General features: G+C 46.2%; 2 protein-coding genes across 2 annotated transcripts in view; one reads left to right on the top strand and one right to left on the bottom strand.

Annotated features, from left to right (window-relative positions):
- Positions 1-4,310, top strand: part of sh3pxd2aa (SH3 and PX domains 2Aa) — a 193,069-nt gene extending 188,759 nt beyond the window's left edge. The window contains exons 14-16 of the mRNA XM_056279980.1: positions 1,339-1,458; positions 1,974-2,354; positions 2,439-4,310. Of these exons, the coding sequence (XP_056135955.1) occupies positions 1,339-1,458; positions 1,974-2,354; positions 2,439-4,031 (2,094 nt within the window). The 3' untranslated portion in view covers positions 4,032-4,310. The remainder of the gene's footprint in view (positions 1-1,338; positions 1,459-1,973; positions 2,355-2,438) is intronic.
- A 17,887-nt stretch (positions 4,311-22,197) lies between these two features.
- neurl1aa (neuralized E3 ubiquitin protein ligase 1Aa) lies at positions 22,198-104,535 on the bottom strand. Its single transcript, XM_056280924.1, has 6 exons — positions 104,445-104,535; positions 77,350-77,600; positions 75,996-76,317; positions 38,448-39,191; positions 23,457-23,606; positions 22,198-22,439 (listed from the first exon to the last, which is right to left on the bottom strand). The coding sequence occupies exons 1-6, from the start codon at positions 104,476-104,478 to the stop codon at positions 22,198-22,200; spliced, it is 1,743 nt and encodes a 580-aa protein (XP_056136899.1). The 5' UTR covers positions 104,479-104,535.
- Between the last annotated feature and the right edge of the window lie 17,361 nt (positions 104,536-121,896).

A 121,896-nucleotide genomic window follows, 5' to 3' on the forward strand; every position in this document is an offset into this window, starting at 1 on the left:
TATTTCTTAAATGCGTCAATGAACAATGGCGATGCATGTGGTTGTCTTCATGGCCGTCACACAGACACAGAGGTCGTCACACAAGGTGCTGTTGATCCTTTGAAAATAGCCATCTTTACAAATGCTTCACCTATAGTTAAAACAGTGCTTCACAACAACATTGATGTTACTAAGATTTGCTGAAAAAGATCCACGTGCATCGATTATCAACTACGATATGAATTTTACCAGTTATGAAGGGTATATGAAGCTGTTATGGATGGAGGGCTTACGGCAGGAAGGGAGGGAGGGAGGGAGGGAGGAAGTAGAGTGAAGGGAGACTGGATTTCTTTGGGTGGTGTTGTGTCAACATTGCTCCCCTCTCCAAAGTTACCTACAGCAACGTTAATATGAGCTGCTGTAGGTAACTTGGCTGTAGGTAATATCCCAGATAGCAGACACGTTTGGGCCTAATCTGGGGCACTTTTGGAACTTACAGCTCAGTTACGGCACTGGCCACTGTTGTGTGGGCCAGATGTGGCCCAAATGTCATAAGCCGGGCCTGACTTGAGTTACGGCAAGTGTTGTGTGGGCCAGACATGGCCCAGATGTAATGAACGGGGCCTGACTTGGTTTACAGCACATACTATGTGGGCCAGAAGTGGCCCAAATGTGGCCCAAGTGTGGCTGAGTTGAGGCAGCCACACTCACCCTGAGTCAACGCCGTCATTCAAGGCCAAATGTGGGCCGTAAGATAACTGCAGATGTGGGCCATATTTGGGCCAAAGATTCTTTGCTATCTGGGATGTAGCTGCTGTTGTAGCTCTCAGACATTATAGAAATAATATCAAAAAAGGGGGGTTACTGCCCTTTTAAGAAAAAATATAATAACACTAAATAGAAAAGCTTATCGCAACATTTATAGATTGAGGGAATTAGTGCCAGTGGGATCAGGTGGTATGTCTTTTACCAACCAGACATCCAGCTGAAATTATCTGGAAATGCTGTTACCACGATACCCAGTCACTGTCCCTCGTGTGAGAGGCCTCAAGTCAAGTCAGTTTTATTTGTATAGCCCAATATCACAAATTTGTCTCAAGGGGCTTTACAGCAACACAACATCCTGTCCTTAGACCCTCACATCGGATAAGGAACAACTCCTTAGAAAAAAAACCCAACCTTTTAACAGGGAGAAAAAATAGGAAGAAACCTCAGGGAGAGCAACAGAGGAGGGATCTCTCTCCCAAGACGGACAACGTGCAGTGGATGTTGTGTTTACACATGATGTTTAAATATTTTTGAAGGTAAAGTGGTGCCTAAACATGACTGAACTCTCTCTTCTCCTTCGGCTGTGTGCAGGGATTCCAGTTACCCAAGCCACCAGAGCCCCCTGCTGTGGAAGCAGAGTACTACACAATAGCGGAATTCCAGTCCTCCATCTCTGATGGCATCAGTTTCCGTGGAGGACAAAAGGCTGATGTAAGAGGCCCGGTATACATTTATTGTCATTGAAATGATAGTCAGGGCTTATTGAATATGCATGGCCAGCAAGTGCCTCCTAATAGCATCAAGGCTGACGCAATACAGATGTGACCTTGAGATGTGTGTTTGAACATAAGGATGCAGACAGAGTTCTCTGTTGATAGGCAGCAAGAGATGAAGGTAATGTAAAATATTTTTCATGGTATCATCATTTTTAAGTCAAGCACACAATTTTGACTTTGTATTAATCTGTTTGTGATAACAAGATTGGTATGTCAGGAGAAAAAAGTAAATTTATGTTTTCTTAACACATTACATAAGTAATTGCTGTTGATGAACTGTGATTTTTGGTTATTACTATAATTACATAATTACATATCTGCATTTAACTACGCCCTGTCACATAATAGAAAAATCACCATTATTTGATCTAAAAACGGACAGTATAATTATGACATGTGAGACAAACTTTCGGATGAATTCCTTTTATTTTCCCTTTTCCTGTGATGCAGGTAATAGAGAAGAGTTCTGGAGGCTGGTGGTACGTACAAATTGGAGAGATGGAGGGGTGGGCCCCTTGCTCTTACATTGATAAACGCAAGAAGCCCAACCTCAACCGTCGAACCAGCACACTCACCCGGCCAAAAGTCCCGCCCCCAGCCCCACCTGTCAAAAAACAAGACTCTGAGGAGGCTCCCCTTTCTGGTAACTCCACTTCCAAAACCTCAGAACTGCCCAGCAGGCGTGTATACGAGGAACCAGAATATGATATTCCTGCTATTGGCTGCGAAGGTGAGTCAGATACAGATTCCCTAAAAGATGAGCACCCTCTGGATGTGAAGATAAGCGGTGTGATCAGCGATAAGTACCGCAATACCCATCCTGCCTGCAAAGTCTCCCCCCCTGTCTGCAAGTCCTCCCCCCCTGTATGTAAGGCCTCCCCTCCTGTCTGCAAGGCCTCCCCTCCTGTGTGCAAGGCCTCCCCTGTTTTTAGCCATCGAAGAGCATCCTTCAGGTCTGTGGAAGAGATGGCCAAAGAGGAGTGCATCTATGAGAATGATGGCTTCAGGCCCAGCAGTGGTGATGAAAGCACAGCCAAAGGCTGCAGTCGACCCGACTCTCCAAGGAGCTACCATTCCTCCACAGTCCCACGCAAACCCTCCGGCTCCTCACCTTTAGCTGGTAGACCCATGAAGACCATGACTCCAGAATTGAATAAGCGGAGCCAGACCTTGGGCAGACACATGGATTCCAGCCCTAGGTCCTCTTCAGATGAGTCAGGGAGAGGCCACAGAAAAGGCCCAGGGTTAAGCCGTGAGGTGGAGCAAAGGATAGGGCAGAGCCCCTCAACTAAACCTAAGCCTTCAGTCAGGCCCAAACCCCTTCTAACCAAATCAGAGCCCCAAAGTCCTGAAAGGATGGACATCACCTCCCTAAGACGCCAGTTGAGGCCTACCAGTCAGCTTCGACATGGCATCAAACCTTCGCGAGGGGAAGATTCTGAAACAGCCTCTGTTATTTCATCAGAGGATTCCATCTGTTCTCGCAGCACTTCAGATCTCTCTTCCATCTACTCCAAGGGAAGCCGTGGTGAGTCAGACCTGGAGTGTCCCAGTGTTTATCGCACCCTGGACGCCTACGAGAAGGTCCAGGATTCTGAGATCAGCTTTCCAGCTGGGGTTGAGGTGGAGGCTCTGGAGAAGAAGGAAAGTGGTTGGTGGTACATCCGTTGGGGTGCTGAGGAGGGCTGGGCCCCTTCCTTCTACCTGGAGCCAGTCCAACAGGTAGGTGATGCAGGTGGCTCGGAATCAGATGGACATGGGAGTAGTGGGAGTAAGTCAAACAGCCTGGAGAAGAATGAGCAGCGTGTTTTGACCCTCAACAATATTAACCTGCAGGGCCTGAATCCACAGCATCAGGGTTTGCGGAGAAACACGCCACCTATTCCTTCTAAGCCTCCTGGGGGTTTCTCCAAGCCATCTGGGATGGTCAATGGAGGGGTCCGGATGAGGAATGGTGTGCGCCAAGTAGCGGTGAGGCCTCAGTCTGTCTTTGTGACCACAACGCAGACAGCTAAGGACACCAACTATATGACGGGGTCTTTGAGGCGAAATGAATCACTGGGCAGTAGTGATCAGTACCGTTCTGGTTCTGCTACTCTTGGCGTTCGCCGAAATGCCTCCTTCAGCACTGTGCGCCCACATGTGGTTGTGGAAAGCCGGACGAGGCCAGCTGAGCGTTCCAGCCTGGGGTCCTCAAGTAGCGGATTCAGTACAAGCTCTGCACAGGATTCTCTTAGCAGAGTTGGCCAACGCAATGGGATTCCTGTATCCACTGTTCGACCCAAACCCATAGAGAAGAGCCAGATGATTCACAATAACCTGGGCAGGGATGTTTACGTGTCCATCGCTGACTATCGGGGGGATGAAGAGACTATGGGTTTTACTGAGGGTACCTATCTGGAGGTTTTAGAGAGAAACCCCAATGGATGGTGGTACTGCCAGGTGCAGGACAGCCTGCTCCCTCGCAAGGGCTGGGTCCCCTCCAACTACCTAGAGCAGAAGAAGTAATGCTATTCTACCAGCCCCCCTTCCCACATTGTTTTTCTCAAGGGACATTGATGGCACCCCTACTTATTAATATTGTCTGATAACTCCCATAGGCAATATGCTTCAACCATGTACATCTCTGAAACCAACCATGTGTGAAAAAACAACTCTATGTAACTTTTCAAGGGTATAAAAAGTGACACCTTCAGTGCTGGTTTACTAAAATGTACACATTGATCACTACGGATTTAAAGTGTGTCATGTAGAAATGAGAAAAACATGGGTTTGGCCACCCTAGAGTCAAGAAAATTTGGTGAATATATAATATCTTTGAGATATGGATTGGTATAAATGGGAATTATACCCTCTTTAAGGGGTTTACATCTGGTTAGAAATATGTTAAGCAGGGCAACGGCTAGCCTTATACCTGCCCATCATTTGCTACGATGCCAAATAAGTGCCTTTTGTGTATGATCACCTGAAAGGAGGTCCTAAGAGGTGAATGGCAGATCACTGAATCCACCAAACTATTAAGAGTGGCATATGCCTCTGGGTGCATGAACATCACCAAAAGCATTTTCATAACAAATTAAGAGCTTCGGCTGAGGAGCACTAACCAAGCAAACAGATCCGATCTGGAGTGTTTTAAGTTCACGTGTTTCAACATGCTGTATAGAGGAAGAAACAGCTTCATAAGTGACTACAGTCACATGGAAATAACTAATTTTTTAACTGCAGTCATTTAGCGCTGCCAACAAATAATCTTTGATACATCTGTTGTTTTTGTTGTTGTTTTGAATGTCTTGTTAGTATTTTTATCTTCCTTAGAGAAATATTTCTGCTCTCTTGTGACATCCATTTTCCACCAACAGCCTAGAATTGGAAGAGTAATGGCTCCTGGCCTTTTTACGTGCCAATGGCACAAGAGTCTGTGCTTGGATGCCATCGTACATGTGGTGCACCACATGTACCACAGGTTTACTTCAAAAGTCCTTACTCACAACTTGACAAAATGTAATTATAGATAGATTAGGGAACAAACAAACTTCAAAACTTGAAATAATCCAGTCAAATGTATTGTCTCTTGGAAAAGCAAAGGAACAGGCTCTTGATTTAGCGTTTTTCAGAACGTAGTCTCCTAATGTGGGGCTAGCAGCTGCCCTAAAACAAAAGTAATTAGTTTGCAAAATGTTCAGGTTTACTGTAGTGTTTTCTTAATTGCAGAAACAATTGACTTTGTATATATTGCTGCTTTGAATACATATAGTACTGCTGCTGCGGTATTGTACAAAATAAGTACTGGAAAAGTGGTAAAAGTAATTACCATAGAGTCCCAGGGATCTGTACCTGCATAGCGTTGAGCCCACAATGTGATCAAACCAAAGAGGAATATCATGTCATGAACTTTGTCTTGTGACACTACTATTTATTTATGGGTACTACAGTCATCAGATATATTCTACAAATACCTAAAACGAGGTTTCGGAGTTGAAAAGTGGGAAATATTTATTTTCACATCAATATGTAGAACTTGATGCATCTGACCTAAATTGCAGATGCACCAAAAGGCAACTTTTCAGATTTGATGTAGACCATATAGCTTTTGTTTACTGTCTTATTTTAAATTTCCTTTGAGAGGTTTTCACATTCTCAAAAACCATAGTTATATTTCATATTTCACTGTTTTGAGTGAGTAAATATAAATGTGGAAGAAAATAACTTTTCAATCATCTCAAATATAATTTTTTTAACACTACCCTCCATAAGAAAAAGATGTATGGCATCAAAAATGTTTCCAAATTCCCAAATGAAATCCAAATTAAAGAGTAAAAATGGCTGATGTTCAAGACTGCTGAAATATATTTTCTAATGAACTGTGTCGGCTCCCGGTGTGGAGCTATACACTAACTATCCATTCATGTTTCTGCTGGACAGTATTACAGTATTAAACAAAGTACAGTACCTGCGAGATCGCAGTTATCTATTTAGCAAATCATAGTTGTTTTGTCAGTTTGTTTGTTAGTTTAATTACTGTGTGATCACACATCAACAATAATGAGGAACGAAGTGGTTCTGTTTTGTGAATTAGTGCACTTTAAAACATTTTTATGGTGCATTAATGTAAAGCTGCAGTCAGTACTCAGCATATTATTTATTGAGTGGGTTTTTGTAATTATTTAATTTGTCTTTTTTTTCCATTTCTTTCTATGAAAAAAAACTTCAAGAGAAAATTTGACCCCTGCTTAAACGAGGCAGTTCAGTCAAACCCGAGTCTGTGACGACGTAATTGGATGGAGGGTTAGCAGCCTCTTGTGGAAGACAAAAGTAAATAAGTTTTTTGATGGCTCGTCCTCGTGGCCCAGCAGCCGTCCTACCTCAGTGCAATAAGAGAGGCACTGCTGGTCAGTGATTCTGCCCACAGACTGTACACACTTTTCCCCCTCCCTCTCTTTTTTTTCTAAATATAAATGCAGCTAAAAAGGAATTCTTAAATTTTTTTTGTACGATATTCTTGTATTTGGCAGCAAATTTTTTTTAAAACACTTAAGTGTTTTTTTTTTTAATCTTAAATGCTGTTTGCTGCAACTTAAGCAAATCATGGGCACTTCCTTCATCTTTATTGTGCTTTACATAATGCCTGATTTTAAGAATATTTATCTTGTGTGCTTTTACAGCCTGTCAGGGTTTGACAATCAACTAACTTCCCTGATTAATAGGCATGGAATTTCATTCCATCTGAAGATGTTATCTGGCCTTCAGTAAAAAAAAATCACTTGCAGATTGCAGATGTCAAACCATTATTTTCATACCCAACAAAATTCAAGCAAAATATTTTAGTTCACTCATAAAAGAGACATTAATTTCTCATAAGAAAACAAAAGGTGAAATTGTTACTGCACAAATATTAACAAATCAAAAATTATGTTAACAAGATGATACTGGCAGGTGTGACTTTAATATGGCACATTGTAGAACAGAAACCAGGCAAACAGACCTTTCCCTCTCCGACGAAGGCATTATGTAAGGGTGTTGAATCATTTTGCTATAGAATATTTAATTGCATATCACATTGTTTAATTCAAATTAATTTACTTATCTTATAGGTGGCTGAAATTACAAGGGAATTGTAATGTGTCAAGCTTTTCCTACAGTTTAGCTGTGTAGCATTGATATTTTTATCTTCTTTCCTTTGGAAATTGAGTCGTATCCCCCCCCCCCCCCTTTTCACCCAGTGGAATTTTGACATATTTCAAGAAATGTATCCACGAGGAAACGTGCAATAGAAAATAGGTGTCATGCTTTGACAAGAGGAAAAGATGTCATTGGAAAAATGTGGGTCTTGAAAAAATGTAATCATTGCCATTATGTCTGTAGGGAGGGAGTAACAGTTTATCCCTGTTCAGACTGCGATTCCTGAGCTTTTACAGTGCTTTCAAGGATTTCCAGCACTTCCCTTCGATGGAAGATGCTGCTTGGCTAAAAAAGTGAAATATACAAGGCCTAGCAGGATCAGAAGGACTGCAAAACCCGTATGAAAAGAGTTTGTGTTTACCTTCAAGTCATTATCAAATGACAATGGACATTTCTAAAGCTTCACATGAGAACCTCTGCTCCTCGTGCCCTCTTGCCAAACTCAGCGGCCTATGAATTGTAAATGGAATAATAGAAACAACCCAGTGACCCATCCTGCGTCGGCGCTCCAGACTGGGCTTGCTTCACACATCATGGGTACTGTCTGTAGGCCCTCTCTGAACTGTCACCTTTCTGCCTATATGCCTGAAAAGAATAGATTGTTTCTGTTATTTTTTTTTATTTTATTTTTTTTGCTTTGCTTGGTTTTGCTCTTCAGTTTATTTTTTTTCCTTTTTACCCTGGAGTGTGTCTTTTCTCCACCAAGAGATATTCTTCTCTTTACATTTTCACTCACATTGTCTGGCCATGTTAGCCGCCGCCTCCACTTATCACCACTGAAAGCAATGTCTTTAGCCATCATCGATGTCAAGAGGAGAATTTCACAGGTGACCAAGAGGCTGGAGACAAGAATGCTGTTTGAGGCCATCACAGTTCAGCCTGTCAGCTTCCATGGTGTTTCCTCGCTCATGCCAGGAACAGAAAAACCTTTCTTTCTTTTCTCTACACAACCCCCAGTCAGTTTCCCCCTTTGACTTGAACCACAGGTGATAATATCATAATGCCATTTGTTTCCCGAGGCCACAGACCATAATCATCGTGCAAACGGTGTGGTTTGAGACCAGAAACTGTAAACTCCTTTGTTTTAATGGTTCTTAGTTCCATTACATCTTCATTTAAAGGTTCCTTTTTCAGTTACGATGCTTGCTCTAATCAGAAAGGCTCGGTCTAAGCAGTCTTGATGCAGATGGGCTTTTTTTTCTTCCATCTGGTCGTTTTGACAAAAGCCTGCAAATGGAGCTCATGTCTGCTACAGTACATCTCACTCATGACTGTGTGTGGCTTTACAGCAGGCTTTGACATTGGTGGAGGTTAATTAAGGCAAGTACCAATCACCTACCCATGTTTGTTACTGTCCACATTCACACACGTATGCACACAACTACAAAAAGTAGACACACACACACCACATACACACACACACACCAAAGCTATTGATGGGATAAAGCCACTGATGTCTGGGGAAATAGATTGAGTTCCCTGCTGTATTCCAGGGGTCAATCAAGTGAGACAGCTCCAACATAATGCTGTCCTTCTTGCTGTGTTCTTCTCCCCACTCTCTCCTCATTTTAGTAAATTGTTGGCACCTCAGGCATGAAGTACTTTAAACCCTGTAAGTTTAGACAGAAGCTGCTGCAGCAGCTCCATGCTCACAGCAACACTCCTCCTGTTTCCCCAGATCCCCCATATGTGTGTGTGTGTGTGTGTGTGTGTGTGTGTGTATATATATATATATATATATATATATATATATATATTCTGCCCTCATTCCTCGACACAGCCAGACTGTCCTGTCCTGGGGCTGCTGAGCCTGATGGAGTAGACGATGGAGAAGGGTTGAAATAGATCAAGTGTGTAGGAGGTTTGATTCAGCGAGTATATGAGTTTTTCGAGGAAAGAGGGAAAGTGTGTGTGTGTGTGTGTGTGTGTGTGTGTGTGTGTGTGTGTGTGTGTGTGTGTGGTTTGCATGATGAGGATTGTGTGCAGGTGCGCTCGGCAGATGAGAAGTTCGAGGTCAGGGAGAGGATCTGCTGCTATAGGAAGGTGTGTGGAGACATGAGATAGATGAGATAGTGGATCTCAGGAGACAGGGATAGCTCTGTAAGCAACTTGAGAGCAACTGTGCCCTGATTGCAAATGAACAAATAGCAGGCAGTATTTTGCACTTAACGCTGCCGCTACCACAAGTTATTCCTACCAATCAGACTTATCAATCCATCTCATGCACCAAGAAGCTGATGAGCTCTGCACTTATGAAGCTGAGATATAAAATCTCGCTGCTTAGAACGGCAGTTTAATTGGAGTCGTTAAAACTTTGAAGCGCCGTAAATCTTACGGCGTGCTGATAGAACGGCTGCGAGCCGGTGAGGAGCCAGTTTCAACAAAAGAGCTTTGGTGTTAAAAACCAGATGGCTCCTCCGTAGTGATTCTATCCATATGCTGTGGACAGAGCTGTACTAATCATTTGTCTAGTTTTGGTTGATTTTACCACTAAAACGTGTGTTACCTAAAGGGCGTGAAGGGAGAAGGGCTCGGCATTGAAATGCACCAAAAAATACCAAATATTTTTTTTTTTTTTTAAAGAAATCATTTAAGAAATGGTTCTGCCATTTGAAAGGTCATGGTATCAAGAAGGTGTGAACAGTACCGACCCTGCAGAGCACCGGCTGCTGACTGCGGGTCGGCGCTGTGGTGATGGAGGCTGCAGGTGAAGAAGCCATTAGAAGGTCATTGTAAGTGTGTATGGGAGCGGATTGGAGGTATTTTGAGAAGGATTTTGTAAATCTTAACATTTAACGACGTCTAGTTTTTTAGTGCGTGTGTGTGTACAAGGTAATAAGAGAAGTCAAAGAAAAGGATGTGCTGGCGTGACTCGGCTGTGGGGTGAAGGCCCCCAGCTTCAGCCTTGAGACTGTTCTTTAGAGCAGGTTAGCAGCACACTCAGCCGTGCAGTTGCTGGCGGCAGGGTGTGCGTCATGGCTGCAGACCCCCGCTGAGGCGGCGGTGGGGTGGGAGCAGTCCCAAATCACAGAAAGGCCGTGTCGAAGGATGAGGCGTGCTGCGCCTTTGTTGAGTTAGCTGGTCTGGCAGCGGCTGCGTGTGTGTGTGTGTGTCTGTGTGAATTCTTAATTGCCATCATCACAGCAGTCTGACTTAATTAACCTCAGCCAGCCAGATAACGTCCCCGTCGCTGCAGCGTCCTTATCAGAGCCTCCGAAGCCGCCTCCGTATTCAGATTGTCGTACTGTGCAGCACGGTTACACTTTTCCTCAGTGAGCTAACGGTCAAAGCGCTCCATCTTTGGATGCCAACGACAGCTCAGGTGGATTCACGGGGGCATGAATCTGGCCCTGGCCCGGTACAGCCTTGGAAAGCACTTATCACATTTACAGAACAACAGTTATGTCACTACCATGTTGTGGAAAGTGTGCCAAAACGTTGTTGTTGTGGGAAACCTTACACAAACACAAGGTCTCAAACCATCGACCCCCGCTGTGTTGCTCCTAATCCGGGACAGTCGTGATAACTCCAGGTTTTGACATCATAGATCCACGACCAGCATGTCAGCTCCACAAAACACCACCACCCGTCTCCAGATGGACCAAAGGAGGTGCTATTCTTTTTGATTTTCTCTTGTGCTTTTTTTTTTTTTAATGACCATTATTATGCGATAGTTGCGTTTAACTCTTCTCTGATGGATCCTGTTTTCCAAAGAGATGCCGTGAGCTCTGCCGAGACGGTCAGAGGGATGCTCTCGCTCTCCCGACTCCTTTGTGAATGTCACTGAATCATCAGGGATGGGTCACCGGTGATGAAACCTTTGGTCGTGAGGCCTCAAGCAGGAGTCTCCTTCACATCACTGTAGTAATGTGCACTGGTGAACCAGAGCAGGATAACATCGATTATTCCCCCCAACGCATTCTGCACATGTGCGTTTCTTTGGCAAACAGGACATTTTCTTTTCTATCACCTAATTTTGAAAACCCTTTCTTTTTGTATATTGTACATGTTTACATTGTATCTCGCATTGTCCTAAAGAGAAACAATATTAAATGTATTATCTTTGTTGTTTTGAATTTTCTTGTTTCACTCCCTGCATGTGGCCCTGCCGACGAAGACCGGCCGTGCGCCACATTAATCTAGAAAACCCCGGCCGTGAAGTCAAAAGTGACAGTAATTTTGATGAATTGAGACATTTATCTCCCTTGACCTCGCTGTGCAGGCCAGAATAAGCGAGCGGGGATTTTGAAAACCCGAAGAATGAAGCTGTTTATATCTACCTAGCCATGAATCATGACAACACGGAGGAGGGCAGGTTGGAGGCAGTGGATAAAATGAATGGATGGGCTCTCCGAGCCCTGGCTCCCCACTAACGAGGAGAGACAGGGATTTTGTTTATTATCATCCATAGCTGAGTGGGAAGATGTATTACTTGTGTCCTGATAAAGATGAAATATATGCAATTGTCTCCCCCTCCCATACCGGTTCCCCCAAGTCCGGTAACCTTGGGACTACCCAGCCTTTTGCAAGAGGGCTCACAAGGTCAGACTATTGCTCATGTGTGTCAGGGCCGGTTGTAGACCGACCGGTGAGAGGAGGAGATGTGGTACACGCACACTGAGTGAGAACCAGGCTAGTCTGCATGCTGCTGACCAGCATCGCTCTGGAGTATTAATCATTACTAGAGAAGCATTGTTCTGAACCCAACACCTCTGCTAGAGTTAATTCATTCAAAACCGGAAATGACAGAAAAAATTTACCACCTTAGATACGGTCAGTTAAATTAGTGGCAATTTTGGCAGCATCCCTCTCGCTGCCTCTCTCTCTCCCATACACAATGAAATGACTATAAACGTTTGATTCAAAATCTTCCCATTCAACCCCATGAAAATATTATTGCTAGATAAATCGGCTCAAATGTGTTACTGGATTTCTCAGCCAAAAATCCATACTTTTAAGAAGTAAAAACGGCTTAATTAGTGGCATATCTGAAATACTGAGTAATTAACGTGGAGAAGCCATTTTTCCATTCGTTCCGAGAAACGGCTTTGGCGAGGACTCGCCACTAGATGGCAGTCTTGACTCAAAAGCTTTGAAGGCCACTCGCTTCACAGAGCGCTGACTCCGGAGGACCGCTCATGTATCAGCCGTTAACCACGGGCAATTTTGGTCTTACACACCCATGGCATCATTTTTACCCCTGATGACGTCTGACAGCCCTTAGCAAAGCATGATGGTTATATGTCATTCCTTCCTCCTGCCACCTACTGCCCCCCTCTTGCAACGAGCAATCAGCCAGGCCTGCAAAGGCTTCCGTGTTAGCCAATCGGTAGGGGTTGGCCAGGTCCTGGCCTGGTCTCTGACACAAACTTCAGGGCTAAAAAAAAACCCCACGGGTGTGTAAGAACACATTTGCCATGGTAACGAATCCTACACGAGGCCCCCCGCAGGTCCTGATCGCGGAGCTCAACACATCCGGCACTTGTTTAATTGTACAAACATCTTAAGCTGTGAGAATGAAGCCGCGTCGTGCTCGGCGTCACGATCCTGCGATGTGGAGCGAGCGCCTGTCACGTGATCTCCCGCACGGGGCGAGGAACGGCTGATGATCGACAACCCGGATCAGGACCGAGACGTCGCGGCTCATCCGTCGCTCCGATGCCACGGCTCGTCGAGGCACGCGCCCCGCGATCTTGTTTGACGAGTGCTGACGTTATAAAGCTACGAATCCGCGCCTCTACTATCGAACACGTTTCCCAAATTCGGTCTTAAAAAGTGTAAAACTTAATTAACGTTTTGTTTTGTTTTAAGTCGTCCTCATGGCGCAGAGCTGTCCTGCTGGCCTTGGTGGCCAGACACCTGCCGCTTCTCAGGATTTTCGTTCTCACCCGTTTGACGCTGTTTTATGGCGACGTTATTTATTTTATTTTATTTTATTTTATTTATCCAAACGATAAATTTACAACAATAAGGCAAAAACATTACAACTGAAAACTTTTCACCCTCTAGAAAACCACGAGCCGACACCACAAGAGCTGTAAAGACATGTACACAAACCATAAAAAAGGCATAACATAAATCAATTAATCGGAATAAAACATAGAATAATCATAAATGAATAAATTGAGCAGAATAAAATGTAAATTGACAATACTGTAGTGGTTATGGGGCTACATAATTCCCCTTATCGAGCTGGTAGGAACCTTAGTTTACAGCTGCTGTTTCCTCGGTTCGGGTTTACAGTGACGCACTTCCGCTGCGCGAGTTTTTTGTTGTGGTAATGGTGGAAGGAATAAATGGTGTACGTTGTGTAGCCGAAAGAGAAAGTTGTCGCGACTCCTGCTTGAGCTCCTCTACAATACAATAACTGAATCGTAAATACGATCAACACTTGTTTGCCAGGCACGTTGTGACGCTGCCCCTCAAACTTTAAAGTTCCGCGTGATAACAGTTTTATAATAAAAAATGACCTTTTAATTGTTATTAATGTAATTGGCCTGTGTGAGATACAACAACGCCGGGCTTAACGTGGAACCCCTCGCCCTTGCCTGTTCTAACTGCCGGAGTGTCGGCCCGCTCACCGGCCGGAAGTGTGTTTCGTAACATCCTGTTAGCCTTACGTGGGCGCTAACGCCAATCTAGCTGGTGTTTTAAAATCCCGCCATCTTTTGGTAATGCAGTTTATAAAGTTTTTTATTTTATTTAAAAGGACGTTGTCACCACTATGCTTGTTGGTGTTGGTCATTTTTTAATACTTATAAGGATGTCGTACAAAGCGTCGTTAGTACACAAAGGATACGTTTGGATGCATGCTCAAAAATCCCGGTAAGGAAATCACAGAAGGCCGAATCTGGACTCGTTCACTGAGAGAAACGTTTCATCACTCATCTAAGTGACCTCTTCAGTCTCAACTGAGTGCAGGTCAGGTGTGACAGAGGAAGATGCAGAGGACAGGAAGAGATGGAAACGGATGATCCGCTGTGGCGACCCCTAACGGGAGCAGCCGAAAGTAGTAGTAGTAGTAGTAGTAGTAGTAGTAGTAGTAGTAGTAGTAGTAGTGTAGCACTAGTCTACACCCATCTACAGGCCAGTGGCCGCAAGGATGAGGACGTGCACATCCTTGATAAGGAGGAACGCTGGTTTGAATGGGGAGTCAAAGAGGCCATCTATGTGAAGAGGGAATGACCATCCCTGAACCGAGGATGGGGCCTAAGAGTACACCTGTCACCATTTTACAATGCTGTGATTGCAACTATTCCCCAATCCTCTGGGAATAGTACACATGGCCATTGTAACTCTAGTTAATGGTCACACTTTTTGCATATGAAAGTGGTCGTTATGCCACTGTATTGTTAATAAGGGTGGGGACACCTGCGGTCAGTCGAGACTGAAGAGGTCACTTAGATGAGTGATGAAACGTTTCTCTCGCAATAAACATTGTATCCAAATGAACTGATTTAACCTTCTGTGATACGTAAAGAATAGTGGCCTATTTTATACAACAATATAACAAATATTGCACATGTAACGTGCAGACTATATAAAAATGTTGTTTTGTCATTTCCATAAAGCTGATATTTTTATGGTAAAATATCATCTTTTAACTACTATTAGTGGTAAACATTTCCCCCAAATCCCATAAAAATAAAGAAAAAAATGACTGTTTCGTGGATTATCGATTTGCCTATTAGTCACGTCCCGTGCTTTCCATGTGTTGCATAGGAAGAGATGTATTTGACATATTCATAGACTAGCATTTATCTAGATCTCTTTAGATCAATTTGTTCTTTAGATCAGTTACTTTGAGGTCGTTGGTTGCACACAAATGAAAAAAACAAGTAAGTCGCAGTGTCTGAAGCCATGATCCACACTGCTTTCTTATTCAAGCAACATGAACGCAGTCATGTAAACCAGTATCCGGGCTGATCCATGCGAAAGACTGCAGTTGTGGATTCTGACCAAGTTGCATCTGTTGTTTTATTATCACAGATAGCAAAATTGCTGTGGCCCGGACCCGTCCCACACCCGGCTTTCATCTGTCTTTCATCCGGCCCACATACCGTGTTGAATGATGGCACTTGGGCGGTCTGCTCCTGTTTGCCGGATCTGGGCCAGAACCAAACCATAACAGTGCCGCATGTGCCGCATATTTGCCAAAGGTGGCCCATATTTGTTTTGTGATATTTGCACCATATTCACCATTTACCACACGGGCCACTTCAGGGTCACATCCAGATTACATGTTGCCGAGAACACCGCATCTTTGCCAAAAAAGGCCCAGATTTGATTTGGCATATTTGGGCCATATTTGCTGTTATACCTAGGCCCACCTACAGCTATGCGGCAAGGTCCATCACAGATAGCATCCGGATGTGGGCCACTTCAGGCTGACATCCATTTTGTCAGGGCCAGAAGAAGGCCATCAGTGCTGCATCATTGCCTGAAGTGGCCCACATCCGAATGCTATCTGGGATGGACCCTGCCGCATAGCTGCAGGTGGGCCCAGGCCCGCCCACCCACTTGGCACTCAGGCCCACCCAATCAGAAGGCTCCCCTTTTTGCTGGATCACCCAGTGAATAGCAATAAATGAATACTTTTCAGTTATTTGACTATAAATAAAACTAAACCAATTCTTGTTTCTTGCTTCTTGTTTACCCCATGATGGTGATGGGTCAGGTTTTTGAGTGGCAGTGCATTTCGCAAATGCCGGCTCGTGAGCAGCCCCTCCTCTTCCTCTCAGTGTACAGCCCGCCCACTGCACAGAGGAACAGAAGCTACTCTGTGCTAGCTAGCTGCTTGTAATGTAGGTTAAGATAAAAATCGTTGCTTAACAAAGCAGTTTGCTTATGAATTAGTCACAAAAAGACGTGAGGGGTAGGAGGAAGAGAATTCAGCTCAAGTTCAGCCATCATTCACCCACCACCCGTCGCGTCGCCTCCTGCTGTATTCATCAGAAGCTAATTTACCATTTCGGACTGTAGTAGTCTGTTGCCTATTTCACTGTTATTGCTTATTGGGTATAGTTTTTGTTGGGTCTGCAACTGGATTTTATGGTGATGTTGCTGCATCTGCCGTGTGTGTGTGTGTGTGTGTGTGTGTGTGTGTGTGTGTGTTACGTTTAACAAGAGTGTGACGTCTTGAGTTGATGCAGTTGGCGGACAGTAGAGGGAGCTAGAGGACAAGATAGGATGTAAGTGACTGTAAGAGGGGAGAAGGAGTGTGACGTGGTTGTTGAAGTAAAGACGCGTATGCTAACAGACGTGCGTCTTCGAGTGGTCCCTTAGCAACACAACAAAGAGCTAGCTCAAAGTTCAATCCACACAGATTAAAATGAACTAGTTCGCGCTGATGGTTCACAATTTAAAACTTTGAACAAAGTTCACGGTCCCGACTACTTCTCGTTCATTACTTCCGCTTTTTTCTTCTTCTTCTTCTTTTAATGAGCTACTCTGGCGGTCGGTCGGTCGGCTGTCTGTCTCTCACCCGGCGGGCACAGTTTGCAGAAAAGTGTGACGTTTCTTCCCGCTGGACTCTGTGTTGATTTGTTCATGAGACTCTTTCAAAGAGCAGCTGCGTCTGAACGGCATGCCGTAAAACACAGTGTCGTAAAACACGCTCACGCTCACGTTCATTAGACGCGAACGGGGGCTTCAGTTGCCGTTCACCAAAACGAGCACGTTCAGCGTGTTCATGCACAACACTGTGTGTGTGTGTGTGTGTGTGTGTGTGTGTGTGTGTGTGTGTGTGTGTGTGTGTGTGTGGCCGACGTGCCAGGCTATGTGGCGCTGTTAAAGTTCATCTTGGTGCCGGTGACGTCACCTCTGACGATGTGTAAAGTGTGGCAAGATGGTGGCGCAAATTCACGTTTGCATCAGCCTCACCCGGTACCTGTCTTCGTTTGATGGCTGGGGGAGCTTGGTCTGCTGCGTCCCGTGGGCCCAGGGACCACGGCCCTGCCCGGAGCTGTGCCCCGAAGAGGGAACCCCGAGGGCGGTCTGATGGGACGCGGAAGCGGGGCAGGCTAAGCTAACTGCTAGCCCATGCAGACCGGAAGTTCCGACAGTCATCCTGGCTGGCGTTCGTTCTCCTGGACAGCGATTTTTATTTATTATTATTATTATTTTTTAGTTTAGATATATGTGTTAGTTTGGATATATGTGTTCTTGTAGTTTTTGGATATGTGTTTTTGTCTTTGTGTTGCACTGCTGTGGGCTGGGGAAACAATGTGTCGTTTCATTTCATGTGCGCAACTGCATGAAATGAAACGACAAAGTGTTTCTGATTCTGGTTCTGATAAGCCTCGTATTATTAAACTGTGATGCATTCAAGCAAGTATAGTTGTAACGGCCTATTTTGGTGAACATATTGTAGCGAATTCGGGGGGCAACCACAGGAACTGCCGCGGCCGGGACGCGAACCCGTATCGCCCGCACCGCAGGAGACATCGCTAACCGCTCGACTAAGGGGTCAGACCCGCGAACCAGCGGCCAGCGTGTCTACTTATCCATGCACGTTACAATATTCATTTCAGAACCTATTAAGTATGAGTGGTCTTGGGTGGGCTAGCCCCACCTGATTTTCTCTGTGCCCGCCCACATTGTGATTTCTGCCTACGCCACAGCATGGACCTTTAACCAAGTTGAAACAAAATGTTGGCAATTAGGAGGAAAGTTTGATGGCAGTCAGAAATGTAGAATCGAGGGAAGTAGAAGTAGCGGGATGCTTCTGCAAATACTCCAACTTTATGGGCTGCCTGCCTGCCTGGCCGCCCTGCCCAGTGAACCCAGGCTGGACAGCGGTCCCTCCACAGGGGCATGGATCAGCCATGATGGGCTGTCTGAGCTAAGGTCCAGCCGGACCAGGGACCTTCATGTAAACACCGCATTGTGTTTGACCCTGACCATGGTAGCCTAGCTTGGACACAAACATTTTTTAAACAAAGGTTCAAGCAACCATTTACAGATGCACCATGGTTGAATTTTAATCCCGAAACGGTGTAATCGTACTTCATGATCAGGTCAGTATCACGATGCTCAGAATGGCATTAGGTGTTTAATGTATCTAACAATAACATTGCCATTTCCACTCTGGGCAGTTGTTAAGTACTGGTCTACCCTCGCTCCTTCCGGATTAACAGGCCTGCATGATCTGAAAATTTAATTTTATCCTTTTTGGGTGGGGAGCCGGATGTGGGTATGTGTTCTGGTCGCTGCACTAGCGCCTCCTCTGGTCGCTCTGGGCACCTGTTCGGGGGGAGGAACTGGGGGGAATAGCGTGATCCTCCCGCGTGCTACGTCCCCCTGGCGAAACTCCTCACTGACAGGTGAAAAGAAGCGGCTGGTGACTCCACATGTATCGGAGGAGGCATGTTGTAGTCTGCAGCCCTCCCCGGATCGGCAGAGGGGGTGGAGCTGCGCCGGGTAGTCAGCCAGATATAATTGGGGAGAAAAAAATAAGCAAACAAATTGTATCCTCAAAACTGTTGAGACATTTAAATATTTCTGCTGTACTTGTCTCAACTTATGTTAGCAGTAAAACAATGTTCAGTTAACATGCGAATACTTCTTCTATGGTGATGTGAAGGAACAGCATGCACAAGATGTCTCCTTGAAATTTTATTGACCACAATCATTGGACTGACACTAAACAGACCTCATAAACAAATTCCCAGTAACTACAGATGCTTCAAATGAAAGATAAAATGAAACGAAATGGATATGTGCAAACTAGTTCAACTGCTGTGTGACAAGCAGAGAACAAGTCCGCCACTGCCCATCGGTCCTGCACCTACAGCGTTTTGTCAGGGTGGGTGTGTCGTGTTGGTCCCAGTGTTCACCCAGGCCGAACAAACAGCAGACACAATACAAAGAAGTACTTCAATGTGAAAAGAAAGGAAAACTGCTCTTCTCCAGATCTGCCAAGGCGTGTTCTAGCAGACTCAGAAGGTCGCTGGATAATCAGACAGATGCAAGCACACGGATGAAGAGGGCCTCAGCAGAATTAGTCCACACACATGTGAAGCATAAAATAAACAATACATTACAGGGTCAATAACATTCAAGGGACTGCTATTTAGAAACGTCTGTATCTGAGATAAGAAGAAAATGGCATGGCGCCTCCTCATGAAACTCCAAAGTGAGTATGTCTGAAATCATCGCCGGACCAAAAGACCCAAGCCTAAGCGGATGTGGGTTAGCATTGTTTCACATGGCCCACAATCAACGTCTGTAGGCTGACACTGTTAAAAAATAAATCCAATATACAGCTGCAAATTTTTACACCAAGGAAATCACACATACGGTATATCACAAAGACTGCAGATCATTGAGAACAAAATTAAAATGAGTTTAGGGTTTTGGTCAAAGTCTCATCACAAAATAAAAGGTACCATAGTCTAATCCCAGAGGGCCACCATGGCCTAAACATTTTAAAAATACAATCAGGAGCTTTATAAAGTGACATTTAAAATGACCATACAGCCATGGCTTTCAGACTGTATAGGAACTACAATACAGAACATGGTGCTAGGGCTCACACACAGAAAGCTCAATTAGAAAAAAAAAACCCCACCTTAAATTCGGGACTTATAAACCAAGAGTGGAACTATCTCTGACCTCACAGCATGTGATTGTACACTGCAACATCTGCTGTTGCTGCAAGATCACCTCTATATCCTCCAGTAGGATGTCTGTTAGAAAACAAAAACTTTAGGATTTCATTGTTCGCATAAACAAGAATAAAAAACATTATATTCATGGTTATCGATCAAAACAAACTAAAAAGTAGACAAAGCCTCTTTTTTTTTCTTTTCCATTTTCAATTCAACCACACCAGTAAAAGTCATTTACCTTTCTAAATACATAAGTTAACATTCAAATGTGGATTAACACTTAAAGCAGTAGCATTGTCATACTGGGAGGATGTGTGGAACATCAGCGCCAGCGTTCGCCACAAAGGACCGCCGGCTGGTAGCAGCATCGGTTTGAACCCCATTTGGTGATTATCTTCATTTCAAAGTCCAATTTGGTTCCTCATAAAAGAGCCTCTCAGCTTCAAACACAGTGATGTCCTGTTATAAGCTATGGCTTACAGTTCAGCTTTAGCGTACAGGGGGAAATAGTCGGCAATGTAATCAACCTTTTTGTGATTGCGTGAAGGCTTAAAGGATGATGTGGGGGAAAAAAGTGAAATGTTCAAAATACTGTGTTTTTGTATACTTCATGTGTCACTAGGCCCTGAATTGAACTCTGCAAAGAATCTTTGCAGCCAGTACAAAAAGCAAGCGCTTTAGTCATAAGGGGTGTCTATAAACGTAATTAATGTGGACGTGCCGTGTTTTTAAATTACAAAAATAATTTGGTGTGCTTTTTTTTTCTCTGTGTGAATGTGTGGCAATTTGTGCGTAACTCGGTATTTTGTAAGGAGTCTTGAAAAACTCAGAAAAACACAGAATAGCAAACTGCTGCACATGTAATAATGATTCTTGCAAGGGCTAAGGCGGAGGCTGTGTCATATCTGTGCTGACTGGTGCTACCATGGCAACAATCCTTGCACTTCCTGTGTTGTTGTGGGAGCTTTTTTCGAGGACCTCTCCATTCATCTTCAGCTCACAGTGTATTAGGCTTGGATATATGTAGAGTAAGGGAAAATAGTTAATATCTTCTGAAAAAAAAATAGGCCCTGAGGAATATCCAATGTCTGTTTAGTCACTTCCTATTTCCTCTCACGTGATGTGACAATTCTGAGGCGCAGAGGCTGCTGGACACAGGTATGGAGTTTGTGTAACAATCACAGTGTAGCCAATGGACACCCTTATCCTCTCTGCCAGTGATGGGGTGATTTTCCGAGAGATCAGAGCTGATTTCAGTGCAACATACCACACTGCAGAGCAAGCAGCTAGCTAGTGCAACAAGACAGCTACCACCAACAATTTCTACAGAACTACCATACAGGTACATTAATTTGAGAATATATAGGTACAAGAGGTGTTAGTCCTACGTAACATAATCAAGTCCCTGTGCCGGCCTCGCATCTTTAAACAACATGACTCACTGACCACTCCTACAAAGAAAAGAAAAATCCATCAGTTCATCACTGTGATGCCAAAACTGTCTTTCCTATTCCACTTGCAGTTGGGCTCAGTAACACAGACAGAAGTTGTGACATACTGAGATGACTACACATAGCAGCGGTGGCTGACCATGTGCCACGGAGAGCCATGTGTATGCAGGTTTCCATTCCAACCCGACTCCACACCAGGTGATTTCACTGATACGTTCTTCCTCTTTGGTTGAAGGGTTGCTAATCAGAGAAATCACCTGGTGTGGAGTCTGGCTGGACCGAAAACCTGCATACACATGGCTCTCCATGGCACATGGTTAGCCACCCCTGGCATTACCTGTGGCATTACCTGTGGTGTGGGCCTTAGCCTGGCTAACCCATTGAAAAGCAACAGGCTGATATCACATTTCCAAAGCCAGGCTGCCCTCTGCCACAAAGTGAAAAAGCAGTTTTTGAGACAAGCGGATCCCAAATTCCTCATTGACTGCCTGTTGCAAACGATGAAAGGATCCAAATCTCAGACAAGGCTCAAGGAAAGAATGATGAGCTGGTTCAACTCTTTCCTCTTTCTCAAAGTCTTGAAAACTTGCCGAATCTAAAGTGAACACCAATACTTCCGGCAAGAAAAGAGTTTTATGCAACCCCGCTGCCACGTGGAGCACCACCTCAGCAGGAGGCACAAAGAGCCCGTTTTATAAGGAACGAAACCTTCGCAGTAAAATGGTACTGACACAGGAACATGTTGTGCAAGACAACCTGCCAACAATTTGTTTTGTTTTGTTTCTCTTAGATCACACTTGAGTTCAAGTAGCAGTATTTGCATTCCCTGAAATTACAACTTTCTCTCCCTGACTCCCAGCCTTCACCGTTCCCAGGATGTCACCCCTCACCCAGGGCTTCTGTAAGTCTCGTGTCTCCTTGTTTGCCCCATCCTTACGTGCTGCGGTAGGTTTTGATGATGTCTTTGATCTGCCTCCTGCAGATCGGACAGCAGGCGTTGGACATCCTCTTTAGTCTGAGGCCGCAGGTGTAACACAGACACATGTGTCCACAGGCGTAGATGACCGTGTCCACCATGTTCTCGTAGCAGATGGAGCACTCGTCGGGCCATGCCCCACGGCCCGATGGGAAGGTAGGGGACTTGGGTAGGCTGATGGGTGAACTGGGGGTTGTCCCTGGGGGGTAAATTGTCATAGTCATATAAAAAAAGGTGGGGAAAAGAGAGAATGTGACAGTCAGGTTTAAGCATGGATGTCACGTCAACCTTCATCAACTGAACAGGTGCTCACTCGTACTCAATTCACAAAATGTGTACGTTGATAGATATATACAGTAAAACTATTTTCCCTTTGTTGTTTTATTTTTTCCCCCTTTTTCTCCCCAATTGTACTCGGCCAATTGCCCCACTCTTCCAAGCTGAGCGGTCCCAGCCGCTCCACCCCCTCTGCCAATCCGGGGTTGGGGGTGGGGGGCTGCAGACTACCACATGCCTCCTCCAACACATGTGGAGTCACCAGCCGCTTCTTTTCACCTGACAGTGAGGAGTTTCACCAGGGGGACGTAGCGCGTGGGAGGATCACACTATTCCCCCCAGTTCCCCCTCCCCATCGAACAGGCGCCCCGACTGGCCAGAGGAGGCACTAGTACAGCAACCAGGACACATACCCACATCCGTAGGGTAGGGACGCTCGACCAAGCCGGGGGTAACACAGGGATTCAAACTGGCTACGTCACTCAGACCTATTTTTCCCTTTTAAAGGGCAAAAACACCAGTGGAGTGAAGACACATGTCGTTTGGCTGTATCCTTCGCCAACAGTGTGTACAATAGTAAGAATGATGAATGTCTCAGTTCAAACCGGTATGCTGAAAGGCATATCATCACTAGCAGTTTACGTGGCCAACATGTGCCTCTCGCAGCACGTTCAAACACACATCATTTGAACGGGACCCATTGTCAGTTTACGTAATGGAGTTGTGTTACATAATTGCACGTGCCAAACATGAAATTTCCTTGTCCACATCCAGCTGTGGCAGCAGCTGGATGAGACCTAACAAAAAGGCCAGCCTGTGTTCCTAACAACCACAGGCTTACATCTGCTCCCCTTCCCCCTGCAAGTCCTAATCACACTCCTGTGGCGTGAGTGATTCCCTGCGATTGTGACAAGCTAGCGGGGCATCTTGCTGTACCTACCCCCTGTGGAGCTGCAGGGGGCAGCAGTGCACAGCCCTCCGTTCAGCACCGTGTCGGAGACGCCGCTGCCCAGGGCGGTGGAGGTGTGAGGGGAGGAGGAGGGCGAGCTGGGGCTGGATGGGGCCCTCGGTTCTGCCAGATGGGTCGAACCTGTTGGGTGCAGAGGCATGGATAGTAATAGGTTTAGGTTGATATGACCCAAACTACTCGTTTACAGGGTAAACCATTACTACCCTGTATGTTCACTGATTACTGACACATATCACACACTATATATATATATATATATATATATATATATATACATATATATATTATGTGACTCTGCTTTGTCTTATTTATTATTATTTCTTATCCAAAGGAGTTGAATCGAGTGTAACTGGACTTGGTATATATCCGTGAAGACGTTTCGCCCCTCATCCAAGAGGCTTCCTCAGTTCGTGCCTTTCTGACTAGACCAAGCTAGTCTGCCTCTTGGATGAGAGGCGAAACGTCTTCACGGATATATACCAAGTCAAGTTGCTCTTGATTCAACTCCTTTGGATAACCATGACCTGGATGAATGAGAACATTCACAGACATTATTATTTCTTATTTTGTCTCAGTGATATTGCTGAAGACATTTTTATCATGTTTCCTTTTCTTTGCATTCCGACTCCCTTCTGTCCCATCGTATCGCTGTTCTCTTATCTTTGAAGGTTCTTCTCATTTTCCACAGTACTGTTCTGCTTCTTTACCTGTTGTCTTTCGGCTCTCAGCGAGAGAGAGAGAGAGAGAGAGAGAGCCGTCACGTCAGGTGTAAAACACAGTCATCAGTCAGGGAGAGCTCTTCCCTTTATGCTGATTTGTGAAAATAGCTGATTCAGGTTCTCTGTATGCGAGAGCATGTTTTAGCTTTTAGAAGACTGGAGATGTGTTTTAGAAGATGGTTGATGAGTTTAGGAAGACTGGAGATGTGTTTTAGGAGACTGAATATGTGTTTAAGAAGACGGGTGGTGTGTTTAAGAAGACTGGTGATGTCTTTTAGAGGACTGGTGATGTGTTTTAGAGGACTGGAGATGTGTTGTAGAGGACTGGAGATGTGTTGTAGAAGACTGGAGATGTGTTGTAGAAGACTGGAGATGTGTTGTAGAAGACTGGAGATGTGTTGTAGAAGACTGGAGATGTGTTGTAGAAGACTGGTGGTGTATTTTAGAAGACTGGTGATGTCTTTTAGAGGACTGGTGATGTGTTTTAGAGGACTGGTGATGTGTTTTAGAGGACTGGTGATGTGTTTTAGAGGACTGGAGATGTGTTGTAGAAGACTGGAGATGTGTTGTAGAAGACTGGAGATGTGTTGTAGAAGACTGGAGATGTGTTGTAGAAGACTGGAGATGTGTTGTAGAAGACTGGTGGTGTATTTTAGAAGACTGGTGATGTGTTTTAGAGGACTGGTGATGTGTTTTAGAGGACTGGTGATGTGTTTTAGAGGACTGGAGATGTGTTGTAGAAGACTGGAGATGTGTTGTAGAAGACTGGAGATGTGTTGTAGAAGACTGGAGATGTGTTGTAGAAGACTGGAGATGTGTTGTAGAAGACTGGAGATGTGTTGTAGAAGACTGGAGATGTGTTGTAGAAGACTGGAGATGTGTTGTAGAAGACTGAAGATGAGTTTTAGAAGACTGCTGGTGTGTTTAAGAAGACTGAAGATGTGTTGTAGAAGACTGGAGATGTGTTGTAGAAGACTGGAGATGTGTTTTAGAAGACTGGAGATGTGTTGTAGAAGACTGGAGATGTGTTGTAGAAGACTGGAGGTGTGTTTTAGAAGACTGGAGATGTGTTGTAGAAGACTGGAGATGTGTTTTAGAAGACTGGAGATGTGTTGTAGAAGACTGGAGATGTGTTTTAGAAGACTGGAGATGTGTTTTAGAAGACTGGAGATGTGTTTTAGAGGACTGGTGGTGTATTTTAGAGGACTGGTGGTGTATTTTAGAGGACTGGTGATGTGTTGTAGAAGACTGGAGATGTGTTTTAGAAGACTGGAGATGTGTTGTAGAAGACTGGAGATGTGTTTTAGAAGACTGGAGATGTGTTTTAGAAGACTGGAGATGTGTTTTAGAGGACTGGTGGTGTATTTTAGAGGACTGGTGGTGTGTTTTAGAGGACTGGTGATGTGTTTTAGAGGACTGGTGGTGTGTTTTAGAGGACTGGTGATGTGTTTTAGAGGACTGGTGGTGTGTTTTAGAAGACTGGAGATGTGTTTTAGAAGACTGGAGATGTGTTGTAGAAGACTGGAGATGTGTTTTAGAAGACTGGAGATGTGTTTTAGAGGACTGGTGGTGTATTTTAGAGGACTGGTGGTGTGTTTTAGAGGACTGGTGATGTGTTTTAGGGGACTGGAGATGTGTTTTAGAGGACTGGTGGTGTGTTTTAGAGGACTGGTGGTGTGTTTTAGAGGACTGGTGATGTGTTTTAGAGGACTGGAGCTATGTTTAAGAAGACAGGCGATGTGTTTAAAAGTCTCAGTGATGCAGGACTGCCCCAGTCAGTCACATCACTGGTGTTGAATGTCTTGACCTGGTAAATGTTTTTGGGTTGTACTAGAAAAACGGTGAGTAAATATAATGTAGACCTGGTGACAGGAGAAAAGCCCCTTGTCAGAGAATGAGGGATGTATTTTAATGCCCCGTTTCTTGGAATTAAATGTGGGACAGCCAGGATGGATGAATCTCTAATCGAAGAAGGTCATTCAGGCAAGGATGGAGGTTTATTCATGACTACTCGCACGGAGAAACAAATCAAGTTTGTTATATTCTCTAGGAGTTTTAATTGATTTATGATGTTGTGTTTTGCTTAATATCTGGTGAGAGGATGACCAATTTGTTTCTCTTCCATATGAACACAATTGTTAATGTAACTAATTACGTAATTAATTAATTAATTAAACTCGATCGTTAATTCAATGAGATAAACTGTTTGCCTTGCTGTGTTTCTGTGACTGTGGTGCGTGTAGGTGTGTGTGTGTGACTATGTGTGTGTGTGTAGGTGTGTGTGTGTGACTATGTGTGTGTGTAGGTGTGTGTGTAGGTATGTGTGTGTGTGTAGGTATGTGTGTGACTGAATGTGTGTAAGTGTGTGTGTAGGTATGTGTGTGACTGAATGTGTGTAAGTGTGTGACTGTGGTGTGTGTGTATGTGTGTGTGTGGGACTGTGGTGTGTGTGTGTGTGTTAGTTTGTGCGCGTGTGGTGTGTGTAGGTGTGCATGTGACTGTATGTGTGTGTGTGTGTGTGTGTGTGTGTGTGTGTGTGGTGCACCCCAGCCAGAATGCTGGTGCTGGTGCTGGTGCTGGTGCTGGTGGGGATCCTGAAAGAGCGTCTCGGTGTTTTCAGACCTCCTCTGTTCATGTTTGTAACGCTCGACAAAACGGCGAAGCGTGTCAGACACGTGCCGTTGTTGCACACTCGGACATCTTTAAATTGCTGCACGGGGTGACCGTCATCGCTATTCACTGCCTAATTAACATGCAAATTAGCTGTCTTCCAGAGGAGCTCGCGATCGTTCACAAAGAATTTCCACGAAGCCCTCGGATGCGTCTCACCGTAAACGAGCTCACTTCAGTGGTCCCGCCTCCCACTCGCCGTGGGAAAATAGCACACAAACAACCGCACATCGGACGCCGGGCGGGCGGGCGGGCGGGCATGGCGCGCCTTGACCCTTGAACCCGCCTTATTTCAGGATGAGGAAACAGATGCTGCGGCGCGCTCCACCGACGGCTGGGCTTTACGGCGCGTCTGCCTTCTTGGCCAGTTGGCAGGGAGAATGTGAAGTATGAGTCACCTGACGTGACCTCATCACCACCAACACCGACCGATGACGTCACGCTGACAGCTCTACGCCGTTAAAGCGTGCCGGATTGCCCCCCCTTCCCCCCATTTTCCATCTGCCCCCCCAGCCGGTGTGATGGATGCCCATGGCAGAGGTCGGCCATGGTTTTGTTTATATGGACCAGCCAGCAGCGGGGGATGTCTGGCGTGTCTAGGGTAGCCCCCCCCCCCACCGGACCGCCGTATCCTGCCCTGAAGCCCTAATGGCATTTAAATGCACCCAATAACCACGTGACACCAACTACAATCTCCAAATGTCTGTGTAAAAAATGTAAAAAACGAAAATAATGCTGCACTTTCTTTCTCATATTCTAGTTACAAGTCCTGCAACCCATACGACCACATGGGTCGTTTGCCCTCTAATACGACCCACAGGAGCGTTTCCTAAATTAGCGCCCCCTACCGGTGGCAGGAGATATGCCGCAGATCATTTTGGCCTCTGTGCATTGTGGGTCTTTAGCACAATTTGAGAACAATAGAATATGTAGTTAACATTACATCCCAATAGTAATGATTGGTGCTGGAAGCCCCTTTCATGGCGTGACCTTAAAGAAAAAAATCTGTTATTTTTTTACAAGCTGGGTCTTGTTTTCATAGTTTGTACCCTCATGCATATCAGGTACAAGATCACCTTACTCACCAGCTCCATTGTGGCCGACACTGGTGTTGGATTTCCCATAAGACACTTTGGTGAAGCTGAGTACAGTGGAGCTCCTGTATATCCAAGATCTCCGAATGAAGCTGGTCAGTAAAATGATATCATACCTGATTTGCACAATAGCAAAAAGCTATGAAATAAGACCCGGGGGTGTAAAAAGAATGAGAGTATCCTTTAATGTGCCCCCTGCGAGTTCCCTCTCTGTTCTTACAGCCACAGCCTGCCACAGCAATGCTGACAAATCTGCCAGAACTTGGAGAGTCCAACATTTTGCTTTTAAATGATGAGCCGTGTCTTTCTTCCCTGGCTGAACATTAGTTATAGTTATTTTATAGTTATTTTATAGGGCTCAGGCCAGGCTGACTCCTACAGCATCTCGGTGCAATGTTCACCCTGACGACTCTGAAGTGTTCTATATAAAGGTGTGTGTTGTGCTTTAGGAGAAAGGTTAAGCCTCACGACTTTTAATGTTTGCATGCCAGTGGTTACCCTGGTGATCCCGAGCGCTTGCTAGTCTCGGCGTGCATGATTTCCAGCTGCCCAGTATAACATGATTGTAACATGATTATAACATGATATAACATGACTACAACACGATGTAACATGGATACAACATGACTACAACATGATGTAACACGATTATAACATGATGTAACATGATTACAACATGATGTAACATGACTACAACATGATGTAACATGACTACAACATGATGTAACATGATGTAACACGATTATAACATGATGTAACATGACTACAACATGATGTAACATGACTACAACATGATGTAACATGATGTAACACGATTATAACATGATGTAACATGATTACAACATGATGTAACATGATATATGATATAACATGATGTAGCATGATTATAACATGACGCGACATGTTACCATGATGTAACATGACGTAACACGATTTTAACATGATGTAACATGATTACAACATGATGTAACATGATATATGATTATAACATGATGTAACATGATTATAACATGACGTGACATGTTACCATGATGTAAAATGACGTAACACGATTTTAACATGATGTAACACGATTACAACATGATGTAACATGATATATGATTTTAACATGATGTAACATGATTATCACATGATTAAACATGATTATAACATGTTTAGAACATGATATAACATAATTGTAACATGGTGTAACATGATGTAGCATGTTTATAACTTGACGTAACATGCTAACATGATGTAACATGATTGTAACATGATTGTAACATGGTGTAACATCCTAACACGATGTAATATGATGTCATATGATTATAACATGATTTTAACATGACGTAATATGCTAACATGATGTAACATTATCATAACATGGTGTAACAGAATGTAATATAATTATAACATGATATTACATGATGTAACATGATTATAACATGATGTAACATGATTATAACATGATTATAACAAGCTGTAACATGCTTATAACACGGTTTTAACATGACGTAACATGCTAACATTATGTAACATGATGTAGTATGATTATAACATGATTATAACAAGATGTAACATGATTATAACATGACGTAACATGACGTGGCATGTGAGGAATCCAGCACACTTTACAGCTCAGTGGCTGTCCAGTATTTAAGTGACTCCATGTGGAATTGTGGTAATTAATGTAGAAAAAGTAAGAGATGTTTAACTAATATTAACCCGATGTTAACCCATAACATTGTGCTAATCTGTGAAGGCGAGGCAGCACAAAGCCCATCAAGTTTACAAAAAACCCACCTTATTCAAAGTCTATGCCTTCAGAAAGTCCCCGTCATAATGTTTTGTTTTGTTTTTTTAACTTATTTGTTTTGGTGCTGTTGGGTCCGTAGTGATACAAAAGTGCTGGGACACAGATGACCACTTTTCACTCTGCCATCACAGGGTGGTTGCCTGGATGCTTTAAAATGTTATTCAATCTTTATTTAGACAGGTAATATTGAGACATTGTCAAGAAAACAGCAGCAATACAGCACACACACACACACACACACGCACACACACGCACACAGGACACACACACAGGACATTCAATACGGAGACGAGACATAACATTAACGATAGCAGTGATATGTGTAAAATTGCCAAAATGGTCGTCAGATATTTCAAATACAATGGGTGGTCAGCAGAGAAGGGTACGGTAACAGTTCTGCTGGAGACGACCGAGGGTTTGATGGCGCAGAACGAGCCGAAGAAAGGCAGAAAGCGAGGCTGGTTAGTTTTCTTCTTCTTCTTCTTCTTCTATTTCTTATTTTAGGTTCACAGTTGGTCTGCAAGCGTGACCGCGAGCACTGGCATGAGCGCATCCCTCGTGGACCTGAAGCCTGGTTCTCTCCATGCCCCTCCCTCATTCCTCCTTCCCTCTGCCCTGTGTGTGTGTGTGTGTTAATCCCCGAGGCAGGCGGCTCCCCTCCATGCGGGACAGCTGAGCGGGGATCCGTGAAGCCCGGCCCTGATCCCGCCTGTTCATCACCAGATTAACCGGACCCGTGTGAACAGCTGTGAGGCACACTCCAGCCCTGCTTCTATCTCTGGCGCACATTTCTCCCCCTCCCCTTTTTTTCCTAGCCATGCATCCATCACTTCATCCACCCATCCATCAGTCAATCAATCCATCCACACCATTGAACGAGGGCGCCCACTACAAGGGGGTCACCTCTAAAAAACCATCTGCAGTGGAATGTATGCAGAACATCTGACACTAGGGCTGTGTGTGTGTGTGTGTGTGTGTGTGTGTGTGTGTGTGTGTGTGTGTGTGTGTGTGTGTGTGTGTGTGTGTGTGTGTGTGTGTGTGTGGACATAGTATCCTAAGAGCAGGAGTGGAAGACCCGGTTCCTGGACGGGCTTCAGATGTGAGAAGACGGGTTTTGGCCTCTAGAATAAAACATCAGGAATCAGGAACAAGATATTTGTCACTTCCTCTCATGTACGGCACACACGAAAGAACCGAATTCAGGCTCCCCCCCAGCCCACAGCGGTGCAACACAAAAGACAAAAACACATACAGGAGAACCAACGCCAGCCAGGATGACTGTGGGAACCACCGGTCTGGGCTAGCGGTTAGCTTAGCCTGCCCCGCTTCCGCCTCCTGTCAGACCGCCCCGGATGTTTCCCCCTCACGCGCAGCTCCAGGCAGGGCCGTGGTCTCTGGCCCCATCGGACGCAGCAGACCGGGCTCCCCCGGCCGATCCAACGCCAGCTCTCCCAGCCACACACCCTCGACACACCTCCCCCGCACTCCGCACGATAACACAAACCCAGACGCGGACGAAAACACCGCACAGTCGACGCTACGGCCTCCAGACCGCCTCGGTGTTTCCTCCCGGGCAGGGCCGTGGGCTAGCAGTTAGCTTAGCCTGTCCCGGCTGCCTCCTCCTCGAGCCCACAGGACGCAGCGGGCCGAGCTCTCTCCGCCGATCCAGCGCCACCTCTCCTAGCCAAGCGAAACCGACGATCAAAATGAAAACCTTCACACGATGACACAAACTTGGGCGCAGAGGCGGACGTGGACAGAGACACTGTGACGGGACAGAGACACTGCATAATCGGCCCTGGGTCAGGCCGCCGCAAACGTGAGTCACCTTCCCACTTCGACTACGACTATGAGGGGCGATGGAAGATCTCCATAGACCTCATGAATCAATTGTTACTATGGGCATATTTGTGCGTACACACCCATGGGATTTTTTAGCCCTCAAGAGCGTCTGACAGGTAGCGACAAAGCATGATCTTGCAATGAGCAATCACCCAGGCCTGCGAAGACATCGGCGTTGGCCAATCGGTGTCTAAATTCAGGGGTGACCCGGGTTCTACAGTTGTCTCCGAGACAAACTTCAGGGCCAAAAAAATCCCATGGGGGTGTACGCACAAATTTGCCCATAGTAACGATTGATACATGAGACCCCGGGTGTTCGTATCCAGACCACGTGTTTACACACTGACACAATGGGGCAGATGACGGAAGAACAAAGACGACAGAAGACCCCCGCTAACGATAATCGTTTGTTTTCTTGGTGAAACACCAACTTCAAGATCTCTTATAGAAACTGTTCAAATTTGTTCAAAACCAATACCTGCATGATAAAAGCTATCTTTCAGGGGTTGTTGTGGGCTCAGGCTAGTGAGTGAAGAGCAGAATCCATGGGGGTTGGGGTTAAAGGTCATCCCTTGGGAGGCTGCATGAAATGTTAAGAGTTTGTCTTTTACGTATATCTTGATTTTATTAGGTGTGTGTGTGTGTAGACGTTTGGATTTAAACAGAATATATGCATGAGTAGGAGAGTTTCAGTGACAGATACGAGCAGACAAGCAGGCTGATAAATAGATATATTCATCTATTTATGCATGTATACGCACAAACATGCATGTATAAGTACCCACATACATATATACTGGCAGACAAAATGGATCTGCATTGGTGCATGATGGTGTCATTTGCTGCTCTTGTGGGAAGATGGCGGCGCGAGTTCACGTTTGCGGCGGCCTCACCCAGTACCGTCCATGCAGTGTTTTTGTCCACGTCTGCATTTAAGTTTGTCTTCATTTGATGGCTGGGAGAGCTGGCGCTGGATCGGCTGGGACAGCTTTGTCTGCTGCGTCCTGTGGGCCCAGGGACCACAGCCCTGCCTGGAGCTGCGCCCGAGGGCGGTCTGACAGGACGCAGAAGTGGGGCAGGCTAGGCTAACTGCTAGCCTATGCAGACCACCAGTTCTGATGACACAGAGGGCGGTCTGGCGGAGGCCTCGCCTAGCCTTGACTGTGTTTTTAGTGTTGTCGTGTGGAGTGCGGGGAGGTGTGTCAAAGGTGTCTGGCTGGGAGAGCTGGTGTTGGATCGGCTGAGGGAGCCTGGTCTACTGCATCCTATGGGCCCAAGGACCACGCTCCTGACCAGAGCTGCACCCAAAGGGGAAACACCGAGGGCGGTCTGACAGGGCGCAGAAGCGGGGTAGGCTATGCCAGCTGCTAGCCCATGCAGACCAGCACTTCCGACACTCATCCTGGCTGGCGTTTGTTCTCCTGGACAGCGATTGTTTTTGGACACTTAGTCGTGACTCAGTCACTGATGGCGGCTGCTGTGTGTTGGCCAGACACATGCAATATGCAAAGGTAGAAAGGGAGGAATAAGCTAGGCAGGGTTACAGAATGAAGAAAGGCAAAAAAGCAACAGACTAATGTTTAATGGAAAGCAGTGGAGCATAAAATGTGAAAGGTGAGGAGAAAAGAGAGGAGGTCATGAGAGGAGACGTAGGAAGAGGAGATACGAGCTGAATAGCAGCTGCTGTGTGTGTGTATGGGAATGTGGGGGTGTATCAGGAGTCTGGACCACTTTATTTGTCGTTTCATTTGAAATGAAACCAAAGGCCGTTTCCCCCAGCCCACAGCAGTGCAACACGAAGACAAAAACACACATCCCAGGGTCTGCTGCCGCGGTGGTGTAGCGGTCTAAGCGTCGGCTTTGTGTCGATGCAGTTGCCCACTGGGAACTGGGGTTCACGCCCCGGTCTCGTCAGATCCGACTATGGCCGGACCCGATGAAGCAGCAATAATTGGCACTGCTGTCTTCGGGAGGGGGGCGGAGTCGGCTTGTGTTCGTCACATGGATGCGTCTCTGTGTGTGTGGGAAAAAGCAGTGGTTCGGCCCGGAGTCGCCTTGTCACGGAAGTGGCGAGGCGACTCCAGGCCGAACCACTGCTTTTTCCGACACATCTCTCCGGCCGGAGAGATGCAGTTGGTGAACACATGCAGTACAAGGGTGGGCGTTTGAACTAAAATAGGGGATCGATCGGCCACTAAATTGGGAGAAAAAGGGGAAAATCAGAAATAAATAAAAAAAACCACTACAAAAACCCCAAGAACACACATACTAACACATATATCCAAAATAAAAAACAGGAAAAAAAATCACTGTCCAGGAGAGTGAACACCAGGATGACTGTCGGAACTGCCGGTCTGCATGGGCTAGCAGCTAGCTTAGCCTGCCCCGCTTCTGCATCCTGTCAGACCGCCCTCGGTGTTTCCTCTTTGGGCACAGCTCCAGGCAGGGCTGTGGTCCGTGGGCCCACAGGACGCAGCAGATCAAGCTCTCCTAGCCAATCCAGCGCCAGCTCTCCCAGCCATCAAACGAAGACAAAACTTAAACGCAGACGTGGACAAAGACACTGCATGGACGGTACTGGGTGAGGCCGCCGCAAACGTGAATTTGCACCACCATCTTCCCTGACCGGAAGCGGAAAGCATGTGTATGTGGGGATGTATGTGTATGTGTATGTGAATGTGGGGGTGAGGTAGTTCACTTGAGTGAGAATGTGCCGATATTTGAATGGCATTCATAACACAGAGAGAGAGAGGGTCACACACAAGTTGTGTATTTACAAGCTACAAGGTGTACAGTCCGTCAGATCTGCATCCCCCCCCATTCCACACCCTCGCTCTTTTAACTGGCCCACCGTGAGCTCTGTTTCCGTGTCATCGTACAGTGACGTCACTGTATTTCATGAATCGAGGAAACGTCGTGAGTCGCATTCTGCCTGTTAAATATAGTTCATGCTTCCTTCGCCGAAGAGAATGGCAGTAGTCGAGCTGCCATGAAGAGCCTAGTATGGAACAGTGGGGTTACATTATGTGCACTGATTCTGTCACTTACTGTCTCCATCAAATTCAACCACCCACATAATGTACCGTTTTTCTTCCTCAGATCTGAAACTAGGGTAGGCTCCTCTACCTAGCATAGTGATGTACACATATTACTGATAGACCTACAAGGTTATTCAGTACATAAATGCAGTTTCTGTGATAGTCGTTATCAATGAGACTTAGAGTAAGGGACAAATCCAGTTCGGAGATGGATAATCTTACACTACTGCAACTATTACTATTACCACTCCTCGGGGACGTTCAGGCAAGCACTACAAAATGAGCCCACCATTCACAGGGTACCACTTTTCTATTGTTACTCTTCAGTGGTACTGCTATACAGTTTCAGTATTGTTTTCAGGTTTTGGATATTTAGGTGTCCTAATTTTTATAGTGACATCTTTGATTTCCATTGAGTATGAGACATTTTTTTTCTAAATGTGATATGTTTTTTTTTTAACCTTTACAGTAGACACCAGAGATAATCAAAACTAGCCTTTCCCACAGTGAAAGACCAATAATTCATTTGATCACATAGAAGTCAAAGTTGGACTATTTGCATGTTGATTAACTGATCCACCACCTTGTTTGCAATGGTGATGGACAGGTTGATGGGCGAGATCAGGCAGGAGTCTCCGTGGACTATGATGTTTGCGGATGACATTGTGATCTGTAGCGAGAGTAGGGTGCAGGTGGAGGAGACAGAAGGGTACCAGCAAGAGTTGAAGGGAAGGTTTACAAGATGGTTGTGAGACCAGCTATGTTATATGGTTTGGAGACAGTGGCACTGACGAAAAGTCAGGAGGTGGAGGTGGAGCTGGAGGTGGCAGAGTTGAAGATGCTAAGATTTTCATTGGGAGTAACGAAGAAGGACAGGATTAGGAACGAGTATATTAGAGGGACAGCTCAGGTTGGACGGTTCGGAGACAAAGCAAGAGAGGCAAGATTGAGATGGTTTGGACATGGTTGGAGGAGAGATGCTGGGTATATTGGGAGAAGGATGCTGAATATGAAGCTGCCAGGGAAGAGGAAAAGAGGAAGGCCAAAGAGGAGGTTTATGGATGTGGTGAGGGAGGACATGCAGGTGGCTGGTCTGACAGAGGAAGATGCAGAGGACAGGAAGAAATGGAAATAGATGATCCGCTGTGGCGACCCCTAACGGGAACAGCCAAAAGTAGAAGTAGTGTATTAACTGACCATCTGCTGCACACAGTCTCTCTGAGATATTGACAAATAAACAGCATTTGAGATATATAAAAGTCCTAGACTAAATGCTGTGTGCAGCAAGCGGCACCATTTATATTCATTTTAGATTGTCTCTGAATTTGAAAGACATAATGTCACATCATGTCACCTGCTGGCAAGTGTCCTTCCATGTACCAGGTGAGGATATCTTGCACTCTGAATCAGTTATTTGGTGGCATTGTAAGCAAGGTTGGACAGTGTGTAACCACTTTTCAAGAGAAGAAGGGGGGGGGGGAATACTTTCTAACCAAGCATGGTTTCATGCCATAATCAGAATAAATCTCCAAAGGAAGGCACCCAGGAGGCGTCCTAATCAGATGCCTGAACCACCTCAGCTGGCTCCTTCACATCAGGCCGGTCGGCAAGTGTATGAGATTTCTGGGGAAAATCTGTTCAAGGGCTCTCAACTAAACTGAGATTTATCAACCCATTTCTTACCATGACGGTGAACTCATCTATGATGCCTTTGCGTTGAAGAACTGAGCTAGCTAGATGTCCAGTAAAGTGGTATTCCTAAAGTTTCAAGTTTTTTTTAAGCAAAGTAAATTCTGACTTCCATTGGGGCCCACACAGAAAAAGATGGAAAACAGTGCAAACCATCAGTTAGAGGACACAAACTTTATCAAAGTAACTGCAATGTAAAGTTGAAGGATGCTCTAGCAGGGGGTAGTTGGCAGTTCCTAGATCGCTCCACAGATAAGGAGACGTGCCACAGATCCTTTTCCTGGTTCTCGCTACTGTTCCCGTTGATATGGGCCTGCTGAAGCTCATGGGTTTCAGTAAATGATTGTTAGAACTGCAGGCAAGTGACACAAGGTGGTCTGTTTGGCAAAGCTGTTACCCGAGCAGCTTTCAGTTTACTTTTAATGGCGCGTCGGCTGATCTCTGTGTGTAATGACACAAAACCTAGCAAACACAGCTTGGCAATAAGGGTACCACGGCCAACCCCAAAATATAGACAATTAACTAAAACAAAACGAAACATTGAAACACAACCTTTGTTGGATTAATTGCATCCTACTAGTGTGAGTAGTATTGACGTGGTGGCCATGGCTTCCATCCTGTTAAGTTAAGCAGGTCAGGCTGGACAACAGCAGTTGCTTATAACGGATTTTCATCTAACTGGCACAGACGGACATGCCAGTGTCTTATTTGGGTGTTACGACCTTACGGCCTTGCATTATTTAAACATTGGTGTAACTGATAAGAGTATACGATCAAAAAGTCAAAATGCAGGGGTAGACCATTTGATCAGTTTCAGCCTTTTGCTGGTATTCAGAGCAACCCCGAGTTTTTCAATGCTTGAACTCTATCTCGTTCTCTTTTCTTCCTTTCCATGTTTTTTTTTCTCTTCCATGTCTTGTTGAAGACATGGTTGTTCACCTTTAACCTCTTTTAACTCATCATCCCTTTTTTCCGTGCTGTCATTGCAGGAGAACCAGCACAACTTTAGAGAGGGCTAGTCCTCCACAGACAAACAAATGACATGTTGGACAACCTAAATGGTTCTGTGTCAGGAGGTCAACATCATCCCCTTGACGCAGGTACCAATAGGGGTTGAAGAAAAGTTGTCCCCTGCTCGTCAAAGCTCAGCCATACTTTGCCACATATCTAATTAGCACAAGTCTGTGTGCTTTTTTGAGTGGCGGTGTAACTGATGAGAATTCAGCCAACTATCTTCAGGCAGATCTCTGAGTTGTGCAGATTGACATGTGTAATGGTACCTTCCTGCAGAGCTGTCTCCCTCTTTTGATGGTCCCTGCAGAGGCACTGATGCCACCCATCACACCTGCCTGCTCCCTGGGAGAGGGCAATATGCTGGCCTTGGGTAAATGCTCTTTACCTATATATGGTAAAGAGCAACAGTATTTTCCTATATTTCCCCCATAGGAAAATTACGTTCACCGCACTGCGTGCAGCTCACAGCTCTCCCTCCCAGAGCTCTCTCGCTACCTTGCTTGCTTGCTTCCTGTTTTTCCCGTTTTTACCCAATTTCCCCTCGGGAATGAATAAAGTATTTCTGATTCTGATTCACTGAACTTGGTTGTGAGATTATCAGCCGTTCTTGCTCATCCTTCTGATGTATTTCCACACGGCCTTCTACCTGAGCACATCCGCTTAGCGCTGCACCGAACAAAGCACAAAACTCCTTCGCCTAAATCTCAACTCCGGCGTAGACCTACGTTTTTGGTCATGGCGTTTGCCTTAAGTTTCCTTTGGGGTAGTCATAGTTATAGTTGTGTACTGCTGGTTTCACTGGACTCAACACTTAACACATAGCGCACAACTGCAGGAAGCCAGTGAATCCAGCCGCGAATTTAAAGATTGCAGCAACGGTCTAACGGTGCCAAATTACATCTGGACCTTTGAATCGGCAGGTTTGTGACTTGCGATTGATGACAGAGCTGTACAGATTATTATTCCTGCTATCAAAAACTTCTCCAGTGGCGGTAACCACACAGTAAAGCAAGTTAGCAAAGCAATAAGGCACGTATGACACCATTTGGGACACTTATGCACTGACTACTGCGGCTGTGTGAGATGTTCTGTTGACTCACCCAGGATCCTTAGCTGAGTGACGGCCCCATGTAGACCAAAGAACATCCAGAGGGGACGGGAGTTGTCCACACACACCTGCATGCCGACATTAGTGCCATTGTGGCTGAGGATGACCTCGCCCTCCTGGTTGACCAAGAAGCCCAGGATGTCGCTGTTCTGGAGAGGGGTGGGCACCCGACACACCGCCCAGAACTCTTTCCGATCCACCAGAGCCTCTGGGTTGTAGGGCAGGTCGCTGGGCCGGAGCATTGCCGGGTCGCAGGAGGTCACGCCGTAGGACAGCGAGCCTGAGCGTGCTGGGCTGGACTTTGTAACTTTGATGAAGACGGTCTCAGCGGTGTGCAGCGGCCGGTCTGTGAAGACCAAGGTGCGCTCCTCGCGGGTGTGCTCGGCACGCACGTGCTCAGAGCGGGCCACCGTCTGCTCGTCCAAAGTTTTGATGTGGGTGCCGCGAAGCTGGTGGAAGCGGAGGTCGCTCTCCAGAGTTGAGGGCAGCAGGGAGGACTGCTGGGAGTTGAGGGAGTTTTGCGGGATGGGGCACGAGGAAGAGGAGGAGGCCGAGGCCAGATGGAGGGTGTGGCGGTGGGCATGGCTATGGGCGGGGCCTCCGTCCCCTTGCTGCAGATTAAGGTCACACAAGCTGATGGACAGGCGGGAGTCGTCGACTTCGTGGCGCAGAGAGGAGGAGCGCACTGTGGTGAAGGAGCGCGGACGCAGGCAGTCGGGGGGAACAATCTCGCTGTCTGGAGGCGGGAAAGAAGGGGGGGAAAAGGGTGGTAGGAGGGGAAAAAAAGGACAGAGGTTAAAAATAGCAGATCCACTGCTGCATTTACGTCAGGCTGCAATTTCCTTGTCAGCCAGTGACCATAAAGTGTGCAGTAAACTAAATCACAGATGACGGGATTACAGTTCGGATGAAGGCAGAATCCACAAGCTAGTCAGAGTCCAAGGCAACCGTAAAAAAAGAGATCAATTTAACTGTTTATGAGCTGTATATAATGTGGTGCACTTCTAATTACACTGCCCCACCGCAGAGGAGAGCGTCACAGGGCTCGTATAGAGACGAAGAACCCCGTTAAAGATGGCAGCTGCAATTGGTTGCTCTAATATCTGTGTGGTGCTGAATCAGCTTATTCCATATGCCACGTGCTTCATGGTACCAATCAAGGAAGAACAAATTGTTTTTTTTTTTTTTTAAAAGAAAGAAAGAAATCCAAGGGTGGGTGTGAGTGTCACGCTACACCGATCAGCCAAAACATTAAAACCACCCGAGGCCGCTGCCGTCAGGGAATACGGCTGCCCTGAAGGGGCGCACTTGGTCTGCGTGTCAGAAGTAACATCCGCATGAGTGCCAGGACCCAAGGCTTCCCAGCAGAACAATATCTTTTTTTATTGTTTATGTATCTTTTATAATTTTACATTTGTATATTTTTCTTTCATCACCTTATTTTAGTTATTTACCCCCCTTTCCCTCCCCAGTTGTACTTGGCCACCGAGCCGTCCCGGTCTCTGCTCCACCCCCTCTGCCGATCCTGGGAGGGCTGCAGACTACCACATGCCTCCTCCGATACATGTGGAGTCGCCAGCCGCTTCTTTTCACCTGACAGTCAGGAGTTTCACCAGGGGGAAGTAGCGCGTGGGAGGATCACGCTACCCCCCCCCCCGAACAGGCGCCTCCTCTGCCGACCAGAGGAGGCGCTAATGCGGCGACCAGGACACGTACCCACATCCGGCTTCCCACTCGCAGACACGGCCGATTGTGTCTGAAAGGACGCCCGACCAAGGCGGGGGCAACACGGGGATTCGAACCACCGATCCCCGTGTTGGAAGGCAGCGAAATAGACCGCTACTCTACCCGGACGCCCATCACCTTATTTTAATTGTTTTCATCATGATCCTGGTTTTATTGGCTCTAATTCTCTTCGTTTTAACTATGCTCTCGTGGCTTTCCCCTGGCACGTGTTTCCCCTTGTTCGGTGGAGCGGATCTGGCATCCGGTCCTATATCTCTATTGTATGTTGTTGCTTCACCTTGACCATGTGCATTATTTCATCCCGTTGTGTAAGGCACATTGTGACGCTGTTTAGAGAGGTGCGATATAACCAAAGTGTAATATTATTATTATAGAGCATCACTCTGCCTCCTCCCGCTTGCCTTCTTCCCAGAGTGCACCCTGGTGCCACCCCGTCCCCAGGTAAACAGACCAGGCCACCTTCTTGCATTGCTCCACGGCCCAGTTCTGATGCTCACGTGCCCATTGCAGGCACTTTCGGTGGTGGACGGGGGTCATCGTGGGCGCTCCAACCGGTCTGCAGCTACGCAGCCCCCTTTTCAGTAACGTGAGCTAGCTCTTGTGGGATCGGACCAGACAGGCTATAGCCTTCACTCCCCACGCATATCAGTGAGGGTTGGGCGCCCATGACCCTGTCGCCGGTTCACCAGTTATCCTTCACCGGACCACTTTTGGTAGGTGCTGACCACCGCGTACCGGGAAACCCCCACAAGCCCCGCTGACCCTGTCAAAGCATCACAGTTCGGCCCTTGTCAGTTATTCAGATCCTTATGCTTGCCTGTTTTTTCCTGCTTCCAACACAGCAACTTGAAGAACTGACGAGTCTCTTGCTGCCTGGTGTATGCCACCCCTTGGCAGGCGCCATTGTAGCGACATGATCCATGTTATTCTCCTACCTGTCAGTGGTTTTAATGTTTTGGCTGACCGGTCTGTGCTGCTCTTGCTACTGGTATGAAAGGAGGCGTGGCGTTTGCAGATATCTAATTATTGTAGAGACATGCGCGGGACGCAAGACTGTAGGGAGAGGCTACACACACACACACACACACACACACACAAACACACACACTACTGAGACTCCACCTGTGAGAAGGGAAAGCCTGACTAGAACTACTACCCAGATTGCCTGTACAGTCAGTCCTCCTTGCCCAGAATGATGGAGGAGGCTGAAAACGACGCCTCTAAATTCCCCCCTGCTCCCCAACTCTGACCTTACGACAGAGGTCAAATAAGTCTGCCACCCTTAACTGTTGTACCACTTGCAGTGATTCTCCTTGAAATGTCCTTATTAGTGGGCAGGGTGGTGGGATGTAGGTATGTTGCTGACAGGGGGGGGGTGCACACACACACACAACATTTTAGCTTTTTCTCACCCCCCCCACCCCCATTTCACTCGCCAATTGTACTTGGCCAATTACCACACTCCTCCGAGCTGCTCCGCCCCCTCTGCCGAGGGCCGCAGACTACCACATGCCTCCTCCGATACATGTGGAGTCGCCGGCCGCTTCTTTTCACCTGACATTGAGGAGTTTCACCTGACATTGAGGAGTTTCACCAGGGCACGTGAGAAATGGTGCCCCGACCGACCAGAGGAGGCGCTACTGCAGCGACCAGGGCACATCCGGCTTCCCACCCGCAGACACGGCCAATTGTGTCTGCAGGCACGCCCGACCAAGTCGGAGGCAACAGTGGGATTCGAACCGGCGATCCTCGTGTTGGTAGGCAATGGACTAGACCCCTGCGCTACCCAGACGCCCCTCGCTTCCTTTTCTCTACCACTGGACTCTCCACTGCCCTCCATTACATCACGGTTAGACACTGCCAAGTCGGTTCTTGCAGGATCCCTGCACATACAGAACTGACCTGCTGGACCCCTAGAGTGAGCGGGGGTCCAGGGGCTCTGTTATGCTGTGTGGGGCATTTTCCTGGCATGTTTGTGGCGTCAGTGGTGGAGAAGCTTGCGTGCACCAATTATCAAGAGCTATGCCGTCCTCACCCGAGGCGGGCGGGTCAAGGGGGAGGTTCCAGATGAAGCGCGATCCAACAAAGACCTCAACGGTGAAACCGGTGGACGACGTCTCCAGGTCACAATGGCAGTGAAGGTGGATGAAGGCTGCAGCAGAGGGTGGTCCCCAATCGTCTCGGTGCTCCCTGCCGTTGGACTCTGGCCACCCCCTGCCAAGGACCGTGTGGTGGCTGCAGGTGCATCAGCCACTCCCCGTAAAAAGCTGTCACGTGCAGGCATCCTCTCATTATGCGGCTCCAGGATCGGGCTCTACACCCACCTGAGGACCCAGAGGCACCCAGAAGGAGGACAGTCACACTTGACCCCGAGTGACCTCCGATGAGGATGAAAAAGTGGGCAAGACAGAGTGAAGTGGACTAGGTAGGCGAGTGTGTGTGGGGAGGAAAAGGATGAAAGACAGCGACTGGACACTAACTGATTGAGGACCTTCACTGGAGTGGCTCGCCCAGCCTGCTCGCCTCCGGGCCCCCTCTATCTGGCCTGACTCTGAGGGCCTGCTCCATGAGCCAGAGCCCTGACTCCTGATAAACCTCTTAGCCTCAATTACCAGAGCTCTGAGGCTACACGCTCACCAACAACTGCACGCCGCAGCGCCAAAAACAGGCTAGCAAAGCCTCTTACATGCCCATGCCCTCCGCCCCACATCTGAAAGACACAAAACCTTCGGCAAAATCCACAAAATGCCACAAAAGGCCTTTCAGCAAGCAGATGCTACTGTGACTGTTATGCAGTAAAACAGGTTATTATTTGTCATTTGTCACCCTAAAAAAGCTGTCGGTTTTTAGCTAGGTTTTTCTGTTAATCTTCATTTGGTTTAAACTTGTTTTAGTGATGGTTAGTTTAGTGCCAAGGCAACCTGGGACTATTTCATACTACGCATATATGAGGACATATGATCACTGAACAAACATGGTCGAGCGAGACCACGGGTTACACAGTACATGTGCACGCACAGACGCGTGCACACACACACACACACACACACACACACACACACACACACACACACACACACACACACACACACACACACACACACACACACATACAATGTGACAACTGGTTCCAACTTGTTAGCATGTCTACCTCAGCCAGATTACAGCCCTGTGTAATCTTGTACTGGTGCCTAAAGAGATTATGTGCAGATTGACAGGCTACTGTCACTGGATAAGTCAACCCAGGATCCATCATCCAGCTCCACGTATTACCTAAAACCATAGCCACCGAAAAACCCGGTATTTTAGATGTGTATAATAGGACTAGTGAAGATCAGCAGGGTTGCTGAATGGTAACAAAGTTCACCCTTCAACTCATCCCTGTCCCCAGATTTCTGCATTCAACAATACTGGGGTGTGGTCGGGCGTCCCTACAGACACAGTTGACCTTGTCTGCGGGTGGGAAGCCGGATGTGGGTATGTGTCCCGGTCGCTGCACTAGCGCCTCCTCCGGTCGGTTGAGGCGCCTGTTCGGGCAGGGGGAACTGGGGGGAAGAGCGTGATCCTCCCACGCGCTACGTCCCCCTGGTGAAACTCCTCACTGTCAGGTGAAGAGAAGCGGCTGGCGACTCCACATGTATCGGAGGAGGCACGTGGTAGTCTGCAGCCCTCCCCCGGATCGGCAGAGGGGGTGGGGTAATTGGCCAAGTACAATTGGGGAGAGAGAAAAAAAGGGGGGGGGGATACTGGGGTGGAGTCTGGTTGAAATGTTTTTTTTCTTGATGCCCCCCAAAACACTTGTGTTCTTTATTCAAGAAAAATGACACATAGCAACCTTGAACTAAAGCACTTTTCAACCATGAGGGTTCAAGTTTTGCTGGAAGACCTGGAATGTTAGTTTTACACGCCATGTGTGATTTCAGACAACAGCTTAAAAGGATGGGCTAATGTAAACTTCCTCATATGAATAAGACCCCCCGACACTTTATTTAAGTAGCATGTACACTACCGTTCAAAAGTTTGGGATCACCCAAACAATTTCGTGTTTTCCATGAAAAGTCACACTTATTCACCACCATATGTTGTGAAATGAATAGAAAATAGAGTCAAGACATTGACAAGGTTAGAAATAATGATTTGTATTTGAAATAAGATTTTTTTACATCAAACTTTGCTTTCGTCAAAGAATCCTCCATTTGCAGCAATTACAGCATTGCAGACCTTTGGCATTCTAGCTGTTAATTTGTTGAGGTAATCTGGAGAAATTGCACCCCACGCTTCCAGAAGCAGCTCCCACAAGTTGGATTGGTTGGATGGGCACTTCTTTGAGCAGATTGAGTTTCTGGAGCATCACATTTGTGGGGTCAATTAAACGCTCAAAATGGCCAGAAAAAGAGAACTTTCATCTGAAACTCGACAGTCTATTCTTGTTCTTAGAAATGAAGGCTATTCCATGCGAGAAATTGCTAAGAAATTGAAGATTTCCTACACCGGTGTGTACTACTCCCTTCAGAGGACAGCACAAACAGGCTCTAACAGGTACTATTTAATGAAGATGCCAGTTGGGGACCTGTGAGGCGTCTGTTTCTCAAACTAGAGACTCTAATGTACTTATCTTCTTGCTCAGTTGTGCAACGCGGCCTCCCACTTCTTTTTCTACTCTGGTTAGAGCCTGTTTGTGCTGTCCTCTGAAGGGAGTAGTACACACCGGTGTAGGAAATCTTCAATTTCTTAGCAATTTCTCGCATGGAATAGCCTTCATTTCTAAGAACAAGAATAGACTGTCGAGTTTCAGATGAAAGTTCTCTTTTTCTGGCCATTTTGAGCGTTTAATTGACCCTACAAATGTGATGCTCCAGAAACTCAATCTGCTCAAAGAAGTGCCCATCCAACCAATCCAACTTGTGGGAGCTGCTTCTGGAAGCGTGGGGTGCAATTTCTCCAGATTACCTCAACAAATTAACAGCTAGAATGCCAAAGGTCTGCAAGGCTGTAATTGCTGCAAATGGAGGATTCTTTGACGAAAGCAAAGTTTGATGTAAAAAAAATCTTATTTCAAATACAAATCATTATTTCTAACCTTGTCAATGTCTTGACTCTATTTTCTATTCATTTCACAACATATGGTGGTGAATAAGTGTGACTTTTCATGGAAAACACAAAATTGTTTGGGTGATCCCAAACTTTTGAACGGTAGTGTAGCTGCTTAAATAAAGTGTCACAAACATTGGAACTGTTGCTCCACTCCAGTGGTGGATCTAGAGATTTTTTCCTGGGGTGGCAAGACTGTGTCCCAGAGGTGGCAGCTGCCACCCCTTGCCACCCTGTAGATCCGCGCCTGTGAGGGGGAGGGGGATTCTAAATCGGCGACTTCTGTTTGAGATGAGTTTGGTGCGGGTCTCATTGACCTTCACCATGCATGTACATAAAATATACTTTAAAAACATATTATCTGATTAATAAATGGGGTGGCAACAGGGGTGGCAAGACTGTGTCCCAGAGGTGGCAGCTGCCACCCCTTGCCACCCTGTAGATCCGCCCCTGGTCCACTCCAAAACATATGGTTTCTACTAATAGTCTGGGGAATAAAGATAATTTAGATCCAACCGCACAGACTACAAGTTTCAAGTCGTCCATGTCCGGCCGCTCTGGTGGCCGAGCGGAATAAACCGCCGTTCTTGCAGTCCGCTCGTCACGTGGCTGGGAGGTTCGTATCCCAGACTCGCCGTAACCGGTCACGGCCAGAGCGTCCACGGGGTAAGGCATTCATTAGGCCACCCTTACCCGAGGGATAGTCGGTGTAGATCGGTGTAGCGTTGGGGGACTCATCGTTCTCCAGCGACCCCTCTGGCCCACCCGGCCGCCTGCAGCCAAGCAATCGAAAGCTTTCTCCCTACGCCTCCTTCGCGGCCTGAAGGTGATGCAATCCATGCGGTGCTTCAGCGTGTAAAGTAGCGAGAGCAGCCGACACACGAGTTTGAAGGAAGCTGGTGTTACGACTATCTCCTTCCTGTGGAAACGTGAGCCAGGGGAGTTATTCGACAAGAGTTCCGGCCATATGCCACTGGGTTAATCGGGTGGGATAAGGGGGAAAACTAGAAATACATTTCTAAAAAACAAAAGTTGTCCATGTCCAAGTCATCAGCCCACAAATTGCCCGCTGAGGGACGAATGAAGTATTCTGAATTATTGAGAGGAGGATTTCTCTTTGGTACATCATGATGATTTTTTTATTGATTTTTTGGTCATTTCATGTATTTACTGTAGAAATCTCCTGCCCTCCATTCCCTCAGACTGTCTGATGCAGTAATCTATACCAGCTCAAATACACTGGCCACCAAGAATTCTCAAATTAGCATAAAAATACCCATTTGAACCGTGACTTATTAGACGACCTTTGAGTTCGTTAACAGTGTCCTCAGATACTTTATCTGTCCTTCAGCTGTAAAGATTCTCCAATTAAAGTGTGTCTCAGTAGAGAAAGGCAACGGCTGACACCGTATAGCGCCACATGTGTCTGAACGCACCCCTTCAACTCTCGGAGTCCTGACAGGGTCTGATCCTCTGAGTGGCACGTCTGGTCTGAGACTCCATCACTGGAATGTTCTTTGATGAAACCCTCTGATGAAGCAACGCGGCATCACTGAGCCCTCAAAGTCACACCAACTGTCAATTAGTATTAGCAGCCAACCCGCAGCGCTTGCAGTTAATGTCCAGTGGAAGGCTCAGGCTCAGCGCTCGTGCTAATTGATCTTCTTCAGAGGAATAAAGTGGAGAGGACGGTGCCTGTGGTGCACAGGACGACCTACAGCTACGGCTAATCAACAGCCTAACGCCAGAAGAACGAGAAGAATAATAAGCAACCTCTAGTTATCAGCGTTTTCCTCTGCCAACCAATCCCCACCAGAGATCCTCCACTCCCTGAGTTACAGGAACACACAGAAGATACTGAGGGCACAGAAACTGGCCTCGCACTTGAGCCAGGCAATAACCGAAGGACTCAGTATCCATGAGCACTATCCAGAACTTCATGTTCTACCTCCCTTGTTTCTTTCTTTTGGCGTTTCCTCAAACATAGCGCCATATTCTGAAGGAGTTCTTCTAATGAGGCAGAAGCCTTGGCTTCTGCTTTCTCTGTGAAATGGTGGTTCGGGGAGGCCTCTTGTTTTTCCACTTCTGATCAAGGAGCCTACATGGCAGCTGCCAGATACAAACTGATTCTGACGCCAAACCACTGCAAGTAAAACCAGTGTTTTGGTTAAACGAATAATGTTAACAGTCAGAGCTGATGGGTGAGCCAGTTTTCATGCGTGTGAGAGTGTGTACGTGGCAGAGTGTGTAGCTTCTTGTTGTTTCCTGAGTGCCCGCTATCAGTCTAAATTGGATCCTGCTGGGTGACAGTCCATCACTGGGGATGACATCGTCTCCGGGGATTACAGGATGTGAAGGGGAAGCAAGGAAGGGAGAGAACATATGATGGGTTTATTTGTGGCAAATGTTGGCTGGACTGCACAAAGTAAGGACTGGTCCCTGAAGACGCCCCTCCACCCAACCCCACCCCAACCCTGAGAAACCCCTGCTTCATTGTGCACGTGCTACAACGATGTGCACGGCATTTTGCGAAATCAACAAATCAAATTTATATGAGCTACGATTGTTATGTTTTGTTTCAGTAAGTGATGGCCACTAATTTGAGCCAAAATGCATTTTGGAGGGCGTCCGGGTAGTGTACCGGTCTATTCAGTTGCCTACCAACTCGGGGATCCCGGTTCGAATCCCCGTGTTACCTCCAGCTTGGTCGGGCGTCCCTACAGACACAATTCTGCCTGTAGGGGGCGCTGCACTAGCGCCTCCTCCGGTCGGTCGGGGTACCTGTTCAGGGGGGAGGGGGAACTGGGGGGAAAAGCGTGATCCTCTCACGTGCTACGTCCCCCTGGTGAAACTCCTCACTGTCAGGTGAAAAGAAGCGGCCGGCGAATTCACGTGTATCGGAGGAGGCACGTGGTAGTCTGCAGCCCTCCCCGGATCGGCAGAGGGGGTGGAGCAGCGAACCGGACGGCTCGGAAGAGTGGGGTAATTGGCCGGATACAACTGGGGGAGGAAAAGGAGGGGGGCATTTTGGCAGACCATCATGCCGCCCCCCCCCCCCAGTGGCGGGGCATTCCGGCCAGAATGTAAGAATTCTGAGAAGAGTGGGCGCAAACAAGAAACAAACATGATTCATTTCTCTCTTTGGTCGCCGCACATACTTACACACTCTCTCTCTCTCTCTCTCTCTCTCTCTCTCTCTCTCTCTCTCTCTCTCTCTCTCTCTCTCTCTCTCTCTCTCTCTCTCTCTCTCTCTCTCTCTCTCCCCCCCCCACACACACACTCCTTCGTGTATGACCACAGAGCTCCCTCTCAGAAACTGTCAACTGTGAAATATTTGCAGTTTTTATCTACTCATTTTCTTCCCTTTGCTTTATCACATTTGAAAGAGCAACGAGTTGAAAGCCATCTGCTGCCCCGGCTCCGTGACTCATTATGCTAAGAGACCGCAAAGAAATGAGGAAGCTGCATCGTTGTTTTGTGTGTGTTAATATGAGTAAGAGTCATTATCATGGAGAACAGGAGACGAAGAGGAGCATACTGTCTGTGACCATATAAAAGAGCCAGCTTTATTTGTGCTCTGTGTGTGTATGTGTGTGTGTGTGTGTGTGTGTGTGTGTGTGTGTGTGTGTGTGTGTGTGTCTGCCCATGACCTCACCACCTGCTGCCCGCTTATTGTGGTGCACCTGCATGTTAAGCGGATACAGCCCCTTTGTCTCATTGGTCCCTTTCAAATCCACTACTCACACATGTGCTCCCCCATTGGCTTAGGCCCAGTCTGCAGTCTCTGAAAGAAGCTTCGAGCAGTTTGTGTGTGTGTGTGTGTGTGTGTGTGTGTGTGTGTGTGTGTGTGTGTGTGTGTGTGTGTGTGTGTGTGTGTGTGTGTGTGTGTGTGTGTGTGTTCTAAAATGACTCTGGTGGGAAGTCACTTTAATGGGGCCACGGAAGACGCAGCTGCAGACACTGTGTATACATACGTACAGTTGTTTTTGTGTGTGTGCATTTGTGTGTGAAGATGTGCAGCAGGGCATTAGCTAACTTGAGTCTTCATGAGAATATTACCGTGTTTGATTTACTTTGCTACCAAATGGCACACCTGTCAGGCCGGGCCACTGATTCGGTCATTCATACAGTGTGCATGGGGGGGTGAGATAAGGGTGAGCGCTATCCGGGCTCTGTTTTAAGCGTTTCGCAGATAGAATCAAAACCCATTCCCGGAGTCTTTTCAGCTTGCCATGGCTTTTCCTTTCAGGGTTTTCTGATTAGAATAATGAAGCACCTGTTGAGAAGGGTGCTACACAATGGTGGTGGTTGAGGTAAGTTTGCCCCTGCACTGTGAAGCACCTTAGGTGTCTAGATAAAGCGCTATATAAATGTAATCCATTATTATTATTACTATTAATAATAATAATAATAATGATAATAATAATAATCCTGTACTAATACTTGGACAGGGTTTTAGCAGATAGAGGAGAGAGAATAAGCTGTGTGTTTCTGTTTTGACTTGCTCACCGAGAGAGAGAGAGACAGACAGACAGATAGAGAGAGAGAGAGAGAGAGAGAGAGAGAGAGAGAGAGAGAGAGAGAGAGAGAGAGAGAGAGAGAGAGAGAGAGAGAGAGAGAGAGAGAGGCTGGTTTAGTGGTTTTGCTTGCTTGAACAGATCGTGCCACAATTTGAGCCAAGGTTGGAGGGGGTAAGGATTAACAGGCCTTTTGCGCTCTCTCTTTCTCTCTGTGTTTCTCTCTCTGTCTCACACACACACACACACACACACACACACACACACACACACACACACACACACACACACACACACACACACACACACACACAGGACTTATCCATAGTATGTAAGGGCCTTATATGTCGCCAACAAATGGGACGCGCACTTTGACTGTAGGGATGGAAGAGGAGATGAAGTGGATTAAATGGAGGGAGGGAGACGAGACTACAAGAGATGAGCGGAAGATCAGACGAAAAGCTCCGAGAGACGAGTGAGTCGTGTGAGAGCCGAGTGCGATGAGAGGAGGGGAGGAGAGCGAGGAGGGGAGGAGCAAGGAGAGGAGAGAATCTATAGCTATAAGGACAGCTGTTGTAAAAGCTTCTAGTGTGACAGTGAGGGGGGCGCCATTTAAATAATTTATTTCGTAATTAATGCAAAGAGTGACACTAAGTCAGGAAGACAAAAGAGACCCTGCGTGAGAGCGAGAAAGAGAGGGGTCGGTGACCATCGAGGGATTAGGAGACGTGGTCTGAGTTGTGGATCGAGTGAGGGAGAGGTAAAATGAGCGAGGGATAAATCCAAAAAAATGGGGGCGGCTGGGGGGGGGGGCAGGATGTTTGGGATGTTCTCTATTCCCTGGCACTGGCCCGGGCTGGCCAGTTCAGAGCCTCGGGTGTTTGGCGTGAGCAGCGGGCTCCCAGGGCCAAAAACAAAGAGCAAGGCAAAATGCCTACTTAGTCAGATAAGCCCTGTCCTTTAGGTCATCGGCGAAATTCAGCATGTGCTGCTCCTTCTCCACCAATCGGCATGTTGGGATGAAGGCGTTTATAACCCCCATCATAAGGTTCTTATAATAAAGCCCCTGTGTTTTATTCCTGTACCCCTGCTCAGAGGGGGGCCAATATCAGCCTAATCATTTTATTATTGGGCCAGGGGGGAAGAATTCTACTCCACGTCTACTTTTAACCCAGCCCCTGGGGAGGCACACGCCAGTGTATTCTTAGTGCCGGCAAGCCCGAATAAATGGGGGGTGGGGGGGGGTGCATCAGGCAGGGCATCCAGTGTAAAACCTTTGCCGAATCAACTATACGGATCATAAATCAAATTTCCATACCGGGTCGGTCAAGACCCAGGATAACTGATGACCAAACATCGGTACTGTTGGCCAGCAGGGTGCCGGTAGAAATTATGCTACAGCAGGGTGAAAGAGAAGGAGAGGGGGAAGGTATGTCCAGCGGCAGTGGGAGAGGAGGAAGGGTACGAGTGTGGAGGTGAGAGTCAGAACTTTGAATGTTGGCACCATGACTGGTAAAGGGAGAGAGCTGGAAGAGGAGTAAGGCCAGGAGCATCGGAGGTGGGTTCAAACTGTTCAACCATGATGCAGATAGGAGGAGAAATGGGGTAGGGGTAGTTCTGAAGGAAGAGTATGTCAAGAGTGTGCTGGAGGTGAAAAGAATGCCGGACAGAGTGATGAGTAGGAAGCTGGGAATCGAAGGTGTGTAACACATTGACTTCCTTGTGCTGACAATCTGGTGTGGTCCACTTAAAGAGCACATGAAACACCGTTTAGGGTGGCGCGAGCCTCCACGATGTGACACATTTCCGAAAGAAACAGACCGTTGGGGCGGGTTTTAACTGATGTGCTGGTGGCCCTACCGCCGGTTTTTGCAGCCGGGGAATTCTGGGAAAGGAAAAGAGTGTTTTTGGATACAAACAGTTGCAGGTGCAACTGTGTCCCACGATCCTGCAGATCAAAGAAGGCTGAATCGGTTCATCCGGGTACAACGTTTATGGACAGATACACATCTTCAGTCTCAACTGACTGCAGGTACCCCCACCCCTTATAAACAACACAGTGCCCGGCGACCGAAACCAAAGACCAGTTTCATATGCAAATATGGCCGTGACCTTTAACTAGAGTTTCAATGGCCATGTGTACTATTGACAGAGGATTAGGGATTGTTGCAATCACAGCATTGTAAGATGGTGACAGGTGTACTCTTAGGATACCCCCCCCCGCTTCAGGGATGGCCGTTCCCTCTTCACATAGATGGCCTCTTTGACTCCCCGTTCAAACCGTCGTTCCTCCCTATCAAGGATGTGCACATCCTCATCCTTGAAAGAGTGGCCACTGGCCTGTAGATGGTGTAGACTGTGGAGTCCTGGTCTGATGTGTTACCTCTCCTGTGTTGTGTCTTCCTCTTGGTCAGTGTCTGTTTAGTTTCCCCGATGTACAAGTCCCAGCAATCCTCCTGGCACTTAACAGTGTACACTATACTGCTCTGTTTGTGCCGGGGGACCTGATCCTTGGGGGCGGACCAACTTCTGGTGCAGCGTGTTTTGGGGTTTGAAAGCATCCGAGATGTGGTGTTCCCCCAGCTCGCAATTTGCTGTTATAAAAACGTTCAGACAATGTTAGGAAAACAATCTCGGAATGTTCTCTTATTCAGCGGGAAGTTTGCGTTGCGTCCACAGAACCTCCTAGGACAACATTCGGGGAACGTGTTACAGAAAAACGTGGTGTAATTTCAGGCCTTAATAAAATCCTGAAAGCATTTTCAAAGTGTTGCTTTGCAAATGTTCTCCCTTTGTTATCACGTAACATTGCAGGAGTGTTTTATAGAAGAACATTCTAGAACCTGTTGCCTCAACAACACCCTCAGAATGTTGCACCTGAAACCTCCTTCCTTTGCTAACATTTAACGTTATGGGAACATTATTTAAACGGTAAACACCCTTAAAATGTTCGTTTAACATTAGATGAAAACATCTTCTTTAAAACATAAGCGGAAGCTGTAGGGAATGTTAGCCAGTGTTGTGGGAACGTTCCCTGCTCCACCACATATGGGATCACATCGTACAATGCTGTGATCCCAACTGTTCCCCAACCCTCTGTGAATAGTGCACATGGCCTTTGAAGCTCTAGTTAATGGGCACGCCCATATTTGCACATGAAACTGGCCGTTGGTTTCGGTCGTTGGGTACTGTACTGTACTGTACTGTACTGTACTGTACTGTGCTGTACTGTACTGTACTGTACTGTACTGTGCTGTTTGTGAGGGTGAGGATACCTGCAGCCAGTTGAGACTGGAGATGTCAGTTGGGTGATGAAAGGTCTCTGTCAGTACACGTTGTGTCCAGATGAACTGGTTCAGCCTTTCTTACCGGGGTTATGGAGCATGCACCAAGACCCGATCTTGCAACGTTTAGATGTCTATAAGGCGGGGCCAGGGCGAAATTCGACTCAAATCGATACCGGACATTTTTCTGGATGCCTGCCAAACGAGACCATGAGCGCAACCTTCCAAACACAGGAAAGCCGTGGGAGTCAGGAAACGCAACGTCAGGAAACTCTACATCAATCTTACCAAGGCTTCTCTGGCTAACCCCATCCGTCTTACGTTGGTTTTTTTTTATCTTGAACTTCTCAGTACTGAAAAGAAAACCATACTAGGGTTATCTCAGCTTTATCTTGAACATTTATCTCTTTGACGAGGAAATTAGCATAGTGTGTCCACTCAGAACAATAAAGAAAAGAATTAAAGTCCAAATCATACAGAATTAGTATATTCTTCATACCTTATTGCGATTTCTAATCAAACAACCATGACGTCATCAGCCCCCCCCCTCAAAAGACACAGGACCGCTAAATCCGAGGTGGCTTGGTGGAGGTGTTTAGAACAGGAAAACCACTATATTTCCTGACCGCGTGAAAGAAAACCCCATGTGTACGCAGCCTAGTCTTCTGTATGTAGGCCGTTATCGTCGGCTACTTGGTCTGAAGGATCAAGGTCTATGAATAGAACTGCAGCCTGGAAAACATCAGTCAAACACCCGTAATAATCAAATCATCATTTTACTTCAAGTAATTAGCTCCCCCCCCCAAGTATGATAATCTCTCTCTCTCTCCCCCTCTCTCCCTCTCTCTGAGTGCATGCTGGGGGTGGAGGTGGGGAGCATGAAGTGAGGGACTTTCTCTTTTTCCGTTGTTTCGTTCATCTCGTGTTATTGCGGTGTGTACTTCCATCAGTTAGTTGTGTAGTTTTGTTAGTGTTTGTTGGTTTTGCGTACTTTGTGTGTGGGGCAGCGCTTTGCCGCTCGGCGTCATGGGTCTCGCCAGGCTGCTGGGGAAACATGGACTTAAGAGCTGAGTTTCTCCTGCTCGGTGGAGGAGTGCGTGTCAGCAGTGGCGGGGGTTGTTGGGGGGGACAGTGTTCAATCTGTGACCACAATGGCCACACAATGGAGGGGCAGTGATTTTTGTGGACGAAGTGCCGACATCACAAACGGCACTGTAATGAATGACACACGGCGCTGCCTCTGGCCTCAGCAACCAGGAAGGTGATTCTGTCTAATGCCCCCCACCCCCACCCCCACCCCCGTTCACCAGAGATTAAGTTTTGGATAGAGAGCTTTCCAGACATGTTAAAATAGTGGCCCCCATTACAAAAAACAAAAAACAAAAATCCTGTCTGGGTGTAGGTCTTATTCGCTTATGTGTCTCACAGGAGACAGTTCTTCATGATTCTGGACAACAGCAACGAGGAGTTGAACGTGTCTCCTCGGCTGAGACTTGATGGGTTTGATTATGGCCGCTACCTCTGAAGACATGACATGCTTTGGCTGCGGCGGAGGGGGACATGTGGTCAGGGTTTGCCCGGAGAAACCTGCTGGTGCGTGGCAAAAAGCTTCTGCTCGGACCACTGGAGAGGGAGCATCAGGGCAGAAAGTCAAGGAGCAAGGAGACAGACCTGAGACGAAGGAAAGGACGGAGGAGACAGGTGGGGACAACAATAGAGATGGCGGGAAAAGGGAGGAAAGAAGTAAAGGTGTTGGAGAAAAAGAGTGACGTCATCAGTGATGAAGGAAAGGAGGGAAGTGAGTCTCGACAGAACAGCGAGACAGGTGGCGGTGGTGGTGATAACAGTGAAGGGGAGGAGGAGAAGGAGGACAGTAAAACAGCTGAGGCTGGGCCGGAGGAGATTCTGATCGAAAGTGCAGATATTGGGCACAGACTTACTGATCTTTGGGCACAGACTTACTGATCTTTGGGCACAGACTTACTGATCTTTGGGCACAGACTTACTGATCTTTGGGCACAGACTTACTGATCTTTGGGCACAGACTTACTGATCTTTGGGCACAGACTTACTGATCTTTGGGCACAGACTTACTGATCTTTGGGCACAGACTTACTGATCTTTGGGCACAGACTTACTGATCTTTGGGCACAGACTTACTGATCTTTGGGCACAGACTTACTGATCTTTGGGCACAGACTTACTGATCTTTGGGCACAGACTTACTGATCTTTGGGCACAGACTTACTGATCTTTGGGCACAGACTTACTGATCCCCTCAGTGGATGAGGAGGTCAGTCTGGCTGTCACGTGTCGGAGAATAAAACCTGATATCACCGGTCGTGGTTCAGCGGCACAGAAGGTGACAATACGCAAAGACTGTGAGGAGGAACATGGTGGAGCGTGACTCCAGCGATGAAGATTTTTCTTTTTCTTTTTTTTTGGATGCAGACAGTGGTGAGTGAGCAAACCTTATGGGGTTGATAAAATAAAACACTTCCTACAAAAAACAAAGAACACAAAAGGAGTGAAAGTGGAAAATTACTTTCCAGACAAAGTGACTGTTCTTAACTGGGTCAGATCAAAAACGAAGACTAAAGGAGAGGAGGGTCTTACTGAGCAGGATATTTACTGACTGTTGTCGGCGACTAAACCGGCAGCCCCACTTCAACCCTTGGGTTGTTGTGAGGAGGGTGTGTGGACACCCAGCAGGACTAAAAACAAAACCTGTCAAGGGGCCGGATGAGTTCCTCTGTGAACCAACGGCCATCCATACCTGGAGAGGAGACAGGGACCACCAGGTACTCCCCCTACTGACACACAACGATGACTCAACCAAACTCAGTCACCGTAGATGGAGGAAGAGACTTGCTGAGACATTAGCTGTGCTCCTGCGACCTCCATAAGTTACAGAACTGATGATGATGATGATGATGATATTTACAGATTACAGAAAATAGAGGTCAAGGTCAGGCAAGAGCTGATTGGAGACGGAGTCGAATCAAGCTAAAGGATTTCTTTTTGTCAGTCCATATGAGCTGTCTGGTTCTCTCCCTTTTATTTATTTATTTATTTTAATGAATGGTTTTGGCTCATTGAATTCAAATGGAGCTGAGACATGAGGAAAAGGCCGCAGCTCCGTGAGCTGATGAAGCTGAAAGGTGTCCATGTGACGTTTGTCCAGGAAGCACACAGCGGCAGGTCCAGTGAGACCGACTGGAAGTCAGAGCGGGACGGGGAAGTCCTTTTACGCTCCTTAACCTCAGCGAGTGGAGGAGTAGCTGTTATCTTCTCCAGAACGTTGCTGCCCATTTCTTCTGCACTTAAAGAAGCGACAAAGGGGAAACTGATGGTGCTCAGCGCCAAGTTTGGGTGTTTATCAATGTGTGTATGCTCCAAACGTTGGCTCAGGAAGAGTCCAGTTTACCAATACTTTAATTGACACTTTGTCTAGTTGTAGCTCAGGTGATTTTTTTTGGTTTTTTAGGAGGTGATTTTAATTGTACTCAAAATTATTATTTAGACAGGAATCATGTTGAACCTCATGCTGCCTCTCAAAGAGCAACTAATAATGTCATAAAAACACATGACTTAATGGACATCTGGAGAAGGCTGCACAGTGAAGACAGACGGTACACTTGGGCTCATACAAGCGAACATTTCATTTCCCTGGCAAGGCTAGATTGGTTTTATTGTGGTTTTATTGTTTCAAACATCATTTTAACATTATGTGCCGCATTTCATTTAGTGATCACTCTTTAGTAGTCTGCAGTGCTTTTATTACAAAAGGAAAAAAATGGAGCGCATACTGGCATTTCAACTCCAATCCACAGTGTGATGCTAATTTTAAAGATGTTTTCAGCTTCTTTTTTTATGGAGGGTTCATAGGTCTGAAAAGAAAAGTGTTGCTTCTTTGAGACAGTGGTGGGACTGTGGGAAGGTTAAAACCAAGCAGCTCTGTCAGCAATACACTATGAAGATTATGTGAGAAATGACTAGATCATTGAGAGCTCTAGAGATCGAGATAGTTGAACTCCAACAATTAAGTGAGTCCACAGGAACTCGAGGGCATACTGAAGCTCTCAAATCCAAAAACATCTTTGTTAGCTGACCTACTAGGCACTAAAGCTCAGGGAGCACTGGTTCACTCACATTTCCAGAGTATCAACCAGATGGATGCTCCAGCCAAGTTTTTCTTTGGATCGGAGAAGAATGGGCGGAGCAGGTACATCCACACCTTACGGTCAGATGATGGAGAAGAACTCACAGAACCTCACGGAATCCGAAGACGGGCAGTGGAGTTCTACTATGAGCTGTGCAAAACAGAGTATGTGGAGAGTGAATGGCTGTTTGAGTGTTTCTGGTTCGAATCCCCGTGTTACCTCTGGCTTGGTCGGGCCTCCCTGCAGACACAATTGGCCGTGTCTGTGGGTGTGGTCCTGGTCGCTGCACTAGCGCCTCCTCTGGTCGGTCGGGGCGCCTGTTCGGGGGGGGGGATTGCATCCCCCTGGCGAAACTTCTCACTTTCAGGTGAAAAGGAGCGGCTGGTGACTCCACATGTGGTAGTCTGCAGCCCTCCCCGGATCGGCAGAGGGGGTGGAGCAGTGCCCAGGAAGGGTGGGGTAATTGGCCGGATACAATTGGGGAGAAAAAAAGGGGGGGGGAGTCTGTTTCTCTGATTCTCTGTGTCAAAGCTGGTGTGAATCCGTGACATTTTATTAAAGTTGTTTTTAAAAGTAAAAAAAAATAATTATATAGTTCTCATAAAAAATGTCCACCGTTCAAGATGACTAAATGGTGTTGGAGTCCCAAGATTGGAACCAAAGCCCTAAGACTGGAAATAAAGTGAGCTGATACTCAGCGGGCAACCCAAGAGCACAAAACAGCTACTGCAGAGGATTTTTGTCATTGTATTTTTTTTAATTACAATCTTCTGTGTACTGAAAACCTCAAATAATAATATCTGTCAACTATTTCACCCGTTGAAGTAACAAAAATACTGCGTCAAATGAAGTTTCAATAGTGTTTTGCCTTTAACACTCTTCCGAGTTATTTAATGTTGGAGATTTTTCCGATCCCATCCCTTGGTCAACATTCGATTGTTGTCATTCGGGCTGCAATTAGTTTCTCTCTGTAATTAGCATCTGTGTGTAGTGCTTGCCAACTTAGCATGGGGAGCACAATGCAAACAATGAATCACCACTGACAAAATTATACTCGTTTATTTCTCTCAGGTCTGCTCTTCTGTCTTGCATTTTCCTTTGCACCAGCAGGAGTGGCCAGCTTCAGGTGCGCATGCGAGGTCATATCAGGTCACCGGTTTAACCCAGGTTTCAACGTGTCATTAATATGTTGCATGTGATAATAATCAACATCTGGTTCTGACTGGGCAGCACGGTGGCGCAGTGGTTACCACGGTCGCCTGACAGCAAGAAGGTCCTGGGTTCGAGCCCCGGGGTAGTCCAACCTTGGGGGTCATCCCGGGTCATCCTCTTTGTGGAGTTCTCCCCGTGTCTGTGTGGGTTTCCTCCCACAGTCCCGAGACATGTAGGTCAGTTGAATCAGCCATGCTAAATTGCCCCTCGGTATGAATGTATATGGGGGGGTGTGTATGTCGGCCCTGTGTGATGGCCTGGCGGCCTGTCCGGGGTGTCTCCCCACCTGCCGCCCAATGACTGCTGGTTTAGGCGCCGGCATCCCTGCGACCCTGAGAGCAGGACAAGTGGTTCGGATAATGGATGTTCGGATGGTTCTGACTGACTGAGTTACTAAATACAGATAATGAATAAATGTGTTCCTGAATGTTTGAGCTCCCTGTGAGACAGCGGTCATGTCTGCCAGGTATATCTGAGGTGATTTGAAAGTGTTCCTACCTTAGTGTTGTACTGGGTATCGAGACTTACTACAGGCAGCAGCACGCTGAGCACGGACGGCACAAGACTCTGCGTTGGGTGAAATCTGACGCCTTCAAAATGAGATATTGGCACATAATTCAAACCCCACGTACAGCAAATCACAAGGGAACTCTTGTGTAGTCTTTGTACACAGCAAGTACAGAAGCCGGCCTTCAACCTGCCACCGATTAAACCAGCTGGAAAAACTACAGAATATCAGGTCTTCTATCAGACAGGTATACCTTCGCCTTTGCAAGCCTGCCAACACTGAGATCTGGTGAAGGGTTCCAGTGGAGGACCCCTGCAGTGCAAGCCTACACACAGGTAAGCTAGCTCCTCTGACAAGCTCAGTGAAAGAGACACAAACAGAGAGCCGCATCTACAGTGACCTCATCCATCAAGCTTTCACGCGCTGTTTCATTCCCACTGAAGCATGCTGGTCCAGGGGTCAGCCCTCTCTTTTGTCTAGCCTTCATTTCGCACCTCTACACACAAATCACATCGCGCTGTCAAAAGTGCAGGAGATGCAATATAGGGAGCCCGAAGAAACGCCAAAGCATGACGAATGAGAGCGCCTGTTTTATTTGATGCTCGATTTTGTAAAAAAACAAACAAAAGAAAAAAAGAAAATAGCTCCATGTACTGTTTTTGATTTGCTGTGCTAGAGTGATTCTGTCTCATCCCACAGGCTGTTCTCCCTGCAGCCCTGCAGACGTCGGCAGCTCCTTAGCGTTTTCCTTTTCAAGCTCAGATTTATTTATTTGGTAACACTTTCTATGAAGCTTGCATCTATAACGCCCTATAAGCATCTATAATGCTCTATAAGCATCGATAACGCCCATACTTTCCTATAATGTGTATTGCAATGACTGAAGACTGTGCACTGATGTACCATTATGCATCACTACAAAACTTCAGCAAAACAAATTGGCTATGATGCATTATGACATTTGACAGATAAACAGGCTAATGATGACATATTTATAATGCATAAATACATTTTAGATTGACATAATGTATCATAAAGGTGGTTATGAGGTGTTGTGAGGGCGTATACATGGTTATAATGAATCTTACAATGACTTATAGCTACACTTATAGGGCGTTATACATGCTTACAAGGTGTTATAGATGCGGATGGACGATGGAGGCTGCTCCCCCTCAAGGACACAATGTTTTAAACCAACTCAGTTCACCGCTCTGATCCGTTTGAAGTGACAGTCAGACCACCTGGCTCCTTCCATGGGTTACCTTGGTGTGGATGTGCTAGGACATTCAGGGCTGTGCAGTCAAACCCCATTCTCTTGCCCCATGGGGGAGACCTAGCCTAGACGGTTTGTTACATATAGTAGTTACCCTGGGTGTAAATCCAGTTCTATGAGTGCTTAGCCCTCTAACGGGCTTCGCTTTTGGTTCACATCTAACACCCTGTCCTAACTGGACGCGAGTGTCCAACTATTGTTACGCATCGGATGCTCTCTAGCCACACTGAAACCATCATGTAAACAAACCCCGTACCTATCAGTTGTGCACTCGAGATCAGACTGGACACGTTCCTCATCCACGGAGCAGGACTTTTCAATGTGAGTGACAGCAGGTAAGTAGAAACAAAGTATCTAACAAAAGTTCAACTCAAAACGGCGCACGACATTGTGCTGCATCGCTCGCAGCCAGTTAGGTCATTCCAATAGAAAATAAAGCAATCAAACTGATTTTGTTGCCAACGCTCACTTACATCGCATTCAGTTAGGGCACAGTGTAAGGCGAAGGCCGTTTGGGATGAGTGTACTCCCAGCTAGGCCCGACTGACACTAGTCTGACACCAGCCAAAACTGCAACCTATACAACAGCAGTCCAATGGTCGAGCACCGCCCCCCTCGAGGGTTGTGTGCCATATTGCAATAACCTGCCAAGGACCGGGCACAGTGTGTCAGTCAACTGAAGACAAGGCCCCCCACCCAACAGTGCACCGAGCATCAAAAAGGACACCGAGTCAGTAGTCATATCCCTGAGATATGACTGCACTACGGTTGGAGTAGAGGACCAAGAAGCTGCCAAGCAGATGTCCTCACTGATACTCTTCTGAAAAGTGTCGTAGAGGACAGGCGCACTGGGGTAGAGCGGCACATTACATCGTAACTCTCGCGAATTGCATCACGAACTAGTTAGCAAGCCGCTACACAGACAGAGGGGCCACCTGAGCCTGACCGCCATGGCCGACAAACAGCCGGTGGGAATTGCTGAAAGTCGCCGAGCGTGCCACATATCAGCAAGGCACCAGCACCGGACACAGGGTGTGGAGGCATTCCTCCTCCCTGTCAGTGTGAGGAGGAGGAAAGTACGCTCAGATGGATGACCCTCGACCTGAATAAGGAGGAGATGACCTTCGGCCTGAAGGATGGGTTGGGGATACATTTCCATCAACCCCTTGTCGTCACTGAAAGACATGCAGGGTGAACGTACCAACAAGGCACACGAATCCCCCGCTCTCTTGGATGAAGTAAGAGCCAAACTTGATAGATAAAACCCCATCGGCCTGACCCACTGGCTCAAAAGGCGGACAAGCCAAACCATCCAGAACTGTCTGCAGGTCCCACTGAGGAACAAGCCGTTGGCTACTGACAGTTAAGTGGCCAAAACCATCATGGCCCACCGTAATTGCTGCTGCAAACACCCTCAAGGGGAGGCAGCGTGGCCACTTTCAAACAGTTCCTGCAAGAACTGCAAAGCATGCTACAAGGAGAAGGAGCATGGGTCAGGGTCCCTGGCCTTGCACCAATCTACAAAAGTTTTGGCGTTGGAAGGGGCATGCACACTCTTAATAGTCATGACAACCGCCTCCGGAAGGCCCATATCACTCAGTCTCATCCTCTCGGCCTCTAAACAATGAGGCACCGTTACAGAACTGGTCACGAGAAGATTATGTCTCCTGCCTGCTGCCGGGCTGTGGGCAGGTCAAAGACTGGCCATAGATCCGCCACCGTCAGCTGAGCTAGGTCCGGGAATCACCTGGCTCTCTGGCGCCATGACTATCACTGATACGTGCTGCGTCCGAACCCTGTTCAGCAGCCACGTCATCAGCCGCAGGGGTGGAACGTGTAAAGCTGGCCGGGGGGAGGGGGGCATATAGGGTGGGCTAACGTGCCTACCCCCAATGGTGATGGCGGGAGGGGGGGGGTGTTGGTCACTGTCAGAGAGAACCACAGGGGGCACGTTCTACACTCCCTGGAGTGGGCCCTCTCTGAACATGCTGTCTGCCCCCAACCAGAGAAGCCCTGGAATGTGGCAGGTCTTCAAGGAGCAGAGCTGGCAATCTGCCCAAGTCAGGATGGACATGGTCGTCCTGTACAGGGCTGGGGATCTGACGCCCCCCTGTCTGTTGAAGCAAGCCACCACAGTGTGGTGTTGTCTGACCTCACCACGACGGGCTTCCCTCTCAGACGAGGAGCAACGTTGTGGAGCACCTTCTGAATGGCTGTGAGGGTTTACGTGGCAAGGGGTCTGTAGTAACTTGAACGACACGTGTACTTCATAATAAGAAAGCTTCACTGAATGGGACCAATACATAGCCAAATTGCAGTGCGCTAACGGTCCGCGAGCCCTAATGTGGCACACACCAATAGACTGACGGACACAACTCATTTACTTCCTGTGTAACGTCCAAAAGGGTGCGGGGACCCCACAAAAGGATAATAATGAAACTAATCCTGTTTGACTCATTACAACACTTACAACAGGGTCCCCCGCCCTGTGCCCCCCATATTGGCCAAGGAGGCATCCACGAAGACCTGCAGAGCGGGGATGTGAGGTTCGCACTGTTTGTCATGGATCAAGTCCAGCCCGAAGCTATGCGGCTCCTCCCTCATGTGTAGCAGCCCCAGACACACCACTAGGTGTGCTGCTGACATCATCCCGAGGAGTGACCGAACACTCCCTGCTGGCACCAAGACCGAGTAATCTCACGCATCGAGTCAGCTGCACCAACAGGCGCTCCTCTGACGGGCGGGCTGTCGTAGTGTGGGAATCAAGCAGCAGACTGAAGCAGGGAATTTGCTGGCTCGGCTAAAGGGCACTCTTGGTGGGGTTGACAGCAAAGAATGGCTTAGTCTGAAAATATCGGAGGCAACAAGATCAGGACAGAAAGAACCGGAGGAGACTTGTTTGGCAAGCACGCTGGCAACGCTCGCTAACGAGGAGGCCTTGAAGAAGAAGAAGAAGAAGAAGAAGAGACTGGGGAAGAGCGAGCATCGTGCACCGCCTGCCCCTTATTCACCTCACCTGGGGAGGAAGGGGCGACATCCCCTCCAGCCCAGGTGCTGTGCCTCTAGGGTTGCCAACTTCTTGAAATGGAAATAAGGAACAGGGGACAGGGACGGGGGTTGGGTGGACGGGGCGGCGCCGGCGGGCATAACCAATATAATGTGCCTTACACGATACACACATACACAAACACACACACACACACATACACACATATATATCATTCATATATATATATTATATATAATAAGGAACGATTCCTTATTTTAAGGAGTGGCTGGCAACCCTATGTGCCTCTGAAGGCTATAGCGCTAACATCTGAAACAACCTGAGTACAGATTGTGTATTGTTTGGAACGCTGTTTTTGGGGGGTGAAAAGGGTCGGATGGCGCCCTTTATAATGACAGACGTAGACATGACGGTCGTCCTGCTCATCATGCTCATCGCAGGGTTAGGAGCAGGCCGCCCCCCCACCACGCCACGCCCGTAGCTGCCAGTAGTTCCTCATAGGACGCTGATTGGTCCTATGGTCCGAACCACTCTGGTTCGGCCATAACTGCATACGTTGAAGCCTGGCAAGATGGATTTGCATGATCTTGTGAATCCAGCTGCCTTGCAAGGTAAGGGGAGACACACCGAAGGGCCCTCCTGATCAAAACCCTGTTGTGACTGATTCATACAGTCTGACTACTGCAGATTTAGTCCTGCTGCCTTGAAAACAGCTGGAATTATTCCACCTCTCTCCCCGTTGCTAGTATGGGCCTGCTCTGTGTGTATGTGTGTGTATGTGTGTGTGTGAGAGAGAGAGAGAGAGAGAGAGAGAGAGAGAGAGAGAGAGAGAGAGAGAGAGAGAGAGAGAGAGAGAGAGAGAGAGAGAGAGAGAGAGACTGACAGCTAGCCCAAGGAAGCAGGACATGGGCTTCTATTAAACGACTTTCCCGGTAGGTTAGATTTCAGGCCTACAGCGATGGCCTCAATCTCCCTTAGAGATTATTCTGCCAAGCCACAGTAATATTGTTTTTGCCAGGTTCAAACCGAGGCAAACACTATCATCTGTCACCTGCGGGGCCCCGAGTGGCTCTGAAGTCACGTATCCGGTACATCTTCTCTGTACCAGACCTTAAAAGTAGGAACATTTGAATATTCATGGGACGGAGACGTGCCTCATCACGCTCAAAAGCAGAGAAGACAGTTAAGGATGAAAAGCCATGACTCGTTCCCATGGCTGTCAAAAATACAAGATGTGTGTGCAATATGTGTGTGTCTGTTCTTGGGGTTGCACAGAGTACTCGGGCGTTCGGGCTCTCCAAGAGTTACGTAAGTTGTCGAGTTTCTACATTAACACCGAGTACTCGTTAATCGCTGGACCTACTAGATCTTGCATACACTCAGTTTCTAGTTCGAGCCATTTGGCAACAAGAGGAAAGATGGCCACAGCAAATAAGTGTAAATCAATCAGTTACCTAATGTGTGCTTGCTTTACTGTTGTATTTGACTATGCAAATTTTCTTTCCCAACTGTCGTTGTGATGAAATAAATGTGAGACAGTCGTGAGTTACAGAGAAGACTTGTCAAGGATGGCTCTAACATCATAACAGTGGTTAGCACGGTCGCCTCACAGCTAGAAGGTCCTGGGTTCGAGCCCCGGGGTTGTCTAACCTTGGTGGGTCATCCCGGGTCATCCTCTGTGTGGAGTTTGCATGTTCTCCCCGTAGGTTTCCTCCGGGTGCTCCGGCTTCCTCCCACAGTCCAAACACATGTAGGTCAGGTGAATCAGCCATACTAAATTGCCCCTAGCTATGAATGTGTGTGTGTGTGTGTGTTTGTGTGGGGGCGGGGCCCTGTGTGATGGACTGGCAGCCTGTCCAGGGTGTCTCCCCACCTGCCGCCCAATGGCTGCTGGGATAGGTTCCAGGATCCCTGCGACCCGGAGAGCAGGATAGGCGGTTTGGATAATGGATCGGGTCTGTCACATAATAGACTAGGCTACTACACTAGCACGACTAAACAAATGAACGTTGTTAAAAATAGATGCTAGTAATTATGACTAATTTCATTTTCAAGCCGGTTAGGCTCACTAATGATTACCAGCTTTCACCGAATTTACCAAAAAAACCCAACTGCTATATCTAAACACAATGAGAACACTCAGTAAAAACGAAAAAAACTCACTTTGTTGACTGAACTTCATCTTGGACTATGTTGGTAACAGGGGCGGATCTAGAGGTTTTTTCCTGGGGTGGCAAAGGGGTGGCATGAGGTTCAAGGAGGGGGGCAACGGACATTATTCTAAACCTATTATTATTCAAAACTCGGGTTTCATCGAATGTATTTGGTTCTCTACTGTTTGAGATGAGTTTGGCGCGGGTCTCATTGACCTTCACCATGCATGTACATAAAATATACTTTAAAAACACATTATCTGATTTATAAATGGGTTGGCAAGACTGTGGCCCAGAGGTGGCAGCTGCCACCCCGTAGATCCGCTCCTGGTTGGTAACAACAACATTGGGATATCAGCGTTATCATCCCTACTCCACCGCTGCTCTGTGCCTTGCTCTATGTGGGCTAACACCAACCACGTCATAGTTGCCGAGTCTTTTAATCGATGCAAGACGCATGACAACTCGACTACTCGAGAACTTGGGTTTTTCAGGAGTACCGGAGTTGTTAAATTATGCACTCGTGCAAGCACCAGTCAGTGTGTTCGTGTTTTGGGAATGTGCACATTTACATTTAGGCAAGCGAACAAGCCTATTGGTCCCCTCAGCTCCAAACTACACGTGCACGCATGTGTTTGTTCACCTATTCCTGCCTCCCATGTTTGGGAATTATGTCACGATTTATCTCCGTCCGTTATCCGAGCCGCTTATCCTGCTCTCAGGGCCGCGGGGATGCTGGAGCCTATCCCAGCAGTCACTGGGCAGCAGGCGGGGGGACACCCTGGACAGGCCGCCGGGCCATCACAGGGCCCACATACATGCACACACATTGACACCTAGGGGCAATTCAGTACGGCCGAGTCACCTGACCTCCATGTCTTTGGACTGTGGGAGGAAACCCACACAGACATGGGGAGAACATGCAAACTCCACACAGAGGACGACCCGGGACGGCCCCCAAGGCTGGATTACCCCGGGGCTCGAACCCAGGACCTTCTTGCTGTGAGGGAACCGCGCTAACCACTGCGCCACCGTGCCGCCCCTCTATTCATCTCTTAACACTTTAACGGCAGGATTTATCTGTCCTAGGATTAGATTTATGTCTCCTATAATTATATCTCCATATTTAAGGTTTGTTAGTGAGAGACACAGTGTCACGGCCTAAGATAAACTCATCCCCACCAATAAATACCCCCACTCTCTTCTTCTTCTGCTAACATGTGTCTTCGGGGCATTTCCTACAGGAGAGGTTACGATGCAGAGCTGTTGAGAGGGTTACTGGCGGGGGGGGGGGGGGGTCATCCTCAATCTTTCATCCTAAGTGCTGACCGAAGCAGAACCCCGAGATGCTAAACATTTGCCACGTGTCTTCACGAGATGCTATTTCACCATCTGAGCAGGTGCAGCTAGACAGGGTGAACGCTGTAGAGCTGAACGTCTGTTTTATTTCAACGGGAGGCCTTTAAGTGTTGTGAAGCACTAACGTCTGAAATGAGCAACTTCCCAGACCGATGGGAGTGTTCCCAATTTATTTTTTTGGATATCCATCCATTCCATTATTCAAACCGTTCATCTTTACTTGGGGTCAAACCGTTCATCTTTACTTGGGGTCAAACCGTTCATCTTTACTTGGGGTCAAACCGTTCATCTTTACTTGGGGTCAAACCGTTCATCTTTACTTGGGGTCAAACCGTTCATCTTTACTTGGGGTCAAACCGTTCATCTTTACTTGGGGTCAAACCGTTCATCTTTACTTGGGGTCAAACCGTTCATCTTTACTTGGGGTCAAACCGTTCATCTTTACTTGGGGTCAAACCGTTCATCTTTACTTGGGGTCAAACCGTTCATCTTTACTTGGGGTCAAACCGTTCATCTTTACTTAGAGTCACCTAGGGACAATGTAGTACGGCTGATTCACCTGACCTACATGTCTTTGGACTGTGGGAGGAAACCGGAGAACCCGGAGGAAACCCACACAGACACGGGGAGAACATACAAACTCCACACAGAAGACGACCCGGGACGACCCCCAAGGTTGGACTACCCCTGGGGCTCGAACCCAGAACCTTCTTGCTTCTGTGCCATCGTGCCGCCCTTTTTTTTTGACAAAGAAAAAAACCCACAAAAAAACCCATTATTGGTCTTTTGCTAGTAACATTAGTGAAGTCAGTTTTATTTGTATAGCCCCATATCACAAATTCAAAATGTGGCTCAGTGGGTTTTACAGCAACACACCATCCTGTCCTTAGACCCTCACATCGGATAAGGAACAACCCCCTAAAAACCCTTTAACAGGGAGAAAAAGGAGGAAGAAACCTCAGGGGGAGCAACAGAGGAGGGATCTCTCTCCCAAGACGGACAACGTGCGGTGATGTTGTGTTTACACAATTTACACAATACAACACTGAAAGAGGATAACCGAATTATAATGGAATTATATGATATATGAAGAATATGACGAGGAGGATGCCAAGCGGGTCCAGATGCTAGGATAGGAAAAGGCCCTGCCAAGAGCTGACTTCTTTTTAACTTTGGGTACACACAAACTTCACATTAGTGAAGTTTTTTTTCCTTCTCCGGTGCCAGTAATTGCTCTTATGTGCAAAAAATGCTGCTGGCATTATTTATTTATTTATTTTGGGGGCGGGGGGAGAAGGGACGACGCAAGGAGACAAAATGTTTAGGGGTCGTGCAGGCTTCTTTTGGCTTTCATGGATCCGTCTGTAAATGGGTCCGTGTCCCGTGAGCCAGCCGTCAGTCTTGCCAAAGCAACATAAAATCACAGACTCACGACCATGAAAATGAAACACCGCAGCATGTCCTGTACGGACAGGAGCCATTACACTGCATGAATGCAACACCACGTGATGAAGAAGCTGGCTATGGAAAAATCAGAGGATTTGGCGAGACGGATAAAACTGCCAGTTCAAACTTAGAGTTAAGATCGCTGCTACGTGTTGGTACGAGTGCACAGGTACAACATCTCCTGGATGTGTGTGCCACATTCATCTGAACCCACAGTCCCTGCTTTACAGAGGCACTTTGTGAAAAGATATATATATATATATATATATATATATATATATATATATATATATATATATATGCTTAGAAGTTTGCGAACCCTTTAGAATTTTCTCTATTTCTGCATAAATGTGACCTAAAACATCATCAGATTTTCACACGAGTCCTAAAAGTAGATAAAGAGAACCCAATTAAACAAATGAGACAAAAATATTATACTTGGTTATTTATTTATTGGGGAAAATGATCCAATATTACATATCTGTGAGTGGCAAAAGTATGTGAACCTTTGCTTTCAGTATCTGGTGTGACCCCCCCCCCCCCCCCCTTGTACAGCAATAACAACAGCTAAACGTTTCTGGTAACTGTTTATCAGTCCTGCACATCGGCTCGGAGGAATTTTAGCCCATTCCTCCGTACACAACAGCTTCAGCTCTGGGATGTTGGTGGGTTTCCTCACACGAAGTGCTCGTTTCAGGTCCTTCCACAACATTTTGATTGGATTCAGGTCAGGACTTTGACTTGGCCATTCCAAAACATTAACTTTATTCTTCTCTAACCATTCTTTTGTAAAACAACTTGTGTGCTTAGGGTCGTTGTCTTGCTGCATGACCCTCGTTCTCTTGAGAGTCGGTTCACGGACAGATGTCCTGACGTTTTTCTTAAGAATTCACTGGTATGATTCAGAATTCATTGTTCCATTAATGATGGCAAGCTGTCCTGGCCCCGATGCAGCAAAACAGGCCCAAACCATGATACCACCACCACCATGTTTCACAGATGAGATAAGGTTCTTATGCTGGGATGCAGTGTTTTCCTTTCTCCAGACAGAACGCTTCTCATTTACACCTAAAAGTCTTATTTTGGTCTCATCCGTCCACAAAACATTTTTCCAACAGCCTCCTGGCTTGTCCACGTGATCTTTAGCAAACTGCAGACGGGCAGCAATGTTCTTTTTGGAGAGCAGTGGCTTTCTCCTTGCAGCCCTGCCATGCACACCATTGTAGTTCAGTGTCCTCCTGATGGTGGACTCATGAACATTAACATCAGCCGATGTGAGAGAGGCCTTTAGTTGCTCAGAAGTTACCCTGGGTTCCTCTGTGACCTGGCCGACTATGACACGCCTTGCTCTTGGAGTGATCTTTGATGGTCGACCCCTCCTGGGGAGGGTAACAATGGTCTTGAATTTCCTCCATTTGTACACAATCTGTCTGACTGTGGATTGGTGGAGTCCAAACTCTTTAAAGATGGTTTTGTAACCCTTTTCCAGCATCAACAACGCTTTTTCTGAGGTCCTCAGACATCTCCTTTGTTCTTGCCATGACACACTGCCACAAACATGTGTTGTGAAGATCAGACTTTGACAGATCCATGTTCTTTAAATAAAACAGGGCCCCCACTCACACCTGATTGTCATCCCATTGATTGAAAACACCTGACTCTCACTTCACCTTCAAATTAACTGATAATCCTAGAGGTTCACATACTTTTGCCACAGATATGTAATATTGGATCATTTTCCTCAATAAATAAATGGCCAAGTATACTACTGTTGTCTCATTTGTTTAACTGGGTTCTGTTTATCTACTTTTAGGACTTGTGTGAAAATCTGATGATGTTTTAGGTCACATTTATATAGAAATATAGAAAATTCAAAAGGGTTCACAAACTTTCAAGCACCACTGTATATATATATATACAAAATACACTGGGTCCACGGTGGCTTCAAAAGTGCTCAACAGGATAAGGAGCAGGAATTGAGCTGTTGAGCACTTTTATCAACACCATTGATGGTTTCCAAAAAAATTGCTCTCTCTCTCTCTCTCTCTCTCTCTCTCTCTCTCTCTCTCTCTCTCTCTCTCTCTCTCTCTCTCTCTCTCTCTCTCTATTATGGCTGCTCACTGCTCCTAATAGTTAAGATGATGGGTTAAATATAGTGTAACGGTTAAAAAAAAAGGGTTTACAGATTTGCAGCTGTCTGCAGCTCAGAGTTACACATTTACAGACCCCACCAATAACTCAACAGGGCTGATAAGGGATAGAGAAGTTGTGTTTTTCCTTCCTCTATTGCAAATCATTTGAAAAATAAAAACAAGTCATATTACTACTACTACTACTACTACTGTAAATGAAAGACGGAGGGTGTAAAAAAACAGCCGCTCAGATGTTGGCTGGAAGTCAGGACGGCAGGAACAGAGCTCAGATGTGAAGGCCCAAGGGTTTATGTGACAGTGGGAGTGGATTCGCCAAGCGTACAGATAGAAACATGATACACAGAGCTTACACATCTGCCCGCTACGTGTTACCGAGGGCCAGGTCTCATCTCGTTGGAGCATTCCCGTCAGTAGCATTCCTCTGCCCTGAACAGGCCCCTCAACCTGCAGGTGAGATGTCAGTCAGCAGGCCGCCCGAGGGAGGGGAGTCCCTGTTCTGTTGGCTGCCCTGAACATGGCCTGACTGTAAAAAAACGGTGCAACTGACTCGAACCGGGAGGGTTTGCTATATAAATGTTGCTTAGACACGGCGAGGTCCCGCCCAGACCGAGCCCTGAGTCAAACCTCAGGCTGGAGGAAGAACACATGTTAGGGCATCGGGCTTTCGCTGTCGACGCCGGCGCACAGCTCGTGTGCGCAGAGAGCGAGCGCTGGGATACAGCCCCTACGTAGATGCAGCAGCAGATACCTTCAAGTTTGCACACCTAAACATCGGCTGTACAGTCACAGTTTTTCCTGTTTATCAGGGGTCGCCACAGCAGATCTGATAGCTCCCATCAGGACCCTGTGAGGGCGCAGCACCAATGCTAGGCCGTCGTTAATGTGGGCCTCGACCGATCCGGTATGGTCTTGTCGGTTCGCATACGCCGGATGCCCTCCCTTACACAACCACAAACCCCTATGGGTAACATGGAGTATAGATTACCCAATATTCAAGTCAACTCACAAATGATACCCGAGCCCTGCATGAGCCCCGTTCATTTATTAGACAATAGGAACCGAAACCGAGCCTTATCAGCCAAGGGTCCCATTAGGGACAGGTTGGGTAGCAGACCTCTAGTCCAGAGGAAGGAGGGGTTGATAACAGTGCTTCCCTCACACTCCGCTGACAAAACATCCCCCCCTCCCCCACCCCCCGACCAGCCCAGAGATACCACTGTCAGTCAACACTGTGCACAATTAGAATCAAATGCACTATCTATAGGACATATGACCCCGGGGCTATTTTTACTGGCCGAGTAGGGATGACGACTGGATCGCTAGAGAATAGAGCCATGTATACATTTCTCAGGTTACTGCAGAGCCCAGGCCATACTACTTTGGAGCTACGCCTTTGTGGCGTGCATGCTACACTACCTAGCATGACTTCATTATGCAGAGCGATGCAGCTTTTTCATTTCTACTCCCCTAGTTATAAATATACAGGGAGACACGCTTTGCGTACGTGAAGGCTCAAGGAGGCGAGTTTACAACAATAGATTAGATCATCCTTCCAGCGTTGCTTCTGCAGACTAGGTCGTACTTCTCTTTCTGGTGCGGAAACCGTGGAAGTGAAAGCGCCGAAAGAGGAAACCGTCTCAAAACACGGAAACGCTTCGTTATGAAAAAAAGTGTTTAACGACCCAGGGTGCCAAATTTCCCCGTGAGAGCTGCACGTGGCCCACGCCTCTCTTACATGCACACAATGCACATTCAATGCACATTCAATGCTTAGCAAATATCTGACGGTGTATGCCAACCACTCTTTCCACTTTGGGTCCCATGTCCGGTGAAACTCTACGGACAACCACTTGGATTTCATGTGAGGACCACTGGGTTAAGCACAAACATGAGTCCAAGGTTGCAACTAACAATTATTTCCGTTGTTGATGAAACCATCTACATATTTTCTTTTCAATTAACCATTTTAGCGTATAAAATGTAAAAAATAATGCCGAATGCCAATCACGAGTTGACTAAGCCCAAAGTATCGTATTCACCGTTTACGGCAGGGGTCGGCAACCTGTGGCCCGTGGGCCCACACTGACACGCGAGGCCATTAACACGGGCACGTGGAGTGATTCAATTAAAACACTCTTTCATTAGACTTTTTTCGATGAAAATATTTTTAGTATAAAATAGAGCCTACTGGTGGGTAAACCAAATGAACAATGCTATTTACGATAATACTGAAATAATTAGCGAGAAGTTGGCGTGATTCAGATTTGTTTCATATCATGAAAACGAGTATTTAGAACACGCAACAAACGAACAACAACCATCACATCCAAAATAGTTGTCACATCCTAAATTGCAGTGCCAAGCTGTCGACAGCCAATGAAATTATTTCTGGTTCTCCTTTCCCTTGTTCCTCATCCTACGCCATACATATCTTTCTCCCTTCCTCTCCTCGGTGGTTCCCCTTCCCTTGTCCTCGATGACCTCCCTCCCCCCTGTCCCACCCACGCTCCCGCCTCTGTCCTCCCAAAAATTGAAAGTTGTACCTCAAAAACTGTTGTTTACTCTCCAGATTAATTATGCATTGTGGTGTTAAAAATATTAGTAGTTGTTAGTCATATTATTAGTATTGAGTAGATGCAGAATACTTCACCACTGCTGTCATTAAACATTCATTGACACGCTACAGACTAGAGAAAAAAAGTTAAAAGTTAAATTAATTAATTTATGTTGACATTAGTTCATTGGAATATTAAATTTTCTTTCACACACACACGCACGGAGTCAGTTTAGAGTCCTGCATTTATTTTGACAGGCTGTTATGTTACGAAGGCTATCAGACGTTCACACACGTCATGTTTTTTTTGTCAGGCTTCACTTAGGCTTAAATTCAAAATTACATTTGGGGCCACACTCAAAACGTTCGGGGCTTAAGCCCCGGCAAAATGAGCTGGTGATGCTTAACACTGACTGTGTCTGCAACTTCCCACCTGCAGACCCAGCCCATTGTGTCTGTAGGGACCAGGGGAGTAGCACAAAGTTTTGGGCCCTATACATAAGCAGTCTCCGTGGGCCCCTTTCCTCTTTTGTCTCTCACGCATCACTTTTTTGAGTTCAAGCATATTGTATATTATTTATAATCACAGTACATTAATCTTTTTTAACCTAACTTAACCTAACCTTAAACTAACTTAACTATCTTGCAGTGACTGAAAAAATGTAAAGTATCACTTTCTTTTTATCCTTTCCTTTTCTCTTTTCTTTTCTGGAACCCAGATTTTGCTTTCTTTGGGAAATACTACATGACTCTGTGCTGGCGCTTGTATAAGCAATCACTCACGACAGGACTAGATGAGCTGCATTGAGAGATGCTTGTGAGGGGTGGACCAAACCATCTTGGGATTGGGAAATGTGAGTGGACTTAGGCCAGAAGTTCATCTTCCCGACAGAGATTGCAACAACCACCTTGCGACCAGACCTCGTCCTCTGGTCCAATTCTAACCAGCCCGCTTACATCACTGAGCTGACAGTCCCCTGGGAGGATGCAATCGATGAAGCGTACGAGCGTAAGAAGCTGCGGTACGCCAACCTAGCAGCCGAAGCAGAGGACAGAGGCTGGAAGGTGAAGGTGCGGCCTGTGGAGGGGAGTTGTAGGGGCTTTGTTGCCAGCTCCACAGCAAAACTCCTGAGAGAACTAGGAGTCAGGGGGCAGGAGAGTGATCAAAGAGCTAGCCAACACTGCTGAGAGGACTAGCCACTGGATCTGGATCAAAAGGAGAGACGCCGTCTGGGCTGCCAGGGTGAACAGCTAACCACAGGTCACACACCCAGGACCGATCAACCTGTGGTGGCCCTGCCTCAGCGGAGGGTGTCTTGTGATAAAAGGTCGAAACACCCTGTGATGCTGAGGTACACAACTGATGATGTGTCCTGGTGGTGGCAATGTCACCTTGGCAGACATCTCCAGTTTAATTCCCACCGAAACTGTTGCACTGCAAACACTAGGGATCTTAACAACCAGTCCTTTTTTTGAACATTGCAGTGACTGAAGAAATTTAAAGTATCACTTTTTTTTCCTTTCCTTCTCTCTTTTCTTTTCTGGAACTCAGATTTTGTTTTCTTTGGGAAAGACATGACTCTGTGCTTGTGATTGTATAAGCAATCACTCACGACAGGACTAGATGAGCTGCATTGAGAGATGCTCGTGAGGGGTGGACTAAACCATTTTGCACCTTTTGTAAGGGGTTAGAGGGGCCCCAGAGAGGGGTGACAGGGGCCTCAGAGAGCCTCCACTATTTTCTTGAAGTCCCTCAACTGATGTATTGAGCCAATTTTCACTGAAGTTAGGACACTAATTAGTTAGAAATAAACATTTATAAACCAAAATAAACCTTTAATTCCAATTTTCGGACATCCAGGATTTGATGTCAGAGAGACACGTTGTGAGATTTGCTAGGATCTGTGGGTTTTAGTGGCATGTATAACTGAGTGTTGTCAGAATAAATATGGCAGAGTACATCATGGTTTTGAATGACCTGACCAAAGGGCAGCATGCATATAGAAAAGAGAAGGGGGGCCAAGAGCTGAGCCTTGAGGGACACCCCAACTCAACTGAGCCACCGAGGAGGTCGAGTTACCCAGAACAACAGAAAAAGTTATGTTGGTGAGGTAAGAGTGTAATAAGCTAAGAGCTGAGCCCTTAATACCAACCCAAGTCTCTTAGCGATGTAAGAGGATGTTGGGATCGACTGTGTCAAAGGCAGCACCTAAGTCTAAAAGAACTAAAATCGAGCAGTCAACTCTGCCTGCAGTCAGCAGTAGGTCATTAGTGACCTTAACTAGAGCTGTCTCAGTACTATGAAGTGCTCTAAAACCAGACTGGAAACAATTAAAAACACTATTAGTGTCCATAAAAGAAATCAATTAAGAAGAAATTACTGTCTCCAGAACCGTAGATAGAAAAATCAATTTGGAGATTGGTCGTTTACATTGACAATCTCTTGACGAGAGTGTGGATGTAAATGATGCTCTACATCACGAAGTGGTAACCAGATATTAAGACAAACAAGGCTCGCAGTAAATCAGAAAGATTGAATTAATTTTCTTTTGTGCCCTAGTAAATTTCATACATTTGCACAAGTAATAATTGTGTGTGTGTGTGTGCGTGTGTGTGTGTGTGTGCAGATCTTTTGGCATTAGGAATGTAGATGGGGAGACAAGCAGCAGCAGGAAATACTAAATAATTAGATAAATACTCATTTGAAAATGAAGTGGCACTCGGGCCTGTAATTTTTTTGGTAAACTTTGCATAATGGCATGGGACAACCAACAGGTTACTGTTCTCTGGTTTAGTGTCCAAAGAATATACATTTTATAATGACGTGAATTAGAGAAATGCAAGCAAATCTCAGCATTTATGAAGCAGTAACCAACAAATGTTTGGTATTTTACTTAAGAAATGGTAAAACATATATATATATATATATATATATATATATATATATATATATATGATTGATCACCTGGTGATCAACTTCTTAATTAATTGCTCGTTTCAGCAATAAACATAATGATGCAAACATTCTCTGAAGGAGGCCTCTTACTATTATTATGTTGCTTCCACCATCTTACCTAGCAGTTGCACTCCGCGGGTCAGGCCGTAAACGTCGATGAGTGCCCAAAGGGGCTCGGTTGTGCGGACCCCACTGAAGAACAGCATGGGGCTGGATTCATTGACGCGATAGAAGACTCGACCCTTTTTGTCCACCCAGAAGGCGAGCACATTGCCCTCATTGGCAAACTCCTCAGGCAGGGCCTTGGCCCAGAAGCCGCTCTGGGACACCAGGTCAGGGCAGGCATACTTGGGCAGGTTGTCAGGGTTTATCCTGGAGGGGTCTTTGGAGGTGAAGCCCAGACGTAGTGCCCCGCTCCAGCAGCATTGCTTCTTAGTTACCTGAAGAGATGATCAACCAGTCAGTTTCAGTTTCATTGCTATTATCCTCATATTGGTTTTGTATTGTTATTGTTATTGTTATTAAGACATATTGCAATAAATCAGTCTCATCGATAAAAAAAAAGTTAATTACCGAGCCTGACTTATCACCATCGCACATTTGCTTGTCATTATAGCAGACATCTGCTCTTTTGGCAATACCAGTTAGTTGTAGACTGATGTCACAGAAAACTCTACACTAACTTTTTAATTGAACAGTGAATCAAATATCGACTAAGTGCAGCCAGAGGATTACGCATGCCCCCAACCCTGAGCGGCTTTGTTTGTGCTGTGTCATCATTCTGATTCCAGGCCAAACAGTCTTTGTGTATTGAAAGACCAGTTTGTATAGTTTTAATGAAGCAAAGCAGCCCCCCCAAAGTTAAACAAAGAACTGACACTGGTTTTAAGAATACTTTACGATGTCCCTGTTGCCACTGCTGCAGTACATCAGCACCCCTGTCTCAACTAGGGGGCCACTTTTGTTCACATTTAGTGTATGTTTTGTTTGTACTGAGTCATACTATGCAACAACCCTGATACATATAGATAAAAAAGGGAGTCTATTATAGTCATTGAAGAGGAATTTTCCTGCATAGCATAACTCAGGCAGAATAAGATGGACATGAATTACACACGCATGCACTCGTGTATGAATTTAACTCGCTCAGGTCTTCGCTCCACTGTATTGCTTGTTTATCATCAATAAATCCTTTCAATGTTGGAAAATTATAAGCAAACATGTTGTGCTTTTTTTTCAAGATTTGAAGTCAATCCAAAGGTTTGGCTCTTGTGAAAAATAATCTTAAATCAAGTGAAACTGTTTTGAAGACAAACAACGTCATCTCATCAGCCAAGCAATATCAGTTTTTTTTTTCATTTATTTTATGTTTTACAAAAAGTGAAATTGAAAGATTCAGCACGAGCTTAAGCTCATGCGGAATCTTAAGCTTGAGACCAGTCATCCTAATGCAACACGTCAACATACAATACCTTGAGGCGGACTTGCTCATACAGTGCTATGGGCCTGTTGCTGAAGGTGATGGCGTTGCAGAAGCTAGCCTGTCTCTTCACTGTCTTCTGGGCAAGGTCCATGACAATCTGACAGCCCTTGGCATTGGGGTGGAAGAGGAGCGGGCTGATGGCCAGGGGCCTGCCCACACCGCCACACTGGATGGGCAGACAGCGCTTGGGCTTGTGGTGGCATCGGTGTGTTGTTGAGGGAAAGGGGCCGCCGAGCGAGTCTTTGAGAAGCAGAGAGAAAGAGAGAAGAAATAACATGAGAAGAAAATCTGAGCGAAGAGGTAGCGGAGACGTTAAGTCAAAGTGGGGAAAATTAACCGTTACTTCTTCAGTAAGGAGCCAGGCTGATATGTTTATCCAAAGTAATAATCAAATGGTGGTTTTCTTTCTGCATGTGACGACAGGTCTTGCATCACAACATCAACTGCACACACCATGGCTTTACCCAACACCTGACCTAACATCTCTGTGTTCCTAAAACAAGCTCTGACACTACTTTTGTTGAGCATCTGTGACAATGAGAGCGCTGAGCCAGCGAGTAATAATGGTACCGGGCTTGGCTGGCAGAAAAGCAGCTCAAACATAACAAGCACATCTAAGAGGAACTGAAGGATTTAGTTATTCCCATTTGAAATAGTGCTGAGTTTCTGGCCACCAAGTCAAACAGCCAGTCTCATTTTGAGTATGAATGTATACTGGGAGGGAGATGTCTTGAACAGGTCACCAGCCCATCAAAGGCCCATTTACCTGTCGGTGCAACAGGGTTAACAAATCAGTCTCATAAAATCCTTAAAGTTGACCAATATTTATAAATGAACAACTGCACCGATCGGAGTAGTTTACTTGGCAGAGGACGGCGCCAGTAAATACTGTCACAAAACAGGCAGGACAACGTCTTACTTCAGTGAAAACAATCAATCAAAAGAGGAAATCGACTAATGCTAACCCAGATAGCATCTGGATGTGGTCCACTTCAGGCAATGATGCGGCACTGATGGCCTTCTTGTGGCCCTGACAAAACGGATGTGAGCCTGAAGTTCCCCACATGTATAATAGCAAATATGGCCCAAATATGCCAAATCAAATGTGGGCCTTTTTTTGGCAAAGACGCGGTGCTCTGGGCAACATGTAATCTGGATGTGACCCTGAAGTGGCCCGTGTGGTAAATGGTGAATATGGCCCAAATATCACAAAACAAATACAGGCCACCTTTGGCAAATATGTGGCACATGCAGCATTGCTATGGCTTGGTTCTGGCCCAGATCTGGCAAACAGGAGCGGACCGCCCAAGTGCCATCATTCCACGCAGTATGTGGGCCGGATGAAGTGTCGGGTGTGGGACGGGTCCGGCCCAACTAGCAATTTTTTGTTATACAAACGTTCTGACAATGTTAGGAATATAATCTCAGGATGTTCCCTCAGTGTTTTCAGCGGCAAGTTTGCGTTGCGTCCACAGAACCTCCTAGGACAACATTCTGGGAACGTGTTACAGAAAAACGAGCTGTAATGTCAGGCCTTAATAAAATCCTGAAAACATTTTCAAAATGTTGCTTTGCAAATGTTCTCCCTTTGTTATCATGTAACATTGCAGGAGTGTTTTATAGAAGAACATTCTAGAACCTGTTGCCTCAACAACATCCTCGGAATGTTGCCCCTTACACCTCCTTCCTTTGTTAACATTTAACGTTATAGGAACATTATTTAAACGGTAAACATCCTTAAAATGTTCTCTGAACATTAGATGAAAACACCTTCTTTAAAACATAAGCGGAAGCTGTGGGGAATGTTAGCCAGTGTTGTGGGAACGTTCCCTGCTAGCTGGGGGGCCACAGCAATTTTGCTATCTGGGAATCATCGCTAATTATAAACTAATACTAATCAGGTCCATTCAATCACAAACAGCAACAGGAGGTAGTGAGGCTATGGGAACAGCGTGCGTATGTCTGTGTGCGCGCGTTGTCGCACGCAGCGAGGAAATGGCGTTGAAAGAACAAAGGGAGGTTAAAGGTAGAGCGAGGGCGAGAGAGAGAGCGAGAGAGAGAGAGAGAGCGAGAGATCTACCTGAATATAAATTTGCAAACAAAAAACACAAATCAAAGTCGCAACTGAGCAAAAGCAAGGTAAACGGTCTGTGTAGCCTACTGTCTGGTTCAGTGTGCACAACTGAACAGCAAAATCCATGCAAAGAAGAGTGCTTTTCTCAAGTAACCCGGGAAGATTCAAGCAAAAGAAAAGCCAAAAGAAAAAAGAAAAACTAACAAACGGCCCACGTAACACTTCCTACGTGACTCACACCGTGTATCTAGACCACGGATGATTCCCACTAACAACACGTTTCTATAACTGATAATTAGACCCGCTATTAAACTAACTGCAACGACACCGTTAAGACTAGCTGCCCTTATGCGAGATCGCTCGTCCACGACAATCAGCGGTGCGTCCCGTGGAGGCCTGGACAGTCTTGGCCTCCCTAACACATATCCCCGCTGATGTCCTCACCTTACACCACCGTCCTCTGACTGGAAGTGCACATGCCAACATGGGGAGAAGCTGTAAACTAGTCAGACGGGCTGCGGTCACAGCAGCAGTTCAGCCACGATGCCACGCCATGGAAATTCATATTCATTCAAATGCCTGTTATCAGCACAGTTGCCATTACTGTGGTCCTGTGTGGCTCAGTCAGCACAGTGCCCGGTGTTGTATGGCTGCATATCCCTGGGTGTGGTATTAATATGGCCAGGGTTAGGGGTTTGATTTCAACGGGAGCCAACCATACTGCAGTGTGATGAAGCTGTTTCATTGTGAAGCTCTTTGTGTCCTAGTACCAAAAATTTTTTTTTTTAAAAATGCTATAGATATTCATTGACATGATCTCTGAGCAGTTCTTAGCAAGCAGCCACATTCTCATTTGTCCACCTGGTTCTCCCCGAACACACGGGCATCTGCTGCTGTTTTACATCTATTGGGAGGGCGAACCGGAAGAGTAAGTATTTTGTACAGTCCTGACTTGGCAGATACGTAGATGCATGAAGAATGGATGCACTTGACTGTACTTGACTTTGTTGCTGGTCCCCTGCAGTGTTAGAGCCGCCATACTGGTAACACTAGAACGATCAGGATTTCACTCCTACCTAGAACGACCATGAGTGGTGGTTTATAAACTCTGTAGTCTGTCAAGATACATACCCAGTTGAGATATTAATGCATTGCAGATGTTAGTATGTCTGCTGTGAAACTAACTGACACCAAAATTAACATTTTAACAAATTTAATACAATTTTTCAAACAATTTAAAATGGCCGCTGTCCAACGCCTGTCAATACTGCAGCGCCTCGGTGGTAGTCATGGTGCGTCTGTAGCGGCGTCTGTAACCAGACATGTTGGAAATAACCAAAACTCAAGTTTAGACTATTCCTCTGCACTGGAGGACGCTGGTGTGTTTCACATGACATGACGCACAAATTACGAGCCGTCATTTTGACCGCTCATGGCCGTTTTAGGTAGATCTTATCATAACCCCTTTTTGTGCAATTGATCTAAAACTCATTTTAATGCAAATATGTGCAATTTTATGGGCATTCACGGAGCAGCAGGTCTGTACCCCCCCCCCCCGCAAAGTTATTGAACTTTGAAAATCCAAAAGCATCAAAATGACTGCCTTGGTCGTTCTGCTGGTGAACACTACCACTGCTCTCACTTCAAGAGCCTGATTTACTAAGGGGAACACTTAAGCAGCCAGATGGACACTGTTTTATAAAGTAGACGGACTAGACATCTATACTGTAATGTGATGTGATGTGATGTGATGTGATGTGATGTGATGTGATGTGATGTGAAGTGAAGCAGTCTGGACTATGAGGCCTCTTGGTTTCAATGAAACCTTGTTTCCTGGAAGTTTGCTCCTTGGTTGAAATAAGGGCACATGGTGGCGACTGTTGGTAAAACTGTTGTGTGACTGTGTTGTGAACAGAATGATACAGGACCATTGTGTTAAGTTTGTAATTGGAAGTAGTTCTCATATTCACCACGTGTTTTCAATCGAGTCGCTAACGGTACAGATAATTTAACATCACGTCCTGGATGAACAACACTGACGTTGTACAGCAGTTAGTCGACGGAGCTACAGTTGTCTCAACTTAGCTAATAAGCAACCAAGACAAAAAGCTGACACATTTCTCAAAAGACTGATTTATTTGACAACGGTGAAGATGGTAGAGTCTGTGGCTGTGTGTCGATGGTGTTTCTGTGAAATCCTACCTCAAACGAGAGCACATGGACAATACCAAGCGATAGAGTACAAGGAAGAGACTAAGAGAATAGTGGTGGGGGGGCAGGAAAAAAAATGGCCAGTTTTCTTGCAATGAGCATGATAATATTACCCAAAAACAAAACGACAAACATCGACAACACTTAGCACAGACTTACGACGGTGTGTATGTTTAGATGCACTCACAAACATTTTCAGAGGGGCAGTGTCCATCACTCCTGAATCTGCACAGATGGCTCAGCTCGAGACTGGATGCCAGTTGCTGAGTGTGCGCTAGAAACCAGGTGTGGGAGCTGCTTTGCATCTCAGAATGAGAAGTTCCTCTTTTGTGTCAGTGAGAGTGAAAACAGGTTTAATACGCCACCTCAGACACACCACCCGCCCGCCGTCTCTTCCTCCAGTGTGACAGGTGTCCGTCCGCTCAAGGAAAATAACCCGCCGCCATTTAAAATCTAAGATCTTTGTTCTAGTTTACATGAGCTCTGTGGTCCTTTGCCAGACCCTGATCACCTTGGCATGGGATCTCATGGTCTAAACAGATCCTATAAACCTCTTTTTTTTCCCAGTAAACAGACAAAAAGCCGGTGTAGTGGCAGCAGCAGATGTCCTGAAAGAACCAACGGTGAAACTTAGCAAGCAGCATGTTTTGTTTTGTTCTCTCTCTCTGTCTCTCTCCGTCTCTTTCACTCTCTGTCTGTCTGTCTGTCTGTCTGTCTGTCTGTCTGTCTGTCTGTCTCTCTTTCGTTCTCTGTCTGTGTGCCTGACTGTCTGTCTCGCTCTGTCTCTTTCACTCTCTCTGTCTGTCTGTGTCTCTTACTCGCTCTCTCTGTCTGTCCATCTCTCTCCCTCTGTCTGTCTCACTCTCTTTCTGTCTCTGTCTCTCACTCTCTATGTCTGTCTGTCTGTCTGTCTCTCTCGCTCTCTCTCTGTCTGTCTGTCTCTCTCTCACTCTGTCTGTCTGTCTGTCTCTCTCTCTCTCTCTGTCTATGTCTCGCTCTCTCTCTCTCTCTCTCTCTATGTCTCGCTCTCTCTGTCTGTCTGTCTCTCACTCTCTCTATGTCTGTCTGTTTGTCTCTCTAGCTCTCTCACTCTGCCTGTCTCTATCTCTCTGTCTGTCTCTCTGTCTGTCTGTCTGTCTCTCTCTCTCTCTCTCCGTCTCTCTCTCACTCTCTATCTGTCTGTCTGTCTCTATGTCTCGCTGTCTCTCTCTGTCTGTCTCTCTCTATGTCTCGCTCTCTCTCTCTCTGTCTGTTTCTCGCTCTCTCTGTCTGTCTCTCTCTATGTCTCGCTCTCTCTCTCTCTGTCTGTGTCTATCTGTCTCTCTCTCTGTCTGTCTCTCTACCTGCTAATTAGCTGTCCTGTGTGTCATGCTGTCACCATGCCCTGTGTCGCCCAGTCGGGCCTCCTCTGCTACCCGGGGCATGGCTGCGGCCTTTTGTCTCCGGCAGAGCCCCAGGAGATCAGTCGCTCCATGTGGCACACATGGTCAAGGGTGCACCGGGCTGAATGCATTACCCAGTGCCAGAAGGACGCAGCTGCCGGCGAGGAAAGAGGAGGTTAAGTGTGAACTCACGTTCCCTAGCAACCCCCCCCCCCCACATCAAAACATCTCCATCAGCAGCACTCTCTTTCAGCCCGCCGCTACACCAGCCTGGGACACAACAGATGCTGTTTGCTTTGACCATGAGATTCATGGTGTCGGGTCCTACTTGTTGGCAACTTGGCACTCACTCCTACTTTCTGTGAATCCTTCCAGGGGGATAGCGGTTTATAGAAGAGCAAACTCCATTTGTTTCAGATCCTGCCACATCACTGTCCTGCTTCCTTCCCCAGCTGATCTTTTGCCTGCGAGGCAGGTGACTGAGTACACGTTGGGTACAAATATTCATGTTTTACACAGCGAATACCAGCTCCTCCCTTGACACACTTGTTTTAGAACTGCCTCAGATAGACTACAGGCATCCCTCTGTCCATCAAAGCCCTGAACATGCATGTGTGTATCTATTTTCTATGTACACATGTTTAAATATACACCTGGACCGCTTAGCCTGCTCTCAGGGTCGCGGGGATGCTGGAGCCCATCCCAGCAGTCACCGGGCGGCCGGCGGGGAGACATCTTATTTTATGTAACTATAGGAATAGGATGTGATGATGATATCGCTCTTGCACTGTTGGTTATATTTACTCAATACTGATGTGTCCAAGACAACGTTGGGACAAATAATATGTTATCTCATTTCATTATGCAGGGGGACAGCCTGGGCTTGAATTTGCAGAGTGAAGAGCAGGTACAATAACACCCTTACACTAATAACTGGGGCCTGCCGGTATGTAGCCACTTCATCTCACTGAGAAATAATGGATCACATTTACACATTTACATAGTGCTTTATCTAGGCACCCAGGGCACTTCCCAGCCAAGGGGAAACCCACCTCAACCCCCTGGCTGATGCACGGCAGCCATTTCGCTCCAGAACCCTCACCACACATCAGCCGGAGGTGGAGAGGGAGGAGTCACGGAGCCAGTTACATGGGGGGATGATTAGGTGGCCAGATGGAGAGAGAGCCAGGTTGGGTATGTTGCCAGGACACCGGGGGACCCCCTACTCTTTGTGATTAGCGCCATGGGATCTTCAATGACCACAGTGAGTCAGGACCTCGGTTTAACGTCTCATCCGAAGGGCGGCGCCTCCTACAGCTCAGTGTGCCCATCACTTGCTTGAAATATGCGCGTCCTTTTTTATTGCCACCCATCTGTTACGTAGACGGGGTCAACCCTACCCACTGCCCGCTAAAAGCCCCAGGCGACAATTAAACAGGCTAGAAGGGAAAGATGTGGCGCCATCTACCACTGTTGTACACTTTAATGTGTGTATTCCCTCTATTCATCCATCCATTCATCCATCCATCCATCCATCCATCCATCCATCCATCCATCCATCCATCCATCCATCCATTCATCCATTCATCCATCCATCCATCCATCCATCCATCCATCCATCCATCCATCCATCCATCCATCCATCCATCCCCATTCTACCTTTGCTCTCCTTGAAGCCACTTAAATGGGCTTTATTTAGCGGAAGCGATGTGTTGGTCACGAGCGAGTGGACTCTATGAGCCGGCTCCATTAACGTGAACGAGGGGCGCCCGTGAGGGGTTTTTACACCGAACAATGTATAATTACGGTATTGTGGAAATGAAAAGGTTTCGCATAATTACACTGAGTAATTTAAGTGACGTACGTGCACACGGGCCAATCATAGGTCAAAACATCGCCACATTTGGCTGAATTGTTAGAAACCAGAAGGGGTGCTAAATGAAAGCCGTTTGGGAGCTAAAAAAAAAAAAAGCTGGCTCTTATCGCTGAGCTGAGCCAAATGATCTGACTCCCCAAAAAACAAAACAAACCCCCCCCCCCCCCCAAAAAAGCTGCAGTTCCCATCATGGGCGTTTGGTCGCGTGTGTTTGCCCATCTGTCCACGGCAAATCTTGCGCACTACCGGGCCAATCAGGCCAAGACGTTTTGCCCAGTTATGACTCTATAATCAACAACCTGTCGTGGTGGCGCTGATTCAAAAGCTTCGAAAAAAGTTTGTGGTTGCCGCGCCATCTTCTCCTTCCAGCTCGCTCAACGCGGCTCTCTGTTGCCGCCCGATCTGAGTCGACGTAGACGTGAGCTGCGCAGGCGCATGTATGGGCACAGGTTAGTGTTGGCACGGTGGCGCAGCGGTTAGCGCGGTCGCCTCACAGCAAGAAGGTTCTGGGTTCGAGCCCCGGGGTAGTCCAACCTTGGGGGTCGTCCCGGGTCGGTCTCTGTGTGGAGTTTGCATGTTCTCCCTGTGTCCGCGTGGGTTTCCTCCGGGGGCCTCCGGTTTCCTCCCACAGTCCAGACATGTAGGTCAGGTGGATCAGCCATACTTAATTGTCCCTGTGTGTGTGTGTGTGTGTGTGTGGGGGGGGGGGCGGACTCCATGATGGCCTGGCGGTCTGTCCAGCGTGTCTCCCCACCTGCTGCCCAATGACTGCTGGAATAGACTCCAGCGACCCCCCGCGACCCCCAGAGCAGCATAAGCGGTTCAGATAATGGACGGAGTCTTGAAAGTAAACAAGTGGATCGTATTTGGCAAGTCAGCAAATCATTGGCTGCTGATCTCAGCACAGCAGAAGCGGAGGGACAGTTGGATGAAGCAACGATAATAACTTCTGTCTTTATTGTCCCAGGGCTCCGGGTTAGACCATAACGGTCACAGAGCAAACTTGTCCTCTTTGGAAAGTGCAAGGTCATTTAAGCAAGTTCATCCGTGCGACAGTCCGCCGAGGAGGCTGCACACCCACAGACTGACAGGTGAGACGTTTTTATTAGGTAGACTTTTCTTTTTTAATCTTGAGCACCCCATATAAAAAACTTTTAAAAAAAATTATATTTCTTGTTCAATCGACTTGGACGCTGCACAAAGGTCTTATAATTTCAGGAAAAACGCTGGTTTTGTCTATGTGTGTGCGTGTATCTGTCCCAGAGCCGGCCCAAGGCTTTATGGGGCCCTAAGCAGAATTTGATTTGCCCCCCCCCGCCTCACCCGCCTCCCACCACTGACAATATTATGTCCATGCTTGATCGTTACCATAGCACTGTCTTGACTTGCTACTGTGCTGGGAAGTCTTCAAATAAACCAGCAGACAATACATTTACTCAACAAGTTAACTACTTTAATTGCTTTTGAGCTGCGCAAAAGTGCAGAACAGGAACAAAGAAATAAATGATTTTCTCACATAAAATGCAAACGCAAAAACAGACAACATTGAATAAATGAAATAGAAACTTAAATAACGACATACAATGAACAGAGGATATACAAACGATATAACAATAAAGATTAAAGAATATGTATAGATGAATAAAAACTTGTTGGAAAACTACGGTGTTCAGTGGTGTGCCAACGGTTCAGAACATATCCCAAAATAAAGCGCCTGAATTTATCATCCTCCTTAAACTCTTTGTTTTCCTGGCTTTTCTGGAGGCAAACTCATTTGTGACGTCATCGTAGGCGATCTCGCGGCCAGCTGTATTGTTAATGCGTCCAAGTGCCGGTCCACTCAATCTCTCTTGAGCCATGGAAGATCTTAAGTACGTTTTTATCAATTTCAGCTTGGCATTTCAAGCGCTCTTAGCGACCGCTTAGTGCGCTTACGCCTCGGGCCGGCTCTGATCTGTCTGCTGCTAATCTCACATACTGTAATACTACTGTTCTCCTGTTCTGGGATCCTCTCTCCTTCTTCAGATCTGACAGAGTCCACCCAAACAGGCTGGCTAGCCGGATGCTAGCGGCCAACTTGCAGTATGCCATATAGTCCTCTCCACGTGACTGGCTTTATTTATTTATTTTATTTTTTTTGTGGGACCCCCCCCCCCTTTTCCTCTCCAATTGTATCTGGCCCCACTCTTCCGAGCCATCCCGGTCGCTGCTCCACCCCCCTCTGCCGATCCGGGGAGGGCTGCAGACTACCACATGCCATCTCCGATACATGTGGAGTCACCAGCCGCTTCCTTTCACCTGACAGTGAGGAGTTTCACCAGGGGGGGCTGTTTAAATCCCATGCTTCCCTCCCGGAGCCTCCACTTCCGCCTACGGTGGCACCCCACTGGCCTCATCTGTCTTTGACCTTCTCGCCGGGAGTTTTCCCCGTACAGACTATTATTAGGCACCATGCCTTTAATCCACATGACGTATGTAATAGTAGAAACAGCAACAACCGAATATCTGCAGCAAATGTCTACAATTTACGTCCCATTCGCTGTAGTCCCATTGGTTTTAATCCTGCTTCGACACCAAACAAATTTGGCCTCTTGAATGTGAGATCTCTGGGTAATAAGTCCTTTATCATTAATGATTTTGTTTTCTAATAATCTGGACTTTTTTATGATTACTGAGACATGGCTGTCCCCAGGGGGCACTGTTCCCCTGACTGAGGCTAGCTCCCCTGATTTTGCATATTTTCATATTCCCAAGCCCTCTGGAAGAGAGGAAGGAAGGCCTAGCTGTTTTAGGTTTTAAGTGCCATCCTGTTACTTTTGGTAAAAAAAATTTTTAAATCACTGCCCCCCCCCTTTCTCTGCATCTTAATTTATAGCCCCCCCTAATTCAGTTAGTTTTATCTCTGAGTTTTCTGACCTTCTATCTATTGGCATGCCAACAGATAGAAGGCCATGACAGGGTGCTTATTCTTGGTGATGTTAATATTCATGTGTGTTGTCCTTCCCATTCCCTGACTTCACATTTTCTTTGGATCTTACAGACTCTTTTAACCTCGTTCAATCTGTTAAAGGGGCCACACATTCCAAAGGCCACATCTTAGACCTTGTACTCTCACCTGGTTTCTCTCCCAAGTGTCTTAATCTGGCGGATATGCCTGTATCTGACCATAAAGCTATCATTTTCAAATTTCCACTACAGCTCGCTATTCCAAGTCACTATTCTAAAACACGTTCTCGCATTCTCAACGCTGGCTCTGCAGTTAAATTATGTGATGCTTTTAATTCATCAATCCAGATGCACTGTTAAATTCACTCAGTGATCGGTGCCTATCCATCCTTGACCAAATTGCACCGTGTAAAACTAGGAAACAAAAATCAAATAACCTCTCCTGGCTGAATGGTCACACTTGTGCCCTTAGAAGATTCTGTAGAAAAGCAGAACCACGATGGAAGGTGAACAAGTCCGAATTAGCACATAACACCCTTAAAAACCAGATGCTAATTTACCAGAGGGCAGTTAAGGATGTGAGATCAGCGTACTTCTATGAATTAATATCAAGAAATAACCACACTCCTCAAGTTCTCTTTAGGGCAGCTGATTTTGTTGTTAATGGTCCCTCCACCTCTTTTTTTTTGAACATGATGTTGAGTTGTCTGGAAAATTTCTCACTTATTTTTTTAAATAAGGTAGAGAATATCAGGTCCAAAATCCAGCCAGGCTCTTGCATTGGTTCCATTCCCCATGTTAATTCTGCCTCTTTTACTCAATTTCAACCAATTACAATTTCAGTGTTAGAGAGTACAGTCTCCAATATGGACTCCTCCTCTACCATCTTAGACATCATTCCCACTAAGCTGCTCAATGAGGTGTTTTCAACTATCAGCCCCGTTATTCTGCAAATTCTTAATAATTCTCTGGCCTTTGGTTCTTTTCCAGACAGTTTTAAGCATGCCATTGCTGGGCGTCCGAGTAGCATAGCAGTCTATTCTGTTGCCTACCAACACAGGGATCACCAGTTCGAATCCCCGTGTTACCCCCGGCTTGGTCGGGCGTCCCTACCGACACAACTGGCCGTGTCTGCGGGTGGAAATCCGGGTGTGGGTATATTTCCTGGTCGCTGCACTGGTGCCTCCTCTAGTCCGTCAGGGCACCTGTTCGGGGGGGGGGGGAATAGCGTGGTCCTCCCACGTGCTATGTCCCCCTGGCAAAACTCCTCACTGTCAGGTGAAAAGAAGCGGCTGGCGACTCCACATGTATCGGAAGAAGCATGTGGTAGAGTGCAGCCCTCCTTGGACCTGCAGAGGGGGTGGAGCAATGACCGGGATGGCTCTGAAAATAAGGGTAATTGGCCAAGTACAATTGGGGAGAAAAAGGGGAGATAATCCCCCCCCAAAAAAGCATACCATTGTTCACTCATTGCTGAAGAAACCACAATTTAGATCCAATGTCCTTAAGTAACTATAGACCAATCTCCAAGTTGTCTTTTCTATCTAAGGTTCTGGGGAGAGTAATTTCATCCCAATCGATTTCCTTTATGAACACTAATGATGTTTTTAACAGTTTCCAGTCTGGTTCTAGAGCACTCCATAGCACTGAGACAGCTCTATGTTGTTTTTGTTGTTGTGGGTAACTCTACTTCCTCGATGGCTCAGTTGAGTTGTGGTGTCCCTCAAGGCTCAGTTCTTGCCCCCCCCCCCTTGCTGCCGCTTGGCCAGATTATTCAAAATGACGATGTTTTTTTTAACCATTTTTATACTGAAGACACCCTAGCAAATCTCACAACTTGCCTCTGACATTAAATCCTGGTTGTCCAAAAATGTTCTCAAATTTGACTATTCTTGGCAGTCTGGTCTTAAGCAGGCTGCTAGGAATCTTGGGGTAATAGTTGATGCAAGCCTCGGTTTTGATAATCAAATCAAACAGGTTGTTCAGTCATGTTTTCTCCAGCTCAAGTGTATCTCCAAAATTAGGTCATTTTTATCAATTGCCGATCTGCCAAAACTTTTATCTGTTCTCGGCTTGACTATTATAACAGACTTTACTTTGGTACCAGCAAGGGCTCCCTCCACCATCTGCAGTTGGTGCTCGGCTCATTACCAGGGAAAAGAGGCATGACCATATTACTCCTGTGCTTGCCTCCCTGCAATGGCTCCCTATTATATTTTGAATCGAGTTCAAATTTTTACTGCTCACCGTTAAGGCCTTAAACGGTCTTGCTTCTACGTACATTTTCGATCTATTGACCAGGTAGATGCCCTCTCAACCACTAGGACCTGCAGATGGAGCGCTGCTAGTTATTCCTAGGTCTCGGTTTTGACACAGCCACCCCATGCGCCCTCCCAGGACTCACCCTCTTCGCACCAGTCTCCCTAATTGTCTCCCTTATCTTGGCCACTTCCCCTGCCCTAGTTTCTCTCTCCTGTTTGTGTGTGTGTGCTTCAGGATCGGTGGCAGGTGTGCGGAAGGCAGAGCAGAGGTCCACCACCCGCATCTCATCTACTGCAATAAACCCTACTCCTTATATACCCAGCCTTGCCAGATCATAGCCATGCCGGTTCCGTTCAGTCTACGCGGCCAACCTTTATGTTGAGAAACTGCCCCTTATCTCGTCTAGCTTGCTCTCCGTGTTTCCCCACAGTCCTGCCTGCTGTGCCCAGCCTCCGGCCGTTGGTCTGTCTCCGTGCCCCCCCCCTTGTCTTTCTGCTTCCCGGTTTGGCCCAAGTCCCCACCTCGAGCGTTCTTGCCCTGGACGCAGTGTTCCCTGCCTGCTCCTCACTCTACCCGCTCCTCGTCTTGGCTGGCATTAAAAGACTTGTTTTATTGAAACCCTGCCTGAGTCTGTGTCGGCATACTGGGTTCAGCCTTGCAGCCCCGTTTAACAGGTTTGTCACAAAGGGGGATCGGGCTTTTGTTGTTAGAGCCCCCACACGATGGACCTCTTCCTGTTGACATCGGACAAACCCAAGTCTCTAGCTTCTTCTAAGACTTTTTAAACATTTTCTTTTATGAAAGCTTCTACAAATGCTAGATATTTGTTTTGCTTTTGCCTGGTCTGGTTTTATTTCTGTGTGAAGCACTTCGTGGTGTTTTTTTAGAGCGCTGCATATAAAGTGATTACTGAGCCCATCAGCCTGATTTGTCTGTATGATCGAGGACCTCGTGATTTCAACCCTTTTGAGGAAACGAGCGCTGCAGAAGGGGAGATGCACCTGGCGGGGGTCCGCACTCTACTAATTGGTCTCTTTTCATTGGAAATGGCTGGCTACAGTGTGACCATCCAGCCAAACAAAAACGCTACGCCTCTTTGCTCCCTGAGCAAACGTATACGTCTCTCCTGAACTCCATCGGGTTTCTCACTGGATTAAGGCCGTAGCTGTGTTTGAGAAAATGCAGCATATTTGAGGCCAGTTACGCTGTGCTATTTTTTTGGGGGTGGGGGGGTGGGGCAGACGGGCTATTTATCTTTGCATACTCATTAAATGACCCCTCTACCCCCGAACAGCTTTCTGGCTGCAACAATGTAAAACGAGCCTCCCTTTGAGGTGACGGGTGGCAGTAATAGAAATTAACAAGTCTCACAGACAAAAATGAGAAGTTTGAAACCCCAAAGTATCAATTTTCCTGAACGCAACTTTGTTTGACGATGAGTTCCTCTCAGGCTCTTCCTGAAGTGACTCCCTCTAAAAACGTGTTTGCTTTGACAACACGCACACAATTATCTGCTGTTTCTTGGCTGCAGATTGGGAGGGGTGGGGTGGGGTGAATGCCTTGCCTATAGCAGCCCAGTCCTGGCGAGCTGGTTGGGGAGGTAAAAGGGACTCGTTAAGTCACAATCAGTTATGTGCGGGGCAAGATAACTGAGAAAAGCCCTCCCTCTTGCCCAATTCTTCATGTTCTCACACATCTCCAGCTCAGAAACGTCACCTCAGATCACAACGTGGTGTCTTCTAACAAGTCTCTTCTAACTCCCTGTAACATGGGCTCTAGATCATGGGTGACAGTTCTGTTGCAGAAAGACACACACACACACACACACACACACACACATACACACACACCAATCCATATAAACAATGACCTCAGTTTTGAAGTGTGATTATGAGAAAATTAGTCCAGTTTAGTCTATACTGTCACAAACTGTACTGACGATGCCTCGGCTCAAACTGGAGTTCTGCTGTTGGCTAAAGATGGACTCAGGGTCCCAAACTGAACTTGTGATTAACAAAACAAACCATGCTTTGCTATTGCACTGCAAATCCATGTCTAAATGATCACTGGGCATTTAGTGGTTTACATCTTTTTGAGCTCAAGTGCCAAGAGATGATAGAGGTGTTGCCAAAAGAAAAAGAGTCGTATTTGATTAAAAATAATTGCTGACCAAATGGCCCGACATAGCCCACTCAGCAGAACGTGCATTTACACACAGCACAGGTCACTCTAGAGGTGCTTGGTGTCATATGCTGGCTGTTCGGATGCAGAGTCTGACTAGTTAATGTTAGCAGGGACTTCTGAATAACAGACACTGAAACGAATGAATCAAACCCCTTTACAAGTCCTGCCCTTCAGAATATGCAGGACAACACACCCTTATCTGATCGGATGCCATTCCCACCATAATAGCTGGCATACAAAACAACACAGAAGAAGTCCGGCAACATATTGATATAATATCGGTATTGCAATATGAGACTAGATATCGTCTGGGATTTTGGTTGTCATGATATCATGATATAACTTAAATGCTGTCGTTCCCTGATCTTAAAGGCTGCATTCCACTTCCAGTGTGGGAAGATGGTGGGGCGAATTAACGTTTGCGGCGGCCTCACCCAGAACCGTCCATGCAGTGTCTTTGTCCACGTCTGCATCTAAGTTTGTCTTCATTTGATGGCTGGGAGAGCTGGTTCTGGATCGGCTGGGGGAGCCTGGTCTGCTGCGTCCTGTGGGCCCAGGGACCACGGCCCTGACCGGAGCTACGCATAAAGAAGTAACACCAAGGGCGGTCTGACAGGATGTGGAAGCAGGGCAGGCTAAGCTAACTGCTAGTCCATGCAGACCTGCAGTTCTGACAACACTGAGGGTGGTCTGGCGACGTTGACTGTGCTTTAGTGTCGTCGTGTGGAGTGCGGGGAGGTGTGTCGAATGTGTCTGGAGTTCGGGGAGGTGTGTCGAAGGTGTCTGGCTTGGGAGAGCTGGCGCTGGATCAGCTGGGGGAGCCTGGTCTGCTGCATCCGGTAGGCCCAGGGACCACGGTCTTGTCGGAGCCGTGCCCGAGGAGGAAACAATGAGGGCGGTCGGACAGGATGCGGAAGCGGGGCAGGCTAAGCTAACTGCTAGCCCATGCAGACCGGCAGTTCCAACAGCCATCCTAGTTGGCGTTCGTCCTCCTGGACAGGGGGATTTTTTGGACAGTGTTTTTGCTTTGCGCTCTCTGTATGTCTTTGGTGGTGTCGTTTTGGGGAAATTTTGGATATGTGTTTTTGTCTTTTGTGTCGCACTGCTGTGGTCTGGGGGAAAGGGAATTTCGACAATTAATTGTCCCTGATGCCTGATTACTGCAGCTTTAGGATTTGGTGAGGTTTTAGGTGATGGAAATGAACAGTGAAAGTCTCGCCATGCTGGGTCAGCATATCCACACTACTACTGGTCATTTCTCAACATGTTCCTGTGAGTAAATATCTCATGAGTTGAAAACACTAACAGTCCTCCACCGAATATCATCATGGTGCTGACATCAGTACATTCAGCCAGAAACACGGCGATATTTGTTTTTGTCAGTATCAGCCAGAGCTGATCACCACTTCTACCAGTCCTGTGATTTTGCAGAGCAGACTTTCAGTGACAGTCTGAAAGATGCCTCTTGGTGCGAGTGTGTGTACACATGCCTTTGAGCGAAGCAAATGGACGCTTCACGAAAAAAAAAAAGAAGTTTGTGTAAAACCTGTTTCAACATCATTTCAGGGAACATTCTGCCACATGCCAAGAATGTCATAATATGGAAAAACACTGTAAACAGCCTGTCCTCCTCTGCTCTCAGGTCTGCAGGCTGTGGTGAAGGTTCCCCTCATGACAGCAGGGCTGTGAGAACTCAGACCCCCTCCCACACCTCCCTCCCTGCTGCGTCATACCGAAACTGCTCACACCCCAATGGACACACGGAGGAGTGGCACGACAACCTCCTGCCCCTTTCTTCTGGCCAGCCAGTGTGTGTGTGCGTGCACGCGTCTGCATGCTCACGTGCACGTGCGCACCACTGTATAAATGTACATCAGGTGCGTGCATGTGTGTTTAAGGTAACTGTGGTTTCAACTCTACCTACCCACCATCAGCTAGACTATTTGCCAGGCAAAATACTAGTTGTTTATCAGAAGGAAAAAACAAAATACTTGGTCGCCTGGGCCACTACCAGATTACCAAGATGACCACTGGGCCACCAGAACAGCTTCCATGGTCCTTCACATAGATTCTACAAGTCATTGTTTGTTCCACCTAACTTTGAATCATGTCATGATAAAGTACTTAAGGTTGAATACCTATAAATGCTCAAATTAATCAAAAGAAGCAATTCTGTTATTTAAATAGGCTTGCACATGCAGAAATAAAGTTATAGAGGGGCGTCTGGGTAGCATAGCGGTCTAGTCCGTTGCCTACCGACACGGGGATCGTCGGTTTGGCGTTACCTCCCGATACAACCGCAAGGGTGGTTGAAGAGATAGTTTATATGAACTAATGTAAAGTGTTTCTAAATGCTACTGACCCAGACCTACACCATAACGACAGGTTTGTGTCATTCAGTCAGAGCGGTCCATCAGAGGAAGTGCCGTTTATGGCCGGGCCCGAAGGACAAGCCACTGCCGTACTTGTTGCACAGCTTAGTACTGACCCTCGGAGAGTGATGATATCCAGGGGTGCATGTGTACGAACACTCATGCACAGCCTGGGCAGATGTGACTTTGTGATACCTTGCTGGGTATTTTGAGACCAGAGGCACCGAGGAGGTGAAATGGCCTGGTTGGCTCTGCAACACTACACTTTTTTGTTTTTTTTTTGATTCCATAATATTCTGTTGTTGTTATTATTATTATTATTATTATTATCATCTATCATTTCTTTCACATTTCCTGTTTTACATCCTGTAGAGCTGGATCCAAACTGGACCTGAGGCACCATAGGGCAGATGTCACTTGATTGACAGTACTCGCTGTAATATGTGGGCTGTTCCCGAGTAGGGAGTTCTTCTGGACTGCACCGATGTTGATGTTGCTTGGGGTAGATACGGTTGGATGTGGAATGGCCTGGATGTGGTTGGATGTGGAATAATAATAATAATTATTATTATTGATAATGATAATAATAATGATGATGATAATAATATTAAATGATAATAATAATAATAATAATAATAATAATAATAGCAATAATAATAATTGGTTCAATTGTATATGTTCAAAATAATGGTGGCGGATAAAGGCATGAAAGGGATCTTTTCCTTGTTGCCACTGTGCTTTCGTTTCTTTTTTTAATCCATTTTCTGCAGTCGCTTCTGTGAAATTTCTTTGTGATGATCAGACGAGAGGTAACGTCATGTCATAACCAACAAACCCGGAGGGGAGCGACAAACAACATCTTAATGACGTTTACACGGTGAGGTCTGGATGATCCATTCAGTCCCACTGACTCATGAGAAAATCACATTTTAGCCATATGTGGCACCAACTGTGAAACGAATCCCGCAATAACACAGCACATTAATCACACACACACGTTATCACGCAGGCTCGCATGCTTGAAAATGCACCGGGCTTCGGCAAGAAGGCCTCGCGCTGCGAGGGAAGTTCCCGGCCCGTTTGTGGAACAATAAACATTAGCCACTCCAGTTTATGGGGTATTACATTTCCTGATGCTCCTCGCCCGTGAGTTTATGGCAGAGCTACAGATGCTGCGCGGACACCGGGGAAGTGTGTGAAACTAAATAGGCTGGCGTACACGCAGGGAGATCACAACTGTACCTGGAACTGAAGCCGCGTCAGCTCTTTTACCTGGGGATGCGGGTATCAAACCACTCTACTGGCACGTCATGTTTGTGGTTGCCAAGGGGCTCCTCGTGCTGCTAGGCAACGTTATGACGTAACTGTCCGTTCGTTGTGATGGACTGGCTCGTCCCCAAGGGGTTGCATCTATCGGTGGTTTCCATAGGAACCCGGAGCAAAACTGCACTGGGTGAGCCTGTACCTCAGACTATTTACCTCTACATCAACATTAGATGTGCTATTTGAAGGATGCTGAGTATTAAAGGCCCTCGCAGCGCCTCAGATTCAGAGAGTTGAAACAGCCACAGCTTTTTCAGTGCCATGTTCTACTTATCTAGCTGCACAGAGCCGTGGGGTCTCACATATTACACATTTATCAGGCTTTTAATTCCCAAAAAGATCTCTCTAGAGCCTTATCCTGGACGCTCTCTACTGTAGAGTCTGGTATCAATAATTTAGACCTCCCTGGCAAGATGGGCTGCAAGGTGAGACGGTAGCACTGACGGAGGTCCTTGTCTGGTTGAACTCTTCCTGTGTGGCCCAGACATTTCACCTCACCGTCTCTTCAACAAGTAGGACTATGCAATGCCCATCAATAAGTAGTACTAGTGTAAGGCCATGTACAGTGTAGTACAGTGTGATACAGAGTAATCAATGACATCTTCCTGGTCATGGAAAAGAACATGGGTGAAGGTGTGAATGAGAAAAGGGTGAAGAGATGAATGAAGGCAGGTAAGCCGCCGCTCTTTTCTGGCTGGAAATCGGCGCGGTTTTGAAGGACACATGCAATGGGGATGAAGAGGATTCAAGACTTTGCTGGCAGCCATACCCACATGTGCCCTGGCTCTGCCAAATGACAGAAGCTAAGCAGGTGTGGGCTTGGCTAGTACTTGGATGGGAGACCTCCCGGGAAAATGGAGTTGCTGCCAAAAGTGGTTTTGGTGGGTTAATAGGGGGTGGTCTTCCCTCTGGTGCTAATAAAAACAACAAATCACAGAAGCTAAGCAGGTGTGGGCTTGGCTAGTACTTGGAGGGGAGACCTCCTGGGAAAATGGAGTTGCTGCCAGAAGGGGTGTTGCTGGGCCAATAGGGGGTGGTCTTCCCTCTGGTGCTAATAAAAACAACAAATATCAGATCCCAATGGCCCAGTGCAGTGACGGGGACATGGAGCTGTAGGAGATGCCGTCCTTCAGATGAGACGTTAAACCGAGGTCCAGACTCACTGTGGTCATTAAAGATCCCATGGTACTTATTACAAACAGTAGGGGGTCCCCTGGTGTCCTGGCAACATTCCTAACCTGGCTCTCTCCACCTGGCCACCTAATCATCCCCCCATGTACTTGGCTCAATGATTCCTCCCTCGCCACCTCCAGCTGATGTGTGGTGAGCGTTCTGGCGCAAAATGGCAGCCGTGCATCACCCAGGTGGTGCTACACATTGGTGGTGGTTGAAGTGAGTTACCCCCTTCAATGTGAGGCATTTTAGGTGTCTAGAAAAGCTCTATATAAATGTCATTGTTATAATTATTATTATTATTATTAGGTCTGATGATCCAAGCTGAAAAAAATATCATGCCACCCATTATGGCATTTTCTGATGGTTTTAATGGTTCTATTGGGATATTGTTATGATTTGTGATGGCATGTAATGGTCACCATCAGAGCATGCTGTGCTCTGTAGGAAACAGGTTCATGGTTGCTGATCGGAACCACTAAAACCATTAGATCAGTGTCCAAAAACATACTGGAACCTCGCGGTTTTGATGGTTTCCTCTCTTTGAAGCCATCGGGATTCCTCTAACAGTCGGACTTTTTTCAGCAGGGGTTAACATTATTAATTGACTACGACAAGTTATACTAACTGAACCGTGCAACAAAAATGCCCAGATGTTTGACATATTGTATGTGAAAGTCACAGTGTAACAGCATCATTAAATCAGAGTGGCAACCAAACCATAAAATATGTAATTCATACACACACACACACACACACACACACACACACACACACACACACACACATTTTTTTCAAACACAAATAAACAAGGTCAACAATTAAAATTGTCTTTTGACCATCACAAGTTGCCACACATTCACTCTGACAGAAGCAGGCAATTCACGAGGCACCCTGGTGTCTCATTCACTCAGGTGTCTCGGTCGACCATCTAGGTTCTGGCCCAATCACAGCGTCCCTGGCTCAAATCCGGCCACAGGACCTTTTCTGTACGTCTTTCCCTGCTTTCTTTACCCTTTGCTTCCTGCCTATCGCTATTTTTCTATCAAAAAAAGGCTAAAAATGCCAGAAAAACAGCTTTAGAAGAAGAAAAGCATGTAGTTCGCAGACATGTGTTGCATGATTACGCTCTGAGCTCCACGCTAGCTGTCAATAAGTTCATCAACCATTCTTGTAGAGAGAGAGAGGGAAAAAAAGCCAGTAAAGTGTTCTGGAGGAAGGGAAATAGATAACAAGTTGAGGAATTGAACAGAACATTTGATCTTTCCTAGTATCAAGATGTGGGATCCTTGCACATAGGAATGTAGCAAAGGTGGGCCAAAAGTAAAAAGCTCCTTCCAGAAATTAAGCAGTAGATAGACAGACAGACAGACAGACAGACAGACAGACAGACAGATAGATAGACAGATAGACAGATAGATAGATAGATAGATAGATAGATAGATACAGACAGACAGACAGACAGACAGACAGACAGACAGACAGACAGACAGACAGACAGACAGACAGACAGACAGATAGATAGATAGATAGATAGATAGATAGATAGATAGATAGATAGATAGATAGATAGATAGATAGATAGATAGATAGATAGATAGATAGATAGATAGATAGATAGATAGATAGATGGATGGATGGATGGATGGATGGATGGATGGATGGATGGATGGATAGATAGATAGATAGATAGATAGATAGATAGATAGATAGATAGATAGATAGATAGATAGATAGATAGATAGATAGATAGATAGATAGATAGATAGATAGATAGATAGATAGATAAATAGACCGGCAGACAGACAGACAAACAGATAGATAGATAGATAGATAGATAGATAGATAGATAGATAGATAGATAGATAGATAGATAAATAGACAGGCAGACAGACAGACAAACAGATAGATAGATAGATAGATAGATAGATAGATAGATAGATAGATAGATAGATAGATAGATAGATAGATAGATAGATAGACAGATAGACAGATAGATAGATAGATAGATAGATAGATAGATAGATAGATAGATAGATAGATAGATAGATAGATAGATAGATAGATAGATAGATAGATAGATAAATAGACCGGCAGACAGACAGACAAACAGATAGATAGATAGATAGATAGATAGATAGATAGATAGATAGATAGATAGATAGATAGATAGATAGATAGATAGATAGATAGATAAATAGACAGGCAGACAGACAGACAAACAGATAGATAGATAGATAGATAGATAGATAGATAGATAGATAGATAGATAGATAGATAGATAGATAGATAGATAGATAGATAGATAGATAGATAGATAGATAGATAGATAGCACGTCTTTTCCTCCAGCATGGGGATAGACAGGGGTGCCAGTTAGCATCGTGCCCTTGTGTTGGTTGTCTTGAGCAACACAAGTAAGAATGGTCAGCGGTGCCACCTGACAGGCATCTGTCATTCCATAGCAACTGCCCAGGCTCCATAAAAGCTCTCCGAGTTCTTCTGTTTATCTCACTCATTCACCTACACACACACACACACACATATATATATATATATAAACAAACACGTCTACCTTATATCAAATACACTGATAAATAAATTGCTGAATAAACAAAGAAAAAACAGAAGCAAGGAAAAAAATATGATGGAGCTGCATTTTGAATGATAAGTGGTAACTAGCCTGCTGTATTACTTCCACAATGAAAAACATTTGACCTTTCACGGAACAATTCAGGCCATGTCCCATGACGTACATTTAAAATTCAGGCCGATCCTTGGGGAACGGCTTGAAAGACCAGAAGCGTTTCGGGTTGGCGGGGCCTTCAGTGTTTTTTGATATTGACCCTTACTCATTTCATAACACAGACCTGCCTTCTCTTGAATCAAAATCTGCAGCATGAGCCACTGGCCCACTTTCAACCGGGAGCAGAAACTAACGCTCCCACACATTCAGCTGAGACTCAATTATGTAATGGAGTCGATGGGCGCCGCTTGCATGTGCTCCGGTGTGCCCCGTACCTAAGAGCAACAACAGCCTGCAGCGAAGCATCTTCAGGAAGCGTCCTCGGTTCCTCAAATACAGCACCCTGTGCACCGTTTCATGTCGACCGCCAACTTTCTATTACACCTATACGGCTTTCTCCGGTCAGTACTCGCAATGTTATGCTAGCTGGCTTTCAGAATAACGAGTGTATTGCCACGACCGTGTTATAGGGACGCACGTTAAGAATCTACACAATGGCAGGTTGCCTAATACTACGATCCTGAGGATTGCTCTTGTTGAATCTGCTGACCTATGGAGATACAGGTCATCGTATTGGCGTTTTACAGCTTCAAAGATGGATTCAGAACGGCTCAGCTGGGGTCCGCAACCTCTGGCACGCGTGCCCCTGGCGGCCGATTCGATTTGAAATAGTACCGCGATTAATTAGCCTCAAAATACACCATTGTTGATTTTTTTTTTTTGACCAGCCACATTTATGAACTTACAGGCATTATAAGAACAATAAAGAACACAAATGCCAGGGGGGGAAAATAGATACAATAAAATAAGTGAAGAAAAGAAAAATAACCGTAAGAGTATAGCCAGCGAGGCTATCAGTTCTGTCCCCCTAACAAAAAGTCCTGAAGTAAAGTCTGTTTTTACAGCCTTCTTATTACGCCGTTGTTTCTGACAGCAAGAGAGCGCACACAGGTGGCGTGCAGCAGCAGGAAATAAAACATAGATAAATGCTCGTTTGCAAATGAACTGGCACACCAGCCTGGGAGTTTATTTATTTATTTGTTTACTTTTTAAAGTGGCACGGGACAACCAAAAGGTTGTCGACTCCTGACCTAATACAATGGCAAACAAAAAACCAAAAAACCAAAACATGGTTGAAACTGTGTTTCGGTCATTTTTGTTGAAGAATCTGTTTGTAAAGGTTATGAGCTTGTTTTCCGATATCTACTCGTTAACTACTTCAAACATGTCGCCCACCTACCGGATTCTTCTGGATTTGGCTACAATGATGAAGATAAAAAAAACAACAAACACTATAATTTCCCCCTGAGTTTGCTGCCTGATAGTGAGTATTAAATTTGGATCTATGAAAGCATGTTGGGGTTGCTCGTGTTGTGTGTCCGCGCACACGCTTGTCAAGAAGACTGAGAGCGCTTAGCTGTCAGAAAGACCGACAGCACCTGCTCCTGTATTTACAGCACAGTTATATCACAGTATCTTTCTTGGCATAAGCAGATCTTCCACTTCAAATAGCATGTGGGTGTAAACCTGATTTCTTGTGTAAAACCAACATGGAGACCGCCCTTCAGGTTTTGTTTATTTCTGCCGAGATTCCAGAGAAGACAGGAAAACTTGTTTTCCCCCGGCAGCGAACGGAGGAAGGATCTGCTCATGAAAGGAAAACGGATTTTGTGTAAACGTCCATCCAAGCTGAACCACAAGCTGAACCACAAGCTGCCCGCCCCCACCCCCATCCCCGTCCAAGCTCCTTTGCATAGGGACTGGAGTCAAGTCAAGTCAAGTCAAGTCTATTTGATTTGTATAGCCCAACAACTCTGTTTGTCACTACCTGTTTGGAGCAGGACTTGTTGCTACCGAGTTATCGCTCCCATTAATAACCAGACTGAGGAGGAACATAAAGCGATTACGCAATAAACGTGAAGAAACATCCGTACTTGGCTCTAGTGTGAACGGGGCCTGTTGGACTAATTAACATAGCAACGACCTGGCTTCAGTCATGTCACATCCACCAGCTTCACCCTCTCCTCCTTTTCTCTCGCGAATTCAGCTTTACTGCACCCAAGGCCTTCGCACTCATCGATCAACACGTCGTGATGGCATCATCAGCACATCTGAACTGTTTTTGCACTCCCTGGGACAGGAACCCACCACAGAAATTGTACAGAAAATGCCTGATGGGTTGATAATGGTGCCCGAGTTCGTGGCCCTGGAGTGTATTTGATAGGGAACGCGAGGGCTGCGTCACAGAAAGAGAACCCAGCATCTACTAAGGACCGTGGGAGGACACCCTGAGACACGAGATCCCCTATACGATGCTCAAGGCTGACCTGGATGGGGATGGGCGACGTTACGACACAGCGAGACCGCCGTCTGCGTCTCACATAGTCAGCGACCGTCTTAAAAAAAGAACGGGGTCCAAAGAGGCGAATCTGCTCCAGCGACTTTGTTAGAAATAATCACCCCTATAAAGTTTGGCTCACCCATAACTATACCCAGCCACTTTTGTAAAATATTAGCAGTGTTAATATCAGTATTAGTAGCGTAACAATGTATACCTTATAAAATGTAGCGTATCCATTCAACAGCCCACTCCATTCAAAAGTCAAGTGTCCTGCCAGAATAAACCTGTCTGACTGGGTTTTGTGAGGCGTTGGGCTTAGATCCCGGATCAGAGAGAGCGGCAGCACTCATCCTGGCTGCTGCAGCCCTTATTGGATTAATCTGCATGCTTTTATTAGAACTATCAGGAGGTTCAAGCAGAGAAAGGTTACAGGAGCTGGGATTAGCCGCATCCACTTTGCACACAAAAGGCCTTCTAATGTCTGTGAATCACTCCACAAAACCAAGTTTTTGGTTCTGTGATATCAAGCTAGTCCGTTTGTGCTGTTTAATACACTAGATATCCATTAAGGCTATCAAAGCTTTAGGTTTTCATTAGCTATTGGTGCCATAATAAAGTGCAAACTCACATCAAGCCAATTTCACTATTTAGCTGAGGATCAATATTCCTCACTCTGAATTTCCAATTAGCTGTCAGTATAATGGGGAACAGCAATACACAATAAGAAATTGATTTATTGATTTTTGTTGGCAAGGCTTCACCATGGGGGGGGGGAGCACGACTCAGGAGTTAGAGTGGGTTGTCTAGTAATCAGAAGGTCGCTGGTTCGATCCCCGTTCCTTCTTGAGCAAGACGCTGAACCCCTAACTGCTCCCGATGAGCAGGTTGGAGCCTCACATGGCAGCCTCCACCATCAGTGTATGAATGTGTGTGTGAATGGGGTGAATGTGAGGCACACACTGTAAAGTGCTCCGAGTGGTCGGTAGACTAGAAAAGCTCCATAGAACTGCAATCCATTTACCGTTTAACATATAGCTGCCAACACCACACCACATCAAAATGCATAGAAATGCATATAAAAATATATATATACACAATATATATATGTAAAAAACAAAAAACTATAAAAATTATACAAAATGTATAGAAATACAGAAATGAAATATAGAAATGCCAGGAAATATATGCAAAATAAAAATATATAAAAACATAAAAAATATAAAAAATATGCAAAATGCATAGAAATATAGCAATGAAATATAGAAATATAGAAATGCAGTCCATTTACCGTTTAACATATAGGTGCCAACACCACACCACATCAAAATGCATAGAAATATAGAAATGCATATAATATATATATATATATATATAAACAAAAAATTATAAAAAATATTAAAAAATTTATAGAAATATAGAAATGAAATCTAGAAATGCCAGGAAATATATGCAAAATGAAAATATATAAAAATATAAAAAATGTGCAAAATGCATAGAAATATAGAGATGAAATACAGAAATGCAGTCCATTCACCATTTAACATAGCTGCCGACACCACACCACCACCAGAATGCATAGAAATGCATAGAGATATATGCAAAATATAAACATTAAAAATATTTTAAAAAATATGCAAAATGGTTGGAAATATAGAAAAGAAATACAGAAATATAGAAATGCAGTCCATTTACCATCTACCATAGCTGGTGACATCACACCACCATCAAAAGGGGGGAAACTCCACAACTTTCCGCCCTCCGCTGAAACTGAAATTGGTTCGTGACGGACGTGTGCAGGGAGAGAGAGAGAGAGACATAGAGAGACATAGAGAGACATAGAGAGACATAGAGAGACATAAAGAGACATAGAGAGACATAGAGAGACATAAAGAGACATAGAGAGAGAGAGAGAGTTTGCCCTTTGGGGAAGGGGTTGCATGGTCAACACACTAGCGGCGATGCCCGCGTGTTGACCCTGGACACGCGTCCGCGACAAAAGGCTCGCGGCCAGGCTCGCTCCGAGCGGGGCGCCCGCTCCGAACGCGGCCCCGTGTGGGCGCGCGATAAGCCGCACGAGATATTTTGCTCCCCATCACGACACGGCGGACATGAGCGGCGCCCATGTAGACCGGCGTAGGACCACTGTGCAGCGTTACAACGCCTCGGCAAGAGACACGGACGGGCACCGGTTCTTACCGTACAAGGCATTTCGCGTTATCTGGCCGCCCATGGCTTTAATCCCGAGTCCGCTTCTCACCCGTGGCCCGTCGATTATCCGCGAGCTGTGGCCGCGCGCCCCGGCTCTGGTGACATGTTCGCGTGTTCACATCCAAAACTGTCGTTCTTTCCCCGAACGGAGGCGCATATAGGAGACACACACACGCACGCACACGCATACACGCACGCGCACACATGCGCGCACTCGCGCGCACGCACGCCTCCTTAAGCGCAGGGTAGATCTGTGAAGTTAACTCCCCCCCCTCATTCACCGCGCGCTCTCCGCACTCTCGCCCATGTTGATATTTGCATAAAAGGTGGAGACTCCTCCAGCGTTTTTTCCCCCCCTGAAAGTGTCGCTCCCGTGGTGACCCGCTCCTCCGGGAGAAGAGGAGGGGAGGAGGTTATCTGAGGAAAAGAATCGGGACTGGGACAATGACAACATTCGGAACGTACCCAACGCAAAAGGTGTAGGCCCTGCTCGTGTGCGCATGCGCTGTTGAACCTGCTCCACACAAGACAATTAGATAAAACTGAATGACATTGTTAACGTAATCTCTCGCTCTCTCTCTCTCTCTCTCTCTCTCCCTCTCATCCTCTCCTGCTGCCAACGAAATTAAAGTGGATGAAGCCAAACCACCCCACAATGACTCAATGGTTACAAGTCCAACATGTCTACATGATGGAACACATGGCTGCTCAGCTACAACCTAAATTGTCTATTTTCATAAGGAGATGGACACCAGTACACGTTTCCTAGCTAGCTCAGCCAGGAAACCTGTACTGTATTGTACTGTATTGTTTTGATGCATAATTCATACGAGTATGTGTGTGTTCTATCCATGTATGGTGTTATGTCATCTACACGTGCATGTATGTCAAGTGAAGCCCAATCTCAAGGTGATTATATTCTACATTGTTAATTGCTTGTTAACTTACATGACTGGCAATAAAGTAAAAAAAAAAACCTGGGAGGGTTACTTAGGCTATGTTTGGTTTCCGGAGCCTCAAAGGGTAAGTGGTCACATTCTTCACTTTCAGCACTCAGTCTTACACCTCAACCTTTTTACTTCCTCATTTGCCTCAGGCTTCTGATAGACGAACCGGGTGACCCCCCTCAAGAGTCAAGCCTCTGACTTAAACTGTCATCACGTAACCTGGGCTCCTCTGGGGCCCTCAGTCCAAGACATTACCGTGTTTACTTTGGGCCTAAAGTGTCCACTCCAAGATATTGGGACTGTGGAGACCAGTATGGGACACATTAGAACATTTTGGATTAACTGACAGCTGAGCAGGGGGGGGGGGATTTGGTCAAGAAGTTTGTGTTAAAGTCAGTAGCCTGTGATTGTAAAAAAAAATAATAAGAAAAAAATTGACATTTCATGTTCCTAGTCACTTTTTATTTTAATCAAATTAAATATAACATTTATGTGCACTTGGCAACCTTATTGGAGTATTTAACATGCAGTGGTAAAATGGTAGAAGTGCAGTTAGATAGACACATTAGGACTAACGAGTCACAGGAACGATTAAAAATAAAGAGCTCATACAATCTGAAACCTGTCTCTAAAAATGCTGTCGTCATGGCGGACTTCACGAATGCTGTCAATAGTCGTGTTTCATTACCTCTCAAGCGATATTTTAGGCGAACTTTTGAAATGGCGCCACAAAAAGAAAAAGAAAGAAAGAAGCGGCGCGTTTCTATCAACTGGCGACTTGGGAGTGCATAAACTCGGCTATGCAAAACGTAGTTTCGTCAGAAGGTGGCGGTATAGGCTACGTTACACCTAGCTGGAATAACCACAGTAGAAGAAGTAGAGGTTGCGGAACCGGAAACAAAGCCGGTCGTCTCGGCTCTACGAGAGGAAGTAGCGCGGTGACGTCGCTGGGGAGTTACGCTTTCAATGAAGCGAAGACGATGTCCTTTACAGCGAAAACAACTGGTTGTGGGGTAAAACAAAAAACTATATAATCAAGAATTGGAAGGAGTGAAACAGTTGAAGCTTTTAGGGTTATGGTTTGATGACAAGACTTAGATGGGCAGTACATAATTCAGAAAATAGTGTGGAGTTAGAAAACAACGAGACAGGAGACGTGAGAGTAGACGTAGTCGAGGTAGTTTACTAGCTCCAACTTTGCATGTCATACGTTCGACAACGACACTCAACTGTATACCGGAAGCGGAAGTGCATTATCTGACCCCTCGCCTCTTCCCTTAAAGGTACACTGTCCTCTTAGGTGAATGTCTCTAGTTATATAGATGTGGGTTACCACAATAGACAAATTTAAGAAAGTATTGAACGTAATGAGGTGTTTAGCTGGAAGCGAGTGGGGGCACACAGAACCGCATTGAAGGCCATAGACAGTGGATTCATTAGCTCAGTATTAGATGATGGTTGGGGGGTGCATGGGTCAGCTGCAAGCGCATCTCTCCAAAGGAATGCGGAACATTTTATCAGGAGCACTTTTGTCATTTCGCCTCATGGACTTGCGCACATGAGGTGAGACAAAATGCCGTCCCCCCCCCAGCCCAAAACAGTACAACATACAAACAAATACACATTCAACAACTACAAGAACACACTCAAACTAGCACATAGACCCAAACCAAAGGGGGGGGGGGTCACTGGCCTGGCGGCCTGTCGGGGGTGTCTCCCCGCCTGCCGCCCAATGGCTGCTGGGATAGGCTCCAGCATCCCGCGACCCCAGTTAGGATAAGCGGCTTGGATAACAGAATGGACGAACTGTCCAAGGAAACAAACGCCAGCCAGGATGACTGTCGGAACCGCCGGTCTGCAGGGGCTAGCAGTTAGTATAGCCTGCCCCGATTACGCGTCCTGTCAGACCGCCCTCCGTGTTTCCTCCTCGGGCCCAGCTCCAGGCAGGGGCCGTGGTCCCTGTGGTAACCGGACGAAGCAGACCAAGCCGTCCCAGCCGATCCAGCGCCAGCTCTCCCAGCCAGACACCCTCGACACACCTCCCAGCACTCCACACGACGACATCAAAAACACCACAGTCAGTGCCAGGTGAGGCTGCCACCAGACCGCCTTCGCTGTTATCTGAACTGCCGGTCTGCATGGGCTAGCAGTTAGCTTAGCCTGCCCCGCTTCCGCATCCTGTCAGACCGCCCTAGGGGTTACCTCCTCGTCCCTGGGCCCACAGTGCAGCAGACCAGGCTCTCGCAGCCGATCCAGCGCCAGCTCTCCCAACCAACAAACGAAGACAACAATTTAGACGCAGACGTGGACAAAGACACTGCATCGACAAAGGTTAGATAATATTCAGTACCAGGCCTTGAGAGTATGCACACGTTCATTTAAAACAATCCCAACAGCAGCGTAACAGGTGGAAATGAGAGAAATGCTATTAGACACGAACAGTTTGCAGCTATCGCTGAATTACTGGTTAATTTACAGGGCCCTAGTTAAGATCACCCGGCACAAGACACTTTAAAACCTTGTTGGGAAAAGGAGAGGAAGGAGACAAAAAGTTTTGGATGGACAGTGACACAGAAGGCAACAGAATTTACGGTAGCTCAATTAAACATTAGTCCAACAGCACGGGGCGGCCCGGTGGCGCAGAGGTTAGCGCGGTTGCCTCACAGCAAGAAGGTTCTGGGTTCGAACCCCGGTGTAGTCCAACCTTGGTGGTCGTCCCAGGTCGTTCTTTGTGTGGAGTTTGCATGTTCTCATCGTGCCTGCGTGGCTTTCCTCCGGGTGCTCCGGTTTCCTCCCACAGCCCAAAGACATGTAGGTCAGGTGAATCGGCCATACTAAATTGCCCGTGGGTGTGGGTGTGGGTGTGGGTGTGGGTGTCGGCCCTGTTATGGCCTGGCGGCCTGTCTAGGGTGTCTGCTGCCCAGTGACTGCTGGGATAGGCTCCAGCATCCCCGCGACCCTGAGGGCAGCATAAGCGGTTTCGTATAATGGACCAACAGTACCATTGCCTACAATACCACCCTGGATACTTCCTGATGCCACAGTAGATTTTACACGATTAGAAAAGAAGAATAAAGACGCCGAGTTTGTTTCTCATTCACATGCCATTCAAGTATATATTGATGGTTACCACAGTGATGTCCAGATCTGCACTGTCAAATAGTTTAGTAGATGAAAGTAGAGAAAAGGATCAGTGAGGGAATATCAGTCTACACCGGCGAAGTGGTTGCAATATTGTTGGCAGTGCAGTGGATAGAGGAAACAAGACCACTGAGAGCAAGCATTTACTCAGAGTCAAGCTCATCACGAGCCAGTTTACAGTACAGTCATTCAGATAGCAGACCGGATGTTTTAATAAACATTACAATAAATATTATACAGAATTTAAATGATGGGCTTACATTTTTTATGGGTACTGGCGCATAAAATGAAGTGGCGGATAAGGTTGCAAAGGAGGATACAAAAAATAAACACGTTCAGTTAGCAGTCAGATTTAGCAAGCCAGAAATCAAGAGCATTATTAAGCAGAGACTGAGGGAGAGAGAGGAAAGGATGATGGTTTTACTGAGTTCAAAGGAAAGTGGGAGAAATGAGGAGTGCAGGAAGGACCAGGAGAGAGGAGACGATAATATCTAGACTTACATTTGGATACACTGGACTAAACGGTACACTGGTCAAAATAGGCCAACATAAATAACACAGGCAGGTGTGACTACTGTGGACAAGAAGAAACGATAGAGCAGGTTAAGCTAAACTGTCAGAGATACGAGGCAGAAAGAAGGAATCTGATGAGAAACCTCGGAAAGGAAAAGGTAAACTTTGACTTAGTAGACATTCTACAAAAGAATTCAGGACACGAGTGTTATCGAATTTTATTTCAGTATCTTAGAATAATAGTTTGATTGAGAAAATTAGTTTTCTTTTTCTTACGACTATTCTGGTTCACACTACATACCAATTGGTGACGGTAATGGGCCAAATTGTTGTTTGCTAACCGCCAATAAACCTAAAAACGAAGATCTACGAGAGAAAATTGAGAAAGGTCTGCAGGAATCTTTCAAAAAAAATTTTTTTTTTTTACATCTTCATTAAAATAAGATTCACATACAAACAAAAAAAAGTTATTAATACAGATCAAACATCAGAGCCAGTGGGAATCTTTGAAGTAAAAAATTAAACAAAGACCACAAATACAAATAATAAATAGTTTTTAGGAATCTGTCAGCTATTATAGGCCATGTTTCGTGCTGTCCAAGATGAAGACAACGAACTGTGTGTTATGAGAATATCCAGCAAGCGGCAGTGGAAACAGTCGTGTGAGTTAATTTCTTTAATTAAAAAAAATTTTTTTTTTACAAACAGTAAGGCCATCATTATAATGATAGAACTTACATCAAATAGAAGGAACAGACACTACATGAGACATAAAACATTTAGACAAACAATACAAATATTGTATATAAAATAAAATAAATTAAGCAGAATAAAACATAAAAAACCATAAAATAAATAAAAAGATTGATTAAGCAATTGTTAATTCTCAAGACATTCCATTGGTCAGACCATTTTTAGTAATACATAGAGATCTTTGGCACATTTTGAATTAATTAATTTCAGGGACTAAACGTGGAGTTGAGTTTCATCACAGTAGCATGTGAAAATGGGTGGGGTCTGTATAAATTTAGCCTTATGAACAAAGAATTTGGCTAAAATTAGTAAAACATTGACTATCAAGTCCAACTTCTTGTCTTCCAGTAATCCACCAAAATAATATTATGATCTGTAACAGGCATTCCTGTGGTTTTGCTGTTTAGCCATTCCATGAATCGTTCCCAGAAGAGCGATAAGAGCATGAAACAAGCAGATGCTCTGTTGTTTCAACATCACCTTTGCAGAAAACACATTCATTATTCTCAAAGCCAAATCTCAATCTTAAAAATTCACTGGAAGGGTAGAAATCATTCATTATTTTCTAGTGTATTTCGGTTGCTTTGGGTGGAATTGGGTATTTGAAGAACTTGGTTCTTGGTTTAGATACTGTTGGTTGGTCAAAAATATTCAAAATATTATTTTTACAAGACTGAGCAGGGTATAAATCGTTTGTTAGAGTAGATGTTGTGAATTTGTTTGAAAATCTTTTATCAAGAAAAGGAATTCCCTTTATCAAAGTTGTGGGAAGCTGGATCGCCACCTTGCTGTGGCGGAGAAACTTGCGTATACTAATGATCCCAAGAGCTATGCCATCCGGACCTTGGCTCCTGGTAGGGTCACCCGAGGTCGATAGGTCAAGGGGGGAGGTTCCAGACGAAGCGCGATCCAACAAAGAAGTCAACGGTGGAACTTGCGAAAGACAATGCCAGTGAAGGCGGATGAAGGCTGCAACAGAGGGTGGTCCCCAATCGTATTCGTTCACTATGCCATTGGACTCTGGCCACCCCCTTGCCAAGGACTATGTGGTGGTTGCAGGCACATCAGCCACTCCACGTAAAAAGCTGTCATGCGCAGGCGTCCAAAAGGACAGCCGTACCTGACCCCGAGTGACCGCCGATGGATGGGGGTTTTGAGATTGGGACTTAGCGTACAATGATATATTTTTTGCTAGGATAAGGAACAAAATGCCATTGCAAGGTAATACATCACCATTCGTATCTAGTCGGTCCATTACGCACCAAATATTCCTATCCATCCAGTTCTTATGAAACAGATTTTCTTTTGTGAAGTATGTATCTGTTGTTCCATAATGGTGTATTTTGAGGTGCGAAGTTGTGCTTATAAAATAATTTTCCAAAAAAGTCAAACCTGTTGGTGATATTTGGAAAGCTGGGCTCAAACCCAGGACCTTCTTGCTATGAGGCGACCGTGCTAACCACTGCGCCGCACGTGTATATGTTACATTTATCCTTCGACAGGTGTTCTACAGACATTGTAGTGCCATTAACAATAATTCCAAGTTTGCCAGAGACAATCCTTCCTTCCCCTTTGAAAATACAGCTAAAATCATACACCACCTTACTGGGAGCAAGGCCCCTTGATTGGCTGCTCTTATGTGAATGCCGAGAAAAGGCTATAGGCCTACATTTAGTGGCGAATGGAAAACTAACTCAGATAATACTGGCCTCTTGTTTGTGTTGAAAAACAAACGCTGAATCCCGCTGGTGTTAATATAAAAATGTCCCAGTTTTACCATCGTTCTCGATGATTGCGGCCACGTAAGCAAAGCAAATATTTGAAGCCCGCCAGGGATCAGATCAAAAGCACATCAGGGCCACAACCACAAGGTTTGGTTTGTTAGATTAGATGCTGCAATTGGGGTGGTGGTGTGGTTTGAAATGAAGACAGCGTGTGGAGAACGCAAGCACTGAGAGCCTGAAGCCACGTGACCACACTCGGTCTGCCATGTCGAAGGGATGGGTCCAACATTTTAAGTAGCTTTTCTCACTGCCACCAAAACAAGATTAATTACGTGGCATCCGAAGCATCACTCCGGTGGCCCTGTATTGTCCACCTGACTGCAGGCTCCTGACAGCGCTTATTCAGAACGATGGTACCGGCCAGCAGGGGAATAACGCTCCCCCAAAACTACACACAAGCTTGAGTTACTGACTTCACCTGTTACACAAACCCCACACCACACCACGCCACCGAGTCATTAGAGTCTCCAGTCTCTGGGTGGGTGACATCATTAACCTTCACCAGGGTGTAATGGCTTTTTGTCACGCAAGACCCCGTGTAAAAAGAGAAGGGGGTTGGCCCGTGGCCAGCCAGGTTTCAGGAAGAGACACAGGCAGTCGTCGGGGCTGAGCGCCCGTTTAACCTTGGAAGAAAGACCCAGAAGGAAAGACGTCAAACCAAAAAAAAAACACATCCTTGCCTTAATTGACATTGATCCTGTCCGTGCATGCGTGGCCGAACCATTCTCCCTCCAAACAATAACGTTTACTTCCTGTTTTGATAATGTGTCCGCTGCTCCGTATGACCTAACCAAGAGAGCCCCTTTCGGCCCGCAGCCCCGTCACCTGCATCTCTTAAGAGTCTGCAGACAAAGTGCATTACATAACGCCCTCGGATAAACAAAGGCAGTCTAGTTCACGGTTAGCTGCATTTCAGCTGATCTGCTTGCCCCGGCGGTCGATATATTTAGCCGGCTACATTTACACTGCCCCCGTTGTGTTTGATGGCTTTCTGTGTGGGGTTGGGATTCCACTCATATTGTCTAACTTTATTATCCTAGCTTGTGGGCATACCCGGCAGCTCCGGGCCGTCGCACGCCAGGGGGACATGATCTGCTCTGTTGTGTTCAGTTTAGGTTTAGTATGCTGTTACCGAGTCACGGATACGGAGCCCTCAGGATTTACGACACCCCCGGTTGTCTGGGTTTCATCTAGCGGTTGCACAAGAAGACACGCTGCTGGGGTTTATATGACCACGCGCATCGCCGGGGGATTTCTGAGCAGAGAACATCTGCTTGTCACGCATGAGCCGCCCTCCTCAAGGTCGTGCAGCGCTCCCGCCGCCCCCTCAGTTACAAATTACACACATCAATTCCAAGATGTGTACTTCAATGACTCCTTATCTTTCTTATCTGGAATAATGATGCAACTCTCATCGGAAACTGGAACAAACTGAAGAGGAGCGCAAAAAGTTGTTTATGCAAATTTAAACACGGGTTTATCGTTAACTGGTGGTTTCCTCGTTGTGGGAGCGAATAGATTTCAACGCACATTTACTCTGTGCCACTGGTCAATTAGGGGCTGTCATGTGTGAAGATGGAAGCAGGACGCAAATGTCCCGATTCCTCTTCAAAGCACTACCTGCACGTTTGTCAGGGAACCGAATCTGAGCATGTTTATTGTTCATTTGTGAGATGCGTATCAGGGATCAGGAACACTTTATTTGTCATTTCATGTTGTTTTCGTTTCGTCGTTTCTCCCAGCCCACAGAAGTGCAACACAAAGACAAAAGCACATATCCAAAAACTACAAGAACACATATATCCAAACTAACTAAAAAAATAAAAATAATATCACTGTCCAAGGGACCGAACGCCAGCCAGGAAGACTGTCGGAACTGCCAGTCCTCATGGCTTAGCAGTTAGCTTAGCCTGCCCCGCTTCCGCGTCCTGTCAGACCGCCCTCGGTGTTTCCTCTTCGTGCGCAGCTCCAGGCGGGGGCCGTGGTCCTTGGGCCCCCCGGACGCAGCGGACCAGGCTTCCTCAGCCGATCCAGCGCCAGCTCTCCCAAGCCAGACACCTTCGACACACCTTCCCGCACTCCACACGGCAATACGAAAAACACCACAGCCAATGCCTCTCGAGGCCGCTGCCAGACCACCCTCTGTGTTATCGGTACTGCCAGTGTGCATGTGCTAGCAGTTAGCTTAGCCTGCCCCACTTCCGCATCCTGTCAGATCGCCCTCAGTGTTACCTCTTCGGGCACAACTCCGGACGGGGCCATGGTCCCTGGGCCCACAGGACAGAGCAGACCAAGCTCTCCCAGCCATCAAATGAAGACAAACCTTAGATGCGGACGTGGACAAAGACACTGCATGGACTGTACTGGCTGAGGCCGCTGCAAGTGTGAATTCGCGCCGCCATCTTCCCACACGGGAAATGGTATCTATTATATAAATAAAAACATTCGATGCTGGAGCGCATCCCAGCAGTCATTGGGCGGCAGGCAGGGAGACACCCTGGACAGGCCGCCAGCCCATCACAGGGCATTCTAGAATATAAATAAATAAATAAACAAACAAATAAATAAATTAAAAAAAAATATATATATATCCAAATATCACAAAACAAATATGGGCCACCTTTGGCAAATATGTGGCACATGCAGCATTGCTATGGCTTGGTTCTGGCTCAGATCTGCCAAACAGGAGAGGACTGCCCAAGTGCCATCATTCCACGCATTATGTGGGCCGCATGAAGTGTCGGGTGTGGGACGGGTCCGGGCCACAGCAATTTTGCTATCTGGGAGGCTACCTCCTGGCAGAGATAACAAACAAGTTTCCACTGTTGATGTTATAGTCAACCAGCCAGGCACGCAACTTCAACAAATTCGATAAAGTGTAGCCACAATATTATCAGTGCACTGCCTTCAGTTCAATAAGAAAAATGGGTAACACTTTAGTATGGGGAACATATTCTAAGTAAAAAAACTTAATTACTAGTGAATCAGTAATGATCAAGATGTCACTTTAGTATGGGGAACATATTCTAAGTAACAAAAACTTAATTTACAGTAATTTAACACTATGAACACTTGTAGTTTTGTGTTTTGTTATGTAAGAACAGACCATATACATTAAGTGTTAGTAAGGGAGAATAACTCTTCTTGTGGTACTACCACCTTATAAAGTCCATACTAAGCAAAGCATATTGAGATGGTACTACTAATAAGCAATAATTCTGAGGTTATAGAGGGAAAACTCATAGTTAATGGCTTACTGCTTGTATAATAAGGCCATGCAGAATAAGGCATTAATGAGTACGTAATAATGACCAATTAAGAGCCAATATGTTGCTACTTTGCATGCTAATAAGCACCTAATTAATGGTGACTACGTTCCCCATACCAAAGTGTTACCGAAAAATGTGCACACAAACCTGGAGTTGGAGTTCCACCTCATTTGAGACATTCGTGGTAGCCTTCCCTTGCAAAATTCATCCAGTAATTTAGTCCGTTTGGGGGAACGTGTAAATTAATGCAGACAGTCCTCCCAGATTCATGAGAAAACATGAAGTAGATTGGCAGCAAGATCGTCAGTAGCTGTGAGTGCGGAGGCCATTGCGCTTAGTTCACTCAGAACCCGCCAAAGGCTCAGCTCTAAGTTGATGACAACACAGGGGCTAGCACTGACACACCGCAGGGCCCTGGGGCGTTCTGTCACTACACATCAACATTTGATTGGCTGATAGTTCAGTCACTCAAAGCTATAATAAGCTGCAGCTTTGGGCTTCAAGGAAAAGCTAGCAATACCGCTAGTGCTGGTCCAAGGAGCTGTGATGTGTTTACATGACATAAGAAATCCCTGCTCAGCCCCACCACAAAACAAGTAATTGAATTCAGAAACATTTCAGGCACACGTCAATAATTTAACTATGAAAAATAAATCGCTCTGTGATGGCCTGGCGGCCTGTGCAGGGTGTCTCCCCGCCTGCTGCCCAATGACTGCTGGGATAGGCCCCAGCATCCCGTGACCCCGATTGGGATAAGCGGCTTGGATAATAGATGGATAGATGGAAACAAATTTCCCTCTCACCCTGTTTCAGGTGGTGTATGTCTGTCTTCCTCAAACTCGGGCCCTCTACCAGAGGCCTGGGAGTTTGAGGGTTCTGCGCAGTATCTTAGCTGTGCTAGGATGACACTCTTCTGGAACGAGACCTCAGATGTTTTTCCTGGAATCTGATGGAGCCATTCTAGCAGTTTAGGGGTCACAGCCCCTAGTGCTCCTATTACCACTGGGACTACTGTGGATTCCACATTTCACCTTCCACATCCAACCTAGTTCTTCCTTCAGCACTTGGTATTTCTCTAGACTCTCGTGCTCTTTCTTCCTGACGTTGCCGTCATTCAGGATTGCTACATCAATCGCTACTGCTGTCTTCTGTTCCTTGTTGACCACCACAATGTTTGGTTGGTTAGCCAGCACCTGCTTGTCAGTCTGGAACTTGAAGTCCCACAGGATATTAGCTCGGCCATTCTCAGCCACCTTTGGCGGTGTCTCCCATTTGTGCTTGGAGACCTCAAGTCTGTATTCAGCACAGGTATTCCTGTACACTGTCCAAGCCACTTGGTTATGCATTTCAGCGTACACTTTCCCAGCTAGCATTTCACACCCTGCTATGAAGTGCTGGACTGTCTGAAGGGCGTCTTTGCACAGCCTGCACCTTGGATCTTCTCTGGTGTGGTAGACCCCTGCCTCAAGCAAGCTGGTGCTGAGTGGCTGTTCTTGTGCTGCTATGATCAGAGGCTGTGCGCTGTCCTTCAGTCCAGCCTTTTCTGGCCACTGGTAGGATTTCTCTCAGCCATGTCTTATATCTGTTGATGGTACATCCTGTGGAGGGGCTTGGTCTTCCATGATACCTCCTCTTCTTCTTCCTCCTCATGAGAAGAATATACATATATATATATATATATATATATATATCAACACGGATACAGGAAAAAAGATTTTAATGCATAGCAGCACAGGCCTGTTTTGTGCGTCTCGCACTCATCAGCTGCTAATGAGTGTGAGAAAAAAAACGCTGTATTTATATATATATGTATACAAAGATGAATTCCCACTGAAAAAAAACATAAACAAACAGTCAACGGATACTAGTCAAGCAGCAAAGTATGTACAGCCCTCAGAGCTGGCCATCCACAGGTTCAGAATCAAGACAGCTAGCAGAACGGGGCCCGTTATCTCATCCCAACTGAATTAAGTAGAATTGAAAGGGAATATGGCAGCAGATACTGAGTGTATGTATGTGTGTGTGGGGGGGGGGCAGCAGAGAGGGTCTGCAGCAGTACTACAGGTCAAAGGGAGGCACTCCTCGGCACGTGCACAAACGAACTGTCCTCTTCAGCATAGCCTCCAGCGCACACAGGATCACGTGAAACGGGGATAACCGCCAAGCATCCTACTGTCTGGAGCAGGATGCCTGGCTGTCATCTTCACCCTGACTGAGTGACTTCCCATGTGTTCTGGACAGAGGTGAAAATGAGATAAAAGGAGAGGGATCTTGAGAAGGAAAAATGAGGGGGAGAAGAGAGAGCGGGGGGGGGGGAGATGGGGGAGAGAACGGTAGTTATCAAGGCGGCTACAGTGATCTTCTCCCTTCATATTTCCAGCCTCATCGAATTCACAGATCCCTATCTGTCTCGTGCGAGACGTGCCCTCAGCATGCGTCCTATATAGAGCTACTTGAGTATGAAGAGAGGTGAATGTTCGTATGAGGGGAGAGCATGTCTGGTGTAACGTGCTGTTCATCAGAACGGCAGCACAAAGAGTGGGCAGGTGATAATAAGATCTGTCACTATGCTTTAATATCACTTGGCCGTGGGCCGTATTATCCGCAAGAAATGACGTACTCACTCTGCTGCCCAGGAATTGCAAGTAACGTTTCCATGTCTGATAGGCCATGGTAAAATGTTTTGCTGGGGAGCAGAGTACAGTATGTTGAACTAAGGACTATAATATGGTACGCATACTAATACATAGATTCTATGTATTAGTATGTGCACCATGTTATGCTGGTTATATGCTGGACCTTCTATGTCATAGGTCCAGCATATAACCTATAGAGGTCAGCACTATGTCACTGGAATTTGTTCGATGAGATTCGAAGTGATCTCCAGTTTTTTTGTTTTTTTTTTAAATTTCTGGATATCTTCTCAGCAGTCAAGGCGCGTAGTGAAAAAGACACAATGGAATTACATTAGCTATGATTAAACAAAATAATCCCTCCCTAATGTGAGTAGATGAGGACTTGGCAATTCATTGTCGTGAGTTGAACGTTTAGAGATGAAGTATTCCCTAAACTGGCTCACGCCCCGTTGACAAATAATCCTGAGAAGCTGTCACCCCTGCGAATATATTCCTAGACAATAAACTTTAGATATCAGATCAGATCGTTTGCCAGTGTGTAAATCTGCAGGCTTGCCCCCACAAATTATAGTCAGTGATAGTGTTGGGATAGTAAAAGGTGAAGCTTTTGCCTCTGTTTCTGTGACTTCCTCCAGCTTGGTCGGGCGTCCCTACAGACACAACTGGCCGTGTCTGTGGGTGGAAGCCGGGTGTGGGTATGTGTCCCGGTCGCTGCACTAGCGTCTCCTCTGGTTGGTTGGGGCGCCGTCCGGGGGGGGGGGGTACTGGGGGGAATAGCGTGATCCTACGTCCCCCTGGCGAAAGTCCTCACTGGCAGGTTAAAAGAAGTGGCTGGTGACTCCGTGTGTATTGGAGGAGGCACGGCAGAGGGGGTGGAGCAGCGACCGGGACGGCTCGGAAAAGTGGGGTAATTGGTGGGATACAGCCATCCATTATCCAAACTGCTTATCCTGCTCTCAGGGTCGCGGGGATTGGGGAGAAAAAGGGGGGGGGGGCAGCCTTTCTAATTGGACTCGAGAGCGACAGCTTAAGATGTTATCGGGGCCCAGTCTATCCCAACATCAACACGACTAGGTCAAAGCCTAGTGGCTGGACTGTGTATGGTCAATGTTTGAAATTGGGACCAATTTGTTACAGGGATAGTCAGAGGTAGTGCCGTATATAATGGGAATTCTCGTAAGCTATACTAACTTATAAGCAAACTGCTTTTTTTAGCCATCATTTTTACCTTAACCTACATTACAAGCAGCTAGCTAGCAGAAAGTAGCTTCTGTTCCTCTGTGCAATGGACAGGCTGTACACGTACACTGAGAGGAAGAGGAGGGGCGGCTCACTATCTGGCATTTGAGAAAAGCTCTGCAAACAAGAATTGTTTTATTTTTATTGGTCAGATAATTGAAACTGTATTCATTGGCCGCTATTCACTGAATGACCCAGCAAAAAAAGGAAGCCTTCTGTTTTGGTGGGCTTGAGTGCCAAGTGGGTTGGCCCGGGCCCACCTCGGCCCACCTACAGCTATGCGGCAGTCACAGGGCATGGAAAGGCTACTGGGGGGTGGGGGCAATAAGGACAAGTGATGACATAATGTGGCAACCACCTAACATTAACACGGGCCTCCACTGGAAAGACCTTCACATGTAACACCACTATAAACTTCCCTCCGGCGGGGTTTCTCTGGGAAAATTGGACTTTGCTAAACTGCAGGTGGTTTGTCTGATAGAGAAGCAGTTGGGACTCGGGGAATCACACAGTTCCCACGGCACGATATCAAATCATTATCTCCTTTCACTCCTTCTACTTTCTTTTTCAGCCTCTCTTATTTGCACAGTTGAGCGAGAGTTTGCCCTCACTTACACACACGCGCGCGCATGCACACACACACACACACACACACACACACACGCAAACACAAACACATGCAGGCAAACACACAAACATAAACAATACAGAGAAAAGCATCATCATCGTCATGATCATTGTCTCTTTCATCCATCCTTTCCTTTTTCCTCTTCCTCCACTATAAAGCTCTGGAAAGGTTAAAGGTCATCCAGCCGCACTAGCGGTGACAGATGGTAAAGGCAGTATATAAACTCCCCAAATAAATATGTAATCCTCTCCTCACATGGGTTCACAGCCCTCAGTCCACACACTATCTCAGCAGAAATGCTGCAGCCCTGCAGCTGAGCAGGGATCCCTGTTTGTGTGTGATATTGTGTTTACTCTAGCACATAATCATCATAATAATAATAATAATGATAATAATATATTTTATTTGTGGGTGCCTTTCAGAGCACTCACGGACACCTTACAGAACACAGTTAAAAAACAAGAAGCACTGTATCAGACAGCATAAAATCAAACAAAGCAGGGTAAACAATAACATGTTAATACAACAGATAAGTGTAAAATCATCATCTGCACAAAACTTAATGAAGTGTGGATCAGACTGAATATGCCAGTTTGAAAAGGTGCATTTTGAGATGGGATTTGAATGTTGAAAGAGAGTCAATATTGTGAATGTCTTGTAGGAGAGAGTTCCATAGGCGGGGGCAGAATGACTGAAGCCTCTAGACCCCATGGTAGTCAAGTGGGCCGATGGTGTAGTGAGTTGGAGAGCAGAAGAGGATCTCAGAGTGTGTGTGTGGGGGGGGGGGGCGTGTGGATATGAAGGAGTTTTGAAAGATACGAAGGAGCTCGGTTATTAAGGGCCTTAGAAATGACAAGCAGGATCTTGAAGTCGATACGGTACAGGGAGCCAATGGTGTTGCTGAAGAACAGGAGTGATTTGATCTATGGAAGGAGTTCTGGTAATACGGGCAGCTGAATTCTGGACCAATTGAAGTTTGTGAAGACCCTTGAGGGGAAGACCAAAGAGGATAGAATTGCAGTAGTCAATACGGGATGTAACCAGGGTGTGAATGAGTAGGGCAGTGCTGCTAGGTGTCAGTGACGGCCGAAGATAATTAATATGGCGTAGGTGGAAGTATGCAGACTGAGTAGCATTGTTGACGTGAGCTTCAAAAGATACTGTGCTGTCCAAGATGACATCCAGACTCTTAACCTGAGGCGATGGAGGAACTATAGAATTGTCAGTAGTCAGAGAAAAACTATCAGGTTTAGCCAAAGTAGACTTAGTACCTACTAAGAGGACCTCGGTTTTATCACTATTAAGTTTGAGGAAGTGGTATGAAATCCAGGATTTAATTTCTAGTAAGCAGTCAGAAAGGGAAGTGGGTAGAAGAGTGGAGGTAGACTTGGTGGATAGATAGAACTGGGTGTCATCCGTGTAGCAGTGAAACTCAATGCCAAATTTCCTGAACATGTGGCCAAGAGGTAATAGGTAAATAATAACTAGGATAGGGTCCAATACAGAGCCCTGGGGAACACCGGTAGTAACAGGAAAGGACTGTGATCTCAAAATTTTTGAGTTGGACAAACTGAGGGCGGCCAAAGGGATATTTTCTAAATAAGTCAAGGGGGGTGCCAGTGAGTCCAATGGAAGCTAATATCTCTAGGAGGATGTTATGTAAGATGGGATCAAAGGCTGCACTCAGATGAAGAAGGGCAAGTATGGTTAAGAGCCAAGAGTCAGTTGCCATCAACAAATCATTAGTGAGTTTCACCGTGATGGCTGTCTTTGCACTGTGCATGGAGTGAAAACCAGAATGGAATTGTTCAAACAAACTGTTGTGAATCAAGTGAGTGTGAGATGCAACTGTCCTTTCAAGTGTTTTAGAAAGAAATGGCAAATTTGAGATTGGGTGAAAATTATTCAAATTGTTGGGGTCTGCACCAGGTTTCTTGAGTATTGGTGTTATTACAGCTGTTTTGAGAGATGAAGGAACAAGACCATAGGTAAGGGAGGAATGTATGATATCAGTTATTAAAGCGGATAGAGAAAGTAGTCAAGTCAAGTCAAGTCCAGTTTATTTATATAGCACATTTAAAACAACCACAGTTGAACCAAAGTGCTGCACAAGCTTAAAATACAACATAAGATAAGTAACACATATGAATATAAAAATACATGTAAAAGTAAAATAAAGGAATTAAAATGTAAACAATAAAACACTAGAGTAAAAGTATATTTCCACAATAAATTCACGGTGTCTTGCTCAACTTGAATTGAATGCCAGCGAGAAGAGGTAGGTCTTTAACCAAGATTTAAAATGAGCTGAAGGCCGCAATCAAAGCAGCCTGGGTTTCCATAACACCTCAGCAGTGCCACATGCTGACCGCCTCCATGCCACGCCACACTGATGCAGTAATTAGTGCAAAAGGAGCCCCAGCCAAGTATTGAGTGCACAAATGAAAAAAAAATTCAGAAGGTTGACATTTCTGTATTATAAATCTTGTTTTTTTATTGGTCTTATGTAATATTCTAATATTCTGAGATA

This window comes from Lampris incognitus, chromosome 5, assembly GCF_029633865.1.
Source record: "Lampris incognitus isolate fLamInc1 chromosome 5, fLamInc1.hap2, whole genome shotgun sequence".
Lineage (NCBI taxonomy): Eukaryota > Metazoa > Chordata > Actinopteri > Lampriformes > Lampridae > Lampris > Lampris incognitus.

Bases quoted from the DNA above. Each gene is read 5' to 3' on its own strand.
- neurl1aa (XM_056280924.1), bottom strand. From the start codon at position 104,478: ATGGGCGGCCAGATAACGCGAAATGCCTTGTACG. The intron at 76,318-77,349 runs GTATTGTATGTT...TCATCTCTTCAG, and splicing joins ATGAGCAAGTCCGCCTCAAG to GTAACTAAGAAGCAATGCTG. The intron at 22,440-23,456 runs GTAGGTACAGCA...TTTACCCCCCAG, and splicing joins CCCCTGCAGCTCCACAGGGG to GGACAACCCCCAGTTCACCC.